Source organism: Labeo rohita, chromosome 14 (genome assembly GCF_022985175.1).
Source record: "Labeo rohita strain BAU-BD-2019 chromosome 14, IGBB_LRoh.1.0, whole genome shotgun sequence".
NCBI lineage: Eukaryota > Metazoa > Chordata > Actinopteri > Cypriniformes > Cyprinidae > Labeo > Labeo rohita.
The window spans coordinates 7,427,623-7,571,801 of NC_066882.1; the positions used below are offsets into that span (position 1 = coordinate 7,427,623).

General features: G+C 36.6%; 10 protein-coding genes and 1 long non-coding RNA gene across 14 annotated transcripts; 6 read left to right on the forward strand and 5 right to left on the reverse strand.

Moving 5' to 3' along the window:
• Positions 1–1,484: 1,484 nt before the first annotated feature.
• On the reverse strand, positions 1,485–7,369 carry npas4a (neuronal PAS domain protein 4a). Its single transcript, XM_051127481.1, has 8 exons — positions 6,865–7,369; positions 6,336–6,493; positions 6,098–6,200; positions 5,706–6,012; positions 5,495–5,604; positions 5,132–5,267; positions 3,263–5,034; positions 1,485–3,165 (listed from the first exon to the last, which is right to left on the reverse strand). The coding sequence occupies exons 1-8, from the start codon at positions 7,037–7,039 to the stop codon at positions 3,137–3,139; spliced, it is 2,790 nt and encodes a 929-aa protein (XP_050983438.1). The 5' UTR covers positions 7,040–7,369; the 3' UTR covers positions 1,485–3,136.
• LOC127176072 (uncharacterized) lies at positions 5,198–32,023 on the forward strand. 2 transcript variants are annotated; one of them, XR_007829055.1, is made up of 4 exons: positions 5,198–5,289; positions 8,875–9,020; positions 14,448–14,595; positions 31,896–32,023. It is a non-coding gene; the product is annotated as an uncharacterized LOC127176072 (long non-coding RNA). The 2 variants fall into 2 exon arrangements; XR_007829056.1 differs by lacking the exon at positions 31,896–32,023 and adding an exon at positions 31,593–31,713.
• Positions 27,719–45,139, reverse strand: efemp2a (EGF containing fibulin extracellular matrix protein 2a). Its single transcript, XM_051127490.1, has 11 exons — positions 44,953–45,139; positions 39,111–39,384; positions 38,839–38,887; positions 37,012–37,224; positions 36,313–36,435; positions 34,412–34,528; positions 31,901–32,020; positions 31,672–31,791; positions 31,465–31,588; positions 30,664–30,859; positions 27,719–28,599 (listed from the first exon to the last, which is right to left on the reverse strand). The coding sequence occupies exons 2-11, from the start codon at positions 39,204–39,206 to the stop codon at positions 28,438–28,440; spliced, it is 1,320 nt and encodes a 439-aa protein (XP_050983447.1). The 5' UTR covers positions 39,207–39,384; positions 44,953–45,139; the 3' UTR covers positions 27,719–28,437.
• Positions 45,140–48,722: 3,583 nt separating this feature from the next.
• Positions 48,723–55,883, reverse strand: fibpa (fibroblast growth factor (acidic) intracellular binding protein a). The gene is made up of 11 exons (XM_051127494.1): positions 55,599–55,883; positions 55,259–55,365; positions 54,088–54,286; positions 53,450–53,576; positions 52,850–52,950; positions 51,879–52,012; positions 50,288–50,396; positions 50,100–50,163; positions 49,938–50,024; positions 49,763–49,860; positions 48,723–49,041 (listed from the first exon to the last, which is right to left on the reverse strand). The coding sequence occupies exons 2-11, from the start codon at positions 55,341–55,343 to the stop codon at positions 48,972–48,974; spliced, it is 1,074 nt and encodes a 357-aa protein (XP_050983451.1). The 5' UTR covers positions 55,344–55,365; positions 55,599–55,883; the 3' UTR covers positions 48,723–48,971.
• Positions 55,884–58,904: 3,021 nt separating this feature from the next.
• On the forward strand, positions 58,905–62,917 carry ccdc85b (coiled-coil domain containing 85B). Its single transcript, XM_051127504.1, has 2 exons — positions 58,905–59,680; positions 59,793–62,917. The coding sequence occupies exon 2, from the start codon at positions 59,941–59,943 to the stop codon at positions 60,541–60,543; it is 603 nt and encodes a 200-aa protein (XP_050983461.1). The 5' UTR covers positions 58,905–59,680; positions 59,793–59,940; the 3' UTR covers positions 60,544–62,917.
• Positions 62,918–66,217: 3,300 nt separating this feature from the next.
• fosl1a (FOS like 1, AP-1 transcription factor subunit a) lies at positions 66,218–71,205 on the reverse strand. Its single transcript, XM_051127495.1, has 4 exons — positions 70,731–71,205; positions 69,954–70,214; positions 68,017–68,124; positions 66,218–67,921 (listed from the first exon to the last, which is right to left on the reverse strand). The coding sequence occupies exons 1-4, from the start codon at positions 70,848–70,850 to the stop codon at positions 67,349–67,351; spliced, it is 1,062 nt and encodes a 353-aa protein (XP_050983452.1). The 5' UTR covers positions 70,851–71,205; the 3' UTR covers positions 66,218–67,348.
• Positions 71,206–75,756: 4,551 nt separating this feature from the next.
• Positions 75,757–81,306, forward strand: yif1a (Yip1 interacting factor homolog A (S. cerevisiae)). The gene is made up of 9 exons (XM_051127497.1): positions 75,757–75,818; positions 76,114–76,152; positions 76,503–76,744; positions 76,918–77,022; positions 77,621–77,699; positions 78,252–78,309; positions 80,231–80,386; positions 80,488–80,581; positions 80,665–81,306. Exons 2-9 carry the CDS (start codon positions 76,122–76,124, stop codon positions 80,821–80,823), a joined length of 924 nt encoding a protein of 307 aa, XP_050983454.1. The 5' UTR covers positions 75,757–75,818; positions 76,114–76,121; the 3' UTR covers positions 80,824–81,306.
• Positions 81,307–83,043: 1,737 nt separating this feature from the next.
• On the forward strand, positions 83,044–89,735 carry si:ch211-145o7.3 (forkhead box protein N2). Of its 2 annotated transcripts, XM_051127138.1 has the most exons (5): positions 83,044–84,006; positions 84,460–85,057; positions 85,434–85,555; positions 85,705–85,760; positions 88,633–89,735. In XM_051127138.1, the coding sequence occupies exons 2-5, from the start codon at positions 84,506–84,508 to the stop codon at positions 88,923–88,925; spliced, it is 1,023 nt and encodes a 340-aa protein (XP_050983095.1). In that variant the 5' UTR covers positions 83,044–84,006; positions 84,460–84,505; the 3' UTR covers positions 88,926–89,735. The 2 variants fall into 2 exon arrangements, with proteins under 2 accessions (XP_050983095.1, XP_050983096.1); XM_051127139.1 differs by lacking the exon at positions 83,044–84,006 and having other exon boundaries at positions 84,175–85,057.
• Positions 89,736–90,745: 1,010 nt separating this feature from the next.
• On the forward strand, positions 90,746–108,152 carry atl3 (atlastin 3). Its single transcript, XM_051127834.1, has 14 exons — positions 90,746–90,862; positions 91,920–92,147; positions 92,288–92,422; positions 96,332–96,436; positions 96,527–96,577; positions 98,725–98,781; positions 99,089–99,181; positions 99,282–99,420; positions 101,480–101,607; positions 101,696–101,752; positions 101,837–101,908; positions 102,165–102,356; positions 102,453–102,692; positions 105,974–108,152. The coding sequence occupies exons 2-14, from the start codon at positions 91,944–91,946 to the stop codon at positions 106,040–106,042; spliced, it is 1,542 nt and encodes a 513-aa protein (XP_050983791.1). The 5' UTR covers positions 90,746–90,862; positions 91,920–91,943; the 3' UTR covers positions 106,043–108,152.
• Positions 108,153–110,128: 1,976 nt separating this feature from the next.
• On the forward strand, positions 110,129–114,687 carry cfl1 (cofilin 1). Its single transcript, XM_051127609.1, has 4 exons — positions 110,129–110,280; positions 112,882–113,180; positions 113,321–113,397; positions 113,689–114,687. The coding sequence occupies exons 1-4, from the start codon at positions 110,278–110,280 to the stop codon at positions 113,805–113,807; spliced, it is 498 nt and encodes a 165-aa protein (XP_050983566.1). The 5' UTR covers positions 110,129–110,277; the 3' UTR covers positions 113,808–114,687.
• A 1,619-nt stretch (positions 114,688–116,306) lies between these two features.
• LOC127176126 (serine protease 23) lies at positions 116,307–128,965 on the reverse strand. Of its 2 annotated transcripts, none has more exons than XM_051127607.1 (2): positions 128,838–128,965; positions 116,307–118,320 (listed from the first exon to the last, which is right to left on the reverse strand). In XM_051127607.1, exons 1-2 carry the CDS (start codon positions 128,859–128,861, stop codon positions 117,172–117,174), a joined length of 1,173 nt encoding a protein of 390 aa, XP_050983564.1. In that variant the 5' UTR covers positions 128,862–128,965; the 3' UTR covers positions 116,307–117,171. The 2 variants fall into 2 exon arrangements, with proteins under 2 accessions (XP_050983564.1, XP_050983565.1); XM_051127608.1 differs by lacking the exon at positions 128,838–128,965 and adding an exon at positions 120,665–120,960.
• Between the last annotated feature and the right edge of the window lie 15,214 nt (positions 128,966–144,179).

The following is a 144,179-nucleotide window of genomic DNA, read 5'->3' on the forward strand; positions in this document are numbered from 1 at the left end:
TTTCTTCACGACTGAAGACAGAAAGACATGAACATCTTGGATGACAAGGGGGTGAGTAAATCATTTGTAAATTGTTGTTTTGGAAGTGGAGTTCTCCTTTAAGAATCAAGTGTATGTAAACTTTTGAACAGGGTCATTTTTATAAATTCGATTATTATTTTCTCTTTTGGACTATATGTAAATGTGTTTTATGCGAAATATCTTATTCAGGTCAGTACTAAATAAAAAATAGCATGCGTTTTACATGATCCCTCTTATTTTGGTAAAATAATTAACATTTTGTAGATTCTTTTTACTTTTGACTTCAACTGTATCTATCTATATATCTATCATGGCTGTTCAATTTTTTTGTACAGGAGATTCAACACTAGATTTATTACATAAAAAGCAGATTTGTATATCATACATTTTTGGGTGCAATACATCTAAGAATAGAAATTTTCAGAAATACGCAGATTAAAAAGAATGAAAAAAACTACATTCAGTGATCTTTCTATACATCGTAAGCAATGATTTGTGAAAACAAAATCAAGCATATGGGGTTTAGTTTTTCCATTGCAATGTAAACTGTTCTAGTTCATGGCTAACGAATGCTGTTATCCTAATTTTAGTATGCTGTATTCTTAGGATTACTACATGGATGCATTCTCTTTGACACCAGATGGTGTAAGAGAGCAATCTGGGTTTCTGTGACACTGTTTAGTCTCAATAAGCTGCAATGGGGGAGCAATAAGAGGCTGGAACAAAATGTTCACATGCTGACGCACAGCTCGCTTCTACTCTTTTATGGCAGATGGTTACTATACTTATGATGCCTGATTATATTTAAGCTCCCCAAGGTGCATTGTGGCTAAAAATAGAAGGAAAGAGAGAGAGAAAGAAGAGAGTTAGAGGGGATTGTGCTTTATATAAAAGAGCTTGAATTGGGAGGAGGTTTTGAATCACATCTTTTGTCGACTTAACATCGGTAGCTTTAATTGGCTGACTGGCCCTTGTGCGTTAAATTCATTAGCATAGCAACACAGCTCTCCTCTCTCTCTCTCCTTATTGGGAAGGATGCTGTGAGGAAAGGGAGGAGGGGACTAAAATTGGTGCCCCTGAGCAGGAAAGCCCATATATGGAGTCTGATAACGCTGTCATGCGACGTCAAAATAGCAGGTACATTGAGTGTGGGCTGAGAGAAAAAGATAGAGAGGAAGGGAGGGGGGACTACGTGCGTGTGGCATTCAGTACGTGAGTGCGTCAAAGCGGGAAGCTGGCGGTCTGTGCGAGCGCCTCTATGTCAAGTGTGTGCGTCAGTCTGAGTCAGATAGCGTCTCATTGCGAGCGTGCGTCAGTGCTGTTGCTGAGCAGTCCACGCTCCGGGGAAAGAGTGAGGAGAATGCTCTGAAAAGAAGGGATACGGCGACAAGGGTGATGGAGGAATGGGAGCGAGGAAAGGACAGTGGGTAGCAAGCATTAGGAACTAGAAACCGACACATGAGTACTTTTAAGTGCACTTTAATATAAATGCCTCTGTTTTGACGACCAAATACACTTATCAGCGACACAAAAGAACACTGATCCACAATGTCCATTCTTCATAAATAGCATATGTCAAGTATGTTTCATCTCATACGATAGAAATGTCTCTGATATGTACAGACTGTTGTTTGTACAAATGTACAAATGATTACAATCTTTAACCGTCCCGCATCATGCCTAGCTAGAGGCACGTGCACCAAGCACCCTGTAAATCAGCATACATACAATAAAATACTTTTTATTTTTAAACTTAGCATGTAAATAGCTAGAACATAGGAATCAATCCTTTACTTGACCGTAGACAACTCTACGTTAGCATGTCGACACCATGGGAATAGAACCATTCTCAACCCGTGTCGATTAGTAACTGAATAGAAATAGAACCCCATCCGTATTTTCTCGCTCATTTTTTAAAACAAAACTTTGCTTCGTTTTTTTAACCCCTCTCAAAAAAGAAGAATCGATCATTCACACAGTCATTGTCACCACTCCACACCGCAGACAGTAAAGTTACGATGTCACCGTGGTATTCACTGAATAAAGGTGCTTTTTCTCTTAGGTCTGCAACCTCTTGATGTGCCAGGCACTCGAGAGCTTCAGCAGATTGCAAGCATTACAAATATTGATGCTGCAAAAGTCCAGTGCAATTCCTTCTAGCCATGTCCATCGGAGTAGCCGGTCGAATGGATTCGTTACTCCGTCGCTCAGTAGTAGCTAGAAATAAGTCCGGTAATGTCCGTGCATGCAAAGCCATGCACAATATTTTGTCCCTCTCCCTGGCGGCTTCCGCTGCAGCTTGTGTCCACCGGCCAGTAGGAGAACAATGTGAAAACTTGACTTGTCTTGCACACGAAGTGGAATTTGTTCACATTTGTACATCACATTGAAACACATTTGAAATGATATGTCCAAGAAGTGCATTCACAAACTCAAAGCCCAATGTAGTCTGAAATCTGTCATTTATAATTTTGTTTCGGACGTTACAGTTACTGAGCTGGAAGATTGGAGAGTAAAGTAAATCAGCTGTGGGAAACATGCTGATATTGATACTTTTAGAAACTGGTCACTTTTTGAAATGACCAAATGTTGAACTGAATACTTTCCACACATTGGGCTTTGTGTGTGTGATGCTGGATGACAAGCATTGAGCTATAAGCTATCTGCTGTTTCTCACTGAAATGTTAATCTTTTTTCATGTCCTCAAAGTTCACAACTGAGTTTTTTCACTACAAGTGAATACAAATGCAAGTCTGTAAGTCGGTTTACACTTACAAAGTCAGAGCTGTAACTCTCAACCATATAAGCCCATGTTACATTATAGCAGAAAGACATAAATTGACCTCATAGTCCTCTTAGGACTTGTTTAAGACTAGTATATTGCATTGCTACCGAAGGGTTGCACTATTTTTAACATAAACAAATGGATAATTTGATGAACAATTGTGAACAGGACGATTTACTCTCAATGGATTTGAGGAAGTTCAAGTCTTTTTTGGCATTATATACATTATGTATATATTTATACAGTTAATTAATATTCACTTTTCAGCAAAAGTAGCTCCATGAAATATGACAATATGCCATACTTAATGAAGTAAGTCACAGACTTATTTTAGAACGGAGGATCACTTCCACTCCCATCTGAAAGACAAAAAGAAAGAACAGGGGGGCAAAATGTTAAAACCAATCATTATAACATCAGAAATGGTAAGTAATTACCAAAAAAACTAGCTCTCACCTTTGCGGAAGCACTGTTGCGGCGCATGACTTTGGAGTTGATACAACTCAGGTTGTTGCCCCAGGCCGGGGGCGATCGAGGCACCTGCCCCAAACATGGGTTCCAGGGCGGCCAGCTCCTCGAAGAGGGACTGGGCGCAGGGCAGGCCGGGCGATGCGGGGCTGATAGGCGAGGAGACTGGGGAGGCGGGGGAGGCAGTTAGCTGCAGTGGTGGAGATGTTGGTATGCCCGCGAACAGAGGCGATGATGCTACCTCTGTCTCCATGGCAACTTCGCCTGCCGCCTTCCCATCTGCCATGTTGCCTGTGTTGACTGGCGACATCATAGCCCCTCGCCCGGCCTCATTGTTACAGTGCGCCGATTGGACGCTACAGAAGTGACCGGCACTCACAGCAGAGACCCCGTCAAAGTGCAAGGGTGGGCACCAGCACTCAGGAGTGGAGGGGGAGGAGGGCGAGCTGGAGTGAGAGGAGGAAGAGGGTGTCGGTGAAAGGGGAGGGGAGGACGTCAGGTCCTGCAGAAGGGTCTCCAAGACGCTCTCCTCAAACAGAGAGTCATCATCCGGGAAGAAGGGCAGGTCCAGGCCTTTCCAGGACTTGAGCGGGTAGAAATCACCCAACAGTGGGATTGAATCAAGTCCTGCAGATTCAAGAGATGGAGACTGAGAGCGTTCAGAAATGGTGGAAGGAACCAGCTTGGTCAGGAGTGGATCTAGGTAGAAGCCCTCTACTAGTGTGCTGATGTGTTGGGCTAAAAGCGAGATCTCCGTTCTCTCTTTTTCCCTCTCACGTAGTGAGGAGAAGAAGGGTAGACTGGGTTGTTTTCCAGGTGAGGCTTCAGGTGTGAGGAGACCCTCTGGTGGGTAAGGTAGCGGTCCATGGGGGACGTCGACATACAGCGGACCACGGACTTCTGGTAAAGTCATAACCGTGCAGTCGCCATCACCAGGACTGTCAGGAGTAGGAGGGAGTTTCTCATAGAGCGACCCACTGCAAGGCTCCACTGGGAAGAGGATCTCTGTGGTTGGAGATGTTATAGTGAGAGGCAGAATAGTTGAGAGTGTTGTCGTCGGAGGAGGTGGGCTGCCTTGTGGGTTTGATGGTGCAGATGGAGACAGTGATGGAGCCATCGTCGTTGTTACTGTTGCAGTTGGAGCAAGAGGAGGTGGTGTGGTAGCCCCAGTAGGATCAAAGCTAAAATGAGGTTCCCCGAAGGGGAAATTGCTTCCACCTAGTTGAGGTGTGTATGGGGGTGTGCACACAAACTCCTTGGTCTGTTGGGCCTGGGAGGTAGGCACAGGTGGAAGAGGAAGGGGCAAGGCTGGTAGAGGAGGATCTATCTGGAATGCTGGTGGCAGCAGAATGTTCTGAGTGAGGAAGTCCAAGTCAGACACTGTTGCAACCGTGACTGGAATGGGAGATGATGCAGAAGAAGGACTGGCCACAGGTTCGCTTGGCTCATGTTGGAAGAAGCTCTCCTCTTCCAAAGAGGAGAGACTGGAACGTGGGCCACTCTCCAGTTGTGCAGGCTCCATTGACGAGCTGCCACCTTGTTCCTCAGTAGATCCCGCACTGCATGCGGCCGTGCTGAAGTCGAATGACTGACCAGAGAGGCCACTGCTTCCTGGTGTAAACACTTGGTCAGGGCTTGAGAGTGTTTCTGGACTCTGTAAGCTTAGGCTTTCTGGTTGGGAAGTGCTTGAGCCCAGCACCAAGGAGAGCTGGGTTTGTTCAGAGCTCAGCTGCTGCCTGACTGACCAGGCCTCTGTCTCACTGTGGCAAAGAGAAGGAGACACAGAATTAGTGATATTGTTACTTATTTCAGCTTTGGGTGTTAGTCTTGATTTTACAGATGAATGCTAAGCCTTACCTGATGATGTAATTGTTACTGACAATAGGGCTTTCCCCAGTTTCCAGCTGCAAGACCATGTAAAGCCAGACCCACGAGTGATCTGCAGTCTCTACACGAACCACCATCTCAGACCTGCCCTCTCCTCCCTCTCTCACTGTGTGTGGAAAAAAAGATGGGTAAGTCAAAACACATTCAACTTCTTGAGAGGTTTTATGTCATGTCTTGGTGGGTGGTCAGAAGTGCTTTTTGCATTGCTCTGTATTGCTCTCTGTAAGTGTCAAATGTTGATAGGCAACTGTGAGCTAGAAGAGTGCTCATGCTGGGTCTAACCAAGCAAATAAGGCTGAATTTTGTGTTTAGTCATTCAGAAGTGAGACTCACATAGGCTGCAGTGCTGAGCTGAGGCATGTGAAAGATCCTGAGGATGCAGGAAGCTGTACCAAGATTGGGACCGCAGAGTCTCCACATTTAGTCCCAAATATACATTCACACTGAAAGTTGGAAAAAAAGAAAAATTAGCATTTTTTTTTCAAAGCACATTATTATTAGTACATCACCATTTTATTAAAACACTGAAGGAATTTAACCTCACCTGTCTTGTGCTTCCTGAAGTCTCATGTCACGGCTGTGCTGAGAACGAAAACATGGCAGGAAGAAGCTGCTTTCTAGTGCTGGAGCTGAAGGTGGTTCTCTGTCCGGGGCAGTTCCACTTCGGGAAGTGTGAGGCTCCAGAGGAGTACAGAAACACACCCACACTGGGTTGGACGTCCAATAGGATCCTGGGGAAGACTCGTTTGGAGTTTGTGACAGGCAGCGGGCACGGATTAAAACAAGCTTATTGCCTGCACTCTGCCTACGCACTGATTTGGAGGTGTTGAATCTGCAGCGGAACAGACGATCTAAGGAGGAAAGGCATGAAAATAATGAGCACTTAGAAATCCGATATGTATTACATGTCTGTGTGGCTTTCTATTAAAATCTTACCTGTGTCAGGTGAGGTTGGAGGCACCAAGTTACTCCTCATAATAAAGTGGTCTGCAGTGTCTATTATGTCGTACACACTGTCCCCTTGAGCGACCAAATCTACCTAAATATTAAAAAAAGAACACGTTGTAGGCGACATTTCTCTTTTATTCATATTACTTATGAATAGGCTATAATAACTGGGGTGAAAGCATATAAAGATTTAATGAGAATAACTTTTTTTGTCTGCTTCACTCACCATTGAGTGTCCGAGGTGCTCAGAGACGCTGTCTGACAGGTACAGTAACTTCCCTTCTCCAGTCAATAGCAGAAGAAAACCTGGCATCATTTGTACCAATTCATTCAGTTCATGAAACGTGAGGAATCCCGCAGTTTCCTCAGCACTGCCAGCTGTATCTGAAAGAAGCAATTTATGTCTAATTAAACCGAGACGTTTCATTCACAAGACAGATGAAAGAAAATCTACCAATGCGATAGAATGATTTGAATTTCAGCACCATGGACAGCGTTTGTGTTTCAGCACCATGGAGAGCGCAAAAGCGCTTTTTGAACTACATGTTCTTTTGTATCTTAAAAATAGTTATTTGTTCGTATTTTCATACGCATAAGCAGCTCAGATAGCAGATAGTGTTAAAAATGTATTAAAGATGCACCTGTTGCATCAACTCGCGGCAGCAAGAGCATAATATGCAGCAATGCCTCAACACAATGTCAGATCTATGAAGCTGTGCGGATTACAATATTTTCCCAAAACAACTAAAATTTACCTTGACTGAAGAAGACAGACTTTCTCGTGTACATGCAAGCCAGTGACATGATATGCAGATAGGAGAGACGAGACTTGTCCGCATCGGAGATGGGCAACAAGTCCTTCAGGTTCCTAATCTCCGCGTTTATCTGGTCTCTTCGAGCTTTCGACGCTCCTTTGGTGGACCGATACATTGTGGTGACTGACGCTGAGGACTCTTTCTGAGTTCGCTGAAAGTGTTGACTACGGTGCAAGTTGAGAAAAGTGTGAGGCTCCTTCCCAAAAGAGTTTACGTGTGTTCACAGGTGTGTCATCTCAGCACATGTCCAGAGTACGGCTGCTCTTCTCCTTTCGCCTGCCTCTCCCGGGTTTCCCCCCGCGGTTCCGCCACAGCGCCTGGCTCAGGTTGCGGACCGGAGGCTGGATGGATCTTTCCTCCGGGTCGGAGATTGAGTCAGTCGGCTGCTGCTGAAGCCGTCTCTCGCCCAGATATCCGGAGTCCGTAAATCTGGTGGAGTAACATTGCAAGCCGGTAACTTATATAGGCTGGGGCTTCACCAGTGTAGGGGGGCTCCCAACGCGCCAACACCGACGTAAAAAAGAGCGCGAGGGGAGGGGGGATGGAGTAAAAGGGGGGCCGGGGGGGATTTATACGTCTCATATCAGTGTAAGCAATGCTGGAACTCACTCGTCTCACCCCTCCCAACCCGTGCGCTCTGACTCTGCTCCGACGTCAGCATCCCCTCTCTCCGTTGATGACGTTGGCTTGAAATCGGGAGCTCCGGCGACGCAAAAAGCCCGATTTGGACAAAACCGAGCAATGGGCGGGGACAGAGAGTGAAACGTAGACGGAGTCACCGCACTCCGGTGTATAGACGTGTACAGAGAAGGGGGGTTCTGTTTCTGAGCTGCATACGAACGAGATAGAGGACCACTCTCCCCGAATCCTCTTGTGTGGCATGCTGATTGCCTCCAACCGACCGAGTTCAGATATGATTCAGAAAATCATTTCTGTCTTGTATTCCAGTGCCTTGCACTGCATGTTCATGAATGCATGGAATCACGGACGCGGTCCTTGACATTAGTACTGTAATTTCATGCATCGCTGCGTTTCCACATCTGACAAACCGTGTGACCACAGAATGAATCCTTCAAGGGATTTCCATTCACAAAATGGCAGATGCGGGACAATGCGCTGCGGTGCTTATGATGACTTTAAATGCAGCACTGCATGTGCCCCAGTGAACCAGACGGGGTAACCAAGAACACCGAAATCTCTGCCTAATTATTATTACATAAATGCTTTCTCTCTGTCCTTATAAGGGAAACATTGGGCGAGCATAGACAAGGACAGCAGCTGTATTAAGTTATGTCTTATGAGTTTGTGTGCGTAAAGCGACATTGTGGGGAAGAGCCAATGGCTCACTCAGAATCTATCAGCGCAATATGTAGTCACAGTAATAGGGGGCACATAATTGGTTGCTTCATTATGAACTTGAGATGCTCCTGACGAGGGCAGTCTGAATGAGACAGTAAGTTTAAAAATTAAATGGACATCAGGTAGGGTTATCCATCATGCCTAACTCACTGAATGGATTTTGCTCATGTGTGATTCTTGAATCTCAAAAAGTGACAAAGTGCGTACTTTTAGATAATACATTACATAGTTACATTGTGGTAATCACTTACTTGTTAAAATAATATGAAAGCACATATGAAAAATGTATGTTAAAATCGCAAATAAATTTGGAAACAAGAAATATAGGTTAACGACTCTCAGATGTGGTCTACATTGTACTTTTTCTGTCATCTAATATCAATTATGATCACAGATCAATACTTTAAACTACTGCATCTCAGAACGTTGAGCATGCATGATTTCATCCATATAGCTCGTTTAATTGGTTAAACTGGTGTTAAGCTTGAAACCACTCCCTGATCTCCCCTAATTAACCTAAAACACCTGTCAAACAATTGCTCATTTACATTACAAGCTCTACTGACGCTTCTTTGTATTCTCCCTGGACAGGACAGTTTGTTCCATCCTTAATATCCGACAAGCCGAGTGTCACAGACAGAAATCCCGTGCAGAGGGACTCCAGCGCTCTCGCTGCGGTTCTGCCATACGAGTCGATTCTTTTTCTGAGAGGAAGCGAAGTAGCCTGTTCAGTGAAGGTGAGCTATTTTTAGCAACATGCAGAAACTCCAGTGCTTTTAGGAAAGTTAGCACAGTGCTATCCTTGTGGCTTGCCGAGGTCATTCACAACGATGCAATAAATCATGCTTTTCATTTTCATTCATGATAAATGACCAGGAGAGATCATTTAAAATATACATATGGAGAGGAGTATCTATTTAATTATCAGCGACGTGCTATTTTAGACGGAATTCAAATGTGTTCGTCACTCACTCACCAGCCTATCTCAGAGGCACGTGCACGTCTCTGAAACCTGTTGCGCGCGTGAGGAGCGCGCGTGAATTGACCGTTTCGCTTTTCTAAAAATACCCCATGGCAAGTGTCTGACAAACGCACTCAGAAAGATTCACCGTCCTCGGCGACGCATGTAGTCTTTTAAATCACACATTTCGTGGTCAAAAATAATTGTTTGAATAGGAGTAATTAGGGGTTGAATATTAATTGCCGGTGGGTTATATGCGTGAAGCATGATGGTTTGTTGGTTTTTGTTGGTTTTGGGTAGACTAGCTGTTCTTCCAGTCTAAATCCCATCTTAAACTAGCTAACAGACAAGCTTGATCATTTTTTTTTCCTCCCATGTGGCACAAATATAGCCCACGTCCATGTAACCAGGAAAAAATCACATGGATTCTCCGATCAGTTTCAGGCCTCATTCATATGTGGAAATAAATCAGATATGAATTGGATACATGTATTTGCATCTGCCATGTAAGCGGACAGACATGCTTAAATATCTAGGAAAGGAAAGTGTGGCCAAGTATGGTGACCCATACTTGGAATTTGTGCTCTGCATTTAAGCCATCCAAGTGCACACACACACACAGTAGTGAGTGCGTGCACACACACCCGGAGCAGTGGGCAGCCATATTGCTATCGCTGTGGCACCCGGGGAGCAGTTGGGGGTTCGGTGCCTTGCTCAAGGGACTCACCTCAGTCGTGGTATTGAGGGTGGGGCGAGCACTGGTTATTCACTTCCCCCACCTTCAATCCCTGCCGGACCTGGGACTCGAACCCGCAACCTTTTGATTACAAGCCCGACTCGACCATTAGGCCACAGCTGCCCCCTAATTATTATCTACCACCTGATTATTCCACTCGCAAGCTTTCAGTGGAGCTGAGTACATAATCACTGTCCTATTGCATTAAAAACATTTCAATACGAATTCCATGGCAATAAATTAAAGTTCATGTAATATTGAAATTGATTGTGATGTCATATATGCTATTTCTGGTTTGTTTCACCAAGTGCAGTGTAAAATGCACACGTCGGATACGGGTCACTTTTAAAAGAAATAATCGTCCAAAAAATCGGATATGGTCACAAAATCAGAATTGGTCATCAAGACCTGCAGTGTAAATGCAGCCTTTGTGAACTCTTCATGACACTGTGCCTCATTTACAAAACAAAATGCTCTGAACATTTCTCTGACACAATCTGGGATGCCATTAAAAATAAACTATCCATTTGTTCCTTACACTGGGATCCTTCTGATGTCTGTACAAAGATGCGAATGAGCAGTTTGAACCAAACGCGTCAAAGCGAACGTTCTTTCACTCTATTTGTTTTATTGATGACAGACTCAAGCACGTGGACTGTGTCAGAAAGTGAACGTGGATCTATATACTACATCCAATGTAGACAAGATAGCGGCAGTGATTGTAATTTCTATTTTATTTGCATTCAGCCTAATCAAGTGACTGAACACCAGTGGGCGGGGCCTATGGTGTGAAGATGACCATTCGTCAATGTCTTGCTCTGGAGGCAGTGTTTATGCAAATGACTGTGATCTGGTGATGTCATCTCGCACCTCAGATCCAAACAAGCCATATTTGCAGCTTTATTAAATAAATGCTTTGTTTATAATGACGAGGACATTTTATGTTTTAATGGTACAAAAGCTTCTTATATGCCAAAAGATCAAGGCAAATTGAATTTCTCATATCATGACCCCTTTAAATTGCCTTCTGCATCTGATTATTAGTGTTAATGCCCTGTTTGGTTGTCTCTAAACTATTACCTATTGACTAATTAAGTCAATGCAGGATTCATTGAATTAAAGTTTTACATTTAGTTGCCTTTGATATAATAGAAAATGGATCTTATAGTTGCTTAGACTAATTAGAATGCAGTCATATTCAGGGGTAGATTTATGTATTAGTTGTTGCTGGTTATAGATCAAGCTGATCCCTAATGATCCTTTATAATCGCAGCGCACCATCAGTGATTAAACCCTGGTAGTGGTCAGCTGTTAACAAATTTCACCTATTATCTAACAAAATAGTTGGTGGGTTTTTGTGTTCAGCAGGCCCACAGAGTGATTCAGAAACACTGAAGCGTGCAAGGTCCTCTATCTGCAAGGCTTTCTGTGTGGCTTTCTCAAGGTATAGTTTGAATGAATAGCCTCTGCTATTTGATATTTTCAAAGCAGAGACAAAGCAGAACACCATTGTTGTTGAGATGGTTTCCTTCAGAACTCATTTCTGGTCAGTTGGCTGTAGTCAATGAGCACCATTCTGATAAGTTAAATGGGTGGTCACCTATCATTAGGATCCAGAGCATGCAAATGCACATGTGAAACTTTTTTAGCATTCCATCACTTGCTCACCAAAATGGATCCTTTGCATAAATGGGTGCCGTCAGAATAAAAGTCAAACAAAAAAAATGATAAAAACATCACAATAATCCACAAGTAACCCACTCTACTCCAGTCCATCAGTTACCAAAAAGCAAAAGGCTGTGTGTTTGTAAGAAACAAATGCATCAAGACATTTTAACATAATAATAACATAATAATGCTTCCTCCAGTGAATAATTCCATCTCCTGTTGTCCTCTCACATCAAAATCCACTAACATATTTGTTTACATTAGTTTTTGCTTGTAAACAGTGCTTGATCTGTGCATATTTCTGATTCAGATAAGACTACTTTTTCAGTGGAGAAGCAACATTATCGACAGAAGGCTCATGTTTTAGAAGCAACAGTTTGAAGTTATAAACATCGTAATGATGGATTTGTTGCATCTTTTAGCTTCACAAGATATTAATTGATGGACTGGTGGTGTGGATTACTTTTTGATGTTTTTGATGTTTTTATCAGCTATTTAGACTCTCATTCTGATGGCACCCATTCACTGCGGAACATCCTTTTCTCCAAATCTGTTCCCATGAATAAACAAACTTATGTACATTTTGGATTTTTACATGTGTTCCCTTCATAATTCAAAATTACACATACACAAAGTTCAGGGAAACTGTTAAATGTTTAAAATATTTGTTATTAACCTGATTTTGGATGTTCTGTAATAGTGCTGTCAAACCTATATTAGGTCATTCAAAAATGTTTTTTTTTTCTTTTTTTTTTTTTTGTAGTGGTTGTTACATGGCAGTTAGGATTTTCTGAGCATCTAGGGGCAAAAGATAATAGATGAGCGCCTGCCGGATGCAAGTAAATGGATAATGCCCAGTATGACATCCTTCTGTTAGCAGCATGTCCCTTGGAACAGGAAGATGTCATTTAGCCTGTGCCCAGAGAGCACGACTGAGTTGACTGTGCCCACTTAAAGCTTCCTCTGATTTTACACACAGGGGACAAAAATAACCATGCAGGAAGTGGAGAGGTTCCACAGTTTTTTAAGAATGTGAATTCTAGTCTTTTCAACCCAGTATGAGACCAATTTCAAGACAGAAGGCATTTTTGAAATGAAAGATTGGGGTAATAATAATGCTATTTAAAGGATTAGTTCACTTCCAGATAGAAAATTTCCTAATAATTTACTCCCATGTCATCCAAGTGTTCATGTCATTCTTTCTTCAGTCAAAAAGAAATGAAGGTTTTTGAGAAAATCATTAAAGGATTTTTCTCCATATAGTGGACTTCAGTGGTGATCAGTGGGTTGAAGGTCCAAATTGCAGCTTCAAAACAGTTTTAAAGGGCTCTACACTCTTAAAAATAAAGGTGCTTCACGATGCCATAGAAGAACCTTTTTTGTCTAAATGGTTCCATAAAGAATCTTTAACATCCAAAGAACCTTTTTGTTTCACAAAAGGTTCTTTGTGGCAAAAGAAGGTTCTTCAGATTAAATAAAATAAAAAAGAAAGAGATGGTTCTTTAAAGAACTTGACTGAATGGTTCTTTGTGGACCCAAAAATGGTTCCTCTATGGCATCTCTGTGAAGAACCTTTTAAAGCACCTTTTTTTTTAAGAGTGTACACGATCCCAGCCAGGGAATAAGGGTCTTATCTAGCAAAATGATCTGTCATTTTCTTAAAAAAATAAAAACATATATACTTTTTAACAACAAATGCTCGTAAGTAACAATCCAGTGTTTACAATGCGAGCATGCAAAGTCAAACACTCTTTACAAATAAAGATAAAACAATGCTGTTGGATGAATTTAAAGCTGGAGAAGAAAACTAAGTGGCGTTTTTCGCCATACCCATTGTTGCCAAGTCCACGGTTTTCCCTACTACTACTTTACTACTACTACTTTAATTACCTACTATTACCTACTACTTTAACACTTTTGTCGCAGGTTGTTTTTCATGTCCATAGCTTGAAGCGACACCAATAACATAATATTTGGCCCCTGGAATGCTAATTTTACCAGGGAAACCCCACCAAAAAAATGTGTATTTTACCCCCCCGAACGCAATAACGGTGAACCCCCTCAAAATGCGATTGGGCTGCTTTTGGGCTACTTTTGAGTAGCAATTGGGCAGGTTTGTTGTGAAAACCTGGCAACCCTGGCCCTACCCTACCTTTGAACTGGAGTACACAGACAAAGAACTAACTGCACGTGACTTTTCCAACGTGGTGAAGACACGCATGTGCATCGCAGAACTAGTGCAAGATGGGCATTTGTGGATAAAAAGTATATAAATTTGTGTTTTTTTTTAGAAAATGACAAATCGTTTTGCTAGATAAGACCCTCATTCCTTGACTGGGATTGTGTAGAGCCCTTTGAAGCTCCATTGAAACTGCAGTTTGGACCTTCAACCCATTGACCCCCTATTAAAGTCCACTATATGGAGAAAAATCCTGGAATGTAGTCCTCAAACTTAATTTTTTTGCGACTGAGGAAAGAAAGATATGAACAATTTGGATGACGAGTAAATGATCAGGAAATAATTGTTATGGAAGTGAACTTTTCCTTAAATGCAAATTATATTACACAATATGCAATGCATTATAAAATACATATTTGCACCCAGTTAAAGAAATTCATCTGTGCAAGTTTAATTTTGCTTTTCCATCAAAGAGTTTTGTAAGTGCGCTAAAAGTAAGAAGAGTTGCAAAAAATACTTTAATGAGAAACAAAATGTCATTGGCCTCTTGTGCAGCTGAAGTATGCTTGTCCTCTATCTCAAGATTCTTTCTCTTCATACTGCTGTTTATTTTTACACAGAGAGAATCAAGGTCTTCACTCTGCTTCTTGAAAGAAAGGAGCTAACCTGTCGCCTAGCAACACCTCCCACTCCTGCCGAAGCCAGAGGAAGAGAAGAGAGGAAGAGGAAGGACTGAAGCTGTCTATGAAACTGATGAGAGAGACAGAGGTAAAGAGTAGGGTATGGGGTTGCCTTTAAAGCTGAGAGTGGCCAGCGCACCATGCCAGCGTTGTGATATCTATCGCCTACTGAGAGGCCGATGAAGTTGCACCTGTCGTGGCATTTAAATAATCTAGACTGAGGTATAATAAATTATCTAATGCATTGTTCAGCTGTGCGCTGCTTGATTCATATAAACTATTGTGAGTGAGCAGATGTAACACTCAGACACCCACACACTACCTCCCTCCCTTCCCCATCTCTGTCAGAGATACTTCCCCAGCCTGCAGCCTGGTGGGGTTTTTTTCTGTGCAGTGTATTTTTAGACCCAAGGCTCAGAACAGTGGGAAAATGTAGACTTATGTTGAGATATTTCTATCTCTCCTTCAGTTTCTGTGAATGGTGACTACTGATTCATTTACAAATGTCAGTACTTGCTGTAGTTTTGCATACCTCTTGCACAGCTCTTTGTGTTTTTTGTCAAGAAAAATTTCCACCGATCTATTTATAGTCCAGCAAAACTCGTTCTATAATTCCATAAGGTCTTTTTTTTCCCTCTTGCTGTTTAAGCTAGCTACTCAATTCCAGATCTACATGCCAGCACATTGTGCTCTCACCCTCCTTTTTCGCTCCCTCTCTCTCTCTCTCTCTCTCCCTTCGTAAGTTGTTGCTGATGCAAGGTTGCCATGGTGACGTGATGTAGATGTGTGACATCAAAACAGACCTCAAGCAGCAGATTTTTTTCCCCTTCAGTCTGTCGCTCGCTCTCTGTTCTCCCATCTCATTTCATATTGAGCCAAAGGCATTGCATTACAAAACACCTCCGTTAGCTTCTGATCTAAACCAGCCTCGCAAATGTAAGAAAGATGTCCTTTTAACTGCACATCCTGCAATTTCTCCTAAAATAATGCAGCTCTTAGTGACCATAAGAGATCCATTATTCTTCGCCATTCGGGTCGGCCTTTGTAGTAGTAGCGATCAATGATTCAGTGTGTGCGTCTTTGCCCGTCTCTGTGCATTTCGATCTGACTGCAATGTGTTTTCAATGTGTAGTGCATTTATAGACTTGATAACAAAGTCTTTCTCTAAAATGCAAGTGAATATTCGTATCTTGTGGACTCTTTCTGAGTCAGTAATCAGATGTAATTGGATGTTTATGCTAATTTGTCAGTTCAGCTATTCACTCAAAATGTAATATGCTGATTAAAATGTGATTTGTTATATAAAATATGTATGAATTTAGAAAAATGCAAATGCAAGGTCAACAAATCAATGGAAAAGCAAGTGAACATGAAGTTTCATAAAGCATTGCATAACTATTAGAAGAGAAGAGAGTGGGCAGAGATGGTTAGAAAGAGGAAGGGAATGAGGCGCAGGCAGGGAGGGAGAAAGTAAGGTACTTCAGTGCCTTTTTTAGCTCTGGGCTAAAGTTACGATTATTGCTTTTATCCATCCTCAATTTCCACTCGCCTCTCTCTCTTTGCAAGCAAATATGTTTTTCCCCATGGGAACCAATATTTTCCCTGTAATTAGTGATCATCTCAGCAGCATGAGCACTTCCGCAGAGTTGGCAGTGGAGAAGCAGAATGGCCTTTGTCATTTACCATGGCTGGATTTGAACAATAGGGTGAGTTTTTTTGGCCCGCTGAATCATTGGTATGAATTTATGAATGGGGAGTCCATTACCTGACAGTTTTCCTCAACTCGAGTCACCTACGCTGACTGAACATCCTAAGCGCTTATAGGAGTCATATGATGAGGAATCAGATTTTCCTTCCACCACTTAAAAAAAAGAGTTACAGTACATAAATATATATGTGACCCTGGACCACAAAACCGGTCGTAAGTAGCACTGGTATATTTGTAGCAATAGCCAAAAATACATGTATAGGTCAAAATTATCAATTTTTCTTTTATGCTAAAATCATTAGGATATTAAGTAAAGATGATGTTCCATGAAGATATTTTGTGAATTTTCTACTGTAAATATATCAAAACTTAATTTCTGATTAGTAATATGCATTGCTAGGAACTTCATTCAGACAACTTTAAAGGCGATTTTCTCAGTATTTTTCTTTTTTTTTTTTTGCACCCTCAGATTCAAAATTTTCAAGTTGTTGTATTCTAACAAACCATATATCAATAGCTTTCAATGATGTATAAATCTCAATTTTAAAAAACTGACCCTTGTGACTGGCTTTGCAGTCCATGCTCCCATATCATTAAAGTACAACATACAGTAACTTTCAGAACTCAACTTCCTCCCCAGTCCAAAATCTATGGACAAACCAAGGAGGTTTAATATAGCTAGAGAGGGTTATTTGTTAGCATTCTGATTCATTTCCAGACTACTTGCTTGGCTGAGGTTGTTGTTAGCCAATAAATGATCTTCACTAACATTGTGTCAGGTGGTAAATGCACTGTATATGGTTATCATTATCAGAAGCAAATGTGCAAAAATTGCAGTACACTCAAAGGCAGTCTTGCCAAGTTTAACACTGTGGCTGCGGGTTGTTTTCATGACAGTGGGTTGAAGCAACCCCAATAACGTCATATTTAGCCCAGGAAATGTGAACGTCCATCTTGCTTCGTTCATCAACTGTATATTCTTGTTTGAATAAGTAAGGATTTTCAAAATTGCAAGTCATCCCCTCTGTCAAAATCATGTTTATAAAGACTGTTTTATGTACAGCGTGTCTTCCTCTGCTTGTAAACAAGGCACAGCGCATCCAGGTTCAGAATGCCGGCGCCTGCATCAACAGCACCACACACATGTGTCGTGGTACTCTCGTGAATGTGTGCCAGAGACTGACATGGAAGAGAAGAAATTGTTGAATAAAGTTATTTTTGTTTTCTTTGTGCACAAGAAGTATTGTCATAGCTTTATAAAATTACAGTTAAACCACTGATGTCACATGGACTATTTTAATCATGTTCTTACAACCTTTCTGGGCCTTGAACGCATTGTTGCCAAGTCCATGGTTTTCTCACAGAATTGGGCTACTTTTATCCTGCTGCCGTGGGATATTTTTTAGTCCGTGGGTTGAAGCAAAATACCGGAAGCAGGATTTGATTGCCTGGAATGTGATTTTAGAGTGATTTTTGACAGCCATTTTCCCCCAGAATGCAATCGGGCAGTTTTGTTGTGCAAACCTGGCAACGCTGCTCAAAAGTTAACCTTTATCCACCCTTAAAGTGTGCATAGTACTACCTTAAAGTGATAGTTCACCCAAAAATGAAAATTCTGTCATTAATTACTCATTACTCATGCCTCATGCCGTTCCAAAGCCATAAGACCTTTGTTCATCTTTAGAACATAAATTAAAATATTTTTGATGAAATCTGAGAGCTTTATGACCGTACACAGCAATGCAACTACCACATTCAAGACCCAGAAAGGTAGTAAGGACATTGTAAAAATAGGCTATGTGATATCAGGGGTTCAACCTTAATTTTATAAAGCTATGAGAATACTTTTTAGCGCACAAAGAAAACAAAAATAATAATAATAAAATAATTTATTCAACAATTTCTTCTCTTCCATGTCTTGAATGAGAGTTCACGAGAGTATCACAATTCGTGTGTGTGGTGCTGCTGATGCAGGAGCTGGCGTTCTGACATACAACATCCATCTCTCTTAGTTCATCATCTGTATTTTCTGGGTCGAATAAGTAATGCAAGTGATCCTCTTTGTCAAAATCATGTTTAAAAATACTGTTTTATGTGTCTTCAGTGTGTCTTCCTCTGCTTGTAAACAAGGCACAGTGCATCCAGGTTGTACATCAGAATGTCGGCTCCTGCATCAACAGCACCACACGTAAGAGTTGTAATACTCTAGTGAACGTGCGGCAGAGAATAACATGGAAGAGAAGAAATTGTTAAATAAAGTCGTTATTTTTGTTTTCTTTGTGCACAAAAAGTATTTGCGTAGCTTCAAAACATTACGGTTGAACCACTGATGTCACATGGACTATTTTAATTATGTCTTTACAACCTTTCTGGGCCTTGAACGCATTGTTGCCAAGTCCATGGTTTTCCCGTGGAATTGGGCTAGTTTTATACTGCTGCCGTGGGATGTTTTTAGCGTGCGTTGAAGCGAAATCCTGGAAGCAGGTTTTTATCCCCTGAAATGATAGCCATTTTCCACCAAAATACAACTGGGCTAATTTTGGCTGTGACTGGTCTACTTTTGAGTAACAACTAGGCTGATTTTGTTACGCAGACTTGGCAACCCTGCTTGAACGTGTCAGTTCTGTTGCTGTATATGCAGGGTCAGAAAGCTCTTGGATTTCATCAAAAATATCTTTTAATATCTCTAAATAGCTTCGAAGATGAACAAATTAATGAATTTTCATTTCATTTGAACTATCCCTTTAAGGTACTAATATGCACCCTATTGAGGGTATATGCAGGTACAAAGTTGTACCATTGAGGGCACTTTCTCAGGGGTAAGCTATTTTCTGTAAAGTTTTGATTAAGAGCAGGAGTTGTTTAACGCCATATATGTGTTCATATATGCCTTTAAGCTTTATGAACAGAATGAAGTCATCTAGTAGAGCAGTGGAATGTGAGTGCGATTTGCATTTTTGCAATATGTTGTTAAATCTGCCTGAAGCGTCATTTCGTTTTGCCACAGAAGCTGTTTTTTAACACCCTATGTTAACACTCAGCAGTCAGACTCTCACCCGCAGGCTCATTCATGGTGACAGTCTCTCACACATTACTCATTCACTCATCATGAGGATAGACTCACTTTACTGTGTCTGTTTCTCTCTCCATCTCTGACACGCAGCGTTAGTAAGTCCGAAAAGAAGTTTTCCCCCTCTCGATGCTCAGTTTGAAGCATTAGGCCTCATATGTGCATATGTGCATCCTTAGGCCATACATGTATGAAATACAGCAAGTCATACTCATTATGAGATTTGCGTGTCATATTTTTACTGATTTAAAAAATATGCTCCCTTCTTCAATGAAGGAATTCTCTCTTTATTGCCATCCCTCTCCTCGCACGCCCACGCGACCATAGCAACACGTTGTCGTATCATAGTAACCACATTTACGCAGAGAGAAAAAATTAAGGGTGGGTTGTAGAGGTATCTTTCACTGACCACCACGAGCATGTAGCTTGAAGATGGCTCCTCAATGCATTACAATGGTGAGATTATGAAAGTCATTTATCACTGAAAGTCAGATGGAGTCTTAATATTAAACGTATATTTTAAGGCTTTTCAATAGAGGTGAAAGCATATAAAGAAATGTAGCACACTAACCAGATATTCACTGTAACATCTTATTTGAAATTACCTGTCGATCCCGATTCTAGTTCCCAGTTTGTGAGCCATATAATGTAATTAGCTCTTCTCGTTAGGTTCATCTGAATAGCCAATCAGTGGCAGATGAGGTAGATGACTCTTGTTATCAGAGTCACTCCAGCTCAGACGAGGCCCTAATCAAGGCGCGTCTGTAATATTCAGAGGTCAATTTAATTCCCTTAAACAAATGGCCCAATTATAAGTGACCAACATGTGTCCCTTTTCACTCTCCATCTGTGAAAGAGGCCCCTGTCTGCTCTTCTATGGAGATCCTCCTTTAATCGGGATGCAGTGGACTGAAGCTAATGAGACACGCTAATGGAGCAACTCTGTAAACCCCAGTCACCCATTTGAGCAGGTTATTCTCCACGCGGACCCTGCTAACGGTCTGTCAAGGGCTACAAAACATTACAACTGACACCTTTGTTTATAAAGGCTATTTCTGATCTCATATAAGCTTTATTAGACAAATCTGCTGGAAAATCCAGTTTAAAGATGTGTTGATGTATTTTGAGACATGATAGCTGGTTTTTAGTTGGTGGACCATTAGTAAACCAGATACAAACTGGTTATCCTGTCTTAAAGGGAAACACTGAGGCAAAAACACTGTTTTTACATGCACCTGTCAAGATTTTGGGCTTTTTGGTTTTGGGTTTTTCAGACTAGTGAAAAGAAAACATCCAAAAGACACTGTTAAGTGTTTCTTTTATAGCACTTTATCTATTTGTGTCAATGGATTTCAATTACAATATGTATTTTTAAAGGCCGTTTTCCGAAAATGAGCTTTTTCTTGTACACTGAGCCATAAATCTCCACTTCAGTAACACTTACACACACATTTTTATTCCTGTCTATATCCTGAAGGTTTTTACAGAGGGATTAGTTCATATATAATTTGCTTGATTATATACAACATTTTAGTCCCCCAAAATTGTGAAAAATATATAGTTTTCTGTCTGTCCTAAGTATTTTCTGAATTATGGAGTGACAAAATGAGAACAAAAATGAGACAAAATTTCCTCTGTAAAAACATTTCACTCTAATATGTCAAAAAATTAAAAGCATTTTGAAACAGAGATTTTTGTACTATAAATATATGCAGTTTTCATTATAGCTCATATTTCATTAAATAATGCCTCATTTGCATATTTAAACCTAACATTTTAGAAAACTTGTAATACAGAAAATGTTTGCAATTATCAATGTAATCAATCAATGGGGTAAGGAGATAACTATTAGTTAATTTTTTTTTAACCTATTCACCTGCTGTGTCTCGCTTTAAAGGCATAGACAAAAATGAAAATTATGATGTCATAATCTACTCATACTCTATATGAAGTTTTTTTTTTACGTTATTAAAATATTCTTCACACTAAGAAAAACTGGTTCTTTTAAGAACTAACATGTTCTTTTGGGAACCAAAAGTGGTTATTCTATGAAAACCCTCATATGCAAAATATGGACATGATATGCAAAATTCACTATTACATGGTGTTTGCATGTTAGCAATGCGTAGACAACCTCCTTACATTAATAACAATCCATTCGCTCCTTTTTATCCTCCAAAAACCTAAACAATTCAATTATCTCAATTATCAAGCTGTTTTGATTTTCTGAGCAGTATGATGTCATAATGCTCAAACCCCACCCACAACTGCTGACGGACTGTTCCATATTAGCATATTTCCACCCACAGCCAGTTATACGCTGCCTGCCATTTTCTCCACACTTGAGCAGCTGTAGTGACAACAGTGTCTTGTAAGCAATGGAGGTGTTTTGGTGCACCAAAATGGGTCGCTGTAAACAGAGCTGTTTTTAACAAGATAAAAAGGCGTTGTTTTACACAACCACTGAGGAATTTTAACCAAATTATGTCAAAGACATTTCACGAAGAGCCTAAAAAATCATGCCAACTTGTGTAAAATGGCCATCCGATTTCTCCTTTAAAGGTGACATATAAAAATCGGACTTTTTCTATGTTTGAGTGCTACAGTCGGGTCTCTGGTGCATCTACCAACACAGAAAACATGAAAAAGAACAAGCTTGTAAAAAAAAAAAGAGCCAGTCAGATTTTGCTCGCCCCGTGATGGAGAAATGGGATCTTACTATAATATTTGACAGCTTAAGCGCAATAAGACATGAAAAAGTACTTGGTTTAGTACAGCCACTTTTTGTGCGCTCAGAAAACCGTATATGTGACCCAGGACCACAAAACCAGTCATAAGGGTCAATTTTTCAAAATTCTGAAAGCTGAATAAATAATCTTTTCATTGATGTATGTTAGGATAGTACAATATTTGGCAGAGATACAACTGTTTGAAAATCTGGAGTCTGCAAAAAAAATAAATAAATACTGCAAAATAATAAAATTACTGAGAAAATCGCCTATAAAGTTGTCCAAATTAAGTTCTTAGCAATGGATATTACTAATCAGAAATTAAGTTTTGACACATTTACGGTAGGAAATTTACAAAATATCTTCATGGAACATGATCTGTATTTAATCCCCTAATGATTTTTGGCTATTGCTACAAATATACCTGTGCGACTTAAGACTGGTTTTGTGGTCCAGGGTCACATATCAAAAGTTGAAATCACTATGGTTTTAACGCGTGATTTCAGTGTGATTGACATGATAATGAAAACCAAACAGATGTTTTTTTATTAGAGTATCTGAATTATGAGCGGTAAAGGCACAGCCTTATTCTGGAAAAAGGGGTGGGGAGCAGCAGCTCATTTGCATTTAAAGAGACATGCACGAAAATGGCGTGTTTCTGCTTCCACTCTAAATGGGCATTTTCAAAATTCTATAATAAATGATGGGGTAAACTTCACAGACACATTCTGGGGTTCTGGGAGACTTATATTACATATTGTAAAAAGGGGCATAAAAAGGGTCTCCCTTCATGGAACCATAGATGCTAAAAAAAGAATCTTTATTTTTTTTAAATGTGGAGTAAGGGAATGACACAGTTTTAAAGTGTTAAAGTTGGTTTTTGAGACATGATTGATGGTCAACTATCCAAACCAGCTTCAACTAGTTTAATCTCTACTGTTATCCAGGAGACTGATGTTTGTTTGGTGTTTATATTTAAAGCTACATGTAAAATTCATTTTTGCTTTGCTCACCGCCTCCCCACACATGCTTAGCAAATATAGATATCATGAATACTTCTGTTGTTTGTAGTTAATGCAGCGGATGTCACGGACGGTGAGTGCTTGTTTTGTAATGGCCTAATGTGTTTGAAAAAGGAGGCAGGGGGCAATAGTGTTTCCTCTTTTCATTCAAAAATAACCATGGATATATATAGGTAAATATAGCGGTTCGGTCTCAATGACTGACAGTAGCCGTGTTTGTGGGGAATTTCCTGAGGGGTCCTGTGTCTCAATTAATGTGCGCACTCAACCATGAAGGAAAAACTCTCTCGTTCCCGGCTATAAAACAGCACTCGTTCCTGGCTGTGCAAAGAAATAATCAGATCAGCAGTTTTTTTGGAGTTGCCCACACTTTTTGCCACACAGTTTCACTGTGGTGAGGACAAAATGAGAGATTGCAGACACAGCATTGAGAATCACCTTCCCAGCAAGAAAGTGATGAATTAATATGGACTGAACTGAATGCAGAAAGCTGGCATTTCGAAAAACTGTTTTGTTTTTGGTTGAATGACAACCACATTTGGCCTCAGTGAACAGGGAATGCTCTCAGAATGTTGTTTCACGTAACACTAATAGACACAAAAACGTACACTACCACTCAAAAGTTTCTGAACCATAAGATTTTTAATGTTTTTTTTTTTAAAAAGTCTCTTCTGCTCACCAAGCCTGCATTTATTTGATCCAAAAAACAGCAAAAACAGTAACATTTTGAAATAATTTTACTATTTAAAGTAACTGTTTTCTATTTGAACATATTTTAAAATGTAATGTGATTTCAGTGCTGAATTTTTAGCATCATTACTCCAGTCACATGATCCTTCAGAAATCATTCTAATATTCTGATTTGCTGCACAAAAAGCATTCATTATTGTTATTATTATTGTTATTATGTTTATGTTATTTTTTCTGTTTTCTTTGATGAACAAAGTTCAGAAGAACAGCATTTATCTGAAATAAAAATCTTTTGTAACATTATAAATGTTTTTATATTTTGGTCAATTTCAAGCATCCTTTCTAAATACAAGTATTGATTTCTAGAATTTCATTAATGATGTTGAAAATGTAGATTTGATCACAGGAATAAATTACATTTTAAAATATATTCAAATAGAAATCAGTTATTTTAAACATTACAGTTTTTCCTGTACTTTGGATCAAATAAATGCAGGCTTGGAACAGAAGAGACTACTTTAAAATCATTAAAACAAACAAAAAAAAATGTTACTGTGCAAAAACTTTTGACTGGTAGTGTACATTTTTAATGGAACGTTTTCTCTAAAACAGTTTAGTTGGAAGTAAGTCTTTACTTTAAACATTACTACTTTTTTAAACATTACTAATTGTTTCAGATGGTTAAAAAACATTACTACTTTTAATATTATCATTTTACAAATATGGTAATGTTACTTTTGAATGTTCTCTCATTAAAAAGTAACATTTTTCATAATGTATGTAAAATGATACAATTCTAACATTTAAAAAAACACTGGACTTTTGAACATTCCGAGAACATTCCAAGAACATTCTGAGAACACTTTCATAATGGGAAGGTTAGCAAAACGTTCTTAGAACATACTTTTGTTTTTAATGTCTATAGCCAGCTTTATTCCGTTCAAAAGAGAGCAAAGTTCAAGATAGATAATCAGAAAGGGCATTTGAGTACAAAGACAGTTTGATCCTGGGACATCCTGTCCATTCCTGTTCCACCCACTCACCTGCTCCTGACCCATAAATGAGGTCACATTTTGCATGAACCGTGGAGTGTTCCTCCACTCCACAGGATCCCGTGACACACGAGTCTGTATATAAAACATTTTCACACACTCATGGGTTGATGCATACATACACACACACCTTTTCTCAAGGACACCTCCACATGCGGAGGCATATTGGCACAGCTTACCAGCCCTCCTCTCTCTCTGTGCCTGCTGGGTGGGTACAGCACATCTCGCTCCTGCTTTCGGCTCACAGTTGGGTTTAGCATTTGTCTGCCGTCCAGCAGGAAACGGCGTGAGAATGCCACGTTCTCACCCACATACATCCCCGTCACACACTTCCTAAAGAACACGTCTTTATCATGATCTGTACTATGAGGTAATGATAGAAACAACCTGCTGGTGCCATCTGTGACCGTCTGCATTCACCTAGATTCTCAGGTGTGTGTGTGTGTGTGTGTGTGTGACCGCCTGTATGACGCCGTTCACAGTTGTACAGTCTAGCTCGGGAACATGTAGCCAGTCAGTTCACAGGAAGAAGGTAAGGAATCTGGTTCACTGGACAATTAGGTTACAAAACCAGCTGCAAGATTCCATCACTTCAAGTTGTGTCTATTTTGGGCATTGGACTCTGTGTGCTGCACTGCCCCCATGTGGCAGACCGGAGTCATTTTCCAGACCTGTGATTATGTAAGACATTGCAGGGAATGAGTCATCATTGGGTTGTTTCAGAGAGGGTAGAACGCTGTGTGCGTGTGTGTGTTTGTTGGCACAGAGCACTGGAGACGGCAGTGGGACGGGCGAGCAACGCTGGGGACGATGAAACGTGAAAGTGGGTATTTTCCCGTTGCTTTTTTCGGCTCTGATTGATCTGTGCAAGTGGTCACTCCTGAAAAGATGGTGAAGAACAAACGGAAGCAGTGATGCTGTCGGTGGAAGGTTCTAGAACTGCATTCATGTGTGGCTGCAAATAGTCCGAATGTATCTGGTGTATCTTATCGGATCATGGAAAGATCTGGGTTTTATTCATTTTTCTGTCCAACTCACCCCATCCAGCATTAATTTCCATATTTGAACTCAAATTTTATATTAAAAGCATAGTTTTGGATCAAAGAAGGCAAATTTGCTATGCATTATTAACATAATTTTATATTTATTATAGTATATACGGTTTAATATATAGGATAAGCAGTTTGGAGAATGAATGGATGCATGTAAAATACAAAACAATAATATGCAATATACATTATACATTCTAATATATAATACCATTTGTCAGCTTTCAAAATAAAAGGACAATTTGTGTCAAAGGAAGACAATTATAATTCAAATTATATTATATTATATTATATATTATATTCTAACTATGTTAACATCTGGCTGCAATTTTTAAAGATAGACTAAATGTAATACATTTATTTAATATAATTTAATAACTTATTATAAATTGCCCTTTTCAGGGCAAGACCGTTTTTATTTATATATTATTATTATATTATCTTAGTCATATATTATATTATTATAATATTTGTAATTATTTTGTGTCTATTTAAAAATACTTTATAATAGTTATAATAGTTCCAAATATTTTATTTTATTTTATTTCATTTTTATATTATTTACTTTTAAAATAAAAGGACTATTTATGTCAAAAGACATATATTATATTATATTATATTATATTATATTATATTATATTATATTGTACTGTATTATGGTGTCTACATATGGCTGAAATTGCACTTATTTTAAAGGTAAACTAAATTTAATATTTATTAATAAATTATTATAAACTTCCCTTTTATTACAAAAGAATCCTATTTTAAATTAGATTATAATTTAATTTAATAATATAATTACAATAATTATAAAATTATTATGTGTCTACTAAAAGGGAGTTTTAATACAAATATTTTATTTTATTTTTTATTCTCTAATTTTGAAATAAAAGAGCAATTTCTGTCAAAAGAGGATTATTTTAATTCAGAATTTATTATATATTATATTATATTATATTATGTTATATTATATTATATTATATTATATTATATAAAAAAAAAAGACAATTGTCAAAAGAGAACTATTTTAATATTTCAAATGATATATTATAATTTTTTTTTTTTTAAAAGACCATTTCTGTCAAAAGAGGACTATTTTAATATTTCAAATTTATTATATATATATTATATTATATTATATTATATTATATTATATTATATTATATTATACTATATTATATGCAATATATTTATTAAGACTAGATTATGTGTCTCCTAAAAGGGAGACACATAGTTAGGTTAGTTAAATTAAAACCATTTGTAATTTAAACACATTATATTATTTAACATTAATCTAAAAAATATGTATTTTAACTCCTACACACAGTCATGCACTGTAAGTCATGTGACCGGCAGCCTGAAGTACAATAACTCCATTATGATTCAAGCCACTGTGATTCCATTCATAGAGTCTCTCTATGCCATTCTGAGAATTGAGACAAAGCCCTCTTGCTGCCAGCATTGGACCCGGTTTAGATCCAGAAATCTATATTAACCTGCATCTGTGACTCAGTGGAATCAACACAGTATTGGCCAGAAAAGATTGACTTTTGGAACAGTGTGTCCCACATTACTAAATGAAATGTCACTGTCTTGCACCTAAAATATTTCCCATGCAAGATGCTCTAGATTATACTGAATATATAATGTTATCAGCTCTCTAAATCAGTTCTTTTTCTTGTCAGGCTTGTGCTAATGAGGCAGCAGAGAGGCGGACAGCTGCTCAGTAGGGTTCCAGTCTATCCCGTGGTTAGATGAGTCAAGAGATCGGAAGGGTGGGTGGAAGGGTTAAGCGGGGCACGTGAGCGAGACTTTCCATTAGGCGGAAAAGGATGCATAGCTGGGAAATGCCAAGAAAACATCCCAGCGGGAAGGCAAACATATGTAGGTCTAGAGCCAGAATTTTATGGTCTTATCAAATTTATTACAGTAATAAATCCAGGATTGAAATACAACAATGGCAGCGTGGTACAAAAAAAAAAACACAAAGTAACATGAGCATTATTGATGGTGGTGGTGGTGGTGGGATAGAGGTTTGGAATGACTGAGTGGTTACTGAATAACAACAATGAGTAAAAACAATACTGAACTCAGAGATGGATTATACATAGTGGAAAATTAAAAGAGGCTTTTTGACACGGAGATTCTTTTTACAGCCTTGATATTGTATTTGCTACATTTATGTGAATAGGAGGGATTAAGTATTATTGCTGGCTTCTGAACTGGAAGAGCAAACCAGTGGAAAGAGTCTGCAGAGCTGCAGCCCTCATCCTGAGAAAGAGGCTATTTTTAGAAATGACAAAAGACAGTTTACATTGGTTGTACAGCAGGTTTGGAGTCATAGTGCAGCTAGTAACTTTGCCATTTTCCATATGACACAATATAGCGAACATTTTGTCCTTAAAATCTCTAATAGCCTTTTTATTATTTAAGATGCAGAGGTTGTTGGTACATCTCGCATGAAAATGACTTTTATACAATCTTGAAAATGTTGTCTGTCAGCTGGCGGACGTATTCAGCTCATAAGCCCTCCTTGTTGGATGAATCGATCAGTGCTTCCACTCTTCCACCCCCTTTTTCCCTTTCTGGGCATCTCTACATCTCTCTCTGTTAAAAGGCGTGAGGCCCGACGTAGATGGTCAAGCGCAGGACAGAACTGGTGTGGTAGCTCACGAGCGGGTTCACAGAAACCATCTCCAGATCCAGCACATACTCTCTGGGGCCGTTCACGGCGCGGGCGAGAACAAGCATGGCGCTGATGTTGTTGATTTGCTGAGGAAAGAGACGTGACAGACAGACACGGATGATTTTAAAATTTCGCTCTGTGAGAAATGAATTTTAAAATTGAATTTTAATTCCTGAGATCAAAGCTACATTTTCAGCATCATTACTACAGTCTTCAGTGTCACCTGATCCTTCAGAAATCGTTCTAATATGCTGATTTGCTGCTCAATAAAATTTTCTGAATTACTTTGAAATTTCTTTGAATACTGTAACTTTTTATCAATTTAATGTGATCTTGCTGAAAAGTATTATTTAAAGGATTAGTTCAATTCCAGAATAAACATTTATAAAAGAAATTAAGATTTTTGAGAAAAACATTCCAGGATTTTTCACCATGTAGTGGACTTCAGTGGTGCCCAATGGGTTGAAGGTCCAAATTGCTGTTTTAGTGCAGCTTCAAAGGGCTCTACACAATCCCAGCTGAGGAATAAGGGTCATATCTAGCAAAACAATGTTATTTTCTAAAAATAAAATAAGAATTTGTATACATTTTTTAACCACAAATGCTCGTCTTGCACTAGCTCGACTTTACGCATTACGTACACTACACTGCCACTCAAAAGTTTTTAAATAGTACGATTTTTACGTTTTTTTTAAAGAATTCTCTTCTGCTCATCAAGCCTGCATTTATTTGATCCAAAATACAGCAAAAGCAGTAAAATTGTAAAAAAAAATATTATTTAAAATAACTACTTTCTTTTTGAATATATTTCAAAATGTAATTAATTCCTGTGATTTAAAGCTAAATTTTCAGCATCATTACTCCAGTCTTCAGTGTCGCATGATTCTTTAGAAATCATTCTAATATGCTGTTCAAGAAACATTTATTATTGTTATTGCTGTTGTTGTTGTTGTTGTTGTTGTTGTTGTTGTTGTTGTTGTTATTATTATTATTATTATTATTATTATTATTATTATCAATATTTAAAACAGTTGAGTAAATTTTTTTTCAAGAAATTCAGATAAATAAAGATCCAAAGATCAGCATTTATCTAAAATAAAAAGCTTTTGTAACATTATACAGTAAACCATTCAAAAGCTTGGAGTCTTTTTTTTTTTTTTGGAATTTAGAAATTAATACTTTTATTTAGCAAGGATGCTTCAAATTGTGATGATAAAGACATTTATGATGTTACAAAATATTTCTGTTTCAGATAAATGCTGTTCTTCTAAACTTTCTATTCATCAAAGAAACCTGAAATTATACTCAGCTGTTTTCAACATAATAATAAATTAAGTTTTTGAGCTTCAAATCAGAATATTATAATGATTTCTGAAGGATCATGTGACTGGAGTAATGATGCTAAAAATTCAGCTTTAAAATCACAGGAATAAATTACATAATATATTCAAATATATTCAAATAAAAAACAGTTATTTTAAATGGTACAAAATATTTCAAAATGTTACTGTTTTTGCTGTATTTTGGATCAAATAAATGCAGTGAGCAGAAGAGACTTATTTAAAAACATTAAAAATCTTACTGTTCAAAAACTTTTGACTGGTAGTGTAGTCTCGTTGAAAATGTTATGCGTGATGGAGGCGGAAGTACCAACCCAGTGTTTACAAAGTGAACATGCAAAGAAAGTCAAACGCCCTTTACAAAAAAGGTAAAACAATGTGGGATGATTTTGAAGTTTGAGGAGAAAATGAGATGGAGTTTTTCACTCTGCACTACATTACCGAAGCACACAGATGAAGAACGAACCGCGCGTGACCTTTCCAATTTGATTATATAATACGTGAATAGCTAGTGCAAGATGAGCATTTGTAGTTAAAGTATATACATTTTTATTTTTTTTAGAATATGACCAATCATTTCTCTAGATAAGACCCTTATTCCTCGGCTGGGATTGTGTAGATCTCTTTGAAGCTACATTGAAACTGCAATTTGGATCTCCAACCCACTGATCCCCATTGAAGTTCACTATATGGAGAAAAATCCTGGAATGTTTTCCTCAAAAACTTAATTTCTTTCGACTGAAGAAAGAAAGACATGAACATCTTGAATAACATGGGGGTGAGTAAATTATAATTCTAAAGTTAAAGTACCCTGATGTAAAAGTCTCCGTTGTCATCTCCAGAACGAATGCGGAAGGTGTTGTAGGCTCCAGGTAAGACGCTGGTGGCCTGGATCTGAAAAATATCTGAGGGGACAGAGCGCTCGGACGTGATGCTCATGTAGCGATTCACTATGGAGTAGGGAAAGTCACGACAACCAGGCGTTGTGATGGGACACGTACAGCGACTAAATAAAGAAAGAAAATTACAACCGTTAGGAAAGATTTGAGCTAAATTGTTCAGGACTAAACTTAAGTGAACTGAATAGATTTGAACTGACCTGCACTGAAAAAAATCAATACACTTTTACAGCACTGTCCAGTTTTAGAGTGAACTGAATTGAACCAGTAACACTTAAGAATTAAATTAAACTGAACTGAAAGGAGATACAAACTACATAGTATCCACTAGGTCAGGTTTTTGCATGACTAATAACTACGTTAGCCACAACTGTACCAAATTATACAAGCATGTGAACCATATGTCCAGCAAATTGGCTTAAAATTTTGGATGGCATCCATCTAGCCAAATATTTCTTCAGAAATGCTTGACCACCTGTTATTCATTTAAAGCTTGTGGAGCTGCAGATTATGTTGAGACGTGCTCAGAGGCGCAGACGGAGGAACTGGCCTCAGATATGGAAAAATAAACAGGGCATGTCAGGTATGTCTCAAATAGGCACTTCTGATGAACAACAGACAATTAATAGAAAGAAAAATATCAAAAATATGCGTAACTGTGTGAATGGAATAACCTGCAAGCTCTTGTGGTATTTCTGAACTGTTTACTTACTCAGACACTTGCACGTAGGGTTCCTGACAGCTTTTGTTGGTAACGCATTTGTGTCCTCCGTGAATGTTCACACAGGTCTGTCCGTCAGCGCACTGATGAGCTCCTGTCTCACATTCATTTATGTCTAGATTCAAAAACAAAGAATGTGCTGTGAGTGAATTTTGGAAAGCAGATTGTGCAGCGAGAGAGCATTAAATTAAGGCGCACCTTGGCAGAGGCGTGTGCCCAGGAGCTGATATCCTTCAGGACAGACACAGGAGAATTTGCCATGCTCATTAACACACTGATACTGGCACAGGTAACTGGAGTAGCTGCACTCGTCTATGTCTGAAAACAGAGAACGAAAGTCATTGCTTGCTCCAGTTGTAAGATGCATAAATATTTTTCACAAATATGTGTATTTATTTTAGTTTGTTTGTGTTTTCTCCCAGCTTACCATTGCAGGCAAAGCCGTCTGGCCCCAGCTCATAACCCTGCTCGCATCGACACAGGAACGTCCCGTATGTGTTATAACACCTCTGACTGCAGGGGGCCCCCATTGCACACTCATCGACATCTGAACGCAACAGAATGGCAAAGCAGACGGGATTGCATATGAAAACACTAAGCATAAGGCAAACAGTGAAGGATTATGAAAGACAGATAATCAGATAATTATGTAAAATAAATACTTTCAGGGCTGGAATGGCTATTTTTGTTGACATAAATCAATGCATAATCATTTTAAGTGACCACTTAAGCAAACTCCGTTCTTCTGTTTAAGTGACACCAAAGTGTTTTGTTTCATTTTAGTGCACCCAATGAGTCAAAATTGTCATTCCTGGTATTGTGTACAATTTATCAGTGCATGTTATTCTAAAGAAAAATATCATCCTAATAAACTAAAAATTAAAAGCCTTAAAGGAATAGTTTACTGAAAAATAAACACTTTTGAAAAATTTAGCTTAAAAATGGATTTCTGAATTCATCCTAAACTGAAAATATGCTGAAAAGTTACCCATCCTTCAGTCCATCCAAGATATCGATGAGTTTGTTTCTTCATCAGAACAGATTTAGAGACATTTAGCATTACATCACTCGCTTACCAATGGAGTGAATGGGTGCTGTCAGAATGAGAGTTTAAACAGCTGATTAAAACATCACAGTAATCCACAAGTAATCCAGCAGCTGACATCCTGTGATGTAGAAAAAACTATGTTTGTCAGAAACAAATCCATAATTTTCATAATTTCCATAAACGTCTGGCTTTGGACTGTTTTAGCTCGTAAACGTGCTTGATTTGTATACAAGTGAAATCAAAAGTTTATATACAACTTGCAGAATCTGCAAAATGTTAATTATTTTACTAAAATAAGAGGGATCATACAAAATGCATGTTATTTTTTATTTAGTACTGAACTGAATAAGATATTTTACATAGAAGATGTTTACATATAGTCCATAAAAATGACCATGTTCAAAAGTTTACATACTGTGTTGTTACCTGAATGATCCACAGCTGTTTTTTTTTAGTGATAGTCATTCATGAGTCCCTTGTTTGTCCTAAACAGTTAAACTCCTGCTGTTCTTCAGAAAAATCCTTCAGCTCCCACAAATTCTTTGGTTTTTCAGCATTTTTATGTATTTGAACCCTTTTCAGCAATGACTGTATGATACTGAGATCCATCTTTTCACACTGAGGACAACTGAGGGACTCATATGCAACTATTACAGAAGGTTCAGATGCTCACTGATGGAAGGAAACGTGATGCATTAAGAGCCGGGGGTTAAAAACTTTTTGAATTTGTAGATCAGGGTAAATTTAACTTATTTTGTCTTCTGGGAAACATGCAAGTATCTTCTGTAGTTTCTGAAGGGCAGTAATAAATGAAAAAAATATGATATTTAGGCAAAATAAGAGAAATGTACACATCTTCATTCTGTTCAAAAGTTTTCACCCCCGGCTCTTAATGCATCTTAATGCAAAATTTAACAATAAAATATTATTTTCTCTTGTGGTCTATATATGAATGTCCTTTATATGAAATATCTTATTCAGGTCAGTACTAAATAAAAAATACCATGCTTTTTGTATGATCTCTCTTATTTTGCTAAAATAATTAACATTTTGCAGATTCTGATGTATCACTCTGATGATTCAGATGAGACTTTTTTTTTGAGGCAACTGGAGAAAGCAATATTATAGATAGAGGACTTGTATTTTAGTCAGAAGCAACGGTTTGAAGTTAAATGCATCTTATGGATTTGTTTCTTACAAACACGCAGCTTTTCACTTCACAAGACATTAATTGATAAACTAGTGTCCTGTGGATTACTTGTGGATTATTGTGAAGTTTTTATCAGCTTCAGTTGGTGATCAAGTGAAGTAATGCATCATTTTAACCAAATCTGTTGTGATGAAGAAACAAACTCCTTTATATCTTGGATGGCCTTAGGATGAGTAAATTTTAAGCAAATTTTAATTTTAGGGTGAACTCTACCTTTAATCAATATTACAAAAAGTATAATCAAAATGTAAAAAGGCGGAATGGCTATTTTGACAATGTTGATTCCATTCTGGTGCACAGCACTCGCTTTTCATGATCCAGTCAATTCCTGATGGATAAAACCAAGTCCCATTCTACCTTATTTATCATGCTGAATATCCACTTTTACTTGCCGAAGCATCCAATTATGAAAGTTAAATGTGCTGCAAACGGCATTTCACGCTGACTTTAATGTCTCGATTTCTGGTTTTCCACCGTGCACAAAGTGCTCTTTTACTGGTTTATATTTTGGCTTTTACTCAAAGAAAATGAGGTGTAGGATGGAGTTGTGTAAGTACGTGGGTTTGGATTCCAAGTGCTTGTGTGTTTGTGAGAGAGAGTGTGTGTGTGTGGGGTGGGTTGGCCTATGACTCAGGGTATGGCAAAACGGGGCGTGGGAGTGAGCATGTGGGTTGGCTTACCAATACAGGAACGATTGTTGCTAGCCAGCTGGAAACCAGGCTCACACTGGCAGGAGAATGAGCCAGGGACATTAACACAGCGATGTTGACAGTAGCGGTACCGGCACTCATCAATGTCTGAAAAGTATTAAAACACAAAATTAGATCACATATAAAATACTTTTATTCCACAGTGGTTTAACTGAACAGACCATGATAGATGATCTTGCCACTTTATGTGATTTAAGGCACATTGTAAGTGGAATCCTCTTTGGGGCTTAACCCTGGGAACAATTTAGTACATTTATTATATTAATAGTTGTGGATACGAAATTCCTAAAGTTTGAAAGTGTTTACTGATATTATTTATAGATGTTTATTTTATAAATATTAAGACAATATTTCTAACATAATTATTTCTAACATAACTTATTTAAAGATAATACAGTTTTAGTCAAAAGTTTACATACATCTTGCAGAATCTGCTAAATCTTCATTATTTTACTAAAATAAGACCAATCATACAAAATGCATGTTATTTTTTATTTAGCACTGACCTGAATAAGATGTTTCACATAAAAGACATTTACATGTAGTCCACAAGAGAAAATAATTGTTGAGTTTATAAAAATGACCCTGTTCAAAAGTTTACATACACTTGATTCTTAATACTGTGTTGTTACCTGAATGATCCACAGCTGTTTTTTTGTTTGTTTGTTTGTTTAGTGATAGTTGTTCATGAGTACCTTGATTGTCCTGAACAATTAAACTGTCTGCTGTTCTTCAGAAAAGTCCTTCAGAAAAGTCCTTCAGGTCCCACAAATTCTTTGGTTTTTCACCATTTTTGTGTATTTGAACCCTTTCCAACAATGACTGTATGATTTTGAGATCCATCTTTTCACACTACGGACAACTGAGGGACTCATATGCAACTATTACAGAAGGTTCAAATGCTCACTGATGCTCCAGAAGGAAACATAATGCATTAAGAGCCAGAGATGAAAACATTTTAAATTTGAAGATCAGGGTAAATTTAACTTATTTTGGAAAATATAACTTCTGGGAAATATGTAAATATTTTCTGTAGCTTCTGAAGGGCAGTACTAAATAAAAAAAAATATGACATTTAGGCAAAATAAGAAAAATGTACACATCTTCATTCTGTTCAAAAGTTTTCACCCCCTGGCTCTTAATGCATTGTGTTTCCTTCTGAAGCATCAGTGAGTGTTTGAGTCCCTCAGTTGTCTTCAATGTGAAAAGATCTCAAAATCACACAGTCATTGTTGGAAAGGGTTCAAATACACAAAAGTGCTGAAAAACTAAAGAATTTGTGGGACCTGAAGGATTTTTCTGAAGAACAGCAGGCAGTTTAACTGTTCAGGACAAACAAGGGACTCATGAACAACTGTCAAAAAAAAAAAAAAAAACGCTGTGGATCATTCAGGTAGCAACACAGTATTACGAATCAAGCGTATGTAAACTTTTGAACGGGTTCAGTTTTATGATTTCAACTATTTTTTTCTCGTGTGAGCTATATGTAAACGTCTTTTATGTGAAATATCTTATTCAGGTCAATTATTTGACATATTTGAAGAATATGGATAACAAAACAGTTGATGGAGCCCATTGACTTCTTTAGTATGGACAAAAAAAAATACTATGGGACCATCGACTGTTTGGTTACCAACATTCTTCAAAATATCTTATTTTGTGTTCAGAAGGAAAAAAATGGACTTAAAAATTTTTTAATTTCGGGTGAACTATCCCTTTAAGCGCACTTGGAACAACTGAAGTATAAATAAATGAGTATAAATAAAAATGACATGAGTTTAAATGAAAATCCATCTTTGTGATTGATTTTTGGAGAGATGAAATGTGTTGTGGTTTTGCCACAAAATTAGACAGGAATTTTCATTTCTCACCGATGCATTCCATGCCCACTTTGCGGTACCCATCTGGACACTGGCAGGAGAAGGAGCCTTCTGTATTGAAACACTGCTGACTGGGTTGGCAGTCGTGGCTGTCCTGTTCACACTCATCCACATCTGTTTTTGTGAGACAGAATCATGGAAATTTATTGGTTCGGTTTTATCTTTCCTTGTCTTCCTTGGTTTTGGCACTAGAGCTGCCATAGCTCTGGAATGTAGTTATTGCAGCATTGATTGGTTCACAGCTCATGGGAAGTGAAAGCTGTGTCTACATAGCGCTCTTGAGTAACGTTATCTCTAGTTGCTTCCTCTTGACGGTAGACGACAGCTGGGATGCCTCAGTCTTAGTAAATTCTTCGACCCCCTGCAGACCAGCCCCCTGCCAAGACTTCAGCATGACTCCCACAGTTGTCTGAGCGCGAAAACTAGCTAACCATTTCCCCTGACCACCTGTTTCTGTCTGAGTCATTCAAGCGCTAACAGTCAAAACTAAAACATTGCATGCAATAATCCTTCCTTTCACCGTCCTGTTCACTAATACAAATAATTTTGATTTTCACTGTGATCTGTCACACAAAGCATGACTCTGTGACTTTGTGTAATGGCACGCTACTCTTTACAATGCCGATTCCCGCAAACTGGCAGGCTGCTGACACCTGTTCTGCAAACACGGGCTTGTTTTCACACACTCACCCACACAGCTGTTTCCCTGGGGCTCAAAACCTGGAGGGCACGGGTTGAATGGCTCACTGGCCGCATTCTCCAGGCTGGGGTGGATCTGGTTGGGTGGTTCAGGGGCAGGGATGACCGAGGCAGAGCGAGGAAGGCACAGATACCCGCCATAGTGGTTGAAGCACTTCATCTCTCCCTTACAGGCCTCTGGAATTGTCTCACATTCATTTATATCTGCAGACACACATTTGAAACAGAATACACAGTGGTTTGTGGGTAACGAGCACATTAAATTATAACAGTTAACAGTTACATAAGTTACAAGATGTGCAATAACATTGCAACATTCATTTAATACTGAGATTCAGTATGTCAAATTATGTTACTTTAAATATATATTATATACTACTGTCAAGTTTCTTCTGCTCAGAAAGCCTGCATTTATTTGATCCTAGTACGGCAAAACAGTCAAATTTTGAAATATTTTTACTATTTAAAATAATTATTTGAATATATTTTTAAATTTAATTTATTCCTGTGATCAAAGCTAAATTTTCAGCATCATTACTCCAGTCCTCAGTGTCACATGATCCTTCAGAAATCATTCTAATATGTTGATTTGCTGTTCAAGAAACATTTATTATTATTATTATTATTATTATTATTATTATTATTATTATTATCAATATTTAAAACAGTTGAGTGCATTTTTTCAGGATTCTTTGATTAATAGAAATATCCAAAGATCAGCATCTGAAATAAAAAGCTTTTGTAACGTTATACACTATACCATTCAAAACTCTGTTTTCAAGAATCAGTTTTTTTGGGGTTTATTTGGCAAAAAATGATAGAAATTAATACTTTTATTTAGCAATGATGCTTTAAATTGATCAAAAGAGATGATAAAAACATTTATAATATTTCAAAAGATTTCTATTTCAGATAAATGCTGTTCTATTCATCAAAGAAACTTGAAAAAACTCAGCTGTTTTCAACATAATAATAATAAATGTTTTTTTTTTAGCAGCAATTCAGAATTTTAGAATGATTTCTAAAGAATTATGTGACACTGAAGTTGAGTAATGATGCTAAAAATTTAGCTTTGAAATCAAAAGAATAAATTTAATTTTAAAATATATTCAAATAGAAAGCAGTTATTTTAAACAGTAAAAATATTTCAAAATGTTACTGTTTTTGCTTTACTTTGGATTAAATAAATGCAGGCTTGGTGAGCAGAAAAGACTTTAAAACATTAAAAACATTACTGTTCAAAAACTTTTGACTGGTGGTGTATTTTAAAACCAAATTTATTACTGTAATGGAAAAGTTATTACATTTTCAACATGCAAAAGAAACATTTACTATCAATGTTGAAAACAGTTGTGCTGCTTAATATTTTTGTGGAAGCTGTGATACTTTTTTTTTCAGAATTCTTTAATGATCAGAAAGTATGAAAGTACATCATCTATTTAAAATAGGAATGTTTTGTATAGGGACCCTTTGAATTGGATGTTTTAAGTGTTTTGAGGTGAAATCACAGTGTTGCCAAGTCTGCTGTTTTCCCGTGTAATCGGGCTACTTTTGTTTTCAGATTTCAAGTCAAGTCAAGTGGTCAACGCCATTCTGACAAGGCGGCTGTACAGTATTGATTAAACACTCACATTATAGGTAAAGGTAGTTAATCAAAAACAATAAAATAAAATGCAATATTGTGTTAAGAGAAAGTGGAAAGTTCAACCCCCTGGACCGCCATTCTGATGTGATTAGGCTAGTTTTGGCAGTAACTCTTGAGTAGCAACTGAGTTGGTTTTGTTATGGAGATCTGGCAACCCTAGTGAGATGTTTTACCTTTGCAGTGTTGAGTCTGTTGATCCCAGTGATATCCATCTGTACATTCCTATAGAAAACACACACACACACACAAACACACAAATTAGTGCATAGTAGTGCATAGTAACACACATTACAGAAAAATTAATCTATATGTATATCACATAGTTACACAGAGTGTGTGTGAATATAAAATATAAAGATATAATGATGTAACATACATTATGAAGATGTATTTAAAAAGAAAAGGGGGAGGGAGAGAGACAGGGGCAGGTTTTGTTCCTTCTTACCGTGTAGGTGTCAGTTTCTGTGGGTGGCTGTGAAATAGCACGGTGGAGAAACGCAGAGATGCACATACAAAAGACCAAAACACACCCGGGCCGCATCCTCACATACACACACTTTCAACACGCTGATAAACACAGGAACAAAACACCTCCAAGAGTGTTGACTAAAGACAAGGGAAACAATCAGACAGACATGCACTCTGACACATACACACACACGCTGGTAGAGTCTCTCGTGTGGATTAGATGATGCTGCGATGAAGTTACACTGAGGAATCTGTGGAGGAGAAACAAACAGCTTGAGAAAACTTTAGAAGCAAGCTTTACGCAACAGTTTGAGAAGTTTTCCCACTATATTTGTCATAACTAAAAGTCACAACAGATGCCTTTGGTTTATTGCAGCTTTAATAAGCATATCAGTCTAATGCAGTGTCAGGGCCTCTCACTTAATAGCAATGCACACCATGGCTGAAATTGCTTGATTACCAGACTCCCTCTAGTGGTTGTATTTAAAATAGCAACAAAATCAAGAAGACTTGTACTTAAACTTACTTAAAGTGATAGTTTACCCAAAAATGAAAAGTCTGTCATTAATTACTCACCCTCATGTCGTCCCAAACCCATAAGACCTTTGTTCATCTTCAGAAGACAAATTATATATTTTTTATGTAATTCGAGAGCTTTCTGACCCTGCATAGACGGCATTTGAACAATTTTTGAATTATTGTGTAATCACTCATTTTGTATTATACTTGCATTGTGAGATAGACAGAGAGAATAAAAGTTTCAAATAGGCTCTTTACTCTGTTTGCAAAAGTACTGTTGTAGTATTAAAACTGTAGTATGAAACTTTGATTTATGTACTATATCATAATTTAGTTGTCTAATAAACCTAGCACTGTATATTACGAAGTTTGTATAAGTTTGTATTCCTGTAAGTTCCTTTGGATAAAAGCATTTGCTAAATACATAAATGTGACCCTGGACCACAAAACCAGTCTTAGGTAGCACAAGTATATTTGTAGCAATACCCAAATACATTGCATGGGTCAAAATTATTATGCCAAAAATAATTAGGATATTAAGTAAAGATCATGTTCCATGAAGATATTTTGCAAATTTCCTACCATAAATATATTAAAACTTAATTTTTAATTAGTAATATGCATTGCTAAGAACTTCATTTGAACAACTTTAAAGGTGATTTTCTCAATATTTTGATTTTTTTGCACCCTCAGATTCCAGATTTTCAAATAGTATTGTATCGACCAAATATTGTCCTATTCTAACAAGCCATACATCAATGGAAAGCTTATTTATTTAGATAATGTATAAATCTCAATGTCAAAAAATTAACTGTTATGACTGGTTTTGTGGTCCAGGGTCACAATTGATAAATATAGACTTATTGTTAATTGTTCATTCATTTTTTGTTCATAGTAGATTAATTAATGTTAATTTAGACCATTTGAAATGACCAAATTCCCTCTCTCTAATATATAATACTTTTTTTGTTAGTTTGAATAGGTCCTTTCTTCATTCAAATACCCGAGAACTGTAATTATTAACTGTAATTTTTCTAAAACATTTCTGGCTTTGAGTGAAGTAAGACGTTTGCTTTTTACTAATGTCAAAGTATTACACAGACCTATTAAATGCAGCACTATTTTCCTGGCCTTCTTTTCTGTAAATACACACATACATTGACATTTACGTAAAGTGTGCAGACAGTGTTTGCAGGCGTAGTACGGAAACACAAAAGCTGCTCCAGCATGACACAGTGCCCAACAGTAGTTTTCAGTCTTTTCTGAAAATGCAGAGTTCAGAGAGTCCAGTCTAAAAGTATTGTCATGTTGACTCTGTGCGACAAACAGCAAACCGCAGGGTGACGTGCAAATCTGCACATTCTATCTCAACTGCATCAGCCTCCAGATAGAGCTTTTGTGCTTTTCCTCCCAAACCGCATGAAATGATTCAAGCCACTTACAGTAGCCGCCGTACAAGAAACACTTGCGACTTCACACGCAAACACACTGAAAGGCTACAACAAAACAAACACGCTCGCAAATCTCTCATCTGTGTGATTTACCCGCTTCTACTGACTGCCCTACGTGCTACTTACGGTTTAAAAAGCGACCCGCAGGATCTCAAAGCAGGCTGTCCCTGTGGTGTGGGAAAAACCTGAAATCAACCATCATAAACAAACTCAAGGCCAGCGAGAGCATGGTCCAGTCGCTTGGCCGGAGTGTGGGCAGAGTGGAGGCGTGGGTAATATCGTCTGCCATGATGTCTGAGTGGCACTTGACCTTCAGGAATGCCAGCAGAGAGGATGTGGGCAGCTCTCTAAGTAACGGTCAGCCGGACACTCACTGTGTTTCCCAAAGTATCACATTCCCGGGAAAACCCCCTAAGGTTCACCGGAAAGGTCAGATGTGGTTACCTTGTATAAGTCTAGCTATTTTTAGATATTTAATCATTTTCTTTAACACTGTATGGCTGTTTATGAATAAGCAGTGGGCCACTTCAGATTGGAAAAGACAAGTCTGTTTGCTCAACATTTGGTTGGCTGGTAGTCCCGTGACTTTTGTAAAGTCTGCCCTGATTATATGACCGCCAATAACTTGGGCTTCATGGGAAGACCACACACATGTAATGACAAACGCTCTCCGCCTACCTCTCGTTCACCCTTATAAACACGCTCACACTGGTCCAGTGTCATGTCTACGGGTAACTCGGTGTGCTCAGCTGGGCATTAAACTCGAAATCTGACTTGGTGGTCAAAGCACTCAGACAGGGGCTCCAGGTTTAGACTTTGCTGGTCAGTGCACTTATAATTTTATGAATACAACCTCCTCTCCTCCCACCTGTGCAAACCTAAGTGGGGTTTTTATGTTAGGACCCCCATGGCTGTAACACAAAGACGGCATAGACACATGCATTGGTTGTGGTTTTTGCCCAAATGAATTGGATACTTAAGCCACAATTTAAATGTATGCATGTTAGCATTAGAAACAAAATATCAGTAACACTTTAGTTTAGGGAGCAATTCTCACTATTAACGTGGTGCTTATTAGCATGCATGTTATTAGCATATTGGCTGTTCATTACTACTTATAAAGCACATATTACTATTTTAGATTCCTTAATCCTACCTCATACCTAAACTTAACAACTACCTTATTAACTATTAATTAAAAGTTTTTGAACAGTAAGAGTTTTAATGTTTTTAAAGTCTCTTTTGCTCACCAAGCCTGCATTTATTTGATTCAAAGTACAGCAAAAAGTAAAAATTTGAAATATTTATATTATTTAAAATAACTGTTTTCTATTTGTATATATTTTAAAGTGTAATTTATTCCTGCGATTTCAAAGCTGAATTTTTAGTATCATTACTCCAGTCACATGATGCTTCAGAAATCATTCTCATATTCTGATTTGCTGCTCAAAAAAACATTTATTATTATTATGTTTCAGAAGAACAGCGTTTATCTGAAATAGAAATCTTTTGTAGCATTACAAATGTCATTATCATGACATCCTTGCTAAATAAAAGTATTCATTTCTAGCATTTCTTTTATCAAAAAAAATTATACTGACTCCAGGCTTTTAAATGGTATAGTGTATAATGTTACAAAAGCTTTTTATTGCAGATAAATGCTGATCTTTGGATCTTTCTATTCATCAAAGAATCTTAAAAAATGTTTTGAATATTGATAATAATAATGATAATAAAAACAGCATCTTGAAGAGCAAATCAGCATATTAGATTCTGAAAAACTGATACTGAAGACTGGAGTAATGATGCTAAAAAAAAATTAAGCTTTGTATCACAGGAATAATTTACAATTTAAAATATATTTAAATAGAAAGCAGTCACTTTAAACAGTAAACATTTCACAGTATTACTGCTTTTGCTGTATTTTGGATCAAATAAATGCAGGCTTGCTGAGCAGAAGAGACTTCTTTAAAAAACATTAAAACTCTTACTGTTCAAAAACTTTTTACTGGTAGAGTAGTTTATGGTGAAAATTGGTCCCCAGACTAATGTGTGACCAAAGTGGCATCTAAAAATAAATGAGAGGCTGTAAGAACCAAAAAAAGTTCTGTTTTCCTAGCTAAAGGTCTGAACATCAAGTTCATACACGAGTCCATAAATGTAGTTTTGTAGTCACTTTAGTTAACTGTACTATTTATATCATTAAACAACAGTTACTGAAGTTTTCAAGTGACTCAATAGTTTATATATTTCTACAATGTGATATAAACACTGAAAATTATCTCCAAAGATTGTTTTACAACTAGAAACAAGTACACTAACGGTCCAAACATTTGGGGTTTGACGATTGAAAGTATCTTGTATAATTAAGAAACAGTTATTACAATTAAGAATAACAGTTTTCTATTTTGTCTTTGACTTTATGTCATTTAAATGTAATTTATCCCTGTAATGCAAAGCTGAATTTACGCCAGTCTTCAGTGTCACAAGATCCTTCAGAAATCATTCTAATATGCTGATTTGCTGTTCAAGAAACATTTATTTTTATTAAAATGTAAAAATGTAAACAGTTGTGCTGCTTTAAATGTTGTTGGAAAGTGTGCAAACTTTTTTTCAGGATTCTTTGATGAATATAAAGTTCAAAATGAGAATTTATTTTAAAATAGAAATCTTTTTGTAACATAAATACTGTCACTTTTCAGCCTTGCTGAATAGAAATGTTAATTTCTGAATGATACTTTTTAAACTAGTGTATAAAAGTTCTGGATCAAATCCTTCGTGGCCATCAGTGATGCTCACTACTTCCACGTTGCTTACTTTAGCAGCCCTGGGAAGACAAATTAATATTTCCAAGTACTAAAAATAGAGAACTAACGTGGCTACAACAGAGGGCTCCAGTCTGATTTACTCGACTCTCTGTCACACTCTCTGCTTTCAAATGAATGCTCAAGTCAGCATCCAGCCATATAAAATAAAACACCCAACATATGTAATTAGCAGAACACATAAACAAATGTGACGTAACAGCAGTGGCTTATTTAAGTACAGTAAAGCAGTGTTCTCTGTTCTGATGTCACATTCCTTATAACAACACCTGTGCTTCCAAAGGAGGCCAAAATGATTTAGGTATAAACACTAGCGTTCCCGACCTTTGTGTGTCCTCAGAAACCTCAGAGAGACTGTGCGTAATGTTCCCATTCTTCTGTGTCTTTAACATCAAATCAGCTCATATAAACAGTCGGGAGTTTGTATGAATCAGCTTTTTGTCTTTAAAAATAAAAACATCATCCAAACAAAGTCACCCATTTTACGCTCGCCGGGCTCAAATAACAACGTGCAGTCAATGGCATTAGTCTGGTTGTGAAACAGAGGTTGGAAAACAGATTGGAAAGTTTTGCAACACTTCAGACGTGTAGAGATGTGTAAAGCCATCATGATGGTTGAGTAATGAGTGTTACAAAAAGATCCAACAACGTTTTATGTATAAGCATGGAAAGTTCACTAGAATCTATGGTAGGAGATGAGGAATCTGCTGAATAATGTGACTGATTGTTCTCTCTCTAGTGTGGTGTCTGTAGTCGTGGATGTTTGGAAGAGAGCAGGAGAGTGAGCGTGACGTGTGCAGCCCTGGAGCAAAGCGGCCAGTTGAAATTTTCCTTAGTCTGCCCTTTAACGCTTTCTCCTTCTGCTCCACTGTCTGTGACACAACTTCAATTCATCCTGACGTTTCTGCTTTACTTAAATGAGCAGTTCCACAGTGGCCCCATGCAAACAACAGCAACTGCAGTACAGTGACATTATATTACAGTGTAATATTAAGATTTTCTTTCGCAAACGTGCTATACTCACAGGCCGGGCTGTTCTTGAATGCAGTGGTTTTTCTTCTTTTCTTCCGGTGGATTTCTCTCTAGTGTGTTTGAGTGCAGTGGTGGCACGTCTTCTCTTCTATCCTCACTCCTCAGCCTGATAGAGTGAGTGTGGAGACGGACAGCTGGACTGTGAATGTATGCAAGGGAGGGAAAGACGGAAGAGAGGAGAGAGGGACAGCCCATTCCGACCCCCATACAGCCCCCCTGCACGGCCATCCTCCGCCCCCCTCGTCTGACCCCCCAGGATGAAAATTCCTGGTCTGCGGCCCAAATTCCAAAATTCCAAATGTGTCCAGCTCCACGACAGAACAACAGCATACAGATTCACACACACACACACATGCAGCCAACCCCCCTCCACACACACACACACACACACACACGTATGAACCAGCCCCTGCGCACACACACAGGCAGAGACCCCACCTGGTTTCATTTAAACTCGCCCCCCACAGCATGCAACTTTCTCTCTCTCTTTTCCCCTCCACCTCAAGTCACCCTTCATCTCTCCCATCTTTTTCAGTCTCTTGCTCTCTCTATTCCTTTCATTCGGCTGGATATTTATAGCTTGGGAGAAGCTGGTGGAATGCAGACAAAAATTAGAGAGCAAACTAGAAAGAAAAAGAGAGAGGGAGAGGAGGCAAGGGTAGAGTGAAAGAAGGGAGGATAGACGAACGTCTGCTTGGAAAAGTTGTTCGCTTTTTTTCATGTCTAAATATTGAAACTGGAGGTACTCGCAGGCTGATATTACTAGAAATGAGAGGCAACAGAAAGACTCACATTCTTACTGCTGGTATACTATCTATCTATATACTTAAGTACTTGTCACCAGTGACAAACTTCACTGTTGGCAGATACACACTACCAGTCAAAAGTTTTTAAACAGTAAGATTTTGAATGTTTTTTAAAGACGTCTGTTCTGCTCACCAAGCCTGCATTTATTTCAGCCAAAGTACAGCAAAAACTCATTCTGAAATATTTTTACTATTTAAAATAACTGTTTTCTATTTGAATATATTTTAAAATGTCATTTATTACTAATATTCTAATATTCTGATTTTCTGCTCAAAAACATTTATTATTATTATTATGTTGAAAATAGATGAGTAGAATTTTTCTGGTTTCTGTAAATACAAAATTCAGAAGAACAGCATTTATCTGAAATGGAAATCTTTTGTAACTTTGTCTTTATCATCACTTTTGATCAAATGAGCATCCTTGCTAAATAAAAGTATTAATTTAATTTTTTTTTTAAATAATGTTGTAGTGTATACAAAAGCGTTTTATTGCAGATATAAGCTGATCTTTGGATCTTTCTATTCATCAAACAATCCTGAAAAAATGTACTCAACTGTTTTAAATATTGATGATAATAATAATAATAATAATGAAATATTTGTTGAACAGCAAATCAGCTTATTAGAATGATTTTTGAAGGATCATGTGACACTGAAGACTGGAGTAATGATGCTGAAAATTCAGCTTTGATCACAGGAATAAATTACATTTTATTCAAACAGAAAACAGTTGTTTTAAATAGTACAAATATTTCAAAATTTTACTGTTTTTGCTGTACAATGGATTAAATAAATGCAGGCTTGGTGAGCAGAAGAGACTTCTTTAAAAAAACATTAAAAATCTTACTGTTCAAAAACTTTTGACTGGTAGTGTATTTGAAATTTATAGTGTTCTCTTGTGGGAAAACCAAGGAGAATTTATTGATTTTTGCACTGCACAGATTTTTGTCCAATCAAATCTTCTTCACACATAAGATAACCACACATATTTCAGTTTATGAGATATTTTGAGTCAGAAATCCCAAAGAAGTCTGAGTTACTTGTGACTACCACATTGAAAACCATTATTAGATCAACAGAATTCCCCCAAATGTTGGTCCAACTACTCAAACACAGTCTGGACTAAGAGTTTCATTTTGAGCTATTTAATTGTACAGTGTAATACATTTTTCCTTTGTTGACTTTAAACTGTTGTATCATTATTGTTGGGGATATGTTGTGTTGCAGTGGATGAGCTCTTAACACCATATTTGTACACAGTCTCCATTCTTAAAGTTTGTATGTCAGGTCTGTGTCATCATAGCAGTTGTTTATCAACCTTTTACAACTTTATTGAATATATGTTTGCTTTGTAAGGTGGTTGTTTCTTCAGAAACAAATACATAACAAACTTTATACAATTTCTTGTGCTATATCAGAAAAAAGCTACAAAAGCTGTCACTGGGACAGTACCTTTTCAAAAGGTAAATCTTTGTACCTAAAGATTCCATAATGGTACCTTGAAGGTACATACTGGTACCTAAGGTGTACATATTAGTTCCCAAAAGGTACAAAATACATAAATGTACTGCTTTTGTACCTTTTTTCTGGGAGTGTACTGACTAATATTTGCTAAACAAGAAATCTGTAGTTGCCATTGCAAAATTACTGGCCAAATGAGACACATTTATCCATTTATAACAATTTATCATTTAATCATTTTATTATTCCATTTAATCATATGATCATTTATTATGATCATTACAGTCATTTGTACTCATTTCATTGATTCATGAATGGATTAGTCATTTATATTGTTTTTTATATAATTAGTTTTTATATTATTATTCCATTGTTGTTTAGTCTTATGGTGTGTGGTTTCAAGGGCTGTTTGTCTTCATAAATAAGAGATAAGAGGGAATATTTATGAAAATTCAAGGTTGATGGGTTGTTTTTGTGAAGCAGTTTGGTATAACACTACTTGTTGGATTTTAGTCAACTTCTTGGCTGATAGAAGACTATTAATACAGTTTTGGGTACTAGCCAAAGCTTGCTGTTAATGGGTTTTGGGTATTAGGCAATTTTGCTGACTAGTTGTTTTCTGTTACTAGACGAAATGGATGTTTGTCCAGGGCTGAATCTGATATTTCTGGTCTGATCTAACTGTTTAAGAAACTGACAAAATAATGACTTAAAATATTAATGCATCATGTTGTTTCTCAAAAGTCTTTTCTGCACTCTTAAAAATGAAGGTTCTTTATTGCCATTGACATGCTTCAGTGATTTTTAAGTGCAATACTGAATTCAGAATAGCAACCAATAATTAATAGTGTTTATATTTGCATGCATGTCAGTGATACTACAGTGATGCTTTTGCTTAGTTGAGGCTTATAATAACATTTTTATACATTGTACCTAACTCCGTTGTGTCAAGTCACAAAATCAGTTGCACATTTCTAATGTTGGAGGCAACACATTCAAGTTTCATCAAATTATACAAAGAAATAAACATCGTTTTGCTCTCCAAATGACAAAAGGGCAAACAAATCTGTTTGCCATTACTGTTGTACCAAAACACCTCTAGAGTAATGTGGTAGGCCTGACAGCTGTCATTACATACTATTATTGCAAAAACACAAACGTACACTGTGCCACCAAGACCTGACAAATTGTGGCCCCCTACTGCTTTCCCGGCCCCCAGTGGGCCCACACACAGACCTCACGCCCATCATGCACCCACTCACCCCAGTCAGGAGTATACGGGCCACATGTAGACTCACACGTACACCACAACATCCTTTAGACTCCTGTTAGCATGTTATTTCTCATTGAGACCCCCAAATTATGTCAGTCAAAACAAGTATGATAAGTGCATAATTGTTCTGAACCTCTACCATTACCTTTTTTTCTCAGTAGGTTTGCTAAAAGGGAAAACCCGCAAAGCACAGTTAATGAAAACACAATGCAGACAGTGTCTGTGGAAATCATGCTGTGTTTATTTACAAGTCATACAGTTCTGGAGGCCAACGGGTGAAAGAATAAAGCAGGGATAAAGGGAGAGGGAGGTGAAGAGATGGACAGCTGGCAGGGGGACATATTTGGGAAAGCAGATGATAAAAACAGGGAGAAATTAAACATCAGGCCAAATATTCATCAGATGCACAATTGCATGCAGATGAGTTATCATGAAGGGGAAAGAAAAGGTGTGAATGGAGATTCTTCTTCAGTCGTGGTACATTCTAAGAATGCAGCTTTTGATAACTCCCATGTATCTGGTCCAGACAGCATGGTGCCTGAGGAAAAAAAGAGGGAGACAGATTTAAAAATGTGCCATAAAATACACTTTTATTCAGCTTGGTCTTGTAAGTGCTTGCTCTGTAAATACATGGACATTTAAAATGTTTACTTTAATACTTTGATGTGAAATTCTCTTTATATACACTAGCACTGAATTTTTTAAAGAAATACTTTTATTCAGCAAGAATGCATTAAAAGCGAACACTTCTACAAATAAATAAATGCTGTTCTTTTGAATTTTCTAGTATGGAACCCTAAAAAAAATGTTACATGGTTTCCTCAAAAATATTAAGCAGCACAACTGTTTTCAACACTGAAACATATTAATAAAAAGAAATGTTTATTAAGCACCAAAGCGGCATATTAGAACGATTTCTGAAAGATCATGTGACATTTTAAACTGGAGTAACGATGCTGAAAATTCAGCTTTAACAACTGGACTGCCACAGAAATAAATGACATTGTACAGTTCAAATTTAAAACAGTGTAGCTTGGGATAAATACATATTTTCCAAATGATTTGGTGTGTCGTGATTTGGTTTGTATAAACAGAAAACCACATTCCACATTGGTCAAACCACATAAATGACTAGACAGGAAACAAAGGTGACTACAGATAAAGCAATGTGCATATGATACAGTGACCTCAACTGGTTGCAAAGAGAATTTCTACTGAACAAAGACCTCCATATGTAGCAACTATATAGTAAGACTTACTTGAAGGTGTCAAGGATATGTGCCGAGTTTGTATAATGAGTAAGGTAGAGGTTCACATCTATTGATGTCCATTTGTCTGATCGACAGGGTTCAATAAACTGTGAAGAGAATAAGGAATTACTGCTTTTTTTGCACTTCAGCTCTGATTATAATTTTTATTAAAGTTAAAAAGTACCTTTTCAACAAGGTCAATGAAGAAATCACGAACATCTTTTGCGTTGATTAATTTGGCAGCGATATTTACAAGGCCTCTTGAGAGATTCTACAGCAGGAGATATTTTGAAATTAAGAATCATGTAGAAAAACATTTATTTAATAAGAACATAAACCCTCTTACCTTAAAATTGGCTTCCATCTCGTTGAAGACATTGGTTTTACCCCGCAGAGCAGTGCACACTAAACTGAGGGGATGAGAGGTTTCATTATTCAGATGGCTGAGACAGAGGGAGTAACCATGTAACATTTGAACATTTACAACAGCCCGTATCTCTCTTGTTCCTGTCCAAGTCACTCGCTCACACACACCTTTTGTGTTGGTCTAAGAGATCCTTGTCTGTGATTAGAATTTTGAGGTCTTTGAGGTCTTGGAGGAATTCCTTATCCAGATCTACATCCATGTCCTCCATCATGTTGTCTAAGGGAGAGAAATGGTGGATTATGAGTGTACAGACAAAGACATAAAAGGAGATCTCTACTTCTGTGTCAGTATTTTTCTAACTACACAATTGGTCAGTCTAACAGTATCCATTAATAACCTTAGATTGGATGCTCACGAACATGCAGATGTCAAAATAATTCTCACTTAATACTGTAAGTGTATATAAGTGTATCACTTAATCTATGGCTCCTTTACAAATAAACTGATATAATTATTATTAATATATTATTAATATGATTATCATTTTGTGCATTATAATAACACAGACATATTATAAATATTGTTGTTAAAAGTATTTAACCAGTTGACTGTATACTATCGCACTTAATATACAGTATAGGTACTTAAACAAATAAACTGTACATAATTATTAATTTATTACCATTATGATTATTATAACTGACTTTATATGACTGTACATTATTTCACTTAATATGTACCTACTTCGATAGATCGATAGATGGACAGACAGATAAATTGGTATATCATTTTTAAGTAGCACAGGTATATTTGTAGCAGTAACCAAAAATATATTATACGGGTCAAAATTATTTTTATCAATATTTTGTAAATTTCCTACCGTAAATGTATCAAAACTTAACTTAATTTTTGATTAGTTATACGCATTGCTAAGAACTTCATTTGGACATCTTTAAAGGCGATTTTCTCAATATTTCGATTTTTTTGCACCCTCAGATTTCAGATTTTCAAACTGTTGTATCTCGGCCAAATATTGTCCTATCCTAACAAACCATACATCAATAGAAAGCTTATTTTCCAAAACTTGACCCTTATGACTGGTTTTGCGGTCCAGGGTCACATATTACCATAATGATTATTATACATTTTATACAGTATTATAATAACAAATATTATATATAATAGCAATATTACATATATACTACCAGTTTTTGAACAGTAAGATTTCTAATGTTTTTTTTAAAGAAGTCTCTTCTGCTCACCAAGCCTGCATTTATTTGATCCAAAGAACAGCAAAAACAGTAAAATTTTGAAATATTTTTACTATTTAAAATAACTGTTTTCTATTTGAATATATTTTAAAACAACTTCTGAAGGATCGTGTGACTGGAGTAATGACGCTTAAAAATTCAGCTTTGAAATCACAAGAATAAATTACATTTTAAAATGTATTCAAATAGAAAACAGTTAGTTTAAATAGTACAAATATTTACTGTTTTTGCTGTACTTTGGATCAAATAAATGCAGGCTTGGTAAACAGAAGAGATTTCTTTAAAAAAACATTAAAACTTTTGACTGGTAGTGTAACATTTCTGTGATAATAAAATAGTTGACCAGAGTGGTACAAGAAACATAATTAAGCAATCCAAATGTAAGCCAAACAACGGTCATACAGTCAAACATATTTGACCATTTAATGCCCGATTAACCAATCAAGTATTGCAGATGGCTGTGTAAGAGCTCTGTAACTGGTCTTACCCACAGCTCCTACAGTCCAGTTGTTGATTAGCTGCCCAGCACAGAAGGCAAAGTCCTGGAAGGTTAGATACTGCAACTTTTTCTTGCCCGTCTCAAAACGATTATTGGCAAAGAACACTATTGCAGCATAGTCTCTGGAGGAGGAATTGGCAGGATCGGTTAGCAAGAGAAGGTGAAAACGCACCAAATCAACACTGAAGCAACTGTTCATGGGAACTTGCATTCTCACAATTTTAATGAATATATTAGCAGAATGGATGTGCATAATATAATAATCATTCCTAATTATGCTTTGACTGCTCTCTTTTTTTGTTCTTCTTTTTGTCCTCATTTTCTGAGCTCAATTCTACCAGCATTCTGCATTAAAGGGATAGTTCACCCAAAAATGAAAATTTGATTATTAATTACTCACCCTCATGTTGTTCCAAACCCAAAAGACCATTGTCCATCTTCGGAACACAAATTAAGATATTTTTGATGAAATCAGAGAGCTTTCTTACCCTGCACTGACAGCAACGCAACTGAGACATTCAAAGCCCAAAAACATAGTAAGGACATTGTTAAAATAGTTCATGTGACATCAGCGGTTTAACCTTACTTTTATGAAGCTACAACAATATGTTCTGTGTGCAAAGAAAACAAAAATAAAGATTTTATTCAATGATTTCTTTCTCTGCCAGGACAGTCCGCCACCATTATCGAGAGCACCATGATGCATGCGTGTGATGCTGCTGACGTAGAACACGCTTGTTTACAACTTGTTTATGAGCAGAAGAATGCAAGCGCATGCTGTTTTAACAATGTCCTTGCTGTCTATGCAGAGTCAGATAGCTCTCGAATTTCATCATGTGTTCCGAAGATGAACAAGGGTCTTACAGGTTTGGAACGACATGAGGGTGAGTAATTAATGACAGTCCTTTTAATTAAAAAGGTTTAGAAAAAAGAAACTTGTCAGAAAAAGACCTTCTCACCTGGCTAATTGATCAGGTAGTAGAAAGTGTTGCCGTATGTTTTCCACCAGGGGGCCCTTGAGTTCTTCCACCACTTTGAACACTCGCTTGAAGTTGTCAAACTATATTTAAGGAGATGGATATAACCATTTAATTTCCAAAAGGTCTTGGAAAAGTATCCAAGCATAAATCTTGGCTACCAATGAAAAGTTTATTTTCTTAGGGTGTGTTTATACTTGGCAGGTTTGGTCTGAATAAAACAAACACCGGTGAGGTTGCTCTGTTAGTGCGGTTCATTTGAATAAGTATGAATGCTGCTAACCGAACATTGATGCCGTTAGTGTGTACAGACTGTCTCCATCTGTCTCCTTGCACCAGAGGAATTCCTGGAGCTATTTTGACTCCTTTACACATTTTAGAAACCTTTGTAAGTTCTCAGAGGGTCAAAATACCCCCACATTTATGCATACAACAAGTGCATGCATCCCAGCACACAGCATTGTATTGAATGTTTGCTAAGTTGGAAAAAAACACTAAATGTAGAATTGTCTTTTTTGATCCGAATCAAGAGAACCAAACTTCAAGTGTAAACACACCCTTAAATGCAGTCCTTCAGCCCACCTGTCTTCTGCAGCTCTTCAGTGTAATGCCTGTCTTTGTACTAACATCATCAAGGTCTTTTTTTGTTCCTTTGGAGAGCTTCTTTCCCAGGACCTCTCGAACAAACGAATCATCAAAAGCATAATACCTAGAAAGAAAAATGCAAATGAATGTTTTAAACTGAATAATAACCAAATGTGACCCTGGACCACAAAAACGGTCATAAGGGTCTTTTTTTTATTAAAATTCATACATGCAAGCTGAATAAATAAGCTTTTCATTGATGTATGTTTGTTAGGATAGGACAATATATGGCTGAGATACAACTACTTAAAAATCTGGAATCTGAGGGTGCAAAAAAAAATTTAGAAAATCGCCTTTAAAGTTGTCCAAATGAAGTACTTAGCAATGCATATTACTAATCAGAAATTAAGTTTTGATATATTTAAAGTAGGAAATTTACAAAATATCTTCATGGAACATGATCTTTACTTAATATCCTAATGATTTTTGGCATATAAGAAAAATCGATTATATTGACTCATACAATGTATTGTTGGCTATTGTTACAAATATACCTCTGCTACCTACAACTGGTTTTGTGGTCCAGGGTCACAAATAAAACCAAATAAGCTGGCAAGACACAAACCAGTGCATACCTTTCAATGAGCATGGCTTGTCTGTCTGGTGGTATCTGAAATAGTAGCTGATTGGCTAGTTTAGCCGGATGGTGCAAAAGTCTCTCACACATCTGGAAAGTTCTGTACTGGTCCATGGTGTCACTGAGCAGCACTTCTGCACTCGCCTCGCACTCCTCCATCACACCTCCATCTATCCGCACCTTCACTGCATCATTCACTATGAGGTCAACCACATTGATTAAAATCCACTTCCAAAACAAAGATTCACATATAATGTACTCACCCCCTTGTCATCCAAGATGTTCATCTCTTTCTTTCTTCAGTCGTAAAGAAATTATGTTTTTTGAGGAAAACATTTCAGCATTTTTCTCCATATAATGGACTGCTATGGTGCCCCAATTTTGAACTTCCAAAATGCAGTTTATATGGAAGGGAACTATCTAGCATAACAATCGGTTATTTTCATAAGAATAATACAATTTATATACTTTTTAATGTCAAATGCTCTTCTTGTCTTATTCTGCCTGGACTTTTTTTTCCGGTTCATGACAGTTATGGTATGTTGAAAAACTCCCATCTCATGTTCTCCCTCAACTTCAAAATCGACCTATATCGCTGTTTTACTTTTTTTCTTAAGGGTGTTTGATGTTCTTTGCATGTTCACTTTGCAAAGACTGGGTCGGTACTTCTGCAGCAATGTAGGATGATTTTGAAATGATTTTTGAAGTTGAGGGAGAAAATTTGATTTAATTTTTTCGACATACCCTAACTGTCTTGAGACAGAATACACAGAGTTCAGGGAGAGAAAGACAAGACCAGCATTTGAGATTAAAAAGTATTTAAATTGTACTTTTTAAATGAAAACAACCGATCGTTTCGCTAGATAAGACCCAGCTCTTCCTCAGCTGGGATCATTTACAACTGCATTTGGGATAGTCTGAAGCCGCATTTAAACTGCATTTTGGAAGTTCAAAATCGGGGCACCATATCAGTCCATTATATGGAGAAAAATGCTGAAATGTTTTCCTCAAAAAACATAATTTCTTTACGACTGAAGAAAGAAAGACATGAACATCTTGGAAGACAAGGGGGTGAGTACATTATATGTAAATCTTTGTTATGGAAGTGGACTTTTCCTTTAATATATATTTAACTTGATAAACAGATATTACAATGGATGATACTCTACCTGTATATCCATTCAGCCACAGTTGATACACCTCTTTGTCCATAATAGTGGTGTTTCCAACAAATACATCCAGTTCCACAGACATCTTGACATCGGCACTATAGAAACTGTGCAAGGTCACATGGTCATGGTTAGTTAATAGTTAAGATCATCATACTAAACAGATGATTGTAACATCCAAAGTTACATATTGAGTCTCACTCTCACCAGCGATTTCTTAGTCAGAACTTAAGTGACGGCCATTGATTAATCATTAGCTATTTAACTAATTCATAACACAATTAAGCACACCACAGACATGCTACATTACGTATTTTCAAAAAATCCTGAACAGACTTACCAGACACAAGCGTATTAACGCGACAGCTGGTTTTTAATCACATTCAGATGTCACAACATTAGCTCTTGTTTTGGTGTGTCTAGTTCCTTTCAACTTTCACTCGTCGAAAACATAAACTTATCTCATAGGCAAGCTTGCACACTGTTTAAAGATAAATACCACGAGTTGATCATACACGGGTAAGTGGCAACCATCGCGTTAATATTTACCAAATCCCAAATGTCATATCTAGCTACTAATCTACATCCATAGCAACAGCAGCACACTGTTGTGACTACTTCCGGGTGTGCGCCGCATTCATATGACGTCACTTTCACGTGGCTTGTATGCTACTGTAGTTTCTGGTATGGCGTGTTCGGGTATCATCACATCATCACGACTGTATTTTAACGACAGTTTAATGAATGTTTCGCCATGCCATTGGCATGAAACAGCACTATTGCTTTTTAAATAAATCCCACTAATATTTTTTAAGAATACTGTGATATTTTCTCTATCGTATTTAGTAGAATATAACTATATAACGATATACATTATAACGTTTTCATTTATATTATTTTACTTTATCTTAATTAACCTAATAGTTGACTACTGAGCCCTTTATCAACTAAACCTATGTCTTATAGGCCTAGTTAAGTAGTGCTGTTTGTGGCTTTGATATAGCATGAATAGTTAGGCCAGCTGTAAAAAGAGAGTATAGATGTTAGTGTTAAATGACTGTTAATAAAGTTTGATTGTGTTCCAATTACAAATGGAGTGCATTTATAAAAGAATCCATTATTATGGTGATAGCTGTAGCCTCTTCGTGAGAGGAGCTTGTCACATGTTTAATTCCAGGTAGAGTTAACCTAGAAACTGAGACGTTAATGACATCACAATCCTGCCCTATTAGTCCTGTGTCCTTGAGCCATTTACTAGGAGGAAACGTCCCTGCCCTAGCATACTGTAAGTCATGATACAAAAGGATCTGGGTGGGAAGTGTCAAATTAACTAAGCTAACCACTTTAAAATCACTTTATTTATTTATTTAAGAGTTGTACGTTGATAATGTGCAGGAAAATAAGATTTTATAAGATGATAGAATGTAGGATTTTTAATACATACATACAATTACATTTTGCAACTTATTTTGGAGGTTACCATTACAACCAGACATGCTACTATGTACATTACCAGTAAAAAGTTTTTGGACAGTAAGATTTTTAATGTTTTTGAAAGATGTCTCTTCTGCTCACCAAGCCTGGATTTATTTGAACCAAAGTACAGCAAAAATGGTAAAAAGTTTGAAATAATTTTTACTATTTAAAACATCTTTTCTATTTGAATATTTTTTAAAATGTTATTTATTCCTGGAATATTTTTAGCATCATTACTCATTTGCATCATTGATTTTTTAGTATCATTACTCCAGTCACACAATCCTTCAGAAATCATTCTGATTTGCTGTTCAAAAAACATTTATTATTGTTATTATTATTATTATGTTAATAGAAAGTTCAGAAGAACAGCATTTATCTAAAATAGAAATCTTTTGAAACATTATAAATGTCTTTATCATCACTTTTGATCAATTTAAAGCATCCTTGCTAAATAAAAGTATTAATTTCTATAATTTCTTTACCAAAAAAAACTGACTCCAAGCTTTTGAATGGTGTAGTGAATAATGTTTAAAAAATATATATATTTCAGATAAATGTTGATTTTTGGATTTTTCTATTCATCAAAGAATCCTGAAAAATGTACTTAACTGTTTTAAATATTCATAATAATAATAATAAAAATGTTCAAATCAGCATAGTAGAATTATTTCTGAAGGATCATGTGACACTGAAGACTGGAGTAATGATGCTGAAAATCACAGGAATAAATTACATTTTTAAATATATTTAAATGTATATTTAATTTATTAAAAAAAAAAATACTGTTTTTGCTGTACCTTGGATCAAATAAATGCAGGCTCAGTGAGCGGAGGAGACTTTTTTAAAACAGTGCATTTTTTAAAAATCCTGATTGGACTTACCCCAAGCATATTATTTTTATTTTTAGATATTATGCATCAGATTTGTTTGTTCGAGAGGTCTTCTGCTGGCCCCAAATCTTGAAAAATATTATATTTAGATTTATTCAGTTAGCAGACAGTTTTATCCAAGTGATTACAAATGAGGAACACAACAAGCAATTAATCATAAGGAGGCAATAACATGAGAAGTGTTAACAATACAAAACTTCAAACATCATCCAGAACGTTAAACTATAGAGTGGGGAGATATTAAAAAATAGTAAAAGCAAAGAAGATTTTTAAAAGACTCAATCGTCTATCTGGTGTGTTTTCAAATAATTTCTTACATTCCTTAAATTCTAACAGACACACTCTGAATTTACAATTTGTTCATTCATGTTTAACTACACTGACCAAGATTGTAAAGGCAACACCTTTGTTTTTGCCCCCATTTTTCATGAGCTGAACACAAAGATCTAACACCGCGTCTACACTGGATGCAACAGTTGTCCCGTCACATCACACCGCACCGTGCCACAACAGCTAAAGTCTGTCTACACTGGACGCGACAAAGCGACCGTTGCAAATCATTTGAACTTTGTGTGAGCACGTCATAAATAGTATGCGGCCCCCCGGACCCCTCCAATACAGTAAAACTGCACATTTTAGAGTGGCCTTTTATTGTGGCCAGGCTATGGCACACCTGTGCAATAATCATGCTGTCCAATCTGCCACACCTGTGAGGTGGATGGATTATCTCGGCAAGGGAGAAGTGCTCACTAACACAGATTTAGACAGATTTGTGAACAATATTTGAGAGAATTAGACCTTCTGTGTGCATAGAAAAAGTCTTAGATCTTTGAGTTCAAGTCATGAAAAATGGGGGCAAAAACAAAAGTGTTGCGTTTATAATTTTAGTCAGTGTATATTACCATGACCCGATTATTAAGATATTTAATTGCAGTAATGTTAAATGTTCAATCCCCTGCAGCAGCTTATCCAACATACCTCAGTTGGAATTAACCCTCACTGAATCCACCAAAGGACACAAGTACATTTTCACCACTGCCTTATTATTCTGCACCTCTCCCCTATTGTGTTGCATGCCGTTGTTCACCCCTCCCTCTCATTTATCCGAAACTGTGGCCTGTTTTCATTCTCCCTCCAGCAACCCCCCTCTCACCCCTGGCCCTGGTTAACACCCCATATTGTTATGTCCTCGTGCTAGCAATTGTGCTGGAGAGCAGGGCGGAAGGATGTGGCTAAATACCATGGCTTAAAGCAGAGAAAAAGCTTTTGTCACCCTTTCCGTTAGTTTTATGTGTGTCCCGTGTGTATGCAGTCCCATCCCAGCAGTGGGAAGACCTTATCTAGAGATATTTTAGCATGAACGTGTGTTAATATCCTTTTCAGCGTCTTATGCTGAGGCTTTAGACATTAGAAACAGCTGTGAGAGGGGAATTTACTCACTATCCAGGATACTGTACAGATTTTTACGGTAAGGGAAGAGGGGAGGAGGTGAAGAAGGGAGGGGGAGGAGAGCAGGAGATGGGGGAAGACATCACTGCCTCCCCAACCACCACCATCGCCAAAGGAAACACTGTAATCTCAAGGAACATCTCAACGAATTCCTCAGGAATCTTCACGAAGTAACCCCGCAGGCGTCCAACATACATTTCAGCGTCGTTGATTCGGATTATCCGACATTGCTCCTTTGTAAAACCGACCAATCGCATGCACCACTAGTATAACCAGCCTGTCCTACATTTCGACTCTTATTTATTTATTTGTCACATTTACACCGCGTTTCAGGCGAACGCTTTTTGCCTATGTAGACACTAAATAGCTCCGTGTGCACTGGAAAAGCTTTAGGGCGGAGAGAGACGGATGCGGACGGACATTGTGATCCCTGATAATACAGAAGAGAAGAGATGCTCCACAGGGATTATTTTAAACCTCCGTGTTGACCTCTCATCCCATCCCGAGAAGCAGGAACAAACGCAATTGTGTTTCAGTGCTTCACAGAAGCCGAATACGGAGAAATTAATGCTGCCAATTACGATTTAAAGCACTGAGGAGAGAGGTAGGCCTGCTTAGTGTGTTACATTCGGGATGTGTTTGTTGTTTCAATCGTTCAACATAGCCAAAAAATCCCGTTTGCATATAGGAATTGTGTTTTCCCCCCCTTATTATAGGTTATAAAGAGGAAATGGAGCTTTTTCTTCGTGCCTGGATGAGGAATGTGGAGATCCATTTACAGTGACAGACATCTCATGTGCCTCCTAAGAGTTATTTTATGGTTTAACCGCTGTAATAACAATTGACAGTGAATTTGTGTACAATATGGGGAGCGACAGTGAAATACTGAACCGGGAGCTGTCAAAGATGTCTGATGAAGACTTGCTGGCTTGTTCCAAGGAAGAGCTGGTGAGTCGACTCCGCAAGGAAGAATCGGAAAAGATGTCCGCTCTCATACAGCGCGGTCGATTAATCAAGGAGGTCAATAAACAACTGCAGGGACATCTGCTTGAAATCAGGGAACTCAAAGTCATCAACCAGAGGCTGCAAGAGGAGAACCAGGAGCTTCGGGATTTATGCTGCTTTCTGGACGACGACCGTCTGAAGGTGAAGAAACTCGCCCGTGAGTGGCAACTATTCGGCCATCACGCTGCTAAAGTGATGCGCGAGGACCTCGGCGGATACCTCAAGAAGCTCGCCGACCTGGAGAGGATGCAGGACGGTCTGGTGAAGGAGAATCTGGATCTGAAGGAACTTTGTCTGGTGCTCGAGGAAGAGTGCGTGAGCAGGAGCGATTCCAGCCCGGGCGGCTCCACGGATCTCAACATCCCGTGCATGGTGGCCCGGGACGTTGGTGACGGGAGCTCCAGCACCGGGAGCGTTGGCAGTCCGGACCAGCTGCACTTGGTGTGTTCACCAGATGACTGAAGGAGAGGAGCAGAGCCATATTTACCCTTCTCTCTCGATGCTGAGACGGACTTTTTATGTCTACTAAAGTAGTTTACATTTTCTGACAATGACATCTCAGCTATTTCGGTGGAAATAGACCAGGACTTCTAAAAGTAGGCTAGTTTACGCATGGCCTTTTGATGCCATAAATACAGTTTCTCTATATTTCAGTGATTAACATTTTATAGTTGGCAGACCTTGAACACTTGAGTGAATTTAATGGGTGCCAGGCAAAACTATTATTTTTAAGCTTTAAAGCGACAGCCTTTTCTTTCAAAACCAGTCATCCTGCTGGGAAATCCAGTTTGAAGGGATAGTTCACATAGCAGTTCATCATTTCTCCCCATGGTGTAATTCAAAAACTGTATGCCTTTCTTCTGTGGAACACAAAAGAGGGAAATTCTGAATAATCTCCATTCTGGTTAACTGTTTTTATTCATGCAATAAATTCAGTGCACTTAAAAACAACCCAGCACTGGGTGAAATATAGAGAAACCCAGCAACCACTAGGTCAAAAAAACCCAATTGCTGGGTCAAAACAACTGGGTTTTTCCCTATTTTACCCAGCGCTGGGTTGTATTTAACCAGCATTTCTTAAAGTGGTGTCCAAAGCAGAATTGGACGCCATTGAATTTAATTGTGTGGACGTGTGTTTTGCAAAAAGGGGTTCGCAGAGTTGATGAAAAGCTAGCAAATATTAAAAAAAAAAAATGTTAACATTACAATAAGTACAAATTTTAAATAAAACTCAAAATATTTTATTACCTGCATGTCTTGCTGATCATTAACCAAATTATTTAGCTTTTAAATTATTAATATATTAACTACTTGGTCAAAGTTGTTCAGCTGGCAAAATATATTAGGAATATTTGGTATGGACTAAATATTTTTTTAGTCTTCTGCAGAAGAAAGTCATACAGATTTTCAATGAACCTGAATGAATTGTTTTGGATTTGCTTTCTTTTTAAGCTGGTAGCTTTGTTTTTGGAACATGGCAGCTGGTTTCTACCTGGTCTAAGCTAGTCAAAAACTCTTTTGACCAAGATGATGTGATAAACCGGTCTAAAGGCCCGTTCGCACCAAGAATGATAACTATAAAGATAACAATAAAGATATAGTTCTAAAAATCATTTCAAATATTATGAGTCCACAGCTGAGGAATGATAAAAACATTGACACCCAGTCAGAATCAATCCTGCTGTAACAGGCTTTAGAATTAAAGCGACAGACGCATGTGCAACACTAATTTAGATATTTTTATAGTTATCTTTATAGTTATTGTTCTTGGTGTGAATGGCCCTTTAAGATGGCCTTCCGGCTTGAACTTTCTAGAAGCCGTCCACCATGTTTCAAAAGCTTCCGCTTTTCCAGCAGGCCTATTTATTGTATTAGTAGCATTATTTGAATGTATGATTTCCAGGTGTTGCTGGAATGTTTCCTCTCATCTCTTACAGGGGTTGTAGATAGGGGCAAAAAAATTTAGTTTTGGGGTTGACATTTTAAACAACATTGGGAGAAACTAACCATACTGCTAACTTGTACCAGGTTTTACTGTGCACTGATCTGTTCACGGGCTGATGTTTCTCCTACGATGCACTATGACAGGGCTGCAATGAATCTTGAATCTTTAGCGATTCACATTTTTACTGATTAGAGCCATATAACTATGTAGTGATCTGTTTAAGATCATTTACAATAAGCACTGAATCTTTTTCAGCAATGGAGAGGAAATGGCTAGGATTGTAAGCAGATTGGATTTTTTGTGACGTAATATGGCTATTATCACGGAGGCCCGAGAATGATTCACTGGAAATGCACATGTTACTAGACCACTTTTCTACAGTATGAGATTGTTTTTTCTCGTTTATTTTGAACTGGACGGTATAATTCACTAGATGTAGTGACGTGTGCTCCACTAAACAACGTTGCTGTGCTCTGCACTGAATCCAAAATGAACTTTCTTTTGCATTAACCCCACTTTAACTACACAGCTGTTCTGTACAAAGCTTTTTGTGTTCAGTTGTTGCTTTAACGAGACTTTATTAATTAATACACACTGAATTGACACTGATGTTTGGAGGGGAAAACATTGACATGTAGTTTTAAAATTATTGTGCTAGATATTGTTATTATTATAGTCATTTTTGTTGTATTTGCTGCATACTACAAGACCCTCCTACATAGGGATTGTTCTGTTGTACATGTTTTAATCCAGATATATGATCAGTATTATTTCAATGACTGCAGTTTTATAGCTACAAGACCCAGCTCTCTGATTGGTTGGCATTTGCTTTGTGTAAGGCTATGCTCATTGTGAGTGACATAGCTTTAAATACACTTGACTGACACACCATGTTCTGTTCTTGTCTTTTTTTCCTCATACTTCCACTTTGCATGAAAAAAATAATAAAATATATATATATATATTTTTTCTAGCAAAGAAATTTGTTTGAAAAGCATCCCCCTTCAGGTCGGGGTACATGTGTCTTTTTGCTGTGAAATGTTTAATGGCTTTTGAAGAATATTTTTTTGGTATATCTCTTAATTATCATTGTATTTTGTTGCGTAATGAAGACTACTAACCTTTAAATCTTACTAAGGCATTATTGGGAGATACAGAGTGATAACTTAGATTTATATGCATTTTATATAAGTAGTCTGTTATGTTATTACAAAGATCTCATTAATTTACATTACAGGCTATACACATTTGAAAATTTTTGGCCATATAAATATCAACAACTGCACTAAATTGTAAATGGGTCATACTACAGAACTGGTGCAAACTGCTGTCCCACAACCAAAAAACACATTTAAAAAGCATTTAAAAATCTTAGATGTTTACTAAGATCTTTTTATTATCTATCAAAACCGACAATCATTTTTAAAATATCAGTAGCTTAATATATTTAGATTCACCATTTAGTGAGTACTTGCAATTGGGAGGTGGCTGTCGCGAACCCTAACCCCTAAATTTCAACTTATGAAAGTTATATTGAAAGAAGTTTTGCATTTTATTCCATTGTTGTTTTTAAAAATATCTTCTTGAAGTTTAAAAAAATACTTATTTAATCTATTCTTTGTAAATTATGAAACTTTATGTAAAAATAATGTGTCCCACATTTTCACGTCACTACTACATCTCTACATTTTTATGATCAGAAAATATTCCTGTGTCCCTCTTTCTCATAGCTACATGGTGAGTAGATAGGCCACATCATTTTGAGGTCAGTGTGCTCAAAAGTATGAAAAAGCTGTATGTAACTTTAAAGAATGTCACTACCAAACACCATTTTCATTTAATTAAGCAAACTTTTTTGGGAGTTATTCCATAACATTTATTTTTATTTGTACAACTGTTCAGAACTGTGCTAGCTAACCATGTTCTGATTAGCATCTTTGAGCTAGCTTCAAAAGTATCTAAAAATGTCACTACCAAAACAGTCACTTCCGAAACATATCATTGTTTCGGTATAGTGACAAAAGGGAACATATGATACTTTATTTGGGGGAAATAAACCAAATTTTAGTAGTTTTTAGTATTTTAGTAAGTTTTAGTGTTTTAGAATGTGGATTAAAATTCTGTATTCTAATGTGGTTGCTACCAGGACATTACTGTCACTATCGAAAATGTGCTGTCACGACCAACACATGGGATGTTTTGTCAAAAATATCAGTATTCTGAATTATCAACTAAGACGTTATGAAAGTTTTTGGTTCAATGTATATACAAACTAATGAATCTTAAGTTTGAAATCAGTATGATCAACTTTTTGCTTTTACAATGAAAAATTGAATTAAAAATACAACAAATCTCATAAATCACACTTGAAATATTGTTGAAATTGTAATGGTTATTGATTCACCTCTGAAAACATTTTAATAAAATAGCAAAAATATATATTTACAAGGAAAGATGTGTTTCGTTAGTGACAAATTTGCGAAGAGGACAAATATTTCAAAACTACAATATGAGAATTAACTGCACAATTACTAGAAATGTGTACATTGGATATTTTACAATTTGGATACATTCAAAATTTCTGGGGAATTTTTTTTTAAAGACATTTCCAGCTCTGACTTTGAGCCAATTCTGATATATTTGTTTGGTTTGGGCCTGTGAAGAAAACTCCTTGAGTATGAGCCCCATATTCTCTTAGTATGTCATATGCCATGAAACCTTGATGTATAAAATATGATACTCAATATCCCAGCTAACAGGGAATGTTCTCAGAATTTGTTATTCAGAGAACATTCTGGAAAAATGTATCATAACTTACTGGGAACCTTATCAAAAAGTTCTTGGAACATATTTAAAAAAACAAAAAACAAAAAAAAAACAGAATTTTCTGACAATCATTTCATATGTCAGGTTTTACAGGGTTAAAGAATATATTACCGTTCACAAAGCACTTCTAAATAAAATGGATGAAACTTTCCCAGTCATATCTTAATGAGGTCTTAGTCATGCTGAAGCTCAGGCCCTAATTTATTGATGTTTCACTGGTTTATTTTTGGCATGCTGTTTACACAGCCAGAACAGTAATACTTTCACTCTGGCTGGCATACAGAGGTCCTTTCAGCAAAACATGTGCTCCCCGGTTCTTTCAGCACAAACTCCCTCTTCATTATCTCAATCATATGTTCTCATGTCCTCTAAGTGACTCACTTGAAATCAGATCGAAACAGAGGGCACAGTGTGGAGAAAATAAGGTCACCATGTTTATTTAATTTGATCTCTGTATATTCAAAATGTCTTGGCCTCTTTTAACTTACTTGCTCTTTCACTTTATCACTTTCATTCCTCGAGGCTGTTCGTGTTAATTGTTTTCCGGGTATTTCTTTCATACAAAACATGGCTCTCACAGACAGCATATAGACCACAAAAAAGTTTATCCTGAGCAGAACCTTTATTTGTTTTAATTTTTCATACAACAATAAAAAATCAACACTGTTAGAGGAACGTGTTAAACAACTGGTTTCAGTTCAGAGGCAAATGTGTTTGTGACTCAATGAGCGTTTTTGTCATCAGGACATCCTAGGAGGAAACTGTGCGCTGAACCCCTCATTTCCTCCCTCTTTGTACCCGTGTGCTGCGAGAGACTCGCTTTCCATTCTGTAACATTTACTTCATTACCATATTACGTCTTAGTGCCCCCTTGCAATCTAATTACAGCTACAAACAGTCATATATCAACTTCAACTTTGTTCATATTTTCCATTTTAAGGCACTCTAGTATGTGCTCAGGAAAACAGCTCAGGATCATTGTTTTGTATTACCAATAGCAGCACATATGTGACCCTGGACCACAAAAGGGTCAATCTTTTGAAATTGAGATTTATACATCATCTGAAAGCTGAATAAATAAGCTTTTCATTGATGTATGGTTGTTAGGACAGGACAATATTTGGCTGAGATACGACATCTGAGGGTGCGAAAAAGATCAAAATCGCCTTTAAAGTTGCCCAAATGAACTTTTACTAATCGAAAATAAAGTTTTGATATATTTATGGTAGGAAATTTATAAAATATCTTCATGGAACATGATCTTTGCTTAATATCCTAATGATTTTTGGCATAAAAGAACAATCGATAATTTTGCTACAAATATACCTGTGCTACTCATGACTGGTTTTGTGGTCCAGGGTCACATATTTTCAGTAATTGTTTATTAGATGTTTAATAACAGGCAACATTTCTCCTTATTAAATGAACCAACATGAAATCAGTAAAAAATATCTTTTTCAAAAATAAATACAAATCTATATGCGGTCAAGCAATAGTAGAGTCTAACATAGTGTACTCAGTACAGCATAAAGTATACATAATTTACTTCTACTGGCCTGTGAATTACACACCTTTGCACTTGTAGAGAAAAGCATCCTGTAGAGTAACAGCTGAAGTGTGAAGTTAAAATATAATTTTTGTAACCAGTGTAACAGTGAACTGTCATTGAAGTGCACATTCTCAGTGTTGTGGTGTTGTAGACATTGTTTGTCTAATAATGAACCAGGTAGGCTGCATCCCTTCAGTTTCTTTAAAACTAGCTTATTCAGCATACACTGTTATTATAACGCTGTATTTCTTAAAACCACAATTAAACACATATAATAACAAGACATTACGTTGTGCATAGCAAGACAGTATAACCACATTTCAATCGAGACTTTAACGTTTGTAAAACTGGTAACGTAACAATAAATAACGTAATAGACACTTTAAATATCCTGAAAGGCATAATGGTGATAGATCTACATTGTGTTCTAGCTCTCAAACCCCCAAAGCAACCTCTAAACCTTTTGCTAGCAGGCCAGATTTTTAACCGCTACAGTACCGTCACCAATACACTAAATACGTAGTTGAATAAAATCACTATAAATCAATAATACTATTATTAATGCCACTACAGTCAAACGTTATGGCTTAAACGTCAGTCAGTTTTCTTTTTCAGTGTTATATACATATGTGCTGTAAAAAATTTCAGTCTATTTCATATGAAGGATGATTAGACCTTTCATTTTGCACTACACATGCTTGAAGGTGACGTGTGTATCTCTAAAAACCTTTTCCTGAACACTTGCTCCATCAGATCCAGTACCTCCCCCTTACTATGTTGACGTTATACACATCACCTTTAACTTGTGCTTCTGTATTCGCATAATGCATTCGTATTTTCCATGAATAAAGGTAAACAGAATACACAGGTAAAAGCATATATGCTTGTATGTAGTAGTAAGGACACTTTGGAAGTCATAAACACTTTTTCGCTCAGCAGATGAGAAATTAAAGTGTGAGGATGGTTGGTGAGTTGAGAGAGTGATCTGACTGGTCTCCACTGCTGCTGCTTCGGCGATGAGCGACGCCACACGGCTGAGGGTTATGCGAAGGCTGGCTGGTGCTATGAGACCCGGCGAGATTGAGAGCTTGGGATGAAGTCGCAGAGCTGGTATCCATTGAAGATGAAGGATAGCTGAAGACCAGGCTGGCAGTAAAAGGGGTCAGAGATGGAGTGGAGATGAGGACAGGAGTATGAAGAGACTCTGAATCCAGAGGTACGCTGGTAACGGTGGAGGCTGGAGCTGAAGGTGGGATGGTGATTTTAGGCTTGGGTTTACTAGGCTTGGCGTAACTCTTTGATTCTCTGGAAGGTCCGGGAAGATCGGGATCCACAGGCTCGATCTTGATTCCGCTCAGCGCTCGGAGGTCACTGGTGGAGTCCGAGTCTGAGTCCGATTCTTGGACTTTGCAGATGGGTCTGTGGGCTTCAAGGACCAACTCAAGCTTCTCTTTTTCTTTCTGGAGCTCTGCGATCTCCTTCTGCAGACGTGATTTTTCATCCTCTAGCTGGTCAGTTTCCTGTGAAAAGAGTTTAAATGTTCAATTCAGGTCTAAGTAAAGGGAAGAGATTTTGATTGAAAGAAAACATGTAAAATGAAGCAGAATTAACTTACGTTTTGCAATGTGTCAGTCAGTTCGCGTCGTCGGTTCCTGCACTTAGCCGCAGCCATTTTGTTACGTTCCCTTCTAATCCTACGTCGCTCAATTTCCTCAGGTGATAGCTGGAGTGAGAAAATAAAGCAAGCGTATTATAATAAAATATAATATACACTACCAGTCAAAAGTTTTTGGAACAGTAAGATTTTTAATGTTTTTTAAAGAAGTCTTGTCTGCTCACCAAGCCTGCATTTATTTGATCCAAAGTACAGCAAAATCAGTAAAATTTTGAAATATTTTTATTTTTTAAAAAAAACTGCTTTCTATTTGAATATATTTTAAAATGTAATTTATTACTGTGATTTCAAAGCTGAATTGTTAGCATCATTACTCCAGTCACATGATCCTTCAGAAATCATTCCGATATTCTAATTTGTTGCTCAAAAACACTTATTATTATTATTATTATTGTTAAAAACAGCAGAGTAGAATTTTTTCAGGTTTCTGTCAGAAGAACAGCATTTATCTGAAAAAGAAATCTTTTGTAACATTATAAGTCTTTATCATCACTTTTGATCAATTTAAAGTGTCCTTGCTAAATAAAAGTATTAATTTCTATAAATTCAAAATAAAAAAAAAAAAATACTGACTCCAAGCTTTCAAATGGTATAGTGTATAATGTTACAAAAGCTTTTTATTTTAGATAAAAGCTGATCTTTGGATCTTTCTAAACATCAAAGAATCCTGAAAAAAAATGTACTAAACTGTTTTAAATATTGATATTAATCATAAAAATTCTTGAAAAGCAAATTAGCATATTAGAATGATTTCTGAAGAAGCATGTAACACTGGAGTAATGATGCTGAAAATGTAGCTTTGATCACAGAAATAAATTACATTTTAAAATATATTCAAATATTTCACAATATTAGTGCTTTTGCTGTATTTTGGATCAAATAAATGCAGGCTTGGTGAGCAGAAAATAATTCTTTAAAAAAAACATTAAAAATCGTATGGTTCTGGTAATATAATATAAATGCAGTAGTTTGACATTGTACGCATCTGTAATATAATATTTGAAAAAAAAAGTTAATAGCAATGAATAAAATGAAATATATAAATGATAAAATAATTTATAAACCCAATGTCTAATTAAAACTAATTGGTCAACACGGTTTTTATAATTGATAAACATGTGAAAATACTGCCATCTAGGGGATGACATTTTTAATTTCAATTCAAATTCGCGATTACTTTGAGGCAATGCTGCAATTTTCATCTCTGTAATTATTCTGTTATGAACGCGTTCATATTCCATTAATTAATTTCATGCTCTCTTTCTTTTGTGGGCATCATATGCAGTTTCCTGACCTTATATTGATGAATCACCTGCAAACACCCTAGTGACTCAGGTATGAGTCATAATATTTTACTCCAGTGAATCACATGATATCCCATTTCCTGTCTCATTATTTCACTCTCACCCTGGTACACTAAAGACTTGGATGCATGAGTCAGGCAGGATTTCATGAGTTAATATTGAATGAGCATCTCTGGGTTTCATCAGGAGTTGATGCCGTCTTGTAAGTAGTATATTATACGATCATAACGTATATGAACATACAAGACGTATGCTCACGTTTACAGCTGAATACATACCTCAAACTCTTAATTAAGCCCAAATAATTCACACCATGTATGTATCAGCAAACATGTTCACGTGTACTCACAACAGGATATTACACATTCTAGGTCTTGCACACTTTGATTTGGGACTGCCTCATCTTTAGAATGACAGGCATGGCTGGTTTTGGTTTTGGCTGAGACCACCGGCGAAAAACGGACAAGGGATGACAGGTGAACATAGTGACAAAGCATGCTGTCACAGTCTCCCGTCATGACTCATCATGGCCTCATCACGTAGACAGACTGACAGTTATTAAAATGGACTTACATGTTCATCGCTTCTGCTTCTTGTTGTGCTGCCAACGGCCATAGCTGCTCTAATAACACCTGGCCGGGTCAGATGCGAATGGGAAAGTTGAGGATTCATAGATGGGATTCTAGGTGGCAGTGGGTAAGACGGTCGAAGTGGCCTGGAATGTCCCGGGGTCCCTAGAATGGAGGGCTGAAGCATCCATTGAAGGTCCTGGTTTGAAGTTATGGCATTGAGACTGGGCACAAACTGACTGGATCCTGCCACAGAATACTTCTGCTACAAAGTACAAGATTCACAGACAATATATCATAAGTTACCAAGGCAGTGGCATTAGATATTTAGGGAGGAGACTTTAATAAATCTCATTATGACTCAAAAACCCATTGTTGTTGTGTTTGCAGAAACACCCAGATATAAACACCAACCTGAATCATTAAATCTTTTATTGTTATTACTTTATTACTTGTTTTGGCTATATATAAAATGCTCAATCAGAGGCCCCTGTATATACTTTGGGATCCACAGAGAAGACATTTAAAACATACTTAGATGTTATATTAAGATTCTAAATAAATAATGCTATGTTAAGACATTTAAGACATGAATTACAACTATTTTACATCTAAATAAATAACGTGTTGAGCATTTTAAGCATGGTAAGTTTATGATGAATGTCTCAAATGATACTGTAACTAATTTATTATTCATAATAGGTAAAATGCTAATTAAACAGTATTGAAATCTTACATTCTAAGAGCATAGGAGATAAATAACATTTTAAAAAACGCTTACCTGTTGCTGTTGAGTTGTGTTGGTGCTTGTAGCGAGAGTCGCAGAGTTCGAGCCTGATCCAGAGCTGTTATCTGGGAAGGTCCGATCAATTCCTCTGCCCAGGTTTCCGTAGTTGTACATGTATGCCGCTGATTCTTCAGTAATCCCAAGGAAACTGTTGCCTGAATCTGTGAACTCTGTGTCACTGCTTGCTTTTCTGGGTCTGCTTTCCCAAAAAGGTTCCTCCTACTTATATCACTGACAGTTCAAGCGAAATTCAAAAGCAGGTTAAAAATCCACCGTATTGCGGGAAAGCGGTAGAATCCAACAAGATACACGTGGGGGAGACTAAAAGCCGTTGTCAAAGTTTAAAACGTTCATATTGCTGACCGAGGCAGAACAAATGTAAAAAAATGTTTTGTGATATGTATAATACAATACTGTTTTTCTGCCAGACTGGTGGTTCCGTGTGTTCACGAGAATATAAATAAGTGATCAAGAACCGTGCCGTTTTCGCCCCTCCCATCTTACGGGAAATGGTGCTGCCAGTTTTTTTTAATGACGTACGGTCACATGGAAGATTACGTATATGACCATGTATGGGTTTTTCCGGGAACTCCTTCTGTTTGAGCACAGGCGCTCTCTTACAATAATGACAACTATAAATCGAAACGAGCTTTTTTACAGCAGCTTTCGTTATTTATGATTTAGTTTTTCCCTCGGAAAATTATACAGATCGTTGTTTTTCTGTACGAGCATGCGGGTTTGTGTTAACACTTAGTAGGCAGTATGTGTGGTGTACGTTTCATTGGTCACACCAACCGATTCACGTACTGTTCCGATGAGTAAATAAGAAAGGCTGGTCTTCCACAACTGATCTCGTGTGTACACTGAGGTTTCAGCACGTTCCATTGAGAGCCCACATTAAAGCAACGTACTGTGAATGAATGTCATAAATGAGTGAAGGGGCATGAAACAATTTTCACTGCTTTTCACCATTTAGCTGAATCATCCCTACAGCAGTAAATAGGAAAATGATTCAGCTAAATGGTGTCAGGCAGTGAAATCTTAATTCATGACCTTTCCTTCTCGTTTCTGAAAACCACAAACTGTCGGGTAGTTTACTGCAGACCTGCAATCTGGTTTATTTTGAGCGGAAATATTTTACAATCACAGAGGAGATGCTTGAAGCAAGCTTGTGCTTTTTAGTTTAGTTCACACCAGTGGTAACTGGACAGTACTGGGTCCCTGGAAATTATTTGAGGGACATGTTTTATCTATATGAGAGAACGACTTATCATTCGTTTATGCGACATGCTTAATATACACTACCAGTCAAAGGTTTTTGAACTGTAAGATTTGTAATGTTTTTTTAAAGAAGTGTTCTGCTCACCAAGCCTGCATTTATTTTATCCAAAGTACAGTAAAATTTTGAACTATTTAAAACAACTGTTTTCTATTTGAATATATTTCAAAATGGGATTTCAGATCTGAATTTTTAGCATTCTTACTTCAGTCACATGATTCTTTAGAAATCATTCTAATATTCTGATCTGCTGCTCAAAAACATTTATTATTATCATTATTATTATTATTATTATGTTGAAAACAGCTGAGTAAATTTTTTTCAGGTGTCTTTGATGAATAGAAAGTTCAGAAGAACAGCATTTATCTGAAATAGAAATCTTTTGTAACATTATAAATGTCTTTATCATCTCTTTTGATCAATTTAAAGCATCATTGCCAAATTAAAGTATTAATTGCTATCATTTCGTTCCCAAAAAAACAATTATACTGGTGTAGTGTATAATGTTACAAAAGCTTTTTATTTCAGATAAATGCTAAAAAAAGGTAATCAACTGTTTTAAATATTGAAAATAATAATAATAATAATAATAATAATAATAATAATGTTTCTCAGACAGCAAATTAGCATATTAGAATGATTTCTGAAGGACTGTGTCACTGGAGTAACAATGCTGAAAATTTAGCTTTGAAATCACAGGAATAAAATACATTTTAAAATATATTCAAATAGAAAACAGTTATTTTAAATAGTAATTTTTTTGTGAATGTTTTAGTTTGGATCAAATAAATGCAGGCTTGTGAGCAGAAGAGACTTCTTTAAAAAACATAAAAAATCTTACGATTCAAATCAAATCATTCAATAATTTTAAATATGAACAATTAGGTCTGTTACCTATAACCTACAACAATCACCAACTACACCAGAAATTATTACAAAGGGCATTTTTATTACATTTGATGGGTTTTTTGACCTAGTTAAGTTCTTATCCTCGTCCCTCTGACATCTTAATTGCTGAATTACAGAGCAAATTTGTATAAAATATTTTCTTTTGTGGGTTGGTGAAATAAAATGAATAACATGAAAACGCAACAACATACATTTATTATTTTTCTTTTTTGTAATATGTTTATTATTGTTCAAACAGAGTCACTGTTGTTTGTCACCACTATTCAAGGTCTGCTTCTTTTCAGCATCATTATGACTCATTTTGTAACAAAAGAAGGCCATAAGTGACCATAAATTTAACTTATGAATTGTTTGGCCTATATTACTAAAAACACTGGGGTGTCTTAACTCCATAACTGCACCAAAACAGTGACTCATGAAAGTGAAAAACTCTGAAGTTTAATTTTACAGATAATTCCAAAACTGTTAAATGTCTTCCAGGGTCTTTACATTTAGTGGAAGTCCCTGGTCACTCTGACACTACACTTCGTTCCTGAATTGCAGTGGAATTTTTAAAAAATGTGTTTCTTTTGGGGGTCGGTCAAATTTAATAACATAAAAACACACCAACATAGACTTTTAAAAAAAAAAAAAAAATTATTGTATTATTTTTATTTTTGATAATATTTTTATTATTGTCCAAACACGGTCACTGTTGTTTGTCACTGCTATTTAAGGTCTGCCCCTTTTCAGCACCATTATGACTCATTTTTAACTGTTCAGTACAATAATGTCCAGCACAATGATCTGTTTGTGCCAAAGGAAATGTTTGTAAAAATGAAACCACAAGACTGAAGTGGATATCTTATCCAAATGATATCTTGTCTATTCTGTGTTTGAGGAATAAACTGACTTCCTTTGGTATGATGTCACTGTTCCCTTTGTCCTACTTTTGATAACCCCATCAAAAAACCTGTTCTTTTCTCTGCCTCTCTTTTTTTAATTGTATAGTAGTACTATATTTCAGATTTCTTCTGGCCAGATCTGGCTGTAACCAGAGTGTTTGTGCCTCATTAGGTGAATTATGACCTAAGCAGAATGGAATGCTGTGATGACACTCCCCTTTTGCAACTCTTTGCAACATGCCTCGGCATGCAGGCAAGGTGCATCTTACCCAGATAGGATGTACTGTTACCCAAGGCTTGGTACTGATGCAAACAATTTACGTATGTTGAGGTTCTGAACAAGAAATTAATGGCACTCCCCAGCCACATTGTTATTCTTTCATATATCAGAAAAAAACATGTTAGTACTCCAGCACTATTCCAGAGAATTTACAGTATATCAAATTCATAATTGCACAAAAATAGTGACTCATGAAAGAGGGAGACTCTGAAGGTTATATTTTATATTTGAAAAAATATTATTCTTACTTACTCACTGTGCTTGTTATTTTATTTTGTAAAGTGTGGCTCATTGAATATTTAAATAAATCATATGGTGCTGTTGCTGTCTTCAATTTAACTAATAAATAATTAACTAATATAGTGAGTAAATACACACACATACACAGTAGTCAACATTTGAAGTGGATCAAAAAAAGTTCATCAAAGTTGTCCTAAGACAAAAACGTGTATTGTTTTGGTTTTATGTAAAACTGGGATGAGAGGTTTTGATCCACTTCAGATGTTGACTACTATATATACACTACCAGTCAAAAGTTTTTGAACAGTAAGATTTTAAATGTTAAAAATTTTAAAGAAGTCTTCTGCTCACCAAGCCTGCATTTATTTGATCCAAAGTACCACGAAAACAGCTTGAAATATTTGTAGTATTTAAAATATTTGTTTTCTATTTAAATATATTTTAAAATGCAATTTATTCCTCATTCTAATATATTTGTTGAAAACAGCTGAGTAGAATTTTTTTCAGGTTTCTTGGATGAAAAGAAAGTTCAGAAGAACAGCATTTATGAGAAATAGAAATCTTTTGTAACATTATAAATGTCTTTATCATCACTTTTGATCAATTTAAAGAATCCTTGCTAAAAAAAAAAGAAAGTATTAATTTTTATAATTTATTTCCCAAAAGTGTTACAAAAGCTTTTCATTTCAGAAAAAATGCTGATCTTGGGATCTTTCTATTCATCAAAGAATCTTAAATAAATGTAGTTAGCTGTTTTAAATATTGATAATAATAATAATAATAATAATTATTATTATTATTATTACATATTAGAATGATTTCTGGAGGATCATGTGACACCAAAGACTGGAGTAATGATGCTGAAAATTCAGCTTTGATCCCAGGAATAAATTACATTTTAAAATATATTCAAATAGAAAGCAGTTACTTTAAACTGTAAACATATTTCACAATATTACTATTGCTGTACTTTGGATCAAATAAATGGAAGCTTGGTGAGCAGATTTCTTAAAAAAAAAAAAAATTCTGTTCAAAAATGTTCATCATCAGATTACATGATTACATATTATTCAGACAATGGCAGTAAATTATTCATAATTCGATTTGCTCTAATCTTATTTTTTTTCTATCTTAAATTTTCCTTTCTAATTCATCAACTCACAATCCTCCTGTAGTTCATTCGTGAACACTAGTTTGGGAAATCCTGTACAAAATAAATAAAATCCCCAAAAAAGTGTGACAACTAATAAATTACTAGCGAAAGCTGCTGTTTTACGATGTATTTTCGTTTCGGTTGCCTGGTGCTACGCAGCGCCGCTTTCTTTTTGATTGGCGTTGCTTTCAGCCAATCAAAATGTACGAACGTTTGTCTACGCAAGCGTCATTTTAACCAATGAAATTGTGATGTTTTTCTTCCCTGCCACGCAGGCACATTTCTCATCAGCCAATGAGAAGCAAGACGAGGCGGGTGTAAGGGTGAAGGCGTACCTGTGAGTATAAGCTAACACGAGAACTTATTTAGAAAACAATATTTCAGGTTTAAATTATAGGTGACAAGGATTTTTTGTATCCGCGTCAAAATAAGTGATTTTGTAATAATTCTGGTACCGCATTTAAGATTAATCTGACATGCTTTGTTAGGCATCTTTCAGATTAGCTACATAGCAAGCTAGTGTATTATTAGTAGTCAGATGCTGACATCAGATGTAACATATTAGTGGCAGACTTTAATCGATTGGATTGCAGTTTTGAAGCTAATCAAATTGTTTTTGTAATTCAAAACAGCACAGAAGATGGATTTCCAACAGCATGGATACCGGGCAAGTACGTATGAAAGAACTTTGCAGAAGATTGTTGTTCTTTGAGAAACGTGGACAACAACATACTGTACTTTAAAATCAGCAAAGCTTAAATTGATTACATCACGAGCAGTTTGGCGCCAAAGTACAATGCAGATTGTAAAGTAACTAATGTAGAGCTAATTAGATATCTTAGCTTGATGACATGCTGGTTAAACTCTTTAACTCTTTGCCACATCACATGTACTGTAATTAGTATGTGTTGCTCACATGTCATAAAGAATGAAATGGAGAGATAATTTTGTTGTTGCATAAACAGCTATAGATTTTTGTCAGTATTTTCTTAATTTTCAGTCAATTGTTTTCTCCCTGCAGCAAAACCCAGAGCCAGAGCATCTCCACCAAGTGGGGGTCCACTTCTTTTTGATGACACCAGTTCTGGGCCTCCACCCATGAACAACCAGAACTTTAATTATAGTTCAGGATATAATATGGCTGAAGCACCAGCAGGTCAAGAACCTGGAGTAGGCAGCCTCTTTGCAGATCCAGTGGCCAATGCTGCAGTGATGTATGGCTCATCACTTGCCAATCAGGGCAAGGATATTGTTAACAAAGAGGTGAGATGCCATGTTTAATTTGAGGTATCACCATCATTATTATGTAATGATGTGGGAACTGACCCAACTGTAAATTTCAATCATGCATTGCATCTGGATTCTGATAGATATTAAGTGTATATTTATTGTGTAACTGATTTTGTTTTTCTCCAACCTTGTAATCTCTTCTTCAGATCAACCGATTCATGTCAGTGAACAAGCTGAAGTATTTCTTTGCAGTTGATACCAAATATGTTATGAAGAAACTGTTGCTTCTCATGTTCCCATACACGCATCAGGTAAAATATTCATTCCTGAATCAGAGACAGTTAATGTTTCTTAACATCTTAACAGAATTGTTTCTTTACTAGACATTTTAAAATCGAAATATTTTAAAATATAAAATGCATTAAATATCCACCTTTTTCTTCAACACGGAAGTAAGCCTATGAGTGAGGCTTACTTTTTAATTAGACGCTATAAGGAAAAAATAACAACTTACTGTAAACATTAAAACTGTTTGCACTACAAACCTTTGTGTTCGTAATTAAGATAATACAATAAAATAATGTGGTAAGACACACCTATTTGCAATATCAAGCAGCAAAGCGAGCTGTTTAATACAGCTAAAAATAGCCGGACACGGAAGAGACTGGAAGCCAGACCCATAAAATTTACAAATGGCTGCACCCACTCTTACAGGAGGAAAAAGGTGGATAGCATATGAAGTTAATTTAAATGTAAACTTTATTATAAGTTAAATAGTTAAACTTGTTTTGCATTACCCATATGCATTCAGAAATTCTAATTTATTGCAACATATAAAAGGTTTATCTTGCACATCTTTGAAGTGTTTAATATAAACATTTTCCTTTGTGATTACTGTAATATTTTTAGGACTGGGAAGTACGTTACCACAGAGATACTCCTCTGACACCACGCCATGATGTCAACGCTCCAGATCTCTACATACCCAGTAATTATTTATTTTTATTATTTATTCTGAGCAACCTGACAAATTGTTGATCTGTACTTAGAACATGAATTATTAAAAGTCTTGCAAATAGTTTTGCAGAGCTTATTTATGCCCTAAAACAAATATTAAATAACCATTATGTGAATGCAAACTCAAGCTCAATTTTGTGCATTTTTGTGCCATTTTGTAGTGGACTTTTCCATAAACTGTCTTCTTCTACAGACAGTTTTCACTTTCAGGTTAGCCAGGTCACCTTTCAGGTCATGGCATCAGTTGAAGAGAATCTTGCTGAGCAAGTTAGATTTTATAAACATGTTTATAGCTAGCTAGCTGAGAAATAACTCACAGACATTTAAAGGAAATTGTATTGCTCCTTTTAGTACTAGGATTTAATGCAAGAATGCACATCAAGTATGAGCAACAGTAGCATGCTTGCAACGCATTTGCCATGTAGTTAAATTGAAACCATGTGTTTTGTGAATTTGAGTTGTTGTATTGTCTGTGCTTGACTCTTGATTTCATCATCACACTTCTTGTTTTGTTTTCATTTAGCAATGGCTTTTATCACCTACATTTTACTGGCTGGAATGGCTTTAGGAATCCAGAAACGGTGAGTAATAGTGGTTTTTATAGGACAAACACATTGATGTTTCCACTTAAAGTCCCCGTGAAATCAAAATTGAAGTTTGGCTTTAAAAAACTTATAGTCTCTAACATGGATCAATGATTTTGATGACATCACCCTGCACTTCAGCTTCTCATCACACTTTCTGTCTATTCTAATGCTCTCTAGAATCTGAAGCATCCCGCCCCCTACACAAACTGTAGCTGAAATCAGTCACTTGTTCACAGAATTAGTGTTTTCTGTATAGTGAATGGCACATAGTGCACTATATATGTGACCCTGGACCACAAAACCAGTCATAAGGGTCAATTTTTCAAAATTGAGCTTTATACATAATTTGAAAGCTGAATAAACAAGCTTTCCATTGATGTATGGATTGTTATGATAGGAATATTTGGCCGAGATACGACTATTTGAATATATGCAATCTGAGGGTGCAAAAAAATTCAAAATATTGAGAAAATCACCTTTAAAGTTGTCCAAATGTAGTTCTTAACAATGCATATTACTAATCAAAAATTAAGTTTTGATATATTTACAGTAGGAATTTTACTAAATATCTTCATGGAACATGATCTTTACTTAAGTTCCTAATGATTTGTGGCATAAAAGAAAAATCTATAATTTTGACCCATACAATGTATTTTTGCCTATTGCTACAAATATACCCCAGCGACTTAAGACTGGTTTTGTGGTCCAGGGTCACATATGGGATGATTCAGACAGTGTAAATATGCTTTTCATTGGAATAAAAGAAGTCTGGTTTCCTGCTGTGTCATGCGAACTGCCGCAGCATGTACACAGACTGCTCCGGTCCAGAGACACGATAGCACAGAGTGGATCATATGCGTGAATCGGCGCAGAACACAAAACGTATCGGATCCATTTGAATTCTATATAGAATGCTGTATTTTACACCAATATGGATGAGATTGTGGCTGTTGTACGCTGTCAAATGCAGCTTTACCAAGCTCAGTGGCTCTGGCCCAAGCTGTGATTAAAATAAAATGTTATTGTCTATTTAAAAAGGGGGTGGGGCTGCTTGATATGTCCCTCTCTGTTTTCAGTTGAAATTACATCAACACATAGAATAACGCTGCATGTTTTAAAGCACTTCAGTGGGCATTTAATGGATGTTGGAGTGTTTGGACATTTAATAAAATAGTCTAATTAATAAACTAGCCTATAACATTCAATAAACCCTGTTTTGACAGGTGTTGAGGAAAGTTACCTTTAAAAGTAATGCATTACAATATTGCATTACTCCCTAAAAAGGTAACTTATTATGTTACGTTACTTTTTATGGAAAGTAATGCGTTACATTACTTTTGTGTTACTTTTTCAATCTGGGCAGGGCTCACTTGTTTGTTTTTAATATAAAAAGTTAGTTTTTTTGTTGTTTTAGCAAATGTAAAAGCCCTTTCACACCAAAGAGTGAAATAAATAAGCCTAAGGCTGAAGGAAAATTAAAACTCACGTCTGTACAGTAGAACTGTAGGAGAAGAAAGTTCAGTGCTCTTCAGCAATGAGAAAAATGAAGCACGCATGTTAGTTAATCAAAAGTAAGATTTGCTTATTAGTATAGTTGAATTGGATCAGCAAACGTCAGCCGCACTGGTTAATAAAATGGGATTAAATACATAAAGGAAACAAAAAGTAACTCTTTTCTTTTTAACTATTTTCTTGTTAATGAAAAAGTAATGCATTACTTTAGTAGTTACTTGAAAAAAGTAATCTGATTAACATAACTTGCGTTACTTGTAATGCGTTACCCCCAACACTGGTATTGACCCTACTAAATGAGACTCATAACAGTGCCTTCAGTACTACCACTTCAAGTAATCTTTCTGACGGTGTTGTGTATGAGACACGATTAATAACTTTTATGTTTTCTCTACATGTTCAGGTTCAGTCCAGAGGTTCTGGGTTTGTGTGCAAGCACAGCTCTGGTTTGGATCATCATTGAAGTTCTGGTCATGTTACTCAGCCTTTACCTGCTCACAGTTCACACAGACCTCTCAACGTTTGACCTTGTTGCTTACAGTGGATACAAATATGTGGGGTATGTTTCGGTTGGATATTATGATGTATTTTCCATCTGTGTAAGGGATAATGCATACATGGCATTAAAGATGCTTTTTTCTATTTTTCTTTGTTTTTCAGGATGATTTTCACGGTGTTGTGCGGACTGCTCTTTGGCAGTGATGGTTACTTCGTTGCTCTTGCTTGGTCTTCTTGTGCCCTCATGTTTTTTATTGTGAGTTTTATTTAGAAATGTGTTTAAACATGGTGCTTACATGTTTCAAAGTTCAAGTCATTAATGCATTTCTCCAATTTCAGGTTCGTTCTCTAAAAATGAAGATCCTGTCTTCATTCTCAGCAGACTCCATGGGTGCAGGAGCGAGTGCAAAGCCTCACTTTCGCTTGTACATAACCGTGGCATGTGCTGCCTTTCAGCCAATCATCATTTACTGGCTCACTGCTCATCTGGTCAGATGACCTACAGTATTTATATTATAAAGGGACTTTAAAATGACAATGCTGGACTGGGATGGTTTAATTTTTTGGCATTGTTACAGAAAAGTGGCTTACCATGGTTGTGTTTTTTCACAGAGGATTCATGTGGTCTGATCTTCAATATTGGCTTTGTCAGCATTGTCATCTGCAGATCAGTTGAAACTATAATTTAATATTTTTACAGGATTGCATTTTTCTGCCATGTTTTCACATGAAGATAATGAAATGTGAAAAATAACAGTTTGACTGCTCTTGTGTCTTCGCCATGCTGATTTGGTGTCACAAAATCCAGATTTCATTTTAAGAGGCATGCTGATTTATCTGCCCTGTGCTGTGATTCTCATGTGATGTGCAATTGGTGAACACATGGTCAACTCAAGTGTCCTTCTTTTTCTGGTTTTCTGTGCATGAACAGCAGTGTTTTCTTCTTTATAGCAAAATAAATCCCGTGATTTAGACTTTTAAGGTGTGTAGAATTTTTTTCATCTTGGCAATTAAAATACTTGATATGTTATGATATGTATCCACCTTTTTCTTAAACGCAGAAGTAAGCTTATAAGTGAGACTTCCGGCTTATTAGCCACTATAGGGAAATAACGAGTAGAACTAGATGAGTAAAGTTTGAGAGCGAACTTTAAGTTGGCTTGAGAAAGCCTAGCCTGAAAGTTTGAAGCAGTTGTAAAAGTATGAAAGCAGCTAGCATGATTTAACACATTGCTTACATGATTTAACATGTTGTTAACATGTTTTAGCATGATTAGCTTGTTGCTTGTATTTTTATAGGCTGATTACAATGTTGCTAGCATGATTAGCATATTACTAGCATGTTGTTAACATGATTGGCATGTTGTTAACGTGTTAGCATGATTAGCAAGTTGCTAGCATGTTGCTAACATGTTTCTAAGATGGTTATCATGTTACTAGCACGTTGCTAGCACGATTAGCATTATACTAGGATGTTGTTAGCATGTTTCTAACATGGTTAGCATGCTGCTAGCATGATTAGAAAGTTACTAGCATGTTGCTAGCATGATTAGCATATTACTAGCATGTTGTTAACATGTTTCTAGTATGATTAGCATGTAACTAGCACGTTGTTAGCATGATTGCCAAGTTACTTGCATGTTGTTAGCATGATTTGCATGTTACTAGCACAATGCTAGCATTTTTCTATCATGATTAGCATGTTACTAGCATGTTGTTAACATGTTTCTAGTATGATTAGCATGTAACTAGCACGTTGTTAGCATGATTGCCAAGTTACTTGCATGTTAGCATGATTTGCATGTTACTAGCACACTGTTAGCATTTTTTTTATCATGATTAGCATGTTACTACCATGTTGCTAACATGTTTCTAGTATGATTAGCATGTAACTAGCACGTTGTTAGCATGATTGCCAAGTTACTAGCATGTTGTTAGCATGATTAGCATATTACTAGCATGTTGTTAACATGTTTCTAGTATGCTTAGCATGTAACTAGCACGTTGTTAGTATGATTGCCAAGTTACTTGCATGTTGTTAGCATGATTTGCATGTTACTAGCACAATGCTAGCATTTTTCATGATCATGATTAGCATGTTGTTAACATGTTCCTAGTATGTTGTTAGTATGTTAGTATGATTGCCAAGTTACTTGCATGTTTCTACCATGATTAGCATTTTTCTATCATGATTAGCATGTTACTAGCATGTTGTTAGGATGCTTAGCATGTTGTTAGCATGTTTCTGTTGTTACCATGATTAGCATATTACTAGCATGTTGTTAACATGATTGGCATGTTGTTAACATGTTAGCATGATTAGCAAGTTACTAGCATGTTGCTAACATGTTTTTAACATGGTTATCATGTTACTAGCATGTTGCTAGCACAATTAGCATTACACTAGCATGTTGTTAGCATGTTTCTAACATGGTTAACATGCTGCTCGCATGGTTCGAAAGTTACTAGCATGTTGTTAGCATGATTAGCATATTACTAGCATGTTAGCATGTTTCTAGTATGATTAGCATGTAACTAGCACGTTGCTAGCATGATTACCAAGTTACTTGCATGTTGTTAGCATGATTTGCATGTTACTAGCACAATGCTAGCATTTTTCTATCATGATTAGCATGTTACTATCATGTTGTTAGCATGCTTACCATGTTGTTAGCATGTTTTTACCATGATTAGCATGTTGCTGGTATGTTGATAACATGATTACCATGTTACTATCATTTTGTTAGCATGCTTTTGACATGATTAGCATGTTACTAGCATGTTGTTAGCATGCTTCCAGTGTGATTAGCATGTAACTAGCATGTTGCTAGCATTATTATTAGAAATAGTACATAGAAGGGAAGCTTGATTGAGCCTAAAAGGATTCTGGGAGTTTGAAGAGTGTTGCTCATTTGAACATTCCGTCAATGTAAGTCTATGGGATTTTTGGTGGTTTTGATAGTCTGGTTTACCAAAACTGTAAGCCGGATCAGTCTGAAAAGATATAGCACACTGAGTCAGACCAGTCTGAAGGTCTGGGCCGAGTTTGATGGTTCTAGCTTGAAAGCTCTAGGAGGAGATAGATACCAAAATTTGTCTCAGAAGAAGAAGAAGAATATTCTTAAATAGTAGATCAGTAAGTTGGCTTTCTCAAGCCAACTTAATAACAGTGTGTAGTAAATGGCAAAACTATTTGCACTACAAACCAGTGTGTTCATAATTAATATAATGCATTCAAATAATATAGTGCGACACACCAATTTGCAACATCAAGCAGCAAAAGCTCCATGAGACCGGAAGCCAAACCCATAACATTTACAAATGGCCACGCCCACTCTTGGTGGAAAGTGCGTTACACTTATAAAAAATAAACATGATTTTCCACCCAATATGTAAGTGCCAACATCCAACATTACGGCCTAAAATAAAACCAAACTCGTTTAATTCATTCAGCCCTCGTTGAGTGTCTCTTTAAGGAGGGGTAGCAGGAGGCGCGCCGGCTGCAAAGCGTCCTTCTGGTTTCCAAGGAAACGTGGGAAAGGACAGAGCGCAGACAGGACGGGATAGTGCGAGACATAACAGCTTCTTTTGCAGATATTTTAACACTTTGACAGAAACTTTACACCTATAAGAGAGCAGAATCGGAGATTGGATGCTATAAATTAATTCCTGCTTGTTTAGGTAAGTTTTCCGCTGTTCTATCGCTCTTTTGTCTTGACATAAAGGCTTCACGCCAGCATGAATGCTTGGGTAATTATTCTAAATGTAACTTAATATTCTTGCGCCATTTTCTCAGGTGTATATAGACCATGTGGCTTGGCTTTCTGCGTTTGTCAGGTGATAGAATAATCTTTATATACATAGCTTATTCATATTTCGCATTAATTATCATCAATCTGTCCGTGTTTATTTAGCGCCAACTGAATGGTATGTCATTTTTCGGTTGACTACCTTGTTCAATCATTTACTCGTCGTGCCCTCAGTATTGAGAAAGCAATGATACAGCCTCCTTCATAAGTTTAAGACATTCAAGTTATTTGTTTGTTTATTTATGAAAACTCCTTAAAAACTCTCTGTGCTTGTTTTTACAGATGTACAATGCATTAATATTTCACTGTTTGTGTGTTTCCACAGTTCAACAGGTGAATGTGTGGACCTGTATGGTGCAGCTGGGAGACAGATGGAGAAACACACACAAGCACTGCCACCCCATTCTCCTCTACATTCCCCTCAAAATACTTCAGAAGCTCTGTCTCGATCCCCCTCTCTTCCACAGCCTGCTGCTGTTCTCCCCGCATCCATCCCTTCCTTCCCAACCTCCTATCTACACTTCTCATCAACCCCTCTGGCATCTGGAGGGTCACACTGCCTCAGTCCCTCCACAATATCTGACCAGGATGACCTGACCTGCCTCAACTGGCTGCATCAAAGAGGGAACCTTTTGCCCTTGCAGCCTCTACCCAAAATCACCACACTGCCCCAGACATTAGATCCGATTCCTGTCCAACAGCTGCCTTCCTCCCCTGCCAAACCGCCGTACTCTTTTAGCAGTCTCATCTTCATGGCAATAGAAGACTCGCCTGAGAAGAGGCTCCCTGTGAAAGGTATTTATGAGTGGATTGTTGACAACTTCCCCTACTATAGAGAGGCTCCCGGTGGATGGAGGAACTCGGTCCGACACAACCTGTCCTTGAGCAAGAGCTTCCAACGGATACATCGAGACAAGAGTCAAGTGCGTCAGACTTCCAGTTACAATTTTCTGATCTCTATCCATCTTATTTTTCAATGTATTAGACTGTATGGAAACAACAAGAAGAATAACGAAGTGCAGTGAACAGTAAAACCGCACTACAAACCACTGTGTTCATAATTAGGATAATACATTTAAATAATATGGTAAGACACACCAATTTGCAATATCAAGCAGAAAATGAGCTGTTTTATACAGCTAAAAACAGCTGGAAGTAGATGAGACCAGAAGCTAGACACATTAAATTTACAAATGTATTGACACATTCACTCTTACAGGAAAAATAAGGTGGATATAATCTGAGTCTATATAATGATTAGTTGATTAATGAAATATTTCTGCTTTGTTAATTTCACAGTCCGTTGGAAAGGGCTCATTATGGCGTGTTTGTCCAGAATATCGCCCAGCACTTTTGGAAGTTCTTAGAAAAACGCATTATTGTCATCGTACCAACAGCAACTTGCTGAACAAGCCTGTTTTGTGAGTTTGATTTGCTTTCTTATGATACACCACCTTAATATTGAGGCTTAATATTGAATTATGTAATGTATTATGCACAAGGTCACAGGAACAAATGGCTTTTTCATCATGACACTGATACATGCATATCTGACCTCCATTCTGAACAGGTTGGAGGCGGCTGATAATGGGCAGAACACCTTGGGTGAGACTATGGAAATCTCAGGTAAGCCACAACTGAACTGAACTCTGCTGGAATGAGTATGCTCTAACAAAAAGTGAAATTATAGTATATATATAGTATAAACAGTTAGTACACTACCAGTCAAAAGTTTTTGAACAGTAAGATTTGTATTGTTTTTTTTAAAGAAGTCTCTTCTGCTCACCAAGCCTGCATTTATTTGATCCAAAGTACAGCGAAAACAGTACAATTTTTGAATATTTTTACTATTTAAAATAATTGTTTTCTATGTGAATATATTTTAAAATGTAATTTATTCCTGTAATTTTAAATCTGAATTTTTAGCATCATTACTCCAGTCACACGATCCTTCAAATCATTCTGATTTGCTGCTCAAAAAACATGTATTATTATTGTTAAATACAGCTGAGTAGATTGTTTTCAGGTTTCTGTGAACAGAAAAATAGAAAGTTCAGAAGAAAAGCATTTATCTGAAATTAGAAATCTTTTGTAACATTATAAATGTCTGTATCATCACTTTTGATCAATTTCAAGCATCCTTGCTAAATAAAAGTATTAATTTCTATAATCCCCCCCAAATAATCAGCATGATAGATAGATTTCTGACTAAAGTAATGATGCTAAAAAGTTACCTTTGTGCAAAGGAATAAATTACATTTAAAAAATATATAAATAGAAAGCAATAGTAAAAAATATTTCACAATATTACTGCTTTTGCTGTAGTTTGGATCAGGCTTGGTGAACAGATTAGAATTCTTTAAAAAACAATGAAAGTCTTACTGTTCAAAAACTTTTGAATTGCAGTGTATATATGCACTACTATTCAAAAGTCTCTTATGCTCATCAAGGCTGCGTTTGTTTGATTAAACATATAGTAAAACCAGTCACATTGTGAAATATTAATAGTTTGAAAGAACTGTTTCTTATTTTAATATATCTTTTAAAATTTAATTTGATTCCTGTGATGCAAAGCTGAATTTTCAGCATCATTACTCCAGTCTTTAGTGTCATATGATCCTTCAGAAATCATTCCGATATGATGATTTGCTGCTCAAAAACACTTTGTATTATAATCAACATCAAAAACAGTTGTTCTTCCATGATACCTTTTTTTAAGATTCTTTGATGAGTAGAAAGTTCGAAAGAGCAGTATTTTTTGAAATTGAAATCTTTCTTATCATTATACATCTTATAAATTCCAATCAATTTGTGTCCTTGCTGAATAAAAGTATTAATTCTTAATAATCCCAAACTTTTAAATGGTAGTGTGTGATATGTTGCTTCTCTTGTATGAACTTTTTTGTTTGCTAGCCTTTATCCACTTTTTCCAGACACGGTATGTTTGTGAGCTGTTGTCTTAGTAACAGCCGGACATTACCCTAGCAACCTATAGCCACATTGACATAATGGCCGTCCTCTCTGTGTCAGGCTGTTTTACTACAGGGTCACTTAAGTCAAGAAGTCTCGCATAACAGACGGTTTTCTCTCTTCATTTGCAAAGATCTTTCACCATACAGTACTAATTACATAGTAAATATAGCTGCAATCAGCGAATACGGGGGTTTAAGCAGTTTAAGGCATTTAAGCACATGAAAAAAGACATTACATATTATTTAGCAAGCCTGTAACCATCTACATCAATGATTAAAAAAGCATTTTGGTATTTTACCATAAAAATATGTTGTTTTTTAATGTTTATGACTGTAATAGTGCCAGCAGTGGTCTGATCTTCCTAAATCTTTCCATTCTTGTTTAGAATCACCTGTCGCATATGCTCAATAGGGTTTGTGAGGCAAGTTTTGAGTTTTCGTTTAGGCTTTATAGACTTTTGGGTATATTTGGACAGGCCCCTTTTATAAATGACCTCGTTATAGCTTCCCAAAGGGCAAGTCTCAACATTTTTTTGATAATTATTGACCTAGAGAGTCCAGAGAACTGCACAGCAGTGTTTTTTTCCAGATTAAGCAAAGAACAAAAGTAGTTTTTTAAAATCTTTTCAATCATTTTACAAACTGTTTGATTGACAGCAGTGGTTCTAGAGGGAAAGTTGTTCCAAATTAGGAGGCCTGTATTATGATATGAATATCGAATGTTTGTGTGAACAATCGTTTACACCCTTGAAAAATGTGATATCACCCCCCCAGTGGCCAATTTCTTTCTAAATATTCACAGAGCTTTAGGGCCGTGGGTCAAACACGCCCACCAAGTCTAATAGGTGCTCAAAGTTCATTGGCTAATGACAGTCGTCATTGTTTTTTAAGATATGCAAATGTCCTTAAACACACTTGAGGCACTTTGGACCAAAACCGTGTATATCGATTTTAATGTTGATATGGTTGCGTAGTTATAAGCCGTTTTATGTTTTTTCCCCCTCTTATAGCGCCACAAAGTGGCCAAGCTCAGTAACTTTAGCATTTAACCTCAGATTTGACAAACTGTTTAGAAGTTATGAGCAAAATCATACTTTTGATCGATGTAGCGCCCCCGTCAGGTTGATTGGTGCAAGCCTTGGTGATCTTGTAAATGGTGTGAGTACTACCATTCCTTCAAGTTTCAAGTCTCTATGACTTACAGTCTGGTCTGCCCGATCAATTTTACATGGAGATTGCTGATCCTTGGCCTTTCTAACAATTACAATAAGGGTTTAATGAACTCCTATATGAACTCCTCACAATATATGAATATATGAATATATGAACTCCTCATAATATAGCAGTACAGTAACTGGGAATTGTTTTTTGTGAATGAAACAATGTATGCAGCTATGAGTTTTATATAGAAGAGAGTCACAAAGAGACTGTTTCACAAAATTCAGACCCGTCCTTACACTTTAGTTATGTAAGGTACACTCCTCTAAATTCCATCACCTTAACAGTTCCTTGTCCCTGTTCCCCAGATCTAGATTCTCTGTCTTCAAACCCGCCGTGCTCTTTGACGCCAGATCACGAGGAGCTGGTCCCCATGGAGTCTGTGGAACTGACAGAGGTTGCCAACGAGGATTCAGAGAAAGATCCGTTGGCAGACAGCGGTTACATTGAGTTACACTATTACCAGTATCAGCAGTATCAGTACCTGGTTCTTCCAGGAGACACAGAGTTGGACCTGGAGACGGTTGAGATACTGCAGCTCGACGCAGAAGCTCAGGAGGCCGCAGGGTCACTGCTTGACCTCGCGGGAGGCAACCACTGAGAGCTTATTTGTGTGTGCTGTGTACAAGCAAGGAGGGTTTATGGGGAGATGGGGGCCACTGTGAAAACTCTAGGCTTGATGTACTGTTGGCACTTTATACTGCCTGAACTTTTACTTACTGTCATAAAAGGTGCAACATAAGCAATTCCAAACAATCTAGTGATTTAAAAAGACACTTGTAGAGACTGACAACAGCACTGTGAGGGTATCCTTGGTATTAGTGTATAATAAAGCATCTGCAAAATGCTTTCATAAAGAACAAAATATTTATTGTTTATTGTCACGGTTAAAAAGTTCTATTTAATGCACTTCCAAGCCATTTTTAAGTCCTTCCCATTAAGATTATTCTAATAATTTGTTGTGTTCTACATTCGAATTAGAGGGATAAAGTTCTGATGTGATTTTTAAAGAAAATAAGTTTTTACAGTACAAAAATGTTCAGAATTATGAACACGTTCAAGTATTATTGAAATAAACTGCCAGCTGTTAGATTGGGTAGATGGAAAGATTAATATCTAACCCATATTTTTTTTTGTGATTATTGTCATGCTACAGCATTCTGTAGTAATTAGTTTTCTGTGTAGTATGATGCATATCATATTTTGCTTTATTCACATGTTTTAGTTTAGTATGTTTAACAGCTTGACACTAAATGACACCCCATCCTCTTCTTGTGTAAGTCATGTAGCAATAAAGTACTGAAATGTTATGATGAAATTTTTGCCTGATTTAACTTGTGCGATTGCATATTTAGTTTTAATCAGCAAGCTTTTAGTAAATCACATATTTAGCTAGAAGACATTGAATCATTGAAATTATTAATGGCTTCTCACATGCTTAATTTATGAAAATGACACATCTTAACCTTTAGATAATGGTTGCTGTACAGTGGCCTCCTCCAATAGTGCAGTCATCTGAAAGAAAAAGATCAGTCTTCTGAAAATCTGACCTTATGTCAAAGGGACAACATAAGGCATAAAAACTGTCTAGATGCACTACTAGTGCTGTAAAAGTAACACCTTTTCAGTCGCTCAGGATTGGCTGTCAGCATAGGTAGACATATTGCCAGGCAGGACTAACCCACAACCCCACCCAAACCTAAACCTTATTATTAAAAGTATGTAATGCAGGTGGGTCAACCTGAGAGGCAGGTCACATTTTCAGTACACCCTCTATGTATGCAATCATTTTAAATGCAATAGTATTGAGCTTACCCGTATCTAATGTATGGTTTTAAAGAGTTTAACTAAAATGTGCATATAAAAGGAAGCAAATAATTATAAATGTATATTTTTATTTTAAATAAGTGCAAGCTAAAATGTTTCATTTTGAGCATGTGCTATAACAAACACCAGAAGTTGCTGTGTAATGCTGTAAATAAGATGTGTTCATGGGTGGATCTTGGTCCTGCCTAAACTAAAAGTAAAGGCTGCCATACCAGTGTGACTCATTGTGGAAAACCTAAAGACACTCCCTAGATATCAAAACTTTAAAAAAAAAAAAAAAAAAAAAAAAAAAAAAAAGATTGACGTGTGCTAACGTTTTTAAATGCATTAGCATACCGAGTAAAAACAAGTGTAAATGTGCGCGCAATGTAATCAGAGAGCTGATATTCAATTCATATTAAAGCTGAGGATTAAAAAGCGTTTCGCGTTTATAAATCACTAGGCTCAATAATATTTACGTCCTCTGATTGGCCCATGAAAACAAACGCCACTTGTCATGCGAGTGTGCTCTGGGTTCTCTTGGATGTTGTAGTTCTTGTGGCCAACTGACGGTTGGAGTGTATTCGAATTCGTCACCCACAAAACTACATTTCCCAGCAACCCGCGCGGTGGGATGTTCTTTGATGGACAAAGTTGTGTTTATTAAAACTGAAACGTTCATAATCTGAAACAGAGCCAGTGGAAGGTCTGCAGTGAAAAACGAAGAATAAGGTACTGGAAATGATTGGTTGCTTTTAAATTCGGTAATATGTAAACCAGCGCAAGACACTTTTAAGATGGCTTACGTTCGCTCTTTCGTCCGTTTCTCAAATACGTTGTCGGTTTGATTGGAACTCTTCAATTCTGGGGCGAGGCGATAGCAAAAAGCTAGTTTAACAGCAACAAGTTTGATTTTATATTGTAACTATATACATGCATCTTTTAAAATGTCGTCAGACGAACAACTTCTGATTCATATGTGGAAAATATTACATAAAGGATCTGGAAGTCATCCAGTCTGTTGAACAAGAAGAGGAGGTGCTTGCACTGGTGTTTCAGATTTAACGTTACTCATGAATATTTACTAGTATTTGATTAGGCACGAACACATTCTGAAGCTACTCTGAATGCTTTTAGTAGCTGACATGAGCAAGTTCATATGTTTATTTATCATTTTTGGCAGAGGTTTTCTGCCACGTTTCTCACTAGTCCACATGCAAAGCATGCAGTACTGCAAGTGTCCGTAATTATTACATACTCTTTTGAGAAACAGCCAAGGATTCTTGACATTTCTCAGCAGGTTTGTCTGTTCTACACCTTTTCTTTTAATCGGTTCCACCTGTGTATTTTGTTCCTCAGGGTGTGTTGTTTCACTTGCATACACATTTGTGTGCAAACTCTTCCACCATATGCAGATCTCATTGGCTTTGACCTTACCACTGCACTGTTGATTGTACTCCTTTGCCCACGAGTGAAATCAGTCTGAATGATTGAAACAATGAGTCACATTCAAGCTGGGGACTCTGTCAGTGGAGAAGAGCATGCTTGAACCTTTTAACTGGCTTGCCACATCGCAATTTCCCAACAAACCCTGCCCTGCTTGCCAACAGGGCCAGTACTGTCTCAATAATGCCTCCCAGAAATGTGATTTAACACACTGTCTTTGATATTTCCAAGCAGATATTAACAGTTAAAGGTCGGAACTAAATGTGGCATGCACTCGAATATAAATGTGCAACCTTACTTTATGGCAGCCAGTAAGCTGAAACGTTTTTATTGTCGCCCGCAGTAAGCATATGATATAGGACAAAGGATGAGGGGTGAACCTGGGCCAGTTCAGATCGTCACAGTCAACAAGGAGGATCACTCCTTTGACCTGGATACAGAAGCGCTGAGTCGTATTCTGTTGGCGCCTGAGGTTCGAGATAAGGATGTGGTGGTGGTGTCTGTCGCCGGTGCCTTCCGAAAGGGGAAAAGTTTCTTTTTGGATTTCATGCTCCGTTACATGTATAGGAAGGTGAGAAGGAAAAGCAATCCATTCAGTATTCAGAATGAATGTAGTGCAGCACATAATTGAATGTACCCAATATTAAGATGATACCTGGTGGTGTGCTACATGTGTATATGTTTCACCCTTTTTTTTTTTGTCCCCTCCAGCCTGGTCAGGACTGGCTTGGGCAGGAGAATGAGCCCCTGACAGGTTTCTCCTGGAGAGGAGGCTCAGAACCAGAGACCACCGGCATCCAGCTATGGAGTGAAGTTTTCGTTGTGCAAAAGAAGGATGGAAGTGAGGTAACAAGCATCCAACAGCTTGCAGCTCACTGTGGTCGTGTGGTCTTATTCAGAACTGGTTTTACTTCCATTTTTTTTTAAATACCAGATACGAATGACTTTCAAAATTGGGTTAATGGTTTTTGAACGTCTGCGTTCTTCCACTTATGCAGAAGGAGCACTTTAATCAGTTAAAGTTGTAAACTTGCAGTCAGTTTTGGAATAATGTTTAACATTTGCTAACTATGCACTACGCACATACACTACCAGTCAAAAGTTTTTGAACAGTAAGATTTTTAATGTTTCTTTTTTTTTTTTTTTTTTTTTTAAAGAAGTCTCTTTTGCTCACCAAGCCTGCATTTATTTGATTCAAAATACAGCAAAAACAGTACAATTTTGAAATACTTTTACTATTTAAGATAACTATTTTCTATTCAAATATATTTTAAAATGTAATTTATTCCTGATTTCAAAGCTGAATTTTTAGCATCATTACACCAGTCACATGATCCTTTAGAAATCATTCTAATATTCTGATTTGCTGCTCGAAACAGATTTATTAATATTATTATTATTATTATGTTGAAAACAGCTGAGTCGATTTTTTTCAGGTTTCTTTGATGAATAGAAAGAAGAACAGCATTTATCTGATGTAGAAGTCTTTTGTAAGATTATAAATGTCTTCATCATCACTTTTGATCAGTTTAAAGCATCCAAAAAAAGTTATACTGACTTCAAGCTTTAGAAAGGTATAGTGTATAATGTTACAAAAGCTTTGTATTTCAGATAAATGCTGATCTTTTTACTCATCAAAAAATCCAGAAAAAATGTACTTAACTATTTTAAATATTGATGATAATAATAATAATAATAAAAATGTTTCTTGAACAGCAAATCAGCATATTAGAATGATTTCTGAAAGAGCATGTGACACTGAAGACTGGAGTAAAGATGCAGAAAATTTATCACAAGAATAAATTACATTTTAAAATATATTCAAATGGAAAGCAGTTACTTTAAATAGTAAAAATAATTTGCAGTATTAGTGCTTTTGCTGTATTAAAATGCAAGCTTAGTGAGCAGATGAGACTTTTTAAAAAACATCTACTAAAAAACATCTTACTGTTAAAACACTTTTGACTGGTAGTGTATTTGTGCATGAAATCTGCTTGTAAAATTATGAAAACCTTAATTCACCAAAAACTTTAACACTACACCTATTAAAAAGGAAAACTTTTTTTGTGTTTTGCCAATACATTAACACAACAGCTTTTTTCAAACATTTGAAAATGGGTTTCAAAGTGCAAGGTTTTAAAACCGATATCATTATTGTCAGCATGTAAACTACTAACGAATTAGGTGAGGTCATGTGCATGCATATTATGTGTTTGCATAGTGTATCTTTACAAAGTGACAGCACCAACTACTGACCTGGCATGCATAATGCAGCGTTTTAAATAGTTTTTGCGGATCTGTGTGAAAGGGGATTGTTTTTTCTGTGTTGTTGTCTGTCTAAAAAGGAAAAACTTTTCTATTTGTAGTATATTGTTATCATGTAAAAGCACCCTAAAATGTATTCAAAATATGTAGGAACAGCCTAAAGTTAATCCACTACTTCCTAATGTTGGGATCAGAAGGAAGGCAATGCAAAGACTGTTTGTCCACAACTTGGCACTGCACAGCATCTTGCTGTCTTCGGAGTGATCTTTATCGTTTGGTTTCTGCATAGGCCTGCATTTGTCCCTCTTGTTATTTACACTACATGCGTGAATAGGTGAGCGGTGCTAAACAGAGAGTGATGTAGAAGCAGGCACTGATCATCATCTGCTGAGGCAGTGTTCAGCCACACTATTACATCATAGTGTGTCACATTGCACAGCTTGTCGTTTTGGCAGATTTGCTTCAATTCAAGCTGTTTTAGACTAAAGAAAAAGTTTTGAGTTCTAAAACTTCTAGAATGTATTTATAGTACAATGACCTCTTATATGTCAAAAGAACAAGGGAATTTTGATTTCTCGGTTCATGACCCTTATAAAACGAGGTTAACAACAAATGTATGTGTCTGAGCATGTCTTGTAAATTAGGCGTGCATTTTGTTTCCCTGTACAAGCAAACACAAAATAATCCACTCAATTATTAGAGAATAAGACCCACTGTTTGTCTTCATATATGCATGTATGCTTAATTCATTGTCTTTTGATGGTTTCACAAAACAACAAACTTGCAGTTTGGCCAGTGTAGTCTAAATGGTGATCCTGACCTGGTTCTTTTGAATTAATCTGTCCAAATTATTAATTCCCTTACAGTGTGAATCATTACTGAATTAGCATCTAAGTTGAACTGCAAGTCATTACTTTTGGTCATATCCAACTTTAAAGAAAATAAATATTTTAGTGTTATGTTATAAGGCTTGTGAGTTTAGTATTACTGACTGGTTCTGTATATGACAATGTGTAGTTAAAGGAGAAGTCCACTTCCAGAACAAACATTCACATATAATGTACTCACCCCCTTTTCATCCAAGATGTTCATGTCTTTCTTTCTTCAGTCGTAAAGAAATAGTTTTTTGAGGAAAACGTTTCAGGATTTTTCTCCATATAATGGACTAATATGGTGCCCTGATTTTGAACTTCCAAAATGCAGTTTAAATGCGACTTCAGACGATCCTAAATGCGATTGTAAACGATCCCAGCCGAGGAAGAAGGGTCTTATCTAACGAAACGATTGGTTATTTTCATTAAAAAAATACAATTTAAACACTTTTAATCTCAAATGCTTGTCTTGTCTTTCTCTCCCTGAAGTCTGTGTATTCTGGCTCAAGACAGTTAGGGTATGTCGAAAAACTCCAATCGTATTTTCTCACTCAACTTCTAAAATCTTTTCAAAATCATCCTACATCGCTGCAGAAGTACCGACCCAGTCTTTGCAAAGTGAACATGCAAAAAAGATCAAACATCCTTAACAAAAAAGGTAAAACAGCGATATAGGACAGTTTTTAAGTTGAGAAAGAACATGAGATGGGTGTTTTTCGACATACCCTAACTGTCATGAACCGGGAAAAAAAACAGTTCAGGCAGAGTAAGACAAGACGAGCGTTTGACATTAAATAGTATATAAATTGTATTGTTTTTATGAAAGTAACCGATCATTTCGCTAGATAAGACCCTTCTTACTCGGCTGGGATCATTTACAACCGCATTTGGGATTGTTTGAAGCCGCATTTAAACTGCATTTTGGAAGTTAAAAATCTGGGCACCATATCAGTCCATTATATGGAGAAAAATCCTGAAATGTTTCCCTCAAAAAACAATTTCTTTATGGCTGAAGAAAGTAAGACATGAACATCTTGGATGACAAGGGGGTGAGTACATTATCTGTCAATTTTTGTTCTGGGAAGTGGAATTCTCCTTTAAATAGACACATTAGAAACTTCCAGTTTTAGTTGTAATATGTGAAACGTTACTAAATATTACCAAACATAGTTAGGATTAATTATTAGTTGCTTCCTCTGAGGTGATGAGAATCATTTAGTGAAATTCCTATCACTACTGGAGCTTGTTTGAGATGAATAAAGAACTGAGTTTGAATGAAGAACTAAATTACTAGTATTAACCAGTGTCAGTTCCCCACAAATTCATTATGACAATTGTATTATGAACTTTATTGCTGTCTGCTATCATATCTGGTGGTTCTTGTCCAGTAAGCAGTCTGCACTTGCACAAGCCCTCATTTCAGATTCATAGTAAGTTTGTGGTAAAATTTTGTCACTTCCTATCAAGATTTTGTCATCTGTCTTTCTGGCTTTATGTGTAATGTGTTTAAAGAAATCATGAAATCACTTTTTCACATTCTTGAATCTCTTCGGCTCACTTTCTCTTTTGAGATTGGAGATGTATCGTACTAAAAAGAGCATTTTGTTTCTCTCCATAGGTTGCTGTGCTTTTAATGGACACACAAGGAGCGTTTGATTCCCAGTCCACAGTGAAAGATTGTGCCACTATCTTTGCCCTCAGCACTATGACCAGTTCTATCCAGGTTTCCATAATGCATCTCTACAGTTTTGCCACAAATGAGTTGAATGAAGACTGGAAATGTATCATCATTCCAATATATATTGTTTTGTAGATTTATAACCTGTCACAGAATATTCAGGAGGATGATCTACAGCAACTTCAGGTTAGTCAAATTACAACTAGCCAAGAATACAGCAGTCTTATGCTGAACTGATTTATCTTGAGATTAACCTTAAATTTCGTTTTGGAAAAATGTCTTTTTTACATCAAAGATAAATTAATGGGTTAAATGTAGATTAATTTAAAAATAAATTAATATAATGTAGTTATTATGCTTACAATATTCTGTGTTAATGTACACTACTGTTCAAACGTTTGGGTCAGTAATATTGTGAAAAATTATTATTATTATTATTATTAATATATTTTAAAATGTAATTTTACATTTGATTTTTGATGCAAAACATCATTACCTCAGTCTGTAGTGTCACATGATCCTTCAGAAATCATTCTAATATATCGATTTGATGCTTAAGTAACATTTCTTATAATTATTATCACAAACAGTTATGCTGCTTAATATTTTTATGGATTCTTTATATAGAAAGTTCAAAAGAACAGCATTTATTTTAAGTTGAATTTTTTTGTAACATTAGAAATGTATTTACTGTCACATTTGATGCAATGTAATGCATCCTTGCTGAATAAAAGCATGACTTTTATAAATCAGCACATGGTGTAAGAAAGCATATTTTCATACTTGACTAGTCAGTGGGTTGTGTAACTAGTTACTGTTTAAGCAGGCCTGTATAATTAGAACCTGATCAGATTCATTTTGTAGTGGCAAAGTCAAAAGGTTTGAAAAGATTTTATTGCTTTTTTTTTAAAGTCTCTTCTGCTCACAAAGCCTGCATTCATTTGTTCCAAAGTACAGCAAAACAGTGACATTTTAAAATATATTTTTAAATTTTAAAATAACTGCTTTCTATATGAATATATTTTAAAATGTAATTTATTCCTGTAATCAAAGCAAACTTTTTAGCATCATTACTCCAGTCTTCAGTGTCACATGATCCTTCAGTAATCATGGTAATATGCTGATTTGCTGTTCAAAAAAACATTTTTTATTATTGTTCAATATTTAAAACTATTGAGTGCATTTTTTTTCAGGATTCTTTGAAAAGAAACATTCAAAGATCAGCATTTATCAGAAGTAAAAGGCTTTTTTAAAATTATACACTGCACTACACTACATTTTTGGGGGGAAATAGATTATTGAAATTAATGCTTTAATTTCGCAAGGATGCTTTAAATTGATTGAAATTGATGATAAAGACATTTATAATGTTAAGAAAGATTTCTATTTCAGATAAATGCTGTTCTTCTGAACTTCCTATTCATCAGAGAAACCTGAATTCTGTTTTCAACATAGTAATGTTTTTTTGAGCAGAAAATCAGAATATTAGAATGATTTCTGAAGAATCATATGACTGGAAAAAATTTAAGTTTTGAAATCAGAAATAAATTACATTTTAAAATGCATTCAAATAGAAAACAGTTATTTTAAATAGTAAAAATATTTCATATTATTGCTTTTGCTGTACTTTGATGAGCAGAAGAGACTTAAATTTTTTTTTTTAAAAAATCTTACTGTTCAAAACCTTTTGACTGGTAGTGTATGTATAAAAGAGCATATTTTCATACTTGACTAGTCAGCGGGTTATGTAACTAGTTACTGTTTAGGCAGGCCTGTATAATTAGAACCTGATCAGATTCATTTTATAGTGGCATGTCCATACAAAAAATGTGTTTTTCTTCAAAAAGAGCTGGACAAAGCACAACAGTAAAGAATATCACAGAGGGTTCTCATTGTGCATTTATAAAATTGAATGTTTTTAACACGCATGACATGCTGAAAAACAACCATCTGAGCTGTAATGCAACAGCCAGTAACTGACAAATGTTTAACAAATAAATAGGATAAATATCTATAACCTTTTACTGCACAAAGCCATCAGAAAACATTGTGCACAGCAGGGGATTTCAAATTCAACTATAATTTATTTCTGCACTTATTATCTGTAAAGTGGAATAAGCTGTTAGGATGCTAAAACCCTATGAGAGAGGTTGTGTCTCTAAATTTATTCTTTTAATGCATTGCCATTAAATTATTGATGCATCTTTGCTTTTAACAGTGCAATAGAGGCCATACAGTATACCACAAGCATGCATTTTTCTTTCTTGTTTTAAATTGTGGTTTTATTCTTTTTGTAAGTTGTAATGACCTCTGTCATTTTTGTGTGCTTGTAGCTGTTTACAGAGTACGGCCGACTGGCAATGGATGAAATCTTTCTAAAGCCTTTTCAGGTACAAACACACCTTCTGATATTGACATTGCAGTCACCTCTGTTAGTTTTAATGTTTTGTAGTGACACGTGCCTTCTGTCCTCGAATTTGTGTTTCAAATTTTTTGGTTTTTACTTGGCATTCATTTAACTTCATGAGCACAATATCCTCCGGGCCTAAAAAGAAACTGGTATCAGTCATTGTCATGGTATTTGAAATCTTAAATGATCATCATATTTAAAAACGGTTGGGTGTCAGAGGGCGTGTGTGTTAAAGAAACGCTTACGTTTTCATATTTCGTGTCAGCTTAACTCTTTCTTGCTCGCAGTCACTTATGTTCCTGGTCAGAGACTGGAGTTTCCCGTATGAGTACAAATACGGGTTTAAGGGAGGAAGTGATTTCTTGGACAAACGTCTGCAAGTATGTGACTAAGACTGATAACTCATGCACGGTATGTTCAGTTGTGTGTGCGTTCATCTGTAGTGATATCTCTTTTATGCGTTTGTCTGGCGGTGTTCAGGTGAACCAGACTCAGCATGAGGAGCTTCAGACAGTGAGAGAGCACATTCACTCCTGTTTCACCTCCATTTCCTGTTTTCTCTTACCACACCCTGGCCTAAAGGTGGCAACAAGCCCTGCTTTCACGGGACAGCTGTGTGGTATTAGACTTCATTCATGTTTTACAACACCTATTACCCAGGGATGGGCACAGATACCAGAGCATTTACAACACAATAATTGATTTTCTTCAATGTTAAAACATTTACACCAATTTTGTGATTTTACAGTACTTTGTAATCAAAGTGCCCATCTCCAATTCTGCCAGTAAATATCCACAACAAAATGACGTATACTACTGAAAGTTTGGGGTTGTTAAGATGTTTTTAACGGTTTTGGAAGAAATCTCTTGTTATATGCTTACCAAGGCTGTGTTTATTTAAGGGAGAAGTCCACTTCCAGAACAACAATTTACAAATAATTTACTCACCCCCTTGTCATACAAGATGTTCATGTCTTTCTGTCTTCAGTCGTAATTTTTCTCCATATAATGGGCTTCATTGGTGCCCTGATTTTTTTTTTCGAAAAATAAAAATTTGTATACTTTTTTTAAGTACAAAAGTTTGTGTAGCACAGGCTCTGGGATGCGCGTCTACGATGCTATGAATTAGTGATGGGTCGTTCTTGAGCGATTCATTAATTTTGAACGAATGTTTAATATGACTCTGAAAGAACGAGTCGTCTCGGGGAGTGATTCGTTCAGTCATGCATACGCAACATCCTATTAGGTTCTGCACTGGAATTAGTTCACCAGTTTCGAGTCTTCAGGTTTTTCGAGTCATTTGTTCATCTTATGGGGCTGTCACGTGATGAATGAACGACTCGAACGCGAAAACTTGTCAGATGAGGTGAGCTAATCATAGACTAAAGACCCAGGTAAACAATGAATTAGTCTTTTCTGTTTCTTATGGCATTATAATATTGTCTTGTTTGTAGTGTGATCAACGTTTGTGTAAGCAGTAGATGTGTTAGAGAAGTAACATAATATTTTAATTATATTTTACTAAAATGAAAGGAATGACTCAAAAAGATTCATTCGGAAAAGATTCGGTAAAATGATCCGAACTTCCCATCACTACTACGAATCACGAACGAAGTTCATCGTCTGTGTACTCCGGCTCAAAAAGTTAGAGTATTGCAAAAAATTCCATCTTATTTTCTCCTACAACTTCAGAATCGTTTGTAAAAAGCATTTGACTTTTTTTTTTCTTTGCGCGTTCACTTTGTAAATATTGGGCCTGTAGTTCCGCCTACGTTCCGCGTTATTCCATCTTTTGATTTGATTCAATAGTACGTAGCATCATGAATGCGCATCCCAGAACCTGTGCTACATGAGCTTTTGAGCTTGAAAAGTATACAAAATTTTATTTTCCAAAAAAAATGATCGACCATTTCGCTAGATAAGACGTTTCTTCATCGGTTTAGAGCCCTTTGAAGCTGCATTTAAACTACATTTTGGAAGTTCAAAATCAGGGCACCAATGAATTCCATTATGTGGAGAAAAATCCTGAAATGTTTCCTCAAAAACCATCATTTCTTCACGACTGAAGACAGAAAAACATAAACATCTTGGATGACAAGGGGGTGAGTAAATCATTTGTGAATTGTTGTTCTGGAAGTGGACTTCTCCTTTAATCAAAATACAGTAAAAACAGTAAAATTGTAAAATGACTGTGAAATAACTGTTCTATTTCATATATTTTGAAATGCAGTGAGAGGGTTGCTTTGGAAATGTAATCAGTTACAGATTACAAGTTAGTAGTGTAACTATTTCAATTACTTTAATAAAGTAATGTATCTGATTACATTTGATTAATGGTAAAAATAAATAAATTACGTTTTAAAATATTCAAATAGAAAACAGTTATTTTAAATAGTAAAAGTTTTTCAAAATTTGACTGTTTTTGCTGTACTTCGGATCAAATAAATGCAGGCTTGGTGAGCAGAAGAGACTTCTTTAAAAACATCTTACTGTTTAAAAACTTTTGACTGGTATTGTTTACATTTGTCAACACTCCACTAATCTGCGTTCTTCTTTGTGTCCCTCATTGTCTTTTTTACATTGCATTTTCAGCCTCATTTTATATTGCCCTTCTTATGTTATTTGTTGTGTTAACATGTTCTAACTCTCTCTAACAATCATCTTTCTGCAACTCTCAGATGTGGATCTAGAGTTCAAGAACCAGTTGCGTGAGCTCATTCCTAACCTGCTGAAGACTGACGGGCTGGCTGTGAAAGAGATTAATGGGAATAAGGTGACCTGCAGGGGCCTGCTGGAGTACTTCAAGGTGAGCTCAAGTCTGGCTTATGATCATCTTGATCTCTGTTTTGTCGAGCTACATTTTAAATGAGTTATTTTTTCCACCAATCTGGCAGGCGTATATCAAGATATATCAGGGAGAAGACCTTCCACACCCTAAGTCCATGCTAGAGGTAACAATGCCATTTTATTTTGGTATTCATCTGTGACCTGTCACAAGATGTCACATTGTTGAATTTATGTTTTGACTCATTCAGGCTACAGCAGAGGCCAATAACCTTGCGGCTGTGGCGTCAGCTAAAGACCAGTACTACAAGAATATGGAAAAGGTCAGTATGTTGGCTGGAATGTGTTACACACTCATATGCACAATAAGTACAGGTCCTTTCAAAAGGTTAGTAGATACAGTGGCTGAATGAAACTTGTGCATTAGTAATAATTAGTAATAAACAAGAGAGAGACAGAACATCGTCACTCATCACTTGTGAACTGTGTGAACTTTTTACATTTGGATTGGCATGTGGCTGCCATTTGACCTTGTCCTTTTTATTTATTTATTTTTCACACATTCCTCCGCTCTGTTAGGTGTGTGGTGGAGATCTGCCTTATGTGTCTCCTGACTCACTGGAGGAGAAGCACTGCTTCTTCCTGCAGGAGGCCCTTCATCTGTTCGCCAGCACTAAGAAGATGGGTGGGCGGGATTTCTGTCACCGTTACCAGGAACAGTTGGAAGCAGAACTAAATGATCTGTGGCAGTCCTTTAGCAAGCACAACGAGGTAACAGTAATGTGAAAAAGCATTGAAAAATAATGTGTGAAAAAATGTCATAACAATACATCGTATTCTTTTCTTGTGCACTTGTTGTCTTTTCAGTCCAAGAATCTTTTTAGCGCTTTCCGGACACCTGCAGTGCTGTTTGTGCTGGTCTGCCTCCTGTATGTGCTGTCGGGAGTTTTGTACTTCATTGGCCTGGAAACTGTTTCCTTTGCATGTGACTGTGTAGTTGGCCTGGCCATGATTGCTATGTTGACCTGGGCCTTCATCCGGTACTCCGGCCAGTACAGACAAGTAGGCACAGCCATAGACCAGGCTGCTGGAGTAATACTAGAGCAGGTAAATGTATTCCTCCTTTAATAAATACTCACACATGGCTGTTCAAAAGTTTGGGATTAGTAAGATTTTTTTCAAGTCTTTTATGCTCATCAAAGTACAGAAAAAACTGGAAATATTATTGCAATTTAAAATAACAGTTTTCAATTTTAATATAGTTTCAAATCTAATTTATTTCTGGAACCTGTGATACTTTTTTCAGGATTCTTTGATGGATAAAAAGTTCAAAAGAACAGCATTTATTCAAAATATTTTTTTTTTTTCTAATGATATAAATCTTTATCCTTGCTGAATAAAAGCATTAATTTCTTTCGAAGAAGGAAAGAAAAAAATTACAGACCCCAAACTTTGAAATTGATCAGATTTATTTTGTAGTGGCATATACACTACCAGTCAAAAGTTTTTGAACAGTAAGATTTTTAATGTTTTTTTATTTTTAAAGACGTCTCTTCTGCTTACAAAGCCTGCATTTGTTTGATCCAAAGTACAGCAAAAACAGTACAATTTTGAAATATTTTTGCTATTTTAAATAACTGTTTTCTATTTGAATATACACTGCCCTCCAAACGTTTGGAAACATCCCTCTCAAAGTGTGGTTTTCAACGATATCAGCATAAATCCTTATAATTTTTTGGTGCAAACACATTAGAATAACTTGACATTATCATTGAAGACCAGCAATAATAATTTTCATTTTGATTACATAATAATGGCAATATATACATGTCAAAGTCAGACATGCTTCTTTGCCAGCTGTGATGCCTGGTTACTGGTTTCAACTTGTCCCAGGTTTTTAAAAGATTTTTGGGTCAGCACACCTTAATAGCTTCAACAACTGAATACAGTTTAGAATACAATGAATTTAGGCCCAGCTTATGCAGAGCTGTAACAGCTGCTAATGGTGAATATTTTGATTAATTGAAAATTTAAGTTTTTTTCTATGTCTAAACTGTTTGTGTAATAAAATTTTTTGTAGTTTGTGTTGTCCCTTATCAGTGCAAAATTATCACAAATTAAAAAGGATTCATGCCAGTATTGTCCAAAACCCCACTTCTCTAGGGCGTTTCCAAATTTTGGAGGGCAGTGTATTATAAAATGTAATTTATTCCTGTGTTTTCAAAGCTGAATTTTTAGCATCATTATTCCAGTCACATGATCAGTCAGAAATCATGTATCAAAAACATGTAGTAGTAGTATTATTATTATGTTGAAAACAGCTGAGTAGAATTTTTTTCGGTTTTCTTTGATGAATAGAACGTTTAGAAAGACAGAAATGGAAATCTTTTGTAACAATATCAAATCAGCATATTATAATGATTTCTGAAGGATCATGTGACACTGAAGACTGGTGTAATGATGCTGAAAATTTAGCTTTGATCACAGGAATGAATTACATTTTAAAATATTTTCAAATAGAAAGTAGTTATTTTAAAAAATATTTCACAATATTACCGCTTTTGCTGTATTTTGGGTGCATTCTAAATGCAGGCTTGGTGAGCAGAAGAGAAAAAACATTAAAAATCTTTTGACAAGTAGTGTATATTGTTACAAACAGGGTTCCTACAGGATTTGGAAAAGTATAGGACAAAAAGCAGAGTATGAAAAAGTATTTGTGTTTCCAGACTTTTGCTCCCATTTAGTTTATATATATATATATATATATATATATATAAAATAGGAAATTAAGAATTTATAAAAAAATAAGTTTATTGCACAAGAGGTCAAACTCAAAATATGACTTATATGACTCCAGTATCAGGCCGAACCCTTCTCTTTGCTTAACCGTTCCATACCGTGCCAGTCAGCACGGATATGGTTTCATTTTCCACTGTGGTGCTGATAAAACTGAACTCTTTGGAATGTAAACACAAATGCGTCAATCGTTGCCTTGGTAATGCAATTGTAATATAAACAGCGATATGGACGATGATCAGATATTTTGTTAAATAACTCTTGGTGCGAAAAATAAAATAAACAGAAGGCGACGACAGGTATAACGTTACCAACAAATGCTGAGGGGAAATGCATGCCAACGGAGACAGACACAGAAGGTAAAGCCTTTCCTAAAAATACCACATTTATTGACAGTATTAATGCATGAGCTATGAACGCAGCGTAACAGCCGTTTACTTGACTGTTTGATCAAATAGCACGCTTTTGCTTAGCACGCACATTCTATCAGCACGGTTTGGCACGGTTGTCTAACCGTGCCAAGAATTCCGGGCCGAGAACTGTTTGTAATTGTGCCGTGCCGTACCAGGCTCAGGTGGAAACACAACTGGAACCGTACCTGACCACTCTAAGAACCGTTCGGCCCGATAGTAGAAAAGCGGCTTAAATGAATTTAAGGTGCACATTTTCATTATGCAAAATGCAGGTTATAAGCATTTTGGGTTTCTTCGTACAGTATACTTGGCACTATATTACATAGCCTCAAGGACCTTTGCCAAAATAAAAAATATACAGACTTTTATGTGCACACATTAAACACATAGGACAATGCACACTGAGCCACTTATTGTGCCATCAGACAATTTCACAATGTGGTTTCTTTGCCTCCACAAAGTATGCGTTCGAGACCTAAGGCCTTAAAAAAGCCAAATTTTAAACACTTGCAAATGCAATGCAAAAGTTTCTTGTGTGCATGTAAAGGCCGGGGGTTTTTTTTAGTTTATTTATTTTAGGGGCTCTGTGTGTTGTCACTTTGAGGAAAAAAAAAAAAAAAAAAAGAGAAAATTTTATTTACAGATGACTTTTATAAAGCTGAAAATAATGCTCTGTGAACCATATGTTAAACATAATCTCAAAATCTACTGAGAGGTTTAGAAATTAGAGTCTGGAAAAGTATGGAATTTTGAAATGGAAAACCGGAACCCTGTACAAAAGTTTTTTATTTTGAATAAATGCTGTTCTTCTTCAAAGAATCCTGAAATCACATGTTCCAAATAAATATTAAGCAGCACAATGGTTTCCAGCACTAATAATAAATCAGCATATTTGAATAATTTCTGAAGGATCACCACTATTTTAAATTGCAATAATATTTTACAATATTAAACACAGCCTTGATGAGCAGAAAAGACTTCTTTAAAAAAAATCTTACTGATCCCAAACTTTTGAATGTTAGTGTGTGTGTATATATATATATATATATATATATATTTAAATATAAATAATAATAATAATAATAATAATAATAATATTATTATTTGTTTTTTTTTTGTTGTTGTTTGTTTTTTTTAAATAAAGATCTAACTTGTCTAAATACTATTTCTTTTTCCCAGGCCACAGATGTGTTAAACAAGACAAGAAACCAGTCTCAGGTGGCTGCACAACAGAAGAAGACAAGATAGCTTCTCCGTCATACCGAAGATGCCAGAACGAGATGTAAACTGCACAGATGCGACCAATAATGTTACCAAATAATGCACACCTCCAAACATAGCACTTAAATTTCTACTTCTAATGCAGGTTGACTGATTTTGTCAGAATATCTTAACGCAGATTTTTAAATATCAACACAAATATGAATACAAGACCAAATATCACAAAACCAGCAGCTGGTTTTTCAGGGACCGGTATAGATTTAGCACAAGGGCTAAACTCTTCTGTATTGATACGTTTACAGTTATTCATTCCAGTACAGCCAAAGACATCCTCCATAACAGGTCAGGGTTGTATAATGTTTAGATTGCACTTGTATTGCACTCTGTAGACATGTTATCTGTTCTCTTAGCCAAGAACACCTTTGCACATAGACTGCCATTACTTCATTAAGGCTTGAGCTTGATAAGATGTTTAGTATTAATATATCATGTGACCTGTGCAAGAGCTTTGTTCTATGATCTTTGTACCAAATTGTGGCCTTCTATGCATTCCATCTTGTATGCATCCATGTATGGTTTATATGGGACGTTCTGTTGTTTGTATTGGGTTTCGTAATCGGGGAAACAAACATATATTATTCCATCCCAATGTTCTTGAGTGCTGGACTGGTTCTGTTCACTTCTTCTTAACTGCTGGCATGTTATTGGGTGTTCAAAACCATCCTGACACTGTCATTAAGTTGGACTGAAAGTTTTGATAGAAAAGCTAATATCAACAGTGTCTTGAGGAAAGCTCGGCCATTGTGCACTCTTCTGTTTTCAGGTTCATATTTGCATATCATATTAGTAAACGCTTGATTTGATTCTGTTATTAGAGTGGTTTGAACACTGCTGCATCTTACGCCTTTCCGTTTTAATTTGTCACGACATTTCTCTTATTTCATGTATGATGTGGTGGTGAAATAGCACATTTGGAGAATTGTGTTTTACATACACTACCAGTCAAAAGTTTTTAAAGAAGGCTCTTCTGCTCACCAGGCCTGCATTTATTTGATCCAAAATACAGCAAAAGCAGTGATATTGTGAAATACTTTTACTATCTAAAATAACTGCTTGAATCTATTTTAAAATGTAATTTATTCCTGTCAAAGCTACATTTTTAGCATCATTACTCCAGTCTTCAATGTCACAGGATCCTTCAGAAATCATTCTAATATGCTGATTTGCTGTTAAATAAATATTTGTTGTTATTATTATTATCAATATTTAAAACAGTTAAGTACATTTTTCAGGATTATTTGGTGAATAAATCCAAAAATCAGCATTTAATGAAATAAAAAGCTTCTTTTGTAACATTATACACTACACCATTCAAAACCTTGGAGTCAATATAAATATATATATATATACATATATATATATATATATATATATATATTATATAGAAATTAATACTTTTATTTAGGAAGTATGTTTAAAGTTGATCAAAGGTGATGATAAAGACATTTATAATGTTACAAAAGATTTCAGATAAATGCTGTTCTTCTGAACTTATTCATCAAAGAAACCTGAAAAAATTATACTCTGCTGTTTTCAACAAATGTTTTCCGAGCAGCAAATCAAAATATTGGAATGATTTCTGAAGGATCATGTGGACTGGAGTAGTGATGCTAAAAATTCAGCTTTGAAATCACAGGAATAAAATACATTTTAAAATGCATTCAAATAGAAAGCAGTTATTTTAAATAGTAAAAAAACTTCAAAATGTTACTGTTTATGCTGTATTTTAGATCAAATAAATGCAGGCTTGATTTTCTTTAAAAATCTTACTGCTCAAAAACTTTTGACCGGTAGTGTATGTGAGTAGCTGAAGGTTTTTTCAGGTTTTCAAAGACAATGAAAATAAGCATATGTCCCCGAAGGCATGTCTGTAATGTGTATCCGTGGCGTTTTTCTTTGTTGCATTCCACCAGAGCCTCACTTGAGGCTTTCAATGTGTATCTTCACTTTGTTCAATAGAGTGGACCTGCCTAAACTGACCCAACAGGGATTATTCTTTGTCCCTGTATATCACTTTTACTGTTACATACACTTTATACAGTATATCCCAAAAATAAAACTATAAGCATGCCATACACTGACGGGTCTGGTTTGTATACAGTCGAAGGCAGAAATGTGAAGAAGAGTCAACATTTGTACACTAGGTGTCAGCATTGATTTAAACGGACGGAGAGAGCATTTCACCAAGCACCGTGGCCACGTTTTGCACATCCGTTCGTTTGTATGCTTGAGTCTACAAATGAACGAGTAAACGCGATCTTTAATTCATCATTTGTTCACTGCAAACTATAGATGATAAAGGTTATTCTGTCCTCTTTGGTGAGCCGGACGTGTTCTTCCTCCTTTTGCAGTTTCATTCTTTGCTGCTGTGCACCGCTCCCTCTAGCGCGGACTGTGTGTATTTTTCCTATAGAAATGAAATGTCCTTGTTTCCTTATATGGCGATCGGAGTCGCGAGCCGCCTGATGTGCGCGGCTTTGGCTGAAGCGCGCTCACGACTGTCACCATTTGCTTCCTTATTTGGAAGCGAGTTAAGCGAACCTTAAAAAGGGGCAGAGACAAACACAAAGGGTTAGACTCAGACGGCAGCGTGCCCTACGAGGCGCTAACGAATATTGCAATCGGTGTAGCATGTGTTCAGTGCAGAATTTTGGTAGTGTAAAAGCACTTTCCATGTGACGTTGCCATGTATGGGGCAGAGAACGCCATCACATTATTTATTTAATGTATTGAAATAAATGCAAATGCATTATATATATATATATATATATATATATATATATATATATATATATATAATTATATTATTATATTAAATAAATTCTAATATATTATAATAATAATTGATTTTACATTTTTATTTTTAAAGAATATGTTTAGTTAATATTTGCAACTGTGTAAAGGCGACACATTTTTAGTGTACTGTTAAAATAAAAAGGCAAGACACTGCAGGTGAATAGGTAATAGATAATTGCAAACATGTTTTTGTATTACAAGTTTTCTAAAATGTTTAAAAATGTTCTAAAAATGTTTCAAAATTCTTGTTTTTATTTTTTTGACATATTAGTCAAATCCCAGGTAGTGCATATAAGTCTGTGTATAAACATCTGACAGACATCTGTAAGATGTCAGTTTTATGTACATTTTTAATCATAAACATCTTAAAGACATCTAATAGACGTCTATTTGACATCTGATAGGAAACGTCCAATAGACGTATTGCAGATGATCAAACGCTAAAAAATACGTCTTGCAGATGTAAAAGCGAACGTCAAATAGACATCTCAGAGATGTACGTGTGCTATCAGGGATGTTTTTACAGAGGGAATTTTGGGTATCTCATTTTTGCCACTCCATAATTCAGAAAATACCTGATAGTACACGTGCATCTCAGATACGTCTATTTGACGTGTTTGCTCATCTGCAAACGTCTATAGGACGTTTCCTATCATATGTCAAATAGACGTCGATGTCTTTAAGATGTTTATGATTTAGAATGTATGTAAAACTGACATCTTACAGACATCTTGCCAACGTATGTGTCCCATCTGTATTTTCCCAGTTTTGAGGGGAATAAAATGTTGTATATAATCAAGCAAATTATATATCTGTAAAAACCTTCAGGATATAGACAGGAATAAAAAACAAAGTTTGGTGGGTGTAAGTGCTACTGAAATAGAGATTTACAGCTCAGTGTAGGAGAAAAAACTAATTTGGAGTAAACAACCTTTAAAAATATGTATTGTAATTAAAATCTATTGACACAAATAGATAAAGTGCTATAAAACAAACACTTAAACAATGTCTTTTGGATGTTTTCTTTCTACTAGTCTGAAAAAACACTATGAAAAAAACCCAAAATCTCAAACTTGCATAAACACGTGCATGAAAAACAGTGTTTTTTGCCTGCAGTGTCTCCCATATTTTTTTATTTAAATCCTTTAAACCCACATATAATAATTTTTCAGTGCCTGTCAGCGCACTACTAACAACAGTGAATGTATTTGTTTTATGCATAGCAGAACTCCAGCTCCCATAACACCCCTCAAAAAGCGCGTGACAAGCACGCTCGTCCCCATTCTGCTGCACGGCCACGCGCAAAAGGGCGCGCCCGAGTGTTGTATCAAGTGTGCGAGACCGAAGGACTGCATCACAGCTCATTCAATTCCTATCCAGACGCCGACTAGCAAAGAGACACAACCATGGTATGTCTGCATTTAACTAATACTAACACAATTGACGGCTACTTTCGAGAGTTTAATGACTAGGTTTGTTGGTTTTTATTGTGAATAAATAATTTGTGAATCAAATCTGTCAGTTACCCCTCCTCCGACTAATAGCTGCAGGCTATGATAAGTGCCGTGAATTGTAAGAAAACCGCAAACCGGTTTTCGTTGGCTTGCGTTGCCAGTGTGCTTCAATCGTTTTTATTAACACGCGCGATTAATCGCGCGATTCTCGACGGTTTGATTACGCGTGGCCTTCAGCTATTCGGATGCGATGAGATTGGCAAAAATGAGACCCAAAAACAACTGGCGCCATTTCCCCGCTCAGCCTCCTTTATTTCCGTGAGTCCAGGCCCAGGAAAGGCCTTGCTGCTTTTCATCACACGCTTCCTTACAGGCCCCATCGCTCACATACTATCACATCGCACGGGAATATTATGAAAGGCTGTGAATAAACCGATTGCCTGCGTATGCATTCGACTGCGTTTTTTCGCCGGCCAGATGAAGCGGTTTCACGACTCTGTCCTTTGTCTCAACACGGCCATCCGTCACAAAACACTATTGCTCGGGTTTGCCGCACCGTTGAGAATGCGGGCGTGTTTAAAAACGTTGATTATTCCTTTTTAAATTCGAATCTTCGAATGTTCATACAACGCTATTCGCTTTTAGAACGCGTTAATTTTGCGGATATTTGGAACACATGCACGAACACTGCATTCGTGGCCCCACCCTAATTCTTGATGCACAGATGGTGTTGGTTTATTTCTTTGACCAAAAACAGTAAGCTCGACTGGGAAGGTGTGTTAGGTCGATTGCAACTCTATTTCAAACGAATATTTGAGCTGAGTGGAAGGAAGCCATGTATAAAATCCGTTAGTTGTGCATTTGCGTATCATCAGGCGGCGTGTGCAAGATTACCAACGTACACTCTTCCTGGTTAGACGTAACTTTGATGAGCAGTCGCGTAACTGACGTTTTATCTTTACTCGACGCGTTTGTTGCTGTTCGTCTTCATAATTATATTTTGTCTCTGACGTTTCTCTTGCGTATGACGTGGTTATTTAATAGAAAGTGTTTTGCTTCCTATTTAGCGTTTGAGCTGCTGCTTTCATTGACTTGTTTCTGTAGACAGACTTAAAAAAAAAAATACTTGTGAAATTGTTGAGGGGAAATGGTGCTCGTGCCGCGTGTAGGCTGAAGGAAATGCCGGTTCCGGTGCAACCAGTCTCGGCATTCTAGTCGACGTCACAGGCCATAGGTTACGTCAAAATCACTTTTCGCTAGAGGCATGTGACCAAAGGCCTTATACAATAGCATTTTTCTTTAAACTCTTGATTTGAGCACTCACGACGTCACATTTCCTGTATCACAACGCTTACTCATTTCTCACTGTGGGTTTCACTTCTCTGTGAACGTGGATGATTTACCAGCAGCATTAGTGTCCTTGTACTTAAACTTTGGACTTTATTTTGCACTTTAATATTTTATGACACTAGATGACTTAGATTAGGGTGGGAATGCTTCTTGAAGATCTAGACTCTGCGTTTACTCGTTTAAAACAAGCATCTGTAGTTAAACAAAAGAAACATTTATGTATTACCTAAAACTTTTTAGCCAAAACATGGACTCCCTTAAATTCATTATGGTTCGTTGGTCAAAAGGTGTGGGAATCCTAATTGTCCTTTGGACCTTTATTTGCGAGCGTGTTACGTAATGAGGCATCTTAACGTGTTTCTCTCATTCACACCTTAAGCAAACCCGGTTCCACCCATTAGACTTTCGTTTCCTGTAAGTGGGGCTTCTTGCAAGGCTCCTTGTGTCCATGTCATTCAGAAGCTTTAGAAACGCAAGGTTCAGGTTTCTAGCCTTTTAAAGGGTTTTCTCATTGCTCACGGTATAATCTTAAGAACTGAAATGTTGCATGTCTGGTTATGGCAATGCAGCGTGAGTCACTGATCCACGTTTCTAATGGAAATCAGACGACCTGAGTAGGTTTATGGGACTTGTGTGACCGAGGCCATTTTGATTTTTCACAGAAGAATCGTTGTTTTGACGTGACTCTTGTGGCATTTGCATTCGTTGAGTAATTTTATACATATTTAATGATCTATCAGGACAAATCTCATCAGTTCTTGTGAGGAAGTGCCCAGCCTTCCTTCTGTTCAAATGTGTTCGAGCCTATCCGAGGTGTCACGTGACCAGCAAAGAATGGTGCCTTGTTTAAATCGGCTATTTCTGGGAATAAAAACCAAATCCCTGCAATGATGTTTTATATTTAAGGTCTTTTGCATTGCCTCTCGTTTCACTGCCACACTGTTCCAAGTGTGTGGTCCTGTTTCTCCTACGTCAGGGTTTTTTGTTTAGTCACTGCCATCTTGCGTAGCAAAACCTGCCGGCCTAGTAGTTTGGAGGTCCAAAACGATCCAGTTTTGTCAAAAAAAGGCAGCCAGTTTAACTAGAACAGAATTCTGTCTTTGCACCCACACATTCACGCATCCTTGCTCATCGGCTCACTCACTTCCCTCTATTCAGACGGGCCCTGCATGTGACCTTATCCTGTGTGTGTTTGTGTGCTCGCAGGCCTCCGGGGTTACAGTGGAAGAAAATGTGTTGACGGTCTTCAATGAGATGAAGGTCCGCAAGGCTCACGCCAATGAGGAAGAGAAGAGCAAGAGGAAGAAGGCTGTTCTCTTCTGCCTGAGCGAGGACAAGAAGCATATCATCATGGAGGAGGGCCAGGAGATCCTGCAGGGAGATGAAGGAGATCCCTACCTTAAGTTCGTCAAGATGCTTCCTCCTAATGACTGTCGCTACGCTCTCTACGATGCCACGTATGAGACTAAAGAGACCAAGAAAGAGGACCTGGTTTTCATTTTCTGGTAAGTCTTAAGAGCATCTACATGTGTGCTTGCAGCTCTGGTCTTCAGGTGTGTTTGATCAGGGTTGGAGCTGAACTTTGCTGGAAGGTGCATCTACAGGAACCGTATTTCTTAATCTGATCTCCTTTTGTATTACACAGGGCCCCAGAAAGTGCCCCACTTAAAAGCAAGATGATCTACGCCAGCTCCAAGGATGCCATCAAGAAGAAGTTCACAGGTAATGTTGAAAAATGTTGCATGTATAATATTTACTTAACTCTCTAACTGTATAAATGATCAGTTATAGATAATGAAACTGAAACTATAAAACATGTTACATGCTTGAAATAAATGCAGAAGTTTAACTAAAATTAAAAATGGGAAGTGCATTTAAGATATTAGCTATAATAGCTAAATGATGCTAAAATAAGTGTAGAAATATTAACTTATTTAGAAATTTAAAATGTGCATGCATATGTGTGCAATTGTCATATCTGTGAGTTGTAACATTTATTTTTATGTTTCGCAGGTATCAAGCACGAGTGGCAAGTGAACGGTTTAGACGATATCAAGGACCGAAAGACCCTTGCTGAGAAGCTCGGGGGAGCATCAGTGGTGTCTCTCGAGGGCAAGCCTCTAAACGATTGAGGCTGACACATTTCAGGGGTTAGCTGTTCATTCCGACATTGGTGGGGCAGATGGGCCGGCATGACTGTTTGTGGGCCACGGGGTGGGTTAAATGCGGGTGGGGGGAGGGTTGGGCGAAAGTGACAGTTTCCAAACTCCACACATGACGAAAGATGTAGGCTGTCATTCCAGTTCACACATACAATGATCAAGAACAAAAACATAAGAGAAAAAAAAAGATCTTAAAAGACAAAAACCAAGGATGATGATTATAAAAACAAAGTAATATAACTGTAAATGTGTACTGGCAGGTTTTTGTTCTTTCTGGGTTCCATTAGATTGTTGAAAGGAAAGACTGAGACAGCAGCCGTTACAATTCAGCTATACAACATACTGTTTGTTCTTAAGATTTAAGAATTTTTTTTTTTTTTTTTTTTTTTTTTTTTTTTTTGCCAAACGTCTAGTTAAGTTTTTTTTTTCTAAGTATGTGTGTTGTTGAAGACTAGGTGTAATACAAAATTGACTCCAAAATCACACACAACGTTATCGGACCATTCTGGGAACACAATTTACTCTCCCCTTCCCTCTTTTTGTTTTATTTTGAGCTCACAAGTCGTTTTAATGATTTAATGATTCCATCTGATTTAAATATTTCCAAATGTAATTCAAAAACTATGGCACTGGTGTCAAGAAATTGTACACATTCCTTCTACCTGTAAAATCTGGGACCTAGTGAGTGTGCGGTCTGTTGATGATGAATTGGATTGAGTGGATTGATGGACATATGAAGTTTAGATGGAGCGATATATTCGGGCAGCCTGTGTACAGAGCTTTGATGGATATTGGTCAGTGGATGTTTTGTATCGTCTCCTTATCTCTAATAAAAAAAGCACTAAACAACTCTGCTGTTTCTTCTGTTTGATGAATCCTGTGTTTATTTTATCTAATTTTGCTCTTAATATTAGAATACACGTTGATCTTTTATATTGATTTATAGGTATTTGCTTACATGTGTGTTTGGATATTCTGCATTTGTTGCTGTTTTATCAGTGTTCAGCATGGTTTATGCACTGAAATATGTGATGGATTGCAAAATTCATAAAGTTTCAATTGGATCCAAACAAAGTGACTCTGATTGCTTTGTCATCCTCCCTATGGATTTAACGGGTGGCTGTGTTGGGATAATATAATATTGTGATAATGTAGTTCAATAGACTACAGGCTAATAATACAAATAGCTGTTTAATAAAGATTCAGTACAAATTTAATTATGATTTCAAGGTAATGGCAACAAACTGATTTAACATCAACTACATTAGAAGCCATAATAAAATACAGTTCCAATAACAGAAACTCTTCACTGAATTTGTTTCTGAACAGATTAGTTAAATGTGCAAATATATATATGTTTTTAAACGTCCATTTTGCATCTCCACCTTTTTCTTCCCTTAAGAGTCATTAAGAGTTCATTTTATGGGTCTGACTTCCGGTCTCATCCGTGTCCAGCTATTTTTAGCTGCTCAAAACACCTTGCTTTGCTGCCTAATATTGAGTTTCAATACATAATTTAGCGTATTACCTTAATTATGAGCACACTGGTTCGTAATGCAAACAGTTTTACCATTTACTGCACTTTGTTATTCTTCTCCTTATAGCGAATAGTGAACCGGAAATCTCACCCATAGACTAACCTCTGGTAATGCTGGTTTAAAAAAAAAAAAAACCCAATGATGAATCACAAATAATGTAATTAATAATGGGTTAATGTTGTAGTTTTCAACCTAAAAATTAACCTGTTAATAATCAGAAACAGCTTAAGAAATACAGTATTTGAAAAACATTCTTTTACATTAGTATTTAACAAAACATTTCGGTAAAAAAAAATGGGATTTATTGATGAATGAATTAAATGTAAGGTACACTAGACCATTTGTTTTTTTAAAAATCAGTTACTGGACATTTTGTCATGTATTAAAGCACTGAGCTACTGAAATACTAAATAATGCAATCACGTCAGTATAATCGCTACTGACTACGGCTAAGCCATGTTGTGAAAGACTCAATGAAAGATGTGCCAACGTCAACCAGTGGAGGGCAGTAGAGATTCATTTCAAAACCCCACCGAAAAAACGGAACCTTCTACCGTCTTGTGCTGAACTGCAATCGGTGAACTTTTCCCACCGCATTTTGGTCATTTTGAGATTATGAATAAACAAACCACAGGCCAGCAGTAGCCACTAAACTAACATACTATAAATTAACAAATAATAGCAGCCCAAAGTGTTACTGTCCCTGTAATAAGTGACTGACAGGATCATTTTTTTTTTCTTGTTTTTTTTGGACATGCACTTACCACCAGAGGGTACCAGTGTCGCATTTTACGTACAGACCCCAAAATTGTAATCTCTCCCTCTCTCATTTGTTTTTAAATATTAGTTGAAACACACAACTCAGAAGCATATCTAGTGTTACCATTAGCTCATTAAGAAATCACCTTAAAAATTTGCAATAACAAGGACAGCAAAAACAAGACATAAGTTTATTAAAATAAAAGCTTTTTAAAATAGAATTATAATCATTTAGCCCACAACCTTTCTCATAGTTTGTTTCCAGTCTTTATATTAATCCAACATAAAAGAATAAAGTTATTTTTCAACAGAAACTGTAATGTTACCAGTATGAGGTCTTCATCTGTCTGATATAAAATGAGTATGTAACTGTAAAAGAGTGAACCATGTTCATAGCGCCAGATGAATGTATTAACAAACAAACTGAAGATTTTAATTCATGCTTTAAATATATATATATATATATATATACTCTCTCATTTGAACACCCATACTACATCTCACAGTCGTCGATTTTGTCATTGTGGTAATCATAAATCAGAAAACAAAAATAGTATGCTTAGCAGACCAAATTGCGTAGCCCTTTTGCATCTACTTTTAGTCATTGGATAAGCTCTGTGTATGTTAATCTATAATTAAGCAAACCCCAAGTGATGAGATGTGAGAAGAAAACATGTATCCATCCTAAATCGACTTTCTAAAAGTGCAAAGAACAGACTGATAGTGTAATCTGAAAAAAGCAAGGCTGTGGAGAAAATCATATAACTGAGATCAGATGTCTACTTAACACTGGCAAAGACTTGACAAGATAAATCTACTGTGTTGTAGGATTCTATGCGTAAAACTAAAGGTAGTGGTTAAGTAAAGTTCCAGCTCAGCCCATATGAGTGATCAAAGCCTGTGGTTAGCGATCCTCCAAACATGGACCTTCTTTCTTCTCAGATTCAGTAGCCACACCCGTAAAAGGACTGTAAAGTGCAGTTTCCAACATCAGGCATGTCAGTTTGAAATTGTCCCATTCCTCTTGGTCATATTTTTTAGTCCTGACTGCAATCCACCTTATTTCCATGAACCCAGTAACAGATCTGAGCAAACTTGAGAGGAGTGAAGCGAACGGCCACGTTGTAGTCGCGATTCTCACCGTTGATTTCCAGCCACTGGTGGCCTGAGAAGATCCCAATGACTTTGCGCTCCCAGCGCTCTAGTGTATCGTCCCACACGCGTCCGTAAACACCAGAGCCGCTTGCGCCAGGGCGGGCGTCACAATGCTGATATATTAAATCATTGGACTCATCCTCCACTGGACAAAAGCGATACACTAGTTCCCCAGGCCGGTCGCTGTCAAATCCAGAGAAGTGTATGCGTTTACCAGCCAAATTGTCTGAGGTGGGCGCCACAGCCAGGCGCATGAAGGGACGCCGGTGAGGCCAACGCAACTCTAGAAGCGCGTAGTCAAAATCCATGCTGACCTCTTGAGGCCCTTGAATCCAGCCTTTAGGAACACGTGTGCGTTTAACTCTCACCCAGCGCACCAAGGGTTTCTTTGCGGGAGCCTGACCCAGCCTCGTACCGTTAACAGACGGAGGGATTAGAAAGCCCACCCTGAGTTTCCGCGCTCCTTTGACGTAATCCTTCCCATCATGCACGCAGTGAGCTGCGGTCAGGACGTGCTGCTGGGACACCAGAACTCCAGTGCAACCGGTGGAGATGCGAACGGCTGTGGAGAACGGGTAGTCTAGAAGAAAGTGGTCACCGCGGATGTTAAAGCGCCCGTCTGATCCGTAGATCTGCCGCTTTAGTCGCTTCCGTCTGGGAGAGGTTACTCTGGGCTGTGTGTAAGGAAGTTCAACGTCGTTTTCTTCCAGGTCTACAGTGGTTAAAGTTCGCGAGCCGTCGGAATAAAGAGTTTCGAAAGCTAGGTGGTCTTTATCTGTGTCTTCACCTTTGTGGTAGCAGCTCTCGTTGCAGTGAGTAGTGAAGTCCAGCTGAGCTTTGGCGCTGAAGCGGGAGCGGGACAGCGGCAGGGTGGCGTGAGGTATCAGCGAGGGGAGGTGGATGTGGGACTGGTGGCGAGGTTCTCTCACTGAAACCGAGCTGGGCAGGAGGAGAAGGAACAGCAGGCCGAAACAGCAAGGATGGGCCAGACCTAATCTCCAGTTAGGCACCATGGCTGAGACGTATGCAACCTAAAATCAAAAACAAAATATATTCAAGCATGAAATAAAATGTGCCAATATGTATTTTGCAGATACAAAGTCAAACGTTTACATACACCTTGCACAACGTGCAAACTATTAATTATTTTACCAAAACAAGGCATGTTATTTTTTAGTACTGACCTGAATAAGATATTTCACTTAAAAGATATCTACATTTAGTCCACAAGAGAAAATAATAGTTGAATTTATAAAAAATGACCCTGTTCAAAAGTTTCTTAATACTGTGTTGTTACCTGAATGATCCACAGCTGTGTTTTTTTGTTTAGTGATAGTTGTTCATGATTCCTGTGTTTGTCCTGAACAGTTAAACTGTTCAATGACTGTATGATTTTGAGATTCATCTTTTCACACTGAGGGACTCATATGCAACTATTACAGAAGGTTCAAATGCTCACTAATGCTTCAGAAGGAAAAACAATGCTTTAAGAGTCAGGGATGTACATTTTGAACAGAATGAGGATGTGTACATTTTTATTTTACCTAAATATCATATTTTTTTCATTTAGTACTGCCCTTCAGAAGCTACAGAAGATACTTACATGTTCCCCAGAAGACAAAATAAGTTAAATTTACCCTGATCTTCCAGTTAAAAAAAGTTTCACCCTGGCTCTTGATGCATCGTTTTTCCATCCAGAGGTTCTTTGGATTATTAAACTATTGCACACTATAGACTGGAATGCACTACACGACATGACACAACAATTTCCAGACAGTAGGGATTATGGTATTTACAAATGTTTACAAAGAAAAACAAACCTCAGTTTTTTCTGAATACAATAAATTCATACAGAAACATGCACCTTGTTTCGAGACACGACATGACAAATCATTTGCTGCGTCTGAATACTTCCATACTATCCATCTTATTCTTCAACGCAGAAGTAATAGAGAAGAATAACAACGTGCAGTAAATGGTAAAACTGTTTGCACCACAAACCATTGTGCTCATAATTAAGATAGTACATTCAAATAATAGGGTAAGACACGCCAATTTGTAATATCAAGCAGTAAAACCAGCTATTTTGTACAGCTAAAAATAGCTGGATGTGGATGAGACCGGAAGCCAGACCCATAAAATTTACTAATGGCCGTGCCCACTTTTACATGAAGAAAAAGGTGGATATCGTATGTGAGAAACAGTTTGTGAAGATTTTTATTAGAAAAACACTACTTCTACAGAGTCTCTGTTATTCTATTAAACCACAGGAGAGGAGAATAATAGTGAAGCGTCGCAACTAAGTAACAGTAACAACACGACGGATGTAGTACGTCCAAATTTTATTCATACTACCCATTTTCTTGTACTTGTTTAATGGTTGAGACGTTAGTTAACTAAATGTTAAAATAAATGTAGTACCTACCAGACATCATGTGATTTTGGATGCAGGCATCGTGTTTTAAAAAGTCCTCAAATGATCAAAAGTTCGGATATGCTCCGAATTATAGTATGAAGCTAAAATTCGAAGCGAAATCTTAAGTCTGGTTCTGACTCTCGACCTGAATATACATTGGGGTAAAACGTAAGAAAAAGTCGTATACAATACGTAAGATTTAAGAAAAAATTACTAGACTATTTTAAGAATTTTGCTGAAAGATGCGTTGAGGAACCCAAAATCGTTATTGTATTTTTGTATAACTTCTTTTATTATGCCTTAGAATTTTATTATAGTCTAAAAATTTTCATTTAATGATTGCCAAATCCCTGCCTTGCCTGTTGCATAATTTACAGTCTGGGAAAAAAGTATCAATGCACGACGCACATAGTCGTCTATAGACATAGGCGCAATACAAATTTCTTGAATAGTCCTGGTATAAAGGGATGTTTTCATCTGCTCTATTCATCATGGACACCCATGTGTGACACCTGGGGAATTCCATGGACACAACCTGTTTCCCACAACATCCCTTTGTCCTGAAACCCCCCAATCTCGTCTTTTTTGTTGTCTTTCACATCATGAATGAAAGTCCAACCAACCCTATCCACGCCTTGCGTTGTTGTTAAACTCAAGGACAACAAACTCTGTTTACCTACCCTCACTTTCCCATTGCGGCTGTACAAACCAACAACTGCAACGCACTTGCGCAAAAAACGGCTAGGACATCCAAATCTACACAAACTGAGCATTTTACAATGGGAAAACGGCTTGAAATACATTTTATTTTTTTTTATATAACTTATAATATTGTGATAATACATGCAGCCAACAAGATCAGCAGTGTTTGACCCGTGCGCCACAGCTTTACGCACACTCTGTGACGAGAAAATAACAAAAACAGTTTAAAAGAAATCCGCTAGCGGATGATACTTAACTTCAAGCGGTGTTAATAATAACCAAGGCTTGTTTAAATCCAAATCACAGATTCCTCTCCTGGAAGTTCACCGGGTATCCCAGTCTCCAGGTTTACTCCCATCTCCACTATGAAAGTTTGTGCTGGAGTGCGTGACAGGTCCGCCAAAGACATACACAATCCTTTTAACGCCTGGTCTTTCTTCAAACACTCATTCTTTTCAACAGCCCTTATTTCATCACATCAGACAGCATACTTGCCCTCCGTTGAATGGTGTAGTACAAAACTGAGGTCGTCCAAGCCCAATAACCAAGGCGCAATGTTGCGCCTCCCCGCGTGGTCCTAGTGCCGCCGCCGCAGGGATAAAGGCAAAGATGGTGCGTCCAAAAGCAACATCTATGTGTGAACAGTCTGATACTTGTTCAGTACTGTACTTCCTTCTGCTTCAGTCGTAATTCTTTAAATGTAACGAGCAACCTGTCTGCTTATTCTGGCCATGCCTTGGCACACATTAAGAAATTCTTGCAGGTGTTATTAAGCTGTCTATCAAACAGGCTAGAGTCAAGGCAAGCATGTCTTGAGGATATACATTCCTTTTCACTAAGTGATATTACACTGCATGTACTACGCCACTCAAAGCAAGCGCAAGCACAATGTACATGTGTTTAGGTAACTCTTTTAGCTTATTATGACTTCTTAAAGCCACCTATTGATGTAACTAATCTTACCTGTATGGGTTAAATGAGTTAAAATGCCCGATTGTTCTAGGGTTGGACTTATAGCAGGACACATTCCAGAAATACTTGGGTGTGTTGCAGTCGTGATGGCGTCTTGAGCCATAGTGCAAGCTTGAATATAACCTTCTGACCTTGATCTTCCTCAAGCACTCGCACCACTTGCCCTAACCTGCACGAAACGCTTCGGAAAGTTCTCATTCAAAAGATTTACATTTCTCAAATGCATTGCACAAAACAAGGGCTTTGATGTCTAAAATAAACACCCTTCAACCATATGTGTGTGTGTGGCAAAGACAAAACAAAAACAAAAGAGATTCAATTGCATTTGTTCCTCAAGTGCATAACAAAAAGCATATCAAATCATATCGCTTTTGCTCAACTAAACAAACCATTCAACCATGTGCCAAAGTATGCTAGCCTGCAGCCTCGGAGTAAAAATAATAGAAAAGATAACTGTGAGATAATTGATTGAAAATAGAACAAGTCACAATGTGACATATATGTGACCCTGGACAACAAAACCAGCCATAAGGGTCACTTTTTTGAAACTGAGATGTATACATCATCTGAAAGCTGAATAAATAAGCTTGGTTAGGCTAGGACAATATATCACTGAGATAAAACTATTTGGAAATCTGGAATCTGAGGGTGCAAAAAAAAATCTAAATTTTAAGAAAATTGCCTTTAAAGTTATCCAAATAAAGTTCTTAGCAATGCATATTACTAATTAAAAATTCAGTTTTGATATATTTATGGTAAGAAATTTACAAAATATCTTAATGGAACATGATCTTTACTTAATATCCTAATGGTTTTTGGCATAATAGATAAATCTGTAATTTTGATCCATAGAATGTATTGTTGGCTATTGCTACAAATATACCCGTGCTACTTGACTGGTTTTATAGTCCAGGGTCACATATTGGTGTATCTCAAAAAATTTGAATATAGTGAAAAAGTTCATTTTTTGTTTTTAACTTATTTCTAAAACTGAAACTTTCATATTCTAGATTCATTACATGTAAAGTGAAACGTTTCAAAAGTTTTTTTTTTTTTCTTGTTTTCTTTAATGAGCTTACAGCTCATGAAAGTCAAAAATCCAGCATCTTAAAATATTAGAATATTTACATTTGAGTTTCATTAAATGTCCATCCTTACAGTATAAATTCCGGGTATCTCTTGTTTTTTGAAACCACAATAATGGGGAAGACTGCTGACTTGGCAATGGTCCAGAAGACAATCATTGACATCCTCCACAAAAAGGGTAAGTCTCAGAAGGTCATTACTGAAAGTGGTGGCTGTTTACAGAGTGCTGTATCAAAGCATATTAAATGCAAAGTTGACTGAAAGGAAGAAATTGGGTAGGAAAAGGTGCACATGCAACAGAGATGACTGCAAGCTTGAGAAAACTGTCAAGCAAAGTTGATTCAAACACTTGGGAGAGCTTCACAAGGAGTAGAATGAAGCTGGAGTCACCATGCTTAGACGTCTTTAGGAAAAGGGCTACCAAGCTACTTCTGAAACAGGAACAACGTCAGAAGCATCTTACCTGGGCTAAGGAGAAAATGAACTGGACTGTTGCTGAGTGGTCAAAATTTTAAATTCCATGTTGAAATCATAGTCCCAGAGTCTGGAGGAAGACTGGAGAGGCACAGAATCCAAGCTGATAAAAGTCCAGTGTGAAGTTTCTGAAGTCAGTGATGGTTTGGGGTGTCGTGACATCTGCTGGTGTTGGTCCACTGTGTTTTATCAAGTCCAAAGTCAATGCAGCCATCTACCAGGAGATTTTGGAGCACTTTATGCTTCCATCTTCTGACAAGCTTTATAGAGATGCTGATTTCCTTTTCCAGCAGGACTTTAGCACCTGTCCACAGTGTCAAAACCACTTCCTAGTGGTTTGCTGACCATGATATTAGTGTGCTTGATTGGCCAGCCAACAAGCCTGACCTGAAACCCATTGAGAATCTATGGGTTATTTTCAAGAGAAAGATGAGATACAGTCGATCCAACAATATTCAGACGAGTTGAAGGTTCAGTAGTGCCTCAGCAGTGCCACAGGCTGATCACTTCCATGCCACACCTCACTGATGGTGTAATTCGTGCTAGGAGCAAGTAATTTCCTGCAATTTGTGCTGCCGACCAAGTATTGAATGCATAAATGAACATACTTTAAAGAACTTTTCTGTTTTGAAAATCTGTTTTTTGATTGATCTTAGGAAATATTCTAATATTTTGAGATACTGGATTTTTGACTTTCATGAGCTGTAAGCTCTAATCATCAAAATGACAACACAAAAAACTTCTGAAATGTTTCACTTTACATGTTATGAATCTAGAATATATGAAAGTTTCAGTTTTTGAAATAAGTTACAACTTTTCCATGATATTTACATTTTTTGAGATGCACCTGTAGTCACAATTTTGAGATATAAAGTTGTTTATTTTTATGCTGAGGCTTCCATACTGCAGTTAATGTTACTGCTTCATTTCCAATACAAAAGACTTTTTCCACAACACCCCTGGGCTGTTCACTCAACCTGCGGTTTTGCACCAGAATAAGGAATGTTTGAAGTCTTGTAGGGGGTTTTGTAAGTCTGTAAATGTCTAATACCATAGCAAAACACTGTTCAGTGATGGTATCATGTACTACACTGAGTGTCACGGTGGGTGAGCGAGATTCTGTTGACATGTGCTGGCACGGACACGCGGTTCACATTGTCTGTTTCCTGCCCCCTTTCTCCAGGGTTTCTTTCAGACACTTCCAGACATATATCTTATTTAACATCACAAGCCACCAGAGACCGAAGTGGATATCATTCTAGCTGACAAGCCACCGATATTTGCTATGGTCTTTCACGGTTAGCGATAAGGGGTTAGGACATTGGAAATGCAGCCTAAAGCTCATTCACTCGACAGGAATCTGCTACCTTGGACAATCCCCAGATCTCTTTACAGTGGGACTCTTGTTCTTGACCTGTCCTGGCTTCATGCCTCGTAGAGGCCGTGAGGAGGGGCCTCTGAAAGTGTGTCCATTCCTCCAAAGCTGGTCTTTTATCACCTCCAGCTCCAACTCAAGTCCTGTGCCTCTGTGGCCTTTTTTTTCTATTCACCAGGCCGTCTATTTTCAGAACAACTGATTCTTGTCTTCTCTTTTTTTTTTTTTAGACAAACAGAAAAGCCTTTTCTACAGCAGCACTGGGTAATTTGCAGTAAGAGAGGCTTTGATGCTTCTAGTTAATGGAAAATTCTTCCACTGAAGGATGCAAAAAAAAAGTCAATGAAGAGGGAAGAAGACTGGGTTTCCTTTACAGACATATACACAACTGTTATGATTTGATGCTTCAGTTGACTCAGTGAATCACATATTTTGAAGCAGGATATTGTGGCATTTTTGAATTGGTGCCATTGTGGACTGACATACCTCAAATTTCCATTAAAACGCTCAAGTCACCAAGCACAAATTAAAGTGAAGCTGAGCAAAAACAACACTTTTCTAGCTACACTACCAGTCAAAAGTTTTTGAACAGTAAGATTTTTAATGTTTTTTTTTTAAAGAAGTCTCTTCTGCTCACCAAGCCTGCATTTATATGATCCGAGGTACAGCAGAAACAGTACAACTCTTACGATTTACTTTTTTCTGTTTCTTGAATAAAATGTAATTTATTCCTGCAATTTCAAAGCTGAATTTTTAGCATCATTACTCCAGTCACATGAGCCAGAATAGAAATTAAGAAATTAAAATTCAGAAATTAAAATATTGTTATTTTTATTATTATTATGTTGAAAACAGCTGAGTAGAATTTTTTCAGGTTTCTTTGATGAATAGAAAGAAATAAGAAATTTTAAAAGAACAGCATTTATCTGAAATAGAAATCTTGTGTAACATTATAAATGTCTTTATCATCACTTATGATCAATTTAAAGCATCCTTGCTAAATAAAAGTATTCATTTCTATAATAATAAATGTTTCTTGAACAGCAAATCAGCATATTAGAATGATTTCTGAAGGATCATGTGATCTAAAGACTGGAGTAATGCTGCTGAAAATTTAGCTTTGATCACAGAAATAAATTACATTTTAAAATACATTCAAATTTAAACCAGTTATTTTAAATAGTAAAAATATTTCAAAATTTTACTGTCTTTGCTGTACTTTGGATCAAATAAATGCAGACTTGGTGAGCAGAAGAGACTTCTTTCAAAAACACATTAAAAATCTTACTGTTTAAAAACTTTTGACTGGTATTGTACATATATTAATTATAAGTAGGGTTCGGAATCCAATGATTCCAATGGACTGCATCAAAATTGCCTAAAAGTATCTCCTATATTACTATGCAGCGTGATACATGCAACACGACAAGTGAAGTCTGATTTTCAAGCGAGTTACTCTCCTTTTCAGTAAATCAAAACATACAGTGTGTGACCACTGAAAGGGGTTTCTGAGCTAATGATGCTCATGAACGATTCTTTTTAGCCAAAAACATACAGGGCTTTCTGGGAACTGAGATTCCTGAGGTAAAAACTTTTATGAGCCGATTCTTTTGGTCAATAAATCACTGCATGACCAGCAAAGACTGATTTTCAAGCAAAAGATTTTTGTGAATCACAAGCACTCATGAATTACTTGGAGTGGATTCTCAATTTGATTGGCCAAAGAGACCCAATTAGTGTAATTACTGACACATTGTTTATATACCCATGTGTATTTAAAGATTAAGGAATTAATAACAATATATACCACCTCTTTTTGTTCTTTTCTTTTCCGGCTAAAACAATCCCAGAACAGTTAAGGAATTGCAGCTGGACCCAGAATCATTCAGTTCTCTATGATTCCCATCTCAATTATAAGTGATTCACAGATAATGTGTATGGGGGACAGATGATAGCAGACTTTTTGTCTTGAACTGTAAGCTGAGAAGACACAAAAGCTTGAAGAGTATTCAATAACAGTCCTTTTTAAGGGACCATGCTTTCTTCTTCGCAAAGAAATAAAGACCCAGACCTATTCAGTGGCACTCCTGTGACTGTATGTATGAACTCTGTCTTACATACATAGGTGTGGTTTAGTGCACAGCTTCAAATCTATTATAGGGTGCAGTACAGAAGCCCCATTCTCTCCCAACTCTTAATTCCCATTACACTGAGGCTCAGTGTACAGTAGCCATCCAAGCAAATAAGTATTGTTAACAAGATCAGAGACTCCCTCTGTTCTCTTTAATCCATTAATTGACTTTTGGTTCGACCCAGCGATTTGGACTCACAACAGCGGAAAAAAGCTTTTCATAACAATAGTCATTGTGCTTGACTCGCTTCTACAGCATACTGCCAATCACACTCCAGGATGGGAAAAGATGGCACATAATGTGTGCATGGACTATTTCTTCAACCAGATCTTGTGTTAAAAATATAAACAAATAATAATACATTTATTTTTTTACAAATATGCAATGTAGTTTCTCACTTAAAGAGATAGTTCACCCAAAAATGAAAATTCTGTCATTAATTACTCATCCCACTGTCGTTCCAAATCTTCGATCATCTTCGGAACAAAAAAAATGATATTTTTGATAAAATCCGAGAGCTTTCTGACCTTGCATAGACAGCAATGCAACTACCACATTTATATACACTAAAAAATGTTTAGTGTTGGAATATTGCTCAGAAATTGATTGTAAGTTTCATAAATTAGTACAAAAAATGGCAAGTATCACAATCAATAAAAATTAAATTAAGTAGAAAAACTGAAATAGTGAAAAACATACTCTGATAATCTTTATTTACAACTTAATGTTTTACAGTAGGACTAAGAATTTCATTAAGCAGATATGGTTATAGAAATACAGATCCACCATTAGATCAGACCTATAAAGCTAAACAATCTATCTATTTTAAGGGTATCTGCAGGATTTTTAAAATCAAATTTAATACTTTCAAAGACATGCACAAATAAAATTAATACCATATGAGTGGAGTAGGTCAATGTCTATGGTAACATATTAAACTGTAAAATCATTGTGTGGCGCTGACAGCCTTGTGGACATATAGCGCTGTTGAGTGCTGGGTGTCCCAGGTTCGATCCCGGCTTGTGGAACTTCCCTGATCCCATACCCCCCCTCTCCCATTTCACTTCCTGTCACTACTATCCTGTCCTATCAACATAAAAGTGAAAATGGTAAAAATAAATCTTTACAAAAAAACATCAAATCATTTATAGTTTATAGTATAAACAACAAACTTTTATAAAATGATAAATGTTACATTTCAGCCTTATATTAATTTAGTTTAGATTTTTACAGTGCTTACGTTAGCTTCTTGTTGAACCACCGGTTCACATTTACAACTGTGTGTTTGCTGCATATGGGTCTGTTTTTGCATGGTCTAAACAAAAACAGCAGAAGGGCTTAATGAAAATGTAAATTCATTCTCTGCCAGCAAATTGTGCTTTCGTGATCGTAGAAATATAGCGGCGCACAAAGCAGCACACAGTGCTTATATTCATTCCATAAAATCATAGCTCTTGTTAAGATATATCGCAATTCTTGTCTTTCCATCGCCCAATTTAAAGGGGTCATCGGATGCAAAGTTCACTTTTTCATGTTGTTTGAACATTAATGTGTGTTGGCAGCATATGTACAAATCTACCCTATAATGATAAAAATCCATGCAGTGGTTTTTAATTAATCTGTAAAAATAATATCCCCTTTTTCAAATAGAGCCGTTCTCACACTGACAGAGGTCTCTCCTACGATATTTAACTGACATAAGCATCTTACCTCAGACCTGCCTTAAATCAGCTGTAACAGTCCGACCCCCATTGTTTCAATGCTGGAGTAGCAATGTAATCTCTGATTGAGCGATTGAGGTGTTGTGTTGCTGGATGTAATAATGAAAATAGTGGTCGTCATTTACTCCCGACATCTGAGCCACTGAAGATGCAGTGGATTACATTTGTTTGTGAAGGGAATGCGCCTCCCGATCTACATAAATGCGTCTATGTTCGCGCAAATCATTCGCAAATCATCACCTACAGCAGATGTGAGTATAAGGTTTAATCTCTGCAATCACCTTTCCTAAACGTGCTAGTTAGAAAGTTTCGCGGCTAAAAGCGATAAATGCGGCTAAGGTAAACAGGCTTGTCACTCCACAGAGAGAAGACAGGGGCGGGGCCAGCAGAGCTCATTTGCATATAAAAGAACAATCCATCAGAATGGGACAATTTTTGCAGAGCTCATGTTGACAAGGTAAAAAGGGTGTTGTTTTACACAAACATTGAGAATTTTTAACCAAAGTATATTATAGACTTTTCATTAAGACCCTAAAGAATCATATCAATTTGTGGAAAATGGGCATCCGATGACCCCTTTAAGACCTCTTGAAATCATAATTAAACTTTCTCATACCATTTAAAGTATTAGTTCACTTCCAGAATTAAAGTTTCCTGATCATTTACTCACCTCTATGTCATCCGAGATGTTCATGTTGTTCTTTCTTCAGTCGAAAAGAAATTAAGGTTTTTGAGTACAACATTTTAGGATTTTTCTCCATATAGTGGACTTTAATGGGGATCAGCAGGTTGAAGTGGTCCAAATTGTAGTTTCAATGCAGCTTCAAAGGGCTTCTCACAATCCCAGCTGAAGGGACTTGTCTAGCGAAACGACCGGTCGTTTTCTAAAAAAAAAAATAAAACAAAATGAATACATATTTTTAACCACATATCCTTCACACATTACACGGGCACATTGGAAAGGTCACGTGTGACATAGGCTTAAGTGTTTACAAAATGAATGTACAAAGAAAGTCAAATGGTAAAACAACGTTGTCAAATTATTTTGAAGTTGGAGAAGAAAAAAAAAAAAAAACATCTTGGATGACATTGTGGTGAGTAAATTATAAGGAAATTTGAATTCCGGAGTTAACTAATCCTTTAAGACCTTTTATGACATTAAATTTGATACAACTACATTCAAGGACCCGCAGAAACCCTGTTTTTGCTTTTCCATCATGTCTTTCTAATCATCCAGCTTATAAATTGGAGCTCATCAAAGTGTCAAACACCAGATGAGGTCCTTGACTGTCCTTTTTGTCTTCTACTGTTCTCTGTTCCCCTTCAATGGGTCTTTAACTTTCCACAACACAGCTGTCCACCTTGACTCTGACCACTACTGTGCTTCACAGTTTCTTCTTTCTTCTTCTCTAACCTCTTCTGACAAACTCTATCTCTCGCTCTCTCATTCTTTACTCCCCCTCCTCATCTCGCAAGCTTGTTCTCCCCAGGAGCTCCTGAGGGGTACAAATGCAGCTCTGCTTCCCCACAGTATGAGCTCATCCCCAACTTGGCAGCCCGGAGAAGTGAGTGGAAAATTGACACGAAAACACATCATTTGCAAAAACAAGTCGAGGAATGCAGGACGAAATACTCTTATCGCAAAAACATTCATAAGGAGCATGTAACTGGCTCCAAGCACCGGGCTGCTCTGTTTTGATGAAATAAAACATTAGTAATAATGACTTTTCCTAATCCTTGAACAGCTTTGTAGTGATAAGCCACTATCATGTTTAAGAGCTCAGTCATAGCTTTAAATGGGATTCATTTTTGGTCATTAGAACAGTAATTTAAGATAATTACTACTGTAGGCCTTGTGCTAAAATGAGTTCCAGAGTTTGTAACTAAATGTAGAAAAATGAGAATGGTTGAGAGGTTTCTTAATTTGATTAATTTCACCATTTAGGAACAAAAACAAAAAAAGAGCAGCTCCACTGTGCTGACATGGTGGAAATGAAGGCATTATTAACATACTGGAAAATTATTGTTCTCATGGAGAGATATGAAGCCAAGAAAAAGAGACATGTTGCTGAACCAACCTGCTGTCTGCAGCAGGAATGTCTTGCTTCTTGAAGTCTTGTATAAATGTTTCTTTTCCCATTACAGTAGCTGTGGAACAAAAAACACATTTCACCCACTACTTAAAGCAATAGTTCACTCGAAAATGAACATTTTGTCATCATTTACTCTCCTCTATGTCATTCCATCCTGTATTAAGAAATATATTAGGCAGGGTGTACAATCTGCTCTTTCCATAAAAATAGTGGTGGCTATTTATAAGCTTCAAAAATGAATTTAAAAAAGCATTTTTAAAGTATTATAAAAATAGTTTAGATGACTAACATTTGATTATTTTGGCCATACAATAAAGCAACAGATTTTAGATTTTGGGTGTTTTTTTGGTTTTTTTTTTTTTTTTTTGCATTTTGGTCACTATAAACTTAAGTTAAACCTTTTTTATATTATAACAGCATACTATGGAAGCTATGCATCCATTGAATAATTATATTAATACTTTAAAAAATATCTTCTTTTGTGTTCTGCAGAAGAAAGAAATTATTTAAGAGTAAGTAAATGATCTTTTTTTTTTTTTTTTGTTACAATAGAATAATGATTAAATATATAATGATAATGATTAATAATTATGAAAATTTTAGATTTTGGGTGGGTTTTTTTTGCATTTTGATCACTATAAATTTCTTGTTAAACCTTTTTTATATTATAACAGCATACTATGGAAGCTATGCATCCATTGACTCCTTATATTAATACTTTAAAAAATATCTTTTGTGTTTGCAGAAGAAAGAAATGATTTAAGAGTAAGTAAATGTGTGGGGTTTTTTCTTCTTTTTTTAAGATTATGATAGAATAGTGATTAAATATATGTTGATAATGATTAATAATGACAAAAAAAAAAAATTACATTTTAGGTTTTGGGTGGTTTTTTTGCATTTTGGTCACTATAAATTACTTGTTAAAACTTTTTTATTCTACATTATAACAGCACACTATAGAAGCTATGCATCCATTGACTTTCAATATAGTGATACTTAAAAATATCTCAAATTTAATTTCCAGAACAGTAAAAAGAAGAGTTCACCCAAAAATAAATATTTTCACATTACTTGCTACCATACTTACTGGCTACCATTGACAAAGCATGCACCGAAACAATAATATAGTGCTCCAATCTGTTCCTAAAATAATGACATAAAACATTTGAACACTTATGCAAGGGAATCGTTTAGCTGTTAAACTGTAAACAATAATGGTGGATACGTTAGCCGAGTGCTAACGTGACTAACTGCGGAAACAACGCAGTTTGTAAACCAAAATGTGTCTACATTCTAGAGTTGTCAAAAGTTACCAGGTTCGGTACTTTCGGTACTGAAATTTTAAAAACGTCAATTTCCCGCTCACATTTGAGCCGATTTTTAAACATCGCTGATTGGCCATAGTGTTCACGCGCTCAACAGACATGACTGTGATTGGCTACAATGATAAGCGATTTCACGCTCCTCATCGAGCGCTCACACATAAGCACAACGGGAGCGCGTGAACACTATGGCCAATCAGCGATGTTTAAAAATCGGCTCAACAGCGTTCAAATGTGAGCGGGAAATGACGTTTTTAAAATTTCAGTACCGAAAGTTCCGAACCCGGTACCTTTTGACAACCCTACACATTCTTTATTATTACACGAAGTAATTAGAACAAGGACAGTCTACATTAATCGACACATTCTTAGGAAATAGTGGATTCACAGATGCTGCGTCCGAAATCGCATACTGGTTAAGTAGGTACTACATTTAAATATGAACGTACTACCCGACCGTTAAAAAGTACGTTCTATATAGTATGAATGTGGGTAGTATGAATGGAATTCGGACGTTCCGCCATATTGATGTTGTCACGTGTCATGCGTCGTCACAACAGCGCGAAATTTAAAGAGACTGCTCCACTGCACGAACACCAGCACCGGCAATGTTCGGCGTTTTAACGTTGATTGGACAGACAGCTCAGAGAAGGCGTTGGTCAGCTGCTCGCAGATCACGGCTTCGTAGACAGCTTCTAGATTATTTGTCAAATAACGTTTCGATTTACAATGTTTAAACTTTCAATAAGTCATCCGTTTATTTAGATCGTGTTAAACAAGTGTAATTTAATCACAATAAACAACGTTTTTTCCTGAGGTACTTACACTTGAAATGAGCCGCGTCTCCACCTTCCGCCATTTTTCGAATACAACGCATCCTCTCCCGGAGCCTCATGGGATGGGAAAGTGTCCATGGTATGCGTACTACCAGAATTCGGGCGGAAGCAGTAGGTCATCCGGGTACTTCTCGCCTACTGAATTTCGAATACTATGAATTCGGACATACTACTCGCCTCGCATACTGTTTTTCGCGTACTATATAGTAGGGAAGTATCCGATTTCGGACGCAGCAAGAGAATTATTGTGGTTTACCTGTGGTTTGTGGTTTACCTGGAAACCTAAAGCTGCACTATTAGGTATACATCACATATTAGCACAAACTACTTGCTATTTTAAGCACTCAGTTGAAAATGTATACATAACATATCAATCGTACTTACAGGTTGTGGATTGGAGATGTTTCTTGGTCCAAATAAAGAAGATTGGAAGCCAACAAAGATAAAAGCCAAGATTAGAGAAGTATTTTTTGGTAAAATGACGAGCACACAACAAAGATTCGAATTGTATTGCTGTGGTATCATGGAAAACATGAATTTAAACCACTAACTTTTCACATTATCATTTTTCGGAAATGAAAACAAAACAAACTCGCTTTGACAGCGCAGAACACATTTTCTTCTCAACATGATTTAAGCACCTTTTCTAGCAGAAGTGTTTGTAGTCAGGTCAGAGTGCTCTTATTTCGAGGGCAGGCAAGGATTATGCTAATATGTTACCTAGTGATGTATATTGGTAACAGACTGAAGATTCGAAAATATGACGACTCGTTAAGGCGGCTCTGAGTTGACTCTTTCTTTTGAGAGACAATATCTTTGTTTATCATGCATTTTGGTGAACAACTTTGCAGACTGTTTACATTGAAGGATAGCTACGTTACAAACAGCAAAAAATATATATTTTTGAAAACATAAGACCTACTCTTCAAGATATTTTTATGAAATCTGAGAGCTTTATGACCCTGAATAGACAGCAATGCAACTGACACGTTCAAGGCCCAGAAAGGTAGTAAGGACATTGTTAAAATAGTCCATGTGACATCAGTGGTTCAACTGCAAATTCTTCCAATGTCTAATGTCACATGTACTATTTTAACAATGTCCTTAGTACCTTTCTGGTGCCGACTGCACTAGATGTACACCCGGTTGCAAGAGTAGGCTGGACGTAAAATGCGCTTTAAGTCGTGCATCGAATTTATACCTGCTGCACCATCTATGTGTTATCAGTGCTATGTCAGTGCTACACATGCTAAATGTGGTTTTTCAGCCACAGAAAGACGTCAGTAGGCTAAAATGCACAATTGTCACGTAAAATCACATTTACCTCAGGAAAGACATTCATTGTACATAAACTCGATAGCTAGAAAAAAAACTCTAGAGAGAAGCATTGTATTACATTCACTATGTTTTACTTAACCTGTCACCTTCATTTTTAGTGTAAGTCTGAAGAAATATGTCAGGGAGACCTCAGATACAAAAACGCGGACGTGTTAAGAAATATTTAGTTAATTAAATTATTTCGAGGTGGCTTCACTTGTTATGATGTCTTGAGCAATTCAGTTTTATATTAGTAGTTGTAGCCATTGCAGCGTGGATGTTGTCTCAGCTATCACTGCGGGAGAATGTGTTGGCGTGGATGAGTATCCTCTACGCCGGGCGTAGTTGCGCCTGATCGTAGTTTTGGCTGGTGCAACAGGTATAAATATTTATCGTAAAATTGGACGTTGCATAGCCCAGCGTAGGGCTTACACCTAGCTTTTTCTTAAGTCTAGCTGGTGCAACCGGCCCCTGGGCCTTGAACATGTCAGTTGTGTTGCTGTCTATGCAGAGTCAGAAAGCTCTCGGATTTCATCAAAAATATCTTAATTTGTGTTTAAAGATGAACAAAGGTCTTACAGATTTTCAAACGACATGAGGGTGAGTAATTAATGACAGAAATGTCATTTTTGAGTGAACTATTCCTTTAAGCTTGATCCACATCTGAGTTGAGTTGAGTAAATGATTTGGTCATGTTAGAGATTCCCAGCAGTGCTCTGAGTATGAATAGTCATAATGTCAGGACTGGCAGACAGAGACAGCGGTAGAGAGTCTGATGTGACTGCTTTGCAGATGTTACCACAGACACACTCCAACACTCATCCGGACGCCTGACCTTGCGAAAGGACTACCATAGTAATGGCCACTTTAAAGCGCTCCACGTCAGCCCTGCGCGAATGCATGCTGTTTTTTAGGCTGTTCTGAACCAGAACATTTATATGCACCATAAATATTGCACTGCAACACTGAGAGGTTTTATATCAGCGCAGTGAGCTGATTAGAGAAAGGGCTTCCCAAACAGCTGAGCAAATAGAAAATTCAGCCGTAATCATGGCAGATTAATGCACATATTTGGGATAATAGTCCTCCACTTTGGAGCTTTGGGTTCATTTATGGTTCAGACTATGAGAAGGAGAGGGAGGGAGGATTATGGGAGAAAGAGAACGAAAGAATATAAATGAATCTCAGTCTGTCATTCTCTGAGCCAATTTCAGTTCAGTCGCATGCCCAGAGCAATATCTAAAGAAGGCATAATTCAGTCACACAGAACTTAACTAAAACAAATTACACTCCCGCGAAGAATAAAATGCCTCCAAATGCCTGTTAAACCAAATGAAAAGTCTTCAAATGTAAAGAGTCTTCTGCTTTCCTGACCACATGCCTTGAACAGAAACTGATAACACATTGAAAAGCAATCAATTCCCTTCACTCCTTTAACACTGAGCTATTGTGGCCATGTGGGGGAGGAGAGCAGAAATCAAGCTGTCTAAACCTGTGTTCAGTTATGACAGACAAACGACCACAGAAAAAACACAAGTTAAAAAACAGAGAGAAAAACCTGCTCGGAGGCCCTCTATAAACAGTCCCAAATATTTACTGTGGACGTCACGGTGAACCGTTAGCACTGCTTCTTTGGCTCGCACACGTGTATTTGCTCTGCAAGCACAGGTGATTGTCAAACACTGACTGCCGGGGTCACTGGTGTTTTAAAAGAAGAGTGTGTCCAAAAAGAAATATTATAAAAAATTTTATTTACTATTTTTATTATGAGATTATGAGAGAATAATGATTGAAATTAGTGTTGTTTTGTTTGTTTGTTTGTTTGTTTTGCATGTTGGTCAGTATAAATTGCCTTTTTATTCCACATTATAACAGCATACTATGAACCCTAGTTTCTGCCATGTAATCCAAAACTTTAAAAAGCAATTTTGGCCTTTTTCTTAAAATTGCACATTTATCTTTCGATTGCAAGTTATAAACTTAAAATGGCAAGAATCTTACAATTCAGACTTTTTCTTTTTTTTTTTTGAATTCTTAGTCTATCTCAAAATTTTTACTTTTTTCTAGAAATTCTCATTTAACATCTCATTGTTTGCTGAATTCTGCTGTTACACCTCAATTCTTTTTTGACCACTGAATAAAAAATGGTAATTGCAGTTTTTTCAATCTCACAATCCTGCCTTGCAGTTACAATTTTAATAAGACTTTTCTTCTCAGCAAGATAAACACTACCAATCAAAAGTTTTTGTACAGTAAGATTTTTAATATTTTTTTAAAAAGTCTCATCTAGTAAAATTTTGACATATTTTTACTATTTAAAATAAATGCATAGTTCTTTCACGAAAATCTAGATGGCGCAGGCTGACAGGTGTTAATATAACTGATGATATTCACAGCCTTATATGACTTGGCACAAGATGATTGGTTCATGTCACGTACACAGCCAATGAGTTTGCATCTTTACCTTTAAATGGCTGGTTGGAATTCACTTTTGCAGCACGCTTTTAGAGTTCCTCTGAAACCCTCCACCTTTCCCACCTCCACCTGTATAGATCTGCTATGGGTTATTTTATATTCTATTTGTGCAGCAGCAGTATGTCTTAAAGGGGTCATCAGATGGCCATTTTCCACAAGCTGATATGATTCTTTAGGGTCTTAATGAAAAGTCTATAATATACTTTGGTTAAAAATTCTCAATGGTTGTGTAAAACAACACCCTTTTTACCTTACCATCCCATTCTGGTTGAGGCTGCTTTAAATGCAAATGAGCTCTGCTCACCCCGCCCCTCTCTTCTCTCTGTGGAGAGACGAGCCTGTTTACTTTAACCGCATTTAGCCATCTTCAGCTGCTAAACTTGCTAACTAGCACATTATTAGAAAAGGCGATCGCAAAGATTCATAAAAAAATCAAAATCAAAATATGGAGGTCGGACTGTTACAACTGATCTTAGGTAAGACGCTTATGTCAATCAACTATCGTGGGAGCGGCCTTTGTCGGTGTGACGCCAGAACGACAGGCATCTGAGAATGGCTCCATTTGAAAAAGGAGATATTATTTTTACAGATTAATTAAAAACCACTGCACTGCATTTTTATCATTATAGGGTAGATTTGTACATACACTCTCAACACACATTAATGTTCAAACAACTTGTAAAAGTAAACTTAGCATCCGATGACCCCTTTAAATACTCACAGCACCGTATCGCCATATGCTTTGGCAGTAGCAAGTTCTTGTACTTGCTTGCAGCAGTAGCAGCAATAATCTACAACTACAGCAATAACCAACTGCAGCGTAGAAGATCTATGCCACCAAGACCAAATACATTAACACTGTCATATCCATTACCATGCTAAAATCTTCCGAGAGTTGTCATGGAAGAACTGCTTTCTATTTTGAATATATTTTAAAATGTAATTTATTCCTGTGATCACATCTACATTTTCAGCATCATTACTCCACATGATCCTTCAGAAATCATTCTAATATGCTGATTTGCTGTTCAAAATTATTTTTATTATTATCATCAATATTTAAAACTGAACTTTCTATTCATTGAAGAAACCTGAAACAAATCTACTCAACTGTTTGTTTGTTTTTTTTTAACATAATAATAATAATAAATGTTTGTTGAGCAGCAAATCAGAATATTACAATGATTTCTGAAGGATCATGTGACTGGAATAATGATGCTAAAAATTCAGCTTTGAAATCACAGGAATAAATTCAATTTTAAAACATATTCAAATAGAAAGCAGTTATTTCAAGTAGTAAAAATATTTCAAAACAATAATAACAATAATAAATGCAGGCTTGATGAGCAGAAGAGACTTCTGTTCAGATAAATCCTACTGTTCAAAAACTTTTGACTGGTAGTGTAAACTCACAATTATACATTTCTGTCTTACAATTGCAATTGTCTCAGAACTGTAAGAAAAGTCAGTTTACTTTTTATCCCATTATACAAACAAGCTTCCATAACATACAGGTTAGAATTAATGACAAAAGTTTATTTTTTGGGTGAACTATCCCTTTAAGTCAATACTAGATTCTCTTTGTCTTTAAGGAGAAAACTAAGCTGAACAGCAAACAGGGTCATGTTGGGATTTGATAAGACTGACAATAGTAATTTACAAGCCAACCATGACAACTGGGAGTGACCGGAGGAGCAGACCGAAAGCCTCTTGAGGCCACAGACTCGTGTGGATCCGTCACCGCAACTGGATTGTTCTAGAATGACTAAGGCCACATACTAATGCATGAAAGAAAACTACAATAAAAACTGCTGCTCATGATTACAGTGGCCTGCCTGAAATATAAAACGGAGTGTGTGGCCACGATTTCAATTTTGAAAAATGTTCCTTTATAAACCACAGATTTACTGTCAGAATGAATATATATATATATATATATCTGTATTCACTGCATAAGCTCATGCTTAAGCAAGATGACAAAGAAACAAACCGAACAAAGACCTTTTCATCTCCTAGGTTTCAAATGTGATTTCTAATCCAACGCAGAGACACGTTTGGGCCTCCCAGTGCATTGCAGTTGTCTGCACGACCGCAGTTTTCCCTCACCACAGCTCAAACTAATTACCAGACGTACTTCACAAGCCAAACAAACTGCAGCCTGCGTTATGTCTCTGATACTGTGTAATAAGACATTTCCCCTTTGACACTTCCCAAGCAAACAAAACAAAACTGCTTTCCCTTATACTTTCCCTATAGGTTATCCTATATATCCTTTTTTTTAAGCATGCATCATGATAGAAATTTAAAACTTTTAACTATTCATACTGAGTAGATTTAGATTCATTAGATCCTTCTTCATTCAAAAGAATGCAAAACTATTCAGCTCTGCTACAATGTTTTCTTCCAGCCTGAAGCATTTGGAGCACTTATTCCTGCCAAAATTTTGAAACAGGAAAAAGACAATTGTGGAGAATGGCTAGGACAGTTTAACATATTTTTTTTTTTAAGTGGAAAAAAACAGTGAGTCGGATGAAGGGAAGAAAATGTGGCTCCTTTTCCTGCCACATTCTTTCCTTCATCAGGAATTCACTGAGGTTTTGGCAGGCAGATTTTATTACTGGAGTCTATCTCTTTCACTTGAAGAAGGACAGACTGTATGGAGAGTGCAGTGTAGGAGACTTAGCTGTAAATCAACATACAACCTTTCTACTCCATCTATTCATAAATAACAGCCATAAGACTGGGTCAAAGCAGCCTCACACTACTGGTGATAAAAAACAGCTCATAAATAATATTCTCGGATTACACACTGCCTCTTCAGATTTTATGCTTTACTAATCTCACTTTGGGTATTTCGATATATTTCAAAAAGCCCTGCCCTGACATGATTTTTTTTATTAACTTCTGTTTGTCTGATGTGGATTCCACCGCATCACTCCTCTGAGGCATTCGCACCAGCAAGACCAGGCTCATCACAGCAGCACTGTTAATGCATGTCAGTGTAGCAGAAGATTCGTGCATGATCTCAAACATTTAGTGTCTGGCCAAAGCAAACATGAGGGGAAAACATCATCCCTGTCCATGACAGCAGGAATCTATCTGAGAGAAGCTTATAAAAACAGAGCGACGGCACTATAAAAGAGTGGACTGTGATGGCAAGTTGGCACCAGAAACAAAACCAACATCCCAACCTCGCATTAATCTGCTCAGAACAGCCGCATTTGACACCGGCTCTGTGCTCTATTCAGGGCGTAAAGTACAGAGAGAATGGGCCTGTTACAAGACAGTTACACTTGCTTACAGAGACTATGGGAATAAAGCTCCCTAGGGCCTTCCCATACTTCACAGCTGAAGTGAGTGAGCTGTTTTCGACACTGCAAAAATGTTTCGTCATGTGGACTAAAACGTGCTTCGTGTGGTAAATCAATTGGTTTATTCTAATAAGAATTTGTTATATAACCAAGCAGGTGTTGTTTGTAATAGATTTTGTTTTAGTTTTTTAATAATAATAAAGTTTTTTTTTTCTTCATTTGCTTTTTTTTTTTTTTTTTTTTCGCATTTATTTTTTAAAGGAATAGTGCAACTGAAAATAAAAGTTTGCTGAATATTGACTCACTGTTTTGTTTTTTAATCAAATGTAAATTCATGTCCCAGTCACTTTTTTTGGGTTAAATAAACATTACTTACACTATCAGAAAAAGATGAAAAAAATAAAACAATTAAATGTTATATTTTTACATTAACAATGTAATCAATATTCTTATTAAAGCCAAACATGAATCTCATCAAGTTTGTGTTTTCAGGCATTTTACATTTATTCCAAAATAATAACTCAAGGCAGTAAAAGTTTAAACAACAGATTTTATTTGTAAACTTACAGTTAAGGTCAAAAGTTTACACACACCTTGCAGAATCTGCAAAATGTTAATTATTTTACCAAAATAAGAGGGATCATACAAAATAAATGTTATTTTTTATTTAGCACTGACTTGATTAAGATATTTACATATAGTCTACAAGAGAAAATAATAGCTGAATGTATAAAACTGACCCCGTTCAAAAGTTTACATACGCCTGATTGTTGTTACCTGAATGATCCACAGCTGGGTTTTTTTTTTGTTTTGTTTTGTTTTTGTTTAGTGATTTTTTGTTTTTGAGTCCCTTGTTTGTCTTAAACAGTTAAACTGTCTGCTGTTCTTCAGAAAAATCCTTCAGGTTCCACAAATTCTTTTTGGTGTATTTTTGTGTATTTGAACCCTTTCCAAAAATGACTGTATGATTTTGAGATCCATCTTTTCACACTGAGGACAACTGAGGGACTTGTATGCAACTATTACAGAAGGTTCAAACACTCACTGATGCCCCAGAAGGAAAGTTCATTAAGTTCATTAAATATTCATTAAGAGCCAAGGTGTGAAAACTTTTGAACAGAATGAAGATGTGTACATTTTTCTTATCTTGACTAAATATAATATTTTTTTTCATTTAGTACTGACCTTCAGAAGCTACAGAAAATACATGTTCCCTGGAAGACAAAATAAGTTAAATTTACCCTGATCTTTAATTTCAAAAAGTTTCCAAGTAAACTTTTGAACCACTTTCTCTTTTGGACTATATGCAAACATCTTTCATATGAAATTTAGGTTGGTGCTAAATAAAAAATAACACGCATTTTGTATGATCCCTCTTATTTTGGTAAAATAATTAACATTTTTGCAGATTCTGCAAGGTGTATGTAAACTTTTGACCTCAATTGTATGTTCAGCTATTCTTTTTAATAGTTAACTTTTAACTATCTGAATTTTTCTGATCATCAGTCATCAAAGCTCAGTAAATATTGGCCACAGACAGAGATTTAGCTTATTACTTACTAAAAACTCCCACAGATCATGATTTCATAACTTTTTGACATTAAGTGATTATATCTAAATGTGTGAGTTGTTTACCTACTTTTTAAAATTAGCCTTACCGTTAACACCATTATATTAGTGATGGGAAGTTCGGATCATTTTACCGACTCGGACCTTTGAGTCTCGTTCAGCAAAATGAACGAATCTTTTTTCGAGTCATTTAGTTCATTTCAGCAAAATATAATTAAAATGTTACATGTTACCTCCCTAACACATCTACTGCTTACACAAACGTTGATCACACTACAAACAAAACAAAACTATAATGCTATGAGAAACGGGTTTGAGTCGTTCGTTCATCACGTGACAGCCCCATAAGCTTAACCTATGCAGTCTGAGCCGGAAAGAGAATTGATTAGTTCATCTCTCGAGTCTTCGGGTTCGAGTCGTTCGTTCATCACGTGACAGCCTCATAAGGTGAACGAACGACTCCAAAAACCCGAAGCCTCGAAAAAAGGTGAACTAATTCCAGTACAGAACCTAATAGGATGCTGCACATGCACAACTGAACGAATCATTCCCCAAGACGACTCGTTCGTCCCGAGTCACATTAAAGATTAGTTCAAAATGAACGAATCGTTCAAGATCGACCCATCACTACATTGTATTGTTCATTCAGACTGATTCACGAATGCAGAACACACACAAACACAAGAGGTGGGATTTATCTCATGAGCCACTCACAGCCGAACGTAACCAATCATATCCAATCATACTGCACACTTTAGGGGGTCTGTTAAAACTCAATGGGCTCACAGAAAACCAGAAAGAGGTGAACTCTCACTATAACTTCACCTGCTGGTGTGTTATTGGACAATGTTTCTTTAGAAAAACAAGTGAATACTACATTTTTATGATATGTTTTGTAATATTGACATTGATTTTTTTTTCCTCATCCAATATTTCAGGAGGTACTGCCTCCCAGATAAGTTTGTTCCTTCATTAGACTGGATGTGGAGAAATTTAGCATTAAACTTGCTCACCAATGGATCATCTGCAGTGAATGGATGCTGTCAGAGAGTCCAAACAGCTGATAAAAACATCACAATAATCCATGTATTCAATAATCCAAGTAATCCACGCGACTCCAGTCCATCAATTAACGTCTTCTGAAGTGAAAAGATGTGGGTTAGTAGTAAAACAAATCCATCATTACAGTGCTTTTAACTTCAAACAAGTCCCCTAGTCATAATATGGCTTTCTCCAGTGAAAAAGCAGTTTAGCCTGAATCTAGAGACAAATCACAGATCAAGCACTGTTTACAAGCCAAAACAGTTCAAAACAAATGTGTTGGTGGATTCTGATGTGAGACGACAACACAGGAATTGACTTTTTCACTTGAGGAATAAGCAATGCTAAATTTCTCCAAATATTTTCAGATGAACAAACAAATTCATCTACATCTGGTTTGAGGGAGAGTACATTTTCAGCAAATATTTAGTTTTGGTTAAACTATTCTTTTAAGTTTAAGGGTCATGTCAGGCTGAAAGAGAGCTTTAAAGATAGTTCATCTGAACATAAAAATGCAGTCATTATTTATGCCTGTCTGAACTGTTTTTTACTGCTTTTTAATGAAACACTAGGATAATAGGAAAAAATTATATGTAGCTCTTACAATGGCATAGACACCAAAAAAATACAAAATTCACAAAAGCAAATTAAAAAAATGTTTTTTGTTCTTTCATGACATCAAACTTGATGCCTATGATCATATTTCACTTTTGAGCTACACAGATGGCAAGATTTTCAGTAAATAATGCAAACTGGCTTGCTCTCAAACCTATTCTTCACAGCAATATTTTTTAATTCTACAGCTCTGAAACTTTGATCTGAAAACAGTGCCATGATTTAACAGTGATCTGGGCCTGTGGTGCAAGAGGTGTTGGATTTTTAAACGCTCCATATGTTGTTAACAACAGACACAAATGAGCCACACAAACGAAATCCAGTTTCTGTTGTGCAACATTGAAAGTTATATGATGCAAATACGTGCAATAAATGTCCCGCACTGACTTTCTGTTATCCTCTTGTGTATCAGACTTCAGCTCGAGAGCAGGCACAGCTGTAAACAGCGCTCAGACTCTAAGATGAATCCTGCTGCTTTTTAATTAATAGCATGAGGACTCAGAGACAGAGTTGAGATGATGCAGAGACTGGGCTGCAGCTGCGTGTCCTCTTGTTCAACCTCTATCTTTTGTCCGATTGAGCGCAAAATCCAGTATCCCAGGAGACAGCCTAGTCTCCCTAATATTCTGCCAAGCACAGGCTAATACATCCTCCTTCCCCGGCACATCCCCAACATCGAATTCCCAGAGCCAAAAATTTGCATGCTGGAGACTAAGAGCTCCAACATCTTTAAAGACAAAATCCAGCTCATTCTTCTACACTTATATGAAGATAAATGCATCATCTCCATTAGTTTAGATATTATGTACCGCTGCCAGCGCACTGTCTGGAATTACGATGAAGATCCAGAGCCACAAAGCCAGTCCAGTTCTGAAACCGTTAACTGTCACTGAGGACCAAATGTGAAGCAGCTGTTATTACGCAATGCTTCCTAAATGACCCACAACAATCACCTCGGGGGGACTGGCACAACCTGTGCAGATTGTAAAGCACTGACCTTACAGGTACAATCCCATTTTAAGACTTCCTAAGCCAATCTGCAGTGAAGGTGTTTCAGATTTATGCGCATAGTTTTGCAGGGTGTTGAGTGAAGAGGACGCTGAAAGCTGTCAAACTCAACTTCTTCCTTCACTGCTGAGGAATACAAGGATTTTTTTGTCAGAAAAAAGGAAAATTCCAGGTTCAGTGGCAGAATTTGTGACATAATGCTGTTAATTACCAAAAGAATTCATTTCTGCTCACTCGTCTTTTGCAGTGAGGCACTTAAAATGGAAGTGAAAGGGGCTAATTTGTAAATATTAAAGTATTTTATGCCATAGTATAACCACAAGACATAAATAATATGTGCATAAACATAATCTGAGTGAAAAAATATTGCCTTATAAACTTCTTTGCAAAGTTTCAATTTCATCAACCTTAAAACCCTAAAACAA

Coding starts and splice junctions, on each gene's coding strand:
- fibpa (XM_051127494.1), bottom strand. CDS start 55,343: ATGTCTGTGGAACTGGATGTATTTGTTGGAAACACCACTATTATGGAC. Junction 52,013..52,849: donor CTACCTGATCAATTAGCCAG/GTGAGAAGGTCT, acceptor TTCCTCCTCCAG/AGACTATGCTGCAATAGTGT. Junction 49,042..49,762: donor CATATCCTTGACACCTTCAA/GTAAGTCTTACT, acceptor TTTTTTCCTCAG/GCACCATGCTGTCTGGACCA.
- atl3 (XM_051127834.1), top strand. CDS start 91,944: ATGAGGGGTGAACCTGGGCCAGTTCAGATCGTCACAGTCAACAAGGAG. Junction 101,753..101,836: donor ACCCTAAGTCCATGCTAGAG/GTAACAATGCCA, acceptor TGACTCATTCAG/GCTACAGCAGAGGCCAATAA. Junction 101,909..102,164: donor ACTACAAGAATATGGAAAAG/GTCAGTATGTTG, acceptor CCGCTCTGTTAG/GTGTGTGGTGGAGATCTGCC.
- si:ch211-145o7.3 (XM_051127138.1), top strand. CDS start 84,506: ATGGAGAAACACACACAAGCACTGCCACCCCATTCTCCTCTACATTCC. Junction 85,556..85,704: donor TTGCTGAACAAGCCTGTTTT/GTGAGTTTGATT, acceptor CATTCTGAACAG/GTTGGAGGCGGCTGATAATG. Junction 85,761..88,632: donor TGAGACTATGGAAATCTCAG/GTAAGCCACAAC, acceptor CCTGTTCCCCAG/ATCTAGATTCTCTGTCTTCA.
- cfl1 (XM_051127609.1), top strand. Junction 113,181..113,320: donor GACCTGGTTTTCATTTTCTG/GTAAGTCTTAAG, acceptor TGTATTACACAG/GGCCCCAGAAAGTGCCCCAC. Junction 113,398..113,688: donor CATCAAGAAGAAGTTCACAG/GTAATGTTGAAA, acceptor TATGTTTCGCAG/GTATCAAGCACGAGTGGCAA.
- efemp2a (XM_051127490.1), bottom strand. CDS start 39,206: ATGCGGCCCGGGTGTGTTTTGGTCTTTTGTATGTGCATCTCTGCGTTT. Junction 37,225..38,838: donor ACAGACTCAACACTGCAAAG/GTAAAACATCTC, acceptor GTGTGTCTGCAG/ATATAAATGAATGTGAGACA. Junction 32,021..34,411: donor CAACAATCGTTCCTGTATTG/GTAAGCCAACCC, acceptor TGTTGCGTTCAG/ATGTCGATGAGTGTGCAATG.
- LOC127176126 (XM_051127607.1), bottom strand. CDS start 128,861: ATGAACATCTCGGATGACATAGAG. Junction 118,321..128,837: donor ACATCTCGGATGACATAGAG/GTGAGTAAATGA, acceptor TTTTGATTTTAG/GTTGCATACGTCTCAGCCAT.
- ccdc85b (XM_051127504.1), top strand. CDS start 59,941: ATGGGGAGCGACAGTGAAATACTGAACCGGGAGCTGTCAAAGATGTCT.
- fosl1a (XM_051127495.1), bottom strand. CDS start 70,850: ATGTACAACTACGGAAACCTGGGCAGAGGAATTGATCGGACCTTCCCA. Junction 70,215..70,730: donor ACACAACTCAACAGCAACAG/GTAAGCGTTTTT, acceptor TGTACTTTGTAG/CAGAAGTATTCTGTGGCAGG. Junction 67,922..68,016: donor TGACTGACACATTGCAAAAC/GTAAGTTAATTC, acceptor CTCTTTTCACAG/GAAACTGACCAGCTAGAGGA.
- npas4a (XM_051127481.1), bottom strand. CDS start 7,039: ATGTATCGGTCCACCAAAGGAGCGTCGAAAGCTCGAAGAGACCAGATA. Junction 6,494..6,864: donor GTCTGTCTTCTTCAGTCAAG/GTAAATTTTAGT, acceptor TGCTTCTTTCAG/ATACAGCTGGCAGTGCTGAG. Junction 3,166..3,262: donor GCAACAGTGCTTCCGCAAAG/GTGAGAGCTAGT, acceptor TTTGTCTTTCAG/ATGGGAGTGGAAGTGATCCT.
- yif1a (XM_051127497.1), top strand. CDS start 76,122: ATGGATTTCCAACAGCATGGATACCGGGCAA. Junction 76,153..76,502: donor ACAGCATGGATACCGGGCAA/GTACGTATGAAA, acceptor TTCTCCCTGCAG/CAAAACCCAGAGCCAGAGCA. Junction 76,745..76,917: donor AGGATATTGTTAACAAAGAG/GTGAGATGCCAT, acceptor TCTCTTCTTCAG/ATCAACCGATTCATGTCAGT.